General features: G+C 46.0%; 1 protein-coding gene across 1 annotated transcript; it reads left to right on the top strand.

The window, feature by feature from the left end:
- The first annotated feature begins 29683 nt into the window (after positions 1–29683).
- On the top strand, positions 29684–108353 carry LOC138369555 (fap1 adhesin-like). Its single transcript, XM_069332973.1, has 4 exons — positions 29684–30226; positions 39119–39178; positions 107697–107906; positions 107976–108353. The coding sequence occupies exons 1-4, from the start codon at positions 29684–29686 to the stop codon at positions 108351–108353; spliced, it is 1191 nt and encodes a 396-aa protein (XP_069189074.1).
- Positions 108354–125425: the final 17072 nt, after the last annotated feature.

Below are 125425 nucleotides of genomic sequence, written 5' to 3' on the forward strand. Positions count from 1 at the left end.
TCAAGACGGTGGAATATTCAGGAAATGCAGACGAGGAAAGTCACGTGATTAATGGGAGAAGTGAAGCTTGGGGATCATATTTCATTCTGGTGTTTGCTAGCGTGTAGGGGCAGTGAGGGTGGGGTGATTAGGGGGTAATGGGGTCGGGTGAGAGGCCACGGAGAGGGGTAGGAGGACGGGTGAGAGGGCAAGGAGAGGGGTAAGAGGACGGGTGAGAGGCCACGGAGAGGGGTAGGAGGACGGGTGAGAGGGCACGGAGAGGGGTAGGAGGACGGGTGAGAGGCACGGAGAGGGGTGAGGGTGAGAGAGAAGAACAAGGGTAGAAAAAGAGTTCACAGTGGGGAAATAAGAAAGACGTGAAGAGTAAAAAGGAAAAGGAATAAAGAGATGGATGATAAACTCTCCTATGGGAAGCAAGGGTGGGGATAGAGGAGAAAATAGAGAAGAAGGTAGAGGGAAGTAGAGAATGGAAAGATAAAAGAAAGAGAATTAGGACAAATTAGAAGAGTTAAAGGGGATGGAAAACACAACAGTACATCATACCTCAATCAAGAAATACAAGACTTAAAAAAATAAAGGAAAATGAAGGATAGAACATGAGAGATGGAAAATATATGAATGGGGAAAATAAAATTACCCAAACGATCTTCCCGCCAAACACACACCGAAACTACGACGTTGGTACAACGTTCGAACAAGTTTTAACACCTCCTAACCAGTTATAATAACCAATATAGCAAGTTGTAACAACGTTCTAATACGTCATAAATACGTTAAGCCAAGATGTAACAACTTTATTACAAGTTGTAACAAGCGGAAAATGGAGACAGTTTCGGTTTGTGTTTCCAGGGTTAACTTACCACTGATGAGCCCCCCCCCCTTCCCTTGGTACCAGTGGAAGCTGCCCCCTTGTTGTGACTAACAAGAGATGGCTGAACAAATCCACAAGGGCCGTGATAAGGGTTCGAACCTAAGTCCGAAAGGATCCAGACGCTGACTTAATAGACTGCTACATATCCGGCCCCTTGTGGATTTGTTCATTTGATGCATCACACTATTGTGATTTCTGTGTGTTCCCTGGAAACACAAACCGTAACTGTCTCTATTTTCCGCTTGTTACAACTTGTAATAAAGTTGTTACATCTTGGCTTAACGTGTTTATGACGTCTTAGAACGTTGTTACAACTTGCTATATTGGTTGTTATAACTGGTTAGGAGGTGTTAAAACTTGTTCAAACGTTGTACCAACGTCGTAGTTTCGGTGTGTGTTTGGCGGTTAGAGATGGCTCCAAGTCTGAGGGGGGGGGGGGGTTCACATAATTAACTGGGCCTGCACTCCTCAGACTGAACTGTTTACACATTGAAATCACAATATTCACAATCACAATAAACGTAAATCTTCAGTGTAAGCCTCGGGACCCTTGTGGATGCAGTAGCACTCCAGGTTACAATTCTTTTGACAATGTCGTGGTGCAGTTGACTAGAGCGCGTCTGAGGGAACATCCAACGCATAGGTTCGAATCCTCATCAAGGCCCTTGTGGATTAGAACTGTATACTATTCTCCTTGCACTCAAACCATGTGTATCCAAAGTTGACACGTTAATTGCAAGTTAATTGCAAGTCTGTCATACATGACTGCGATCAACCCCCTCCAAAGCACCGTCATGGCGTGCTTGTGTCCGAAGGTAAGCACAGATATTATAATCAACTATAGAGTCAGTAACTTGGAATTTATTTCCTATGGATTCCTCTCATATTGGCCTCCGAATGAACGATAGAACTACCCTTTTTTGTCTGAGGAATTAACCAATGCACGTGTTCTTAAAGAGGCCCTTGAGTACCGTCTTGGATTGTCTTTGAAACAGCCCGAGGGGCCGTAATTTACCTTAGAACTGCAACAATATCTAGCAGACCTGAGATCTGAGATCTAGCAGAGCTGAGATCTGAATCTAGCAGACCTGAGATCTGAATCTAGCAGACCTGAGATCTGAGATCTGAGATCTAGCAGAGCTGAGATCTGAATCTAGCAGAGCTGAGATCTGAATCTAGGAGAGCTGAGATCTGAATCTAGCAGAGCTGATATCATAGATGGACTAGAGGTGGAGGGGGGGGGGGAGGAGGAGGAGGAGGGGCGCATGGGGGTGTGCTAAGGAAAGTGTCAGGCTACAGAAGAGAGGGGGGGGGGATAATTACCAAAAACCATTAATTAAAGCCAAACAAATGAACGTGATGCGTCAGGGAACCTTGATGATGGTGTGGGGGGAGGGGGGAGTGGGAGGGGGAAGGAGGGGTGTGTGGGGGGGGGGGGGTGGATGGAAGGGCGTGGGGGGGAGGAAGAGAAGTGGATTATGAGAAGCACGAACTCTCACTGTCAATGGCCCAAGAGCTTGAATCTACTCGATGGAGACCAAGCCGCACAATACATAATTCCATGAACATCGAAACATGTTCACAAGCATCTTAAAAGTGCATATATATATGTGACTGCTACACATGTATAGGAAAGCCATATATGCAGAAATATACGAGAATAACCTCACAAAACACTTGCAGCTCCTCCACAAACGAGAGCAGATGACGGGTGCTTAGAGCTTAGAGAGCTTAGAGAGCCTAGAGAGCCTAGAGAGCCTAGAGAGCTTAGAGAGCTTAGAGAGCCTAGAGAGCTTAGAGAGCTTAGAGAGCTTAGAGAGCTTAGAGAGCCTAGAGAGCCTAGAGAGCTTAGAGAGCTTAGAGAGCTTAGAGAGCCTAGAGAGCTTAGAGAGCTTAGAGAGCCTAGAGAGCTTAGAGAGCTTAGCTATCAGATACATCGTGTCAGTAACCTTACCTTACCTTAAGGTAAGGTAAGGTTAGGTTAGGATATAATGCGCACTATATTTCCATTTCTAAGCTTAATCCTTCATCTGTACCTCACCATCTTCTTAACTCCCTCCCCAACATAAAAAGGAACGATGGAAGGGAAGGAATTCTTATATGGTTAGATGGAGTCGAAGTGGCGATGAAGGAGTGATGGAGACTCGAAGTCATGTTATGAGGTAAGGTCGAGAATTCAATTTCTTTCTTTATTGTGCACTCCATACCCATCCCGTGGGCGGTGGTGTAAAGGGTTACAGAGGCACATAATCGGTTCAGGAACTGAACCCTCTAGTTCGTTTAGCTAAGCAAAATAACAATTTTTTGACGCTAGTTACAAAATTATTAATGTTATATATACATGTACACATTCTCATACATACATGTACATATATATATACGTATACATATATACATACACATACATATCTAATCACCCACAGAAATACACACATCAATAATCTTTTGTGTCACAAGTGATTCAACAAGAGGCTCACAACAGTCACTATACAAGGCACTTTACATCTATGGTGAGTCACACAGTTACTAGTCTTGCTCCACACCCACCCAACTGGGCGGCAGCTCTACAGTCATGTGCATGCATTACCTATAGTAAGTAAATTTTGGATATTTCGCTAAGATTTCGGGCAACACATCATTATGAATGAAGTACTTACACATTTCTTGGACACTATTGAAGGTGTTATCTCTAAATTCCGCGATTTTTTCACATTCCATTATATAATGACGCAAAGTATGCGAATAGTTCTGCTGACAGAATTTACATTTAGTCAAATCTACATCAGCAGATGTTACAAACTCCCAGAAGTACTTGTAGCCGAGCCTAAGCCTAGCAGTGGTAACATCTAGAAGTCTGCTAACATTATTGGATGACCCATAGACGTGCGGTACTTCCTGCATAATAGAATGATGATAGATGGAGGAACTGGTGTGAATTTCACTTTGCCTCAAGTCTCCGAAATTTAGTTGATGTTCCTGGGATATTGCTGCCCTCAGGCTGCTCATGGGCAGTCCAAGTTGGTAATCAATTCCCTCTTTACGATTAAAAGTCTTGGCCAACTCATCAGTTCTATCATGCATTCGGAGACCAATATGGGAAGGAATCAACAGGAGACAAACTCTGACTCCATCATGGGGGGGGGGAGGGGTGCCGGGGAGATGGAAGAGGTCATCCTGGGTCAATACAATTTGAGGTGTTGACCACCCATCATTTTACGATGCCGCAGGATCAATAGGTTCGTGACTCCGGGTATTGGCCATTAAACTGTATTGGGTTCGCTGCTACGATAAAAAACCCTGGGTCTTTATGAGCCAAATACTCCTCCAGTTAGGTCTTGTCTCGTATCTTTCTATATCATTCTACTCTTGAACTGTTGCCTCAGTGTAGGAAACAGTTAAGGTGGCAGTCAGTCAAGCACTATCAGGTATTTGGAACAATTCCTTTAAACTTACTAAAAATTTTAAGGAATCGTGTCGATAAATATTTAAAAAAATTTAAATTCTGGCATTATTGGGGATAGTTGCATTGATACGGCTACTCTAGACTATACGAAAGGTTACATTGTGTGTGAGTGTGTGTGTGTGTGAGTGTGTACTCACCTATTTGTGCTTGCGGGGGTTGAGCTTTGGCTCTTTGGTCCCGCCTCTCAACTGTCAATCAACTGGTGTACAGATTCCTGAGCCTACTGGGCTCTTATCATATCTACATTTAAAACTGTGTATGGAGTCAGCCTCCACCACATCACTTCCTAGTGCATTCCATCCGTTAACTACTCTGACACTGAAAAAGTTCCTTCTAACGTCTCTGTGGCTCATGTGGGTACTCAGTTTCCACCTGTGTCCCCTTGTTCGCGTCCCACCAGTGTTGAATAGTTTATCCTTGTTTACCCGGTCGATTCCTCTGAGGATTTTGTAGGTTGTGATCATGTCTCCCCTTACTCTTCTGTCTTCCAGTGTCGTAAGATGCATTTCCCGCAGCCTTTCCTCGTAACTCATGCCTCTTAGTTCTGGGACTAGTCTACTGGCATACCTTTGGACTTTTTCCAGCTTCGTCTTGTGCTTGACAAGGTACGGGCTCCATGATGGTGCATGTGTGTGTGTGTGTGTGTGTGTGTGTGTGTGTGTGTGTGTGTGTGTGTGTGTGTGTGTGTGTGTGTGTGTGTTTGTGTGTGTGTACTCACCTAATCACTTAATTGTGCTTGCGGGGGATGAGCTCTGGCTCTTTGGTACCGCCTCTCAACCGTCAATCAACAGATGTACAGGTTCCTAAGGTGTGTGTGTGTGTGTGTGTGTGTGTGTGTGTGTGTGTGTGTGTGTGTGTGTGTGTGTGTGTGTGTGTGTGTGTGTGTGTTTGTGTGTGTGTACTCACCTAATCACCTAATTGTGCTTGCGGGGGTTGAGCTCTGGCTCTTTGGTCCCGCCTCTCAACCGTCAATCAACTGGTGTACAGATTCCTGAGCCTATTGGGCTCTATCATATCTACATTTGAAACTGTGAATGGAGTCAGCCTCCACCACATCACTTCCTAATGCATTCCATTTGCTAACTACTCTGACACTGAAAAAGTTCTTTCTAACGTCTCTGTGGCTCATTTGGGTACTCAGCTTCCACCTGTGTCCCCTTGTTCGCGTCCCACCAGTGTTGAAAAGTTCGTCCTTGTTTACCCGGTCGATTCCCCTGAGGATTTTGTAGGTTGTGATCATGTCCCCCTTACTCTTCTGTCTTCCAGTGTCGTGAGGTGCATTTCCCGCAGCCTTTCCTCATAACTCATGCCTCTTAGTTCTGGGACTAGTCTAGTAGCATACCTTTGGACTTTTTCCAGCTTCGTCTTGTGCTTGACAAGGTACGGGCTCCATGCTGGGGCCGCATACTCCAGGATTGGTCTTACATATGTGGTGTACAAGATTCTGAATGATTCCTTACACAGGTTCCTGAACGCCGTTCTGATGTTAGCCAGCCTCGCATATGCCGCAGACGTTATTCTCTTTATGTGGGCTTCAGGAGACAGGTTTGGTGTGATATCAACTCCTAGATCTTTCTCTCTGTCTGTTTCATTAAGTACTTCATCTCCTATTCTGTATCCTGTGCCTGGCCTCCTGTTTCCACTGCCTAGTTTCATTACTTTGCATTTACTCGGGTTGAACTTCAACAGCCATTTGTTGGACCATTCACTCAGTCTATCCAGGTCATCTTGTAGCCTCCTACTATCATCCTCTGTTTCAATCCTCCTCATAATTTTTGCATCGTCGGCAAACATTGAGAGGAACGAATCTATACCCTCTGGGAGATCATTTACATATACCAGAAACAGTATAGGTCCAAGGACTGACCCCTGCGGGACTCCACTTGTGACGTCTCGCCAATCTGAGACCTCACCCTGTGTGTGTGTGTGTGTGTGTGTGTGTGTGTGTGTGTGTGTGTGTGTGTGTGTGTGTGTGTGTGTGTGTGTGTGTGTGTGTGTGAAGCACTTGTGTGTGGTACTAAAATCCTCACATCTTACTGGACGTTTGTACAGCCCTTTCCTTTCGGTTACCTTTGACGATTCTGAGGATCACTGTCCAGTGTCTGACCAAGCCTACTGGTTGGTCGTCTGGTCAACCAGCCTGTTCGATACTGCTGCTCGCAGGCCGATGTATTACCTGGCAACTGTAAAGCTCACCTCGACCAGAAGACCTCTTGACTATAGTTTGAAAAGAGTTTTATCAACTCTCACTGTACAGCCAAGCAGGCTGTAGTGGATATGTGGGCCTGCGGGCCGCTCCAAGCAACAGCCTGTTGGACCAATTAAGTTATCACTTGGCCCCAGGCCGGGCTCAGGGAGTAGAAGAACTCCCGAAACCCTATCCAGGTGTGTTCCAGGTAACAGTTTTCCGGTCTATATAATTAAGTGCCCTTGTGCAGCAAATTCCTAAAAAAAACAATAATAATAAAAAATAATAATAAAAATAATAATAAAAAATAACCTTTTAGCCTAAACTGAAGTTATCTTGAGTTATCTTGAGATGATTTCGGGGCTTTAGTGTACCCGCGGCCCGGTCCTCGACCAGGCCTCCACCCCCAGGAAGCAACCCGTGACAGCTGACTAACACCCAGGTACCTATTTTACTGCTAGGTAACAGGGGCATAGGGTGAAAGAAACTCTGCCCATTGTTTCTCGCCGGCGCCTGGGATCGAACCCAGGACCACAGGATCACAAGTCCAGCGTGCTGTCCACTCGGCCGACCGGCTCCCGGCCGAATCCAACGAATCCAGTGTACGAATCCAAGCAACTCACCTGTCTTATCAAGTTCATTGCATGTGTAATATACATATTAGTGATCCGTTACTTTTCTTAATAGGTTGCATTTGTAACGTTGATGAAGAAAACGTATATTAAAGTGCCCTGTTAATTGAGAGAATGGGTTGCCCTGTGAAGTCTCAACCCCCGCACCTGTGTCGGCAGACATTCCATAGTCTGCTGACACAGGGGCGGCAGACTCTGGGGGAGGTCTGCCACCCCCCTTCCTCACTGATGTTGTCCAAATACTTGCCAAAGCATCCTGCTTGCTTCCTGTGTTCCATCTGCCTCCACCCATCCCGCGGGGCGGTGTGAATCTTTGTTTAATTATTATTATTCATTAATAGGGGGAAATAGTCGATTCCCGCCAAACACACACCGAAACTACGACGTTCATACAACGTTCGAACAAGTTTTAACACTTCCTAACCAGTTATAATAACCAATATATCAAGTTGTAACGACGTTCTAATACGTTATAAACACGTTAAAGCCAAGATGTAACAACTTTATTACAAGTTGTAACAAGCGGAAAATATAGAAAGTTTCGGTTTGTATGCCCTATGCCCCTGTTACCTAGCAGTAAAATAGGTACCTGGGTGTTAGTCAGCTGTCAGGGGCTGCTTCCTGGGGGTGGAGGCCTGGTCGAGGACCGGGCCGCGGGGACACTAAAAAGCCCCAAAATCATCTCAGATAACCTCAAGATTGTGTTTCCGGGGATGGCCAGTATTTGACTTATCTTTATACACTAGTAGGAACAAGGTCCTTGGGACGGTAAGGACAGTGGAAACCAAGATAGAACTCTTTCACATCCCCCAGGAAGGTGCTATCGTGGGGTTTTTGTTGGATGGTCCTGACATTAAAAGTTGTTTAACCAGCTTATCGGTGCTAGTGTTGAGCACAGGCTTCCTGAGTGCGCGTGTGTTGTTGTTTAAAGTGATTTAATTTGTTAAGTATTATGACCGTATCGTCTTGTATTGATGGATAGTTATGTCCTGACTGTTGGGAGATCAGCTGGTGTGGCAGACAGGTGGTGTGGCAGACAGCTGGTGTGGCAGACAGCTGGTGTGGCAGTCAGGTGGTGTGGCAGACAGCTGGTGTGGCATTCAGCTGGTGTGGCATTCAGCTGGTGTGGCAGACAGCTGGTGTGGCATTCAGCTGGTGTGGCAGACAGCTGGTGTGGCATTCAGCTGGTGTGGCATTCAGCTGGTGTGGCAGACAGCTGGTGTGGCATTCAGCTGGTGTGGCATTCAGCTGGTGTGGCAGACAGCTGGTGTGGCATTCAGCTGGTGTGGCATTCAGCTGGTGTGGCAGACAGCTGGTGTGGCAGTCAGCTGGTGTGGTAGACAGCTGGTGTGGCAGACAGCTGGTGTGGCAGACAGCTGGTGTGACAGTTCATTAAGCCAGACCATCGTAACGCTAACACTATATTCTCTCTCCCACATCTCTTACGTAAACTTCCTGGGACAGAGTATATGGGAAAGTTTACAGTCTCTTATCACCACTCTCCCACTTCCAGGCTCCTTCCCTCCCTCCCCCCCCTTTCTTCTTCCCTCCCCCCCCCCTTTCTTCCCCTTCCCTCAAGTCCCTTTCAACTTCCCCCCCCCCTCCCTTTCATCCCAGCATCCTCCCCCCTCCCTTTCACCCCCACCCCATCACACTTTGATTAAAAAGCATTCCCCCCCTACCCAACATTCACCCCTCCCCCCCCCCCCCCAGCACACGTTGGTCGCAGCAGTCCACGATAAAGGTAAACCCTCTAATGCTTCCTCACAACACCGATAATCCGCTGTAAACCAATTTCTCCTCCCAACCACACCAAGTTTTCTCCCCCAGCTTTTCCTCAAGCACGGTCGAGTGGAGAGGCCCGTGTGGAAATCTCACTTTGGTATTTATTAAAGGTATATTCCTGTGAGAGAGAGAGAGAGAGAGAGAGAGAGAGAGAGAGAGAGAGAGAGAGAGAGAGAGAGAGAGAGAGAGAGAGAGAGAGAGAGAGAGAGAGAGAGAGAGAGAGAGAGAGAGAGAGAGAGAGAGAGAGAGAGAGAGGGAGAGAGAGAGAGAGAGAGAGAGAGAGAGAGAGAGAGAGAGAGAGAGAGAGAGAGAGAGAGAGAGAGAGAGAGAGAGAGAGAGAGAGAGAGAGAGAGAGAGAGAGAGAGAGAGAGAGAGAGAGAGAGAGAGAGAGAGATTTAGGCCAGAACTTCATGCACCATGCGCTTAGGAAAGATGATTGGGAGTGACGCTGATAACAGGAAAGGGCGGTGGGAAAGGGGAAGTATAAAAGTGAGAGGGGGAGGGGAAAGAGGGTGTGTGGGGCCACTGAGGGGGGGGGGGGGAACATGGTGGGAAGCAGTGTGTGTATTATTTATTATTATTATTATTATTATTATTATTATTATTTTTGTACCACGGACGTGGCCATACACTTACACTTAAATGTACCACAGACATACACTTACACGTACCACAGACATACACTTAAAAACTAACTTGAGGAGAGAGTAGAGGTAGTGAGAGGTCACTGAGGCAACCCCCAACACAGTTGACAATCTGGTTAATACCTGGTTGATACCTGGTTGATACCTGGTTGATGGGGTTCTGGGAGTTCTTCTACTCCCCAAGCCCGGCCCGAGGCCAGACTTGACTTGTAAAAGTTTGGTCCACCAGGCTGTTGCTTGGAGCGGCCCGCAGGCCCACATATCCACCACAGACCCGGTTGGTCCGGCACTCCTTGGAGAAAATTATCTAGTTTTCTCTTGAAGATGTCCACGGTTGTTCCGGCAATAATTCTTATGCTTGCTGGGAGGAAGTTGAACAACCGTGGACCTCTGATGTTTATACAGTGTTCTCTGATTGTGCCTATGACACCTCTGCTCTTCACTGGTTCTATTTTGTATTTTCTTCCATATCGTTCACTCCAGTACGTTGTTATTTTACTGTGTAGATTTGGGACCTGTCCCTCCAGTATCTTCCACGTGTATATTATTTGATCTCTCTCTCTCGTCTTCTTAATAGTAAGTACATTTGGAGAGCTTTGAGACGATCCCAATAAATTAGATGCTTTATTGCGTCTATGCGTGCCGTATATGTTCTCTGTATTCCCTCTATTTCAGCAATCTCCCCTGCTCCGAAGGAGGAAGTGAGTACTGAGCAGTACTCAAGACGGGACAGTACAAATGATTTGTATAGTACAACCATTGTGATGGGATCCCTGGATTTAATAGTTCTCGTAATCCATCCGATCATATTTCTGGCAGACACAATATTTGCTTGGTTATGCTCCCTAAACGTTAGGTCGTCAGACATCATTATTCCCAAATCCTTTACATATTACTTTCCTACTATGTGCAAATTTGATTGTTTGAACCCCGTATAATGTTTAAGGTCCTCATTTTTACCGTACCTGAGTACCTGGAATTTATCACTATTAAACATCATGTTATTTTCTGTTGCCCAGTCGAAACTTTATTAATATCTGCTGCTGCTAAGTTTTTCAATGTCTTCAGCACAGGTAATTTTCATGCTGATTTTTGTGTCATCTGCAAAAGATGATACGAAGCTGTGACTTGTAATTTTGTCTATATCAGAAATGAAAATAAGGAAAAGCAGTGGAGCAAGGACTGTACCCTGAGGTACAGAACTTTTAACTGCGCTTGGACTCGATTTTATATGATTGACTGTTACTAGATGTGTTCTGTTCGACAGGAAATTGAGTATCCAGCGTCCTACTTTACCAGTTATACCCATTAACCTCATTTTGTGTGCTATCACTCCATGTCACATTTGTCGAATGCCTTTGCAAAGTCCGTGTATACAACATCAGCATTCTGTTTTTCTACTAATACCTCAGTGATTTTGTCATAATGGTCAAGTAGCTGTGAGAGGCACGATCTTCCCGCTCGAAATCCATGTTGGCCTGGATTGTGGAGGTCATTGGTCTCCATGAAATTGGTGACCTGACTTCTAATCACTCTCTCAAATACTTTTATTATGTGGGACGTTAGTGCAACTGATCTATAATTATTTGCCAATGCTTTGCTCCCTCCCTTGTGTAGAGGAGCTATATCTGCTGCTTTAAGTGCATCTGGTATCTCCCCCGTGTCCAAGCTCTTCCTCCACACTATACTGAGTGCCTGTGCTACCGGCACTTTGCATTTCTTTATAAATATTGAATTCCATGAATCTGGACCCGAGGCTGAGTGCATGGTCATGTTTTCAATTTCTCTTTTCAAAATCTAGTACGCTCGTGTTGATATCAGTTATATATACAGGGGTTTGGATATCACGCATAAAGAAATTGTCTGGATCTTCCACTTTCATGTTGTTTATTGGAGTGCTAAACATGTCCTCATACTGCTTTTTTAGGATTTAACTAATTTCTTTGTCATCCTCTGTGTATGAACCTTCACTCGTACGAATAGGTCCAACATTGGCAGTGGTTTTTGCTTTTGATTTCGCATATGTGAAGAAGTATTTTGGATTTTTCTTTATTTCCTGAATTGCTTTCTGTTCTAACTGCTTTTCTTCAGTCTGATATGAGTGTTTCAATTTCCGCTCGATTTCTTCAATCTCTCTGTTTAAATTATTCCTTCTTTGACGGGAAAGTCGTATCTGATTAATTATTTCCGCTATTTTTTTCCTTCTTTTTTAGTGTCGTCTGCGTTCTCTTTCTACGTTGGATCTCTTTCTGGTTTTCCTCAGAGGAACTTGTTTCAGACAGACTTGATACGCTTCCGAAGTCAGTTTTTATATTCCTTCTGTAGGACTTTTATTACTTAGAACAGTTTCCCATGTAATGTTTGTAAGTTCCCTGTTTATTTTCTCTCAGTCTATCCTTTAATTGTTAAAATTGAAGTAACTGAATATCCCCTCTCGCTTGATTATTGTTTTAGGTCCATTCTGAGTATTGATGGTAGTGTGTACTTCAGTGTGCTTGTGATCTGAGTATCTCTCAGGAACTTATTTACTGCTGGGTGTACAGAGGTATCAGGCGAAAGGAAAGGTGCCTAACGGTTTCAATCCCAGCCGGGAGTCGAACTCGGGATCCGTATTAACAGGTGTCGTAACATTTCATCACAATGAAATGTGTGAAGTAAAACTTGTGTATGGGGCAAGTAACAAAGTCAGTAGACTAACAGATGTTGTCACAGCTCGTATAAGACTTGGCTACAAGTATCTCTGGCAGTTCGGCTTGTATAGGGATCTAGATGAAGTAAAGTGTAAAGTGTGTGGACAAAGACAGGGACACACACTCGAACACTATATCTTGGATTGTAGTAAAATTGAGCCATTTAGAGATAAATCTAAGCTCACTCTGTATGATATGGCAACCTATCTTATTACCATGGATAAATTACCTGAAATCCTTGCACTGTATCCACATTTCGCTTCCAGTAGATGAACGACATATGAGATTCAGAAACAAGTAATGTATTGTGAAGACTAATAATAAACAGCAGCTCCCCTATGACTCTGTAATATCCCCATTGGTCAAACTATTATGTATTAGCGATAAGACCCACCATTAATAATGTATAATGACTTACTGTAAATATATAGCTCTTAAAATAGCACTTTCTCTGTAACTAGCTGACATTGTAACTATAAGATGTGAAGGGCAGATGAAATTGTTTATGTGATAATCTAAGATGAGGTCTGATAAAGACCTTTTGTGCCCTCTGTAATGCTTTTTGCGCTACCGCTCACAAGATGAGTATGGAGTGCACAATAAACTAGCCGCCTTCGGCGGCAACAATCAATCAATCAAAGGTGTCGTAGGAGCGTTTTAGCAGGCGTAACAGGAGCGTTTTAGCAGGCGTAACAGGAGCGGATTAAGAGCCGTAACAGGAGCATATTAAGAGACGTAACAGGAGCGTATTAAGAGCCGTAACAGGAGCGTATGAAGAGCCGTAACAGGAGCGTACTAAGAGCCGTAACAGGAGCGTATTAAGAGCCGTAACAGGAGCGTACTAAGAGCCGTAACAGAAGCTTACTAAGAGCCGTAACAGGAGCGTACTAAGAGCCGTAACAGGAGCGTATTAAGAGCCATAACAGGAGCGTATTAAGAGCCGTAACAGGAGCTTACTAAGAGCCGTAACACTATACAGGACCATAACATGCACATGTCTCTCTCTGCGTTGTATAAGTGTAAGGGGAAAAAGTTTAGTAACTCACACACAAGTTACAGCCCCGCTCCTGTACCAGGTAAGTCCACTACGGGCTCACCATAGCCCGTGCTACTTGGAACTGGTTCTGAGTGGCTGAATCTATAACAACAATAACAATATTTAGTAACTTCTTGCGAGACAATTTTTACCCCAATGTTAATCATGGCGAAGGTATATCGCCTTCCTTCTTCACGAGATGTTGTTTGTTTTAGTTTCTTTTAATACAACAGTAGATCTCTTCCTGATCCTCCTCTTCCCCCTGCTCCTCCTCCTACTACTACTACTACTACTACTACTACTACTACTACTACTACTACTACTACTTGTAGGTTAGCTTAGCATTTTAAAAGCACCGAATCACCTTCTGTGGTTGATTGTTCAATAAACCCTTGAACTATATGTTTAACAAATCTCTCACCCTGTCCATGGAGGACAGAAGAAAATGTATATATGCTGGTTAGCATTGTAAATGTCTGGCTACGTCTGTGGTAGAAAATAATAATAATAATAATAATAATAATAATAATAATAAAACACTGCTTCCCATCATTCTCCTCCTCCGTGTCCTTCGGTACTGGTGCTAGGAGCTTGCGCTATAGAGTAGGCTTAGGCCGCCACATCCCCACATTTTGGTGAGGGTTGATGGTGTCGAGTCCCACAACACGACGAAGATGCCACAGAACGATGAGGTCAGATGAACAGGGAATGGCCTAATAACAGGGAAAACTCCCCTATTCCGACGTGGAGACGGGGTGTAGGGGTAGGGGGGGGGAAGAAGAGAGGTCTTCACACTAGACTAGGGGTAAGGGGGGAGGGGGAACGCTGAGCTCTTAAAATAGGGTAATTTTCAGAGAAGTAGGGAAGTTGTGGAAGAAAAGGGTGCCTTCTTGGAGGATATAATGAAGGTACGCTGGATTATATTGTAGGGGGGAAGAGGGTCTATTAAATATTTTATATGAAACGCAAGGAGCGTTCAACCATATGGAGACCCCCCCCCCCCCAGGATGGTCAGGGGGGGATGGTCTCCCTCCACGAATATTGAAACCCAGGATGGTCAAGGGAAACCTGACCATCCAAGTCTAGTGGACCAAACTCTCACAAGTCAAGCCTGGCCTCGGGCCGGGCTTGGGGAGTAGAAGAACTCCCAGAACCCCATCAACCAGGTATATGTGGGCCTGCGGGCTGCTCCAAGCAACAGCCTGGTGGACCAAACTCTCACAAGTCAAGCCTGGCCTCGGGCCGGGCTTGTGGGAGTAGAAGAACTCCCAGAACCCCATCAACCAGGTATATGTGGGCCTGCGGGCTGCTCCAAGCAACAGCCTGGTGGACCAAACTCTCACAAGTCAAGCCTGGCCTCGGGCCGGGCTTGTGGGAGTAGAAGAACTCCCAGAACCCCATCAACCAGGTATCAACAGAGTTCTGGCGCGAGTCCCGTTGGCTCTTCCCGTTCCAGAGCCCTGTTGGGTCTTCCTGTTCCACGCGGTGCCAGGAGGAAAGAAAAATCCGGCCCCGCGTGAAATAAAGACATTACTTTTTACATATTACATTTCCGCTCTGGTGACGGGGTTTCGAACCCTGACGGTAAGACTCTCGGCCCTTCGCTGTGTGACCCGTGAGCTCCCGGACTCAAATGCTGGTCGCTGTCGCGTGATTTTTGCGTGGACGGTAGCGACTGTCTCCAGGACTATTCGCTGGACATGGGTTCGTTCTGGAAACGCTCCCATTTAACGCCAGGGAACACGGGTGGGAGACGGAGGGGCGGCGTATGGGGGTTATGGCGGTGTGGAGAAAGGTAAGTGTTGGCAAATGAACAAATCCACAAGGGACGTGATGAAGCACGGGATTAATGTTATCAGGCTGCCGATGGACAGGCTGGCGGTGGACAGGCTGGCGGTGGACAGGCTGGCGGTGGACAGGCTGGCGATGGACAGGCTGGCGATGGACAGACTGCCGATGGACAGGGACGAGGGGGGGGGGGGAGTTCGATGCTGCCACAGCCCCGCTGGACTTTGATTAGGTCAAGGGAGACACCTTGATAATTCAGAGAAACCGTTGGGTTTGGTCTTAAGAGTACGATCCCACTGATTGTCGTTATCTTGAGGTTATCTTGAGATGATTTCGGGGCTTTAGTGTCCCCGCGGCCCGGTCCTCGACCAGGCCTCCACCCCCAGGAAGCAGCCCGTGACAGCTGACTAACACCCAGGTACCTATTTTACTGCTAGGTAATAGGTTGAAAGAAACTCTGCCCATTGTTTCTCGCCGGCGCCTGGGATCGAACCCAGGACCACAGGATCACAAGTCCAACATGCTGTCCGCTCGGCCGACCGGCTCCCTCGCAGTCGTCTCGGAGCTCCCTCGTCCCTTGCAGTAATGTTTACCGTCACACAGTAAGGTGTTACTCTGGGACAGAGAGAGAGAGAGAGAGAGAGAGAGAGAGAGAGAGAGAGAGAGAGAGAGAGAGAGAGAGAGAGAGAGAGAGAGAGAGAGAGAGAGAGTAAAAGATATCCACGGGCTAAGAACACAGATAATAACAGCAATGAGATTTACTAACAAAAACTATATGACTAAGAGATAGAAAAAGCACGACTGGTCGTCAAATTGCCGAATAACGATACGACTAAAAGTAAACAAATTGATAACATGATGATACAAGATTGAATAGAACGAGAAATAAAGTTGGATACAATCCTGTGTAAGTTGAGGCATGGCTGGAAATATTGATAATAAAAGAGGTATGGTTTAGGAAAGCTGTGACATTATGAAGGTCCAGTTCAGGAAATTCACATATACGATAAGGAACTGTGAGGAAGGGAGGAAATTGTAGGGAAGGCGTGAGGGAGATTGTTATGGGGGCGAGAGGTGATTGTGAGAAATGAGGGAGAAGGGGGGAAAGAGAGAGAGTGAGCGAGAACGGATGAAAAGGGGTAGAGGGAGGATTTTTTGGGAGAAAAGAGGAGGGAGAGAGAGAGAGGGAGGGAGAGAGAGAGAGAGAGAGAGAGAGAGAGAGAAAGAGAGAGAGAGAGAGAGAGAGAGAGTAAAGAAGAGGAAGGAAGCGTGAGTAAGCACAGAGGGAGATAAAGAGAAGAGAGGAGAAATGATCAATGAAAATAAATGTGTGAGAGTAAACCGAAGTAATTTCAGGACAGTGGAACTGTCAACTAATTAACGCAATGGAAATAAATCTTTATTAAATCACGTAGAACGAGCAGCACCTGCAGGAGCGCCACGTGGGGGCACGTGCCAGCCAGCCAGCCAACGGTCACCTCCAAGACGCAACAACGGAGAAGATAACGATAGATAAACCTACAAGAATAAAACATAAGAAGTCAGAATGAAAATTTGAGAAAACGACTGATAATCTAATTCCAGTGAGAACTTGATAAGTTCCTCCTCCACAGGATACCAGACCAACCAGTCTGCGAGACTGGGAAACAGCTATATCCAACAGCCTGGTTGACCAGACCATCAACCAGGAGTCCTGGCCAGAGACTACTGAGCCGCGAGGACGAGCCACGCGACTGAGCCGCGAGGACGAGCCACGCGACTGAGCCGCGAGGACGAGCCACGCGACTGAGCCGCGAGGACGAGCCACGCGACTGAGCCGCGAGGACGAGCCACGCGACTGAGCCGCGAGGACGAGCCACGCGACTGAGCCGCGAGGACGAGCCACGCGACTGAGCCGCGAGGACGAGCCACGCGACTGAGCCACGAAGACTGATCACTGGAATCAACACCCGGAATAATTACATGGTAAGAGAAGCCAGAAATGAAAAAACAGAAAATTCAGAATTAAGACGCGTTGCCCGCGTGTACAGACGAATGAAGAAATAGAAGAAACTTGAGAAAAGAATAAGAAATCTGAAAGAGAAAAGACACCTACGAATGGAAGAGGAGGGAAGGGAGTAGGGAAGGCAGGGTTGGCAAGGGTCCTGGAGCCGGGTACAGGAGGGTAATGGCGACTTCCGCCGCCTACTTGGGCCGCCTGACTGATCCCCGGATATAGAGAACTGGCGCTGACGTCACTACAACTGCGTTTTTCCTTTGCCGTGGCGGTGTTGCTGCCCATGGCACTCTGGCACCCTGGCACCCGGCCACCTCTCCTGGTCTGGGCTGTGGTCCCCGCAACACAGGTGGCTTGGCTCCCACGTGGTCCCCGCAACACAGGTGGCTTGGCTCCCACGTGGTCCCCGCAACACAGGTGGCTTGGCTCCCACGTGGTCCCCGCAACACAGGTGGCTTGGCTCCCACGTGGTCCCCGCAACACAGGTGGCTTGGCTCCCACGTGGTCCCCGCAACACAGGTGGCTTGGCTCCCACGTGGTCCCCGCAACACAGGTGGCTTGGCTCCCACGTGGTCCCCGCAACACAATCGTCTGGTCCTGCTTGATGGGGTTCTGGGAGATCATCTACTCCCCAAGCCCGGCCCGAGGCCAGGCTCGACTTGTGAGAGTTTAGTCCACCAGGCTGTTGCTTGGAGCGGCCCGCAGGCCCACATACCCACCACAGGCCGGTTGATCCGGCACTTCTCTTAGAAACCTATCTAGTTTCCTCTTGAAGATGTCCAGGGTTGTCCCGACAATATTTCTTCTGTTCTCTGGGAGGATGTTGAACAACCATGGACCTCTGATGTTCATACAGTGTTCTCTGATTGTGCCTATGGCACCTCTGCTCTTCACTGGTTCTATTCTGCATTTTCTTCCATATCGTTCACTCCAGTATGTTGTTATTTTACTGTGTAGATTTGGGACCTGGCCCTCCAGTATTTTCCATGTGTATATTATTTGATATCTCTCTCGTCTCCTTTCTAGTGAGTACATTTGGAGAGCTTTGAGCCGATCCCAATAATTTAGGTGCTTTATCGCGTCTATGCGTGCCGTATATGTTCTCTGTATTCCCTCTATTTCAGCAATCTCTCCTGCTCTGAAGGGGGAAGTGAGTACTGAGCAGTACTCAAGACGGGACAGCACCAGTGATTTGAATAGTACAACCACTGTGATGGTTGTACAATGGATTTGAAGATCCATTTAAAGGATTTGAAGGATCCGGATTTGAAGGTTCTCGTAATCCATCCGATCATTTTTCTGGCTGACGCAATATTTGCTTGGTTATGCTCCCTAAACGTTAGGTCGTCAGACAACATTATTCCCAAATCTTGAACATGTTGCTTTCCTACTATGGGCAGATTTGATTGTGTTTTGTACCCTGTATTATGATGTTTAAGGTTCTCATTTTTACCGCACTTGGGTGCCTAGAATTTATCACTGTTAAACATCATGTTATTTTCTGCTGCCCAGTCGAAAACTTTATCGTAAACTTCTATTATGGAAAAGTCCTCCACAGGGTGGAGGAATGAACTGAAACTGAACGAGTGGAATGAACTGAAAGAAGAAGTCGTGGAAGCCACCTCCTTCCACAACACGTTAAGGTCACATACGAAAATTAAACGCAACCCGCCACGTAACAGCAAGGCTGTATAATCTCACTACCTTGTAATCACTGTGAGCTGAGAAGTATTAGGGGAACCACTGGTAGGTATATACAAACAGAAGAGTAAGGGGAGACATGATAACCACCTACAAAACTCTCAGGGGAATTGACAGGTGGACAAAGACAAACTCTTCAGCACGGGTGGGACACGAACAAGGGGACACAGGTGGAAACTTAGTACCCAGATGAGCCACAGAGACGTTAGAAAGATTTTTTTCAGTATCAGAGTAGTTAATAAATGGAATGCATTAGGCAGTGATGTGGTGGAGGCTGACTCCATACACAGTTTCAAATGTAGATATGATAGAGCCCAATAGGCTCAGGAATCGGTACACCAGTTGATTGACAGTTGAGAGGCGGGACCAAAGAGCCAAAGCTCAACCCCCGCAAGCGCCATTAGGTGAGTACACCTCTGTCCTCTAGCACCACTCACGAGCCATCAAGGCTAGTGTGGGCGGGGTTCAAAGAGCTAGGAACTGATAAGTAAGTACTGAAGGGTAAGTACCCATGTCATATCACCTATGTCATACCTGCAGTAGCCATGCAGCTGCGAATGACGTCACAGTATTTAACACACAGCGGGGGGGGGGGGGCCTCGCTTCTGGGTAAACAGCGCTCGGGGTCGTAGTCCCAAGGGGCCCGGGTTCGATTCCCGGCCGAGGCAGGGAAATGCCTCGGCCGGGAATGGGCAGGGTTTTTTCACCCTAATGAAAACCTAGCAGTAAATAGGTACCTGGGAGGTAGACAGCTGATACAGGCTGCTTCTTGTGTGTGTGTGTGTGTGTGTGTGTGTGTGTGTGTGTGTGTGTGTGTGTGTGTGTGTGTGTGTGTGTGTGTGGTGTGTGTGTATACAAACGTCTGGAAGGGAAGCATCGTGTTCGAATTCCGAGTGTGGGTCTGCTGGCCTGGTCACCATCGACACGGCAAAATAACAGTAGCATCAGGAGCATCACTAGGTGTGTGGGGGAGGAGGGAGGCATCACCAGGGTGTGGGGGAGGAGGGAGCATCACCAGGTGTGTGGGGGAGGAGGGAGCATCGCCAGGTGTGTGGTGGGAGGGAGAAGTAGGTTGTAGCCTGATGTGATCTTCAGGCTACTCTTCCTTCCCCTCTCCATTGTAAGCTCCCTCCCCTCCCCCCTTCCACGTCGCCCCTCTTGAAACCTCTCCATCCCATTACTCCTCCAACCCATTTCCCCTTCCCAACCTTACCCATTCCCCTCCCCATTCTCCCCACCTATGCTGTATCGGTCATCTATTACCCTCATCACCCATTTAAGCTATTGGTACAGAATGGTACAGAGATAAGAATGCCATATAAATGGGCGAATGTTGTGTACTCACCCAGTTGTGCTTGCGGGGGTTGAGCTCTGGCTCTTTGGTCCCGCCTTTGAACTGTCAATCAAGTGGTGTATAGATTCCTGAGCTTCTCAAGTTCTATCATATCTATATATGAAACTGTGTATGGAGTCAGCCTCCACCATATCACACACATGTGTATTCACCTAGTTGTACTTGTGAGGGTTGAGCTCTGCTCTTTCGGCCCGCCTCTCAACTCTCAATCAATCAACTGTTACTAACTACTAACTATTTTTTCCCCACACCCACACACACACCCAGGAAGCAGCGCGTAACAGCTGTTTAACCCCCAAGTACCTATTTACTGCTAGGTAACAGGGGAATCAGGTTGAAAAACTCTGCCGATTTGTTTCTGCCGGCCCCGGGTATCGAATCCCGGTCCACATGAATACGTATCAAGCGTGCTGTCACGGGAGTCGGTGTGTGTACCCACCTATTTGTACTTGCGGGGTGTTGAGCTCTGGCTCTTTGGTCCCGCCTCTCAACCGTCAATCAACTGATGTACAGATTCCTGAGCCTGCGCGTGCGTGTGTGTGTGTGTGTATTTACTATTTGTAATTACTATTTTTGCTTGCAGAATGGAGCTGAGCTCTTGGACACCGCCTTTCTACCCGATCTATTTTTTCCCGCTAGTATGTGTGCTACATATATTTCACTCAAACACACACACAAGTAGAGAGAGAGAGAGAGAGAGAGAGAGAGAGAGAGAGAGAGAGAGAGAGAGAGAGAGAGAGAGAGAGAGAGAGAATTAAGAGTGAGCTTAAAGTTTGCCTTTTTTTTTTTCCTTTGAAGGGGCGAGGGTCAGAAGAGATTTTCAAGGATAGAGAGCAGAAAGTTTTGAAGGAACACTGGAGCAAAATTTCTTTCGAACAAGACGAAATTTTTTCTTAGTTACGAATCAGGAAGCGATTTTTGGAGTAGGATTAGATGAATTTGTAGAGAAGGCAGAGTAGGGTGTAATTGTTAGAAAAGTGTGAGAAAGGAGAGGATAAACATGAATGAAAGGGAAGAAGAGTTGGGGAAGAAAGGGGAAGAAGAGTTGGGGAAGAAAGGGGAAGAAGAGACAAGATAGGGGATAGAGTAGAGAAATTATGGGTGACTGGGCGTTGGAGAGTAGCATATGGGTTTGTCTTCACTATGATGTTGTTGTTGTTCAAGATTCGCTACTCGGAACAAAAAGTTCCAAGCAGCACGGGCTGTGGTGAGCCCGTTCTTCCGTATGAGTATATGGGAGTACATGAGCATATGTGATAGATATGTCATAATACTTGTATTCGTTGCAAATACTTGAAATAATACTTATGTTGATACTTTCAATTAAGTACCTGCTTGATTGAGTTTTTTTTGTTGGGGGGGGGGGGAGTAGGTTCTTAACAAGAGTTAGGATTCGTGGGTCCAGTAGCAGAGTAGTCTACGTACTGTGCTGATAAACAAGGATCCCGGTTATAACCAAGGAAAAAAGGTATCCCGGGTACAATACTCATCCGGGACAGTGACGGTTGGGAATATTTCCATTCACGTGATTCTTCTGTTCATCTAGCAGGGAAAAAAGAAGTACCCGGGATTGAGGTAGCTGTTGTGGGCAGCACCTGGGAAAGGTCATCTGTAGTTGCCCCTGGAGGGACCTCGATCAACCTCTTCCTCCTGACTATTGGGAACCATAAACATCAACTAATCTCAACTAATAACGCATTTTTTTTTACGTTATCGTAACCAACGTCACAAATGCAACTTATTATGAGTTCACAAATATCTGCCTTTTCTGTGCAGTGGCCTCGGTAGGTTAGGTGGGTTGCGTGGGTTCATACCTTTCTGGTTAGGTTAGGAGGTTGACTTTTTGACGCAGTGCCACATTAAGAGAACAGATTGTAGAGCGCTAGGAGCCACGCTGACCCGGGGACGACCTTCAGCGACTGTAACAACGACCACAGTGCCAGTTGTGTCGTGCACGAGGAGAACACCGTGGTCAGGGCGAGCAGTGGCACTCATGGTCAGGGGGAGCAGTGGCACTCGTGGTCAGGGCGAGCAGTGGCACTCATGGTCAGGGGGAGCAGTGGCACTCGTGGTCAGGGCGAGCAGTGGCACTCATGGTCAGGGGGAGCAGTGGCACTCGTGGTCAGGGCGAGCAGTGGCACTCGTGGTCAGGGCGAGCAGTGGCACTCGTTGTCAGGGCGAGTAGTGGCACTCGTGGTCAGGACGAGCAGTGGCACTCGTTGTCAGGGCGAGGCGAGTAGTGGCACTCGTGGTCAGGACGAGCAGTGGCACCTGTGGTCAGGGCGAGCAGTGGCACTCGTGGTGAGGGCGAGCAGTGGCACCTGTGGTGAGGGCGAGCAGTGGCACCTGTGGTGAGGGCGAGCAGTGGCACCTGTGGTGAGGGCGAGCAGTGGCACCTGTGGTGAGGGCGAGCAGTGGCACCTGTGGTGAGGGCGAGCAGTGGCACCTGTGGTGAGGGCGAGCAGTGGCACCTGTGGTCAGGGCGAGCAGTGGCACCTGTGGTGAGGGCGAGCAGTGGCACTCGTGGTAATGAGCGAGCTAACTAGGAAGATGTGCTCATTACAATAACGGCACCAGAGGGACAGGAGCCAGACTCCCATCAACAAGAACAGCAGCAGGTCTTGCCAACAAGTTTTACAGTTTGTCAACAGTCACTGGCAAACAACTGTTTGCCTGAAGACGAGTTGTCAAGTAACATTGTCTGGGTAAGATGTTCCTATTCTTTCTTTCTACGTCTGTGGGCTTACCCTCAGTCCGTAAGAGCTCAGTCCCCCAGGGTACTGTGCTTACTCAGTACTTTTTCTCATCTTCATATCGGACATAGACAAGGACACAATCTATAGTACTGTGTCATCCTTTGCAGATGACACAAGGATTTTTATAAGAGTAGACAACATAGAGGACAAGACAAACCTCCAATCAGGTGTAAATCAGGTCTTTCTATGGGCTACAGAAAATAATATGGTGTTTAACGAAGATAAGTTCCAGCTCATGCGCTACGGAAAACAAATGAAAATATAAAAACGGAAACCACGTACAAAACGCAGTTAAATCATAACATAGAACGAAAAAGCAATGTAAAGGATCTGGGTGTACTCATGTCGGAAGACCTTACCTTCAAAGAACACAATAAAGTAGCCGTCACAACTGCAAGAAAAATGACAGGTTGGATAACAAGAACCTTTCACACTAGAGACGCTATACCGATGATGATACTTTTCAAAACGCTTGTGCTCTCTAGAGTGGAGTACTGCTGCACAATGACAGCCCCTTTCAAACCTGGAGAAATTGCTGACCTGGAGAGCGTGCAGAGATCCTTTACTGCTAGAATCCACTCAGTAAAACATCTAAACTATTGCGACCGACTAAAGTGCCTAAATCTGTATTCTCTTGAGCGCAGGCGGGAGAGATACATAATAATTTACCAGGCTGTGATTCGTACGTCAGACTGCGAGCAGCCGCGTCCAACAGCCTGGTTGACCAGTCCAGCAATGAGGAGGCCTGGTCGAGGACCGGGCCGCGAGGACGCTAAGCCCCAAAATCATCTCAAGTTCACCTCAAGACAAACCCACAGACAAAATACCTAATCGAACGTATTGCACTGCTAAAGGGAACCTTTAAACTCCGACGCTTTACAGAATCTCAGGGAAAACTATTACATAATACATATTACTGTACCTCAGGAAAACTGCACAATCACGTGACGTATCAATTAGAAAATCAGTTGGAGGAATGAGGAGTCGAACCCGGGGTACACTGCACAGATGATTTACAGTTCCTCGGTGAAAGCTACTGTGATACTCGACTTCGAATCATATTGGTTTAACTTTCGTTACAAACCTTTGTCAATTTTTCTGACGTCCAAGATAAGGCGTCGATGGTTCCGTTCGCTCAGAAGACCAATATCTTTGACTTATATCACCAAATAACTGTTCCAATTATTCCGTAAATGACGCGCCATTTAAACGGATGCACGGTGGCTACCTTTTTCAATCCAGGACGAAAGCCTGCACCCTTCCTCCCTCCCTCCCTCCCTCCCTGGCTGGTCTTGCCGTATCGTCGACATCTGCATCCTGAGCGACGTCAAGAAAGTGGGAGAGGTGAGCTGTTGTGGGCAGATGGGGACCTCAGCCTCCGGACTGACCACGCCATCCCGCACAAACTTTCCCGCTTGACTTTTCTATTATCTCCTTGGAGATGTCTCTGGTTGTTTTTCTCATCTGCTCGTCCTCTTTCTCCTTCCCACTCTCCTCTGTTTCTTTATCTCTTCCTTTTCCTTATCTTCCTGCTTTCTTCCCCTCTCCCTTCTCTCCTCCTCCTCGTCCATTCATAGGACGTGGAAGTAGATCAGCACTTCCTCTGTGCTTTAGTACCAGCCAGGGAAATCTAACCTTGCGGTTACCTTGCGATATTTTCGGGGCTCAACGGCCCCCGCGGCCCGGTCCTCGACTAGGCCTCTGTATAAAATTCCTGCTGGGCAGCGGTTAGTTGCTTCTGAAACCTTTCTTTATATAAGGCTGTTCATAGCAAGGTGGTTAGAGCTTCAGCATACCACTCGTGGGGTCGGGGGTTCGAGTCTTCTGGTTCCCAAGTAAATATATATATATATATATATATATATATATATATATATATATATATATATATATATATATATATATTGGAAAATATCCATAAGAAAATAACAATAATTATGTAAATATAAATTTATATTTTACTTCTGTTAAATAAACCTATTGGGTGCAGCTAACTGCATTAGGCCTAAACACAATAATAATGGTCAGGCCGTTGAAGTAAGAATGGCACTAGGACAGGATCTCACCCCCCCCACCCCCCACACCCACTCCCATCACCTCAGGGCCCCTCTATAACTGCAGTGGTGGGGGAATAATCCCCCCCCCCTACTCTAGTACTGGGGGACAGGTGACTGTACCAGGGGGCTGGAGTTACCTCAGGTCACGGGTCATAAACGAGGGGTCGTCCACACCTTTATTTTTTTGCTTTTTGGGAGTACAGAGGAAGGAGAGGCATAGGTGAAGGGAAGTTTAGAAGTGGGAAATACAGGGAGAGTTATGAAAGCAGGCGGCGGGCTGTCCGCCTTGCTGACACGATGTGTGGGTGTTGGTGGACCACATGACCACTGTGACTCATACTGGTGGGTCACCATCCCTACCCCCTCTCTATCTCTCTCCCTTCCTTGACTTAATGTGCCTCCCTTTATGGCACCATCCCTTCCTCCCCCACCATCACACCCCCTCTCTCATCCTTTTCGCTGACTTCTCTCACCCCCTCCATCATCCTTCTCCCTACCCTCACCCCCTCCATCATCCTTCTCCCTACCCTCATCCCTCCCTCATTTATCTCCTTTTCTCACCCCTCCGTCAACCTTCCCCCCCCCCCTCCCGCAATATACTGACTGTCCAGGAACCTTTTGGTAAACTTTTGAAGGAAAAAAATCCTAATTGGGGAAAACTGGAGCTGAATACGGAAATCGAGGAACTTATTTCTGGCTGAATCTGCTGTCATTATGACCCGAGGCTGGTGAAGGAGGCTCCGGAGGCCCGGGTGCGGGTGCTGGAGGGGTCAGTCGTGTGGAGGGGGGGAGGGGGTGCTGGAGGGGTCAGTCGTGTGTGTGTGTGTGTAGGGGGGGGGGTGCTGGAGGGGTCAGTCGTGTGTGTGTGTGTGTGTGTAGGGGGGGGGTGCTGGAGGGGTCAGTCGTGTGTGTGTGTGTGTGTAGGAGGGGGGGGTGCTGGAGGGGTCAGTCGTGTGTGTGTTTGGGGGGGGTGCTGGATGGGTCAGTCGTGTGTGTGTAGGGGGGGGTGCTGGAGGGGTCAGTCGTGTGTGTGTTTGGGGGGGGGGTGCTGGAGGGGTCAGTCGTGTGTGTGTGTGTGTGTAGGGGAGGGGGGGGTGCTGGAGGGGTCAGTCGTGTGTGTGTGTGTGTAGGGGAGGGGGGGGGGTGCTGGATGGGTCAGTCGTGTGTGTGTGTGTGTGTGTAGGGGAGGGGGGGGGTGCTGGAGGGGTCAGTAGTGTGTGTGTGTGGGGGTGCATCGATCAGTCAGTGCATCGACAAAAACAAGAAGCTCGTAGTGCCGCCTTAGGCACAACAAGAGCCAAAAGATCGAGAGATCTTTACCGCCATTTAAACAAAAATCCCCCCACGAAGGGATGTTCCGGGTCTTTAAGGAAAGGTGAAGAATGATCAAATTGGCCTAAGTGCCAGCTGCTTGGACGTTGATCAAAGAGGTTAATTAATATAGCGGCGGCCCAAGGTTGCAGAATATAGGGTATTTGCGCCCCGGAAATATTACTCTCTCATGGAAGAAAAATGGCTTGACCATTTCTACTTTCTGTAGATGCTGGGAGTCTTGGCTGGGAGCCGGGGACCTCGAAGTGGGGGGGGGGAGCTTTCTAGAGATGCTGGGAGTCTTGGCTGGGAGCCGGGGACCTCGAAGTGGGGGGGGGGGAGCTTTCTGTAGATGCTGGGAGTCTTGGCTGGGAGCCGGGGACCTCGAATTGGGGGGGGGGAGCTTTCTGGAGATGCTAGGAGCTGGGATGCGACGAGGAAGGCTGGAGCCACTAGGCTTCTATATACAGAGTACCGTCAGCTTGTCTCAGAGGTAAATACGATGACCTGAAGAGGGGAAACAGTCGTTGTGGTTGCCGGTGCAGGGATGGCAACGCCTGGTTGATACCTGGTTGATACCTGGTTGATGGGGTTCTGGGAGTTCTTCTACTCCCCAAGCCCGGCCCGAGGCCAGGCTCGACTTGTGAGAGTTTGGTCCACCAGGCTGTTGCTTGGAGCGGCCCGCAGGCCCACATACCCACCACAGCCCTCGTCAATCAACCTATAAAGCTTGATTCTCGCATTAGAGGCAACCAAAAAGCTTGATATTCTAGGTGAGGAAGCATCAGAAAGTCTTAAATTCAGCTTAAACTTGACCCAAGAACATAACCCTTCCAAACCCGCATGTTGTAAACCACTTAACTGGATCACAACAAACTACAGTCAAACGAGGGTATAGATACACCTTCAGGTTTGTTTAAGGAGTATAGCGATGACGCAGAAGGGGCACAAACTATTCTCAGGTCTTAGTCCCCTCTCACAGTTCGAGAATATTATTTCCATCCAGACGTAAGAGCGGGGTGTGTGGGGGCCGTGTCTGGCCAGGTGACGTAGTGGTCGTCTCATACCCCATAAGGTAGCCGTTATTGCCCGCCTGTCAGTCGTGGCAGTCAAGCGACATGCTATTCCACTTAGCTAGAAAACCATGTCTTTTTAATGGCTATAAACGAGCCCTGGGGAAGAATGCGTGACCTTGCATGAACTGTGAAGTGTGTGTTTGTTTGTGTGTGTGTGTGTGTGTGTGTGTGTGTTTATACCTATTTGTGCCTGCAGGATCCAGCTGTTAGTTCTTGGACCACGCCTTTTTAACCCTCGGTTATTGAAGGTACTTACCCCTGACTTATTTTTCTCTATCATATCTACTACAGATTTTTCACACACACACACACACACACACACACACACACACACACACACACACACACACACACACACACACACACACACACACACACACACATCTGAATACAGAAATAACATCACATGAGATCAGCAGTAGACAAGGCAGGGCATGCAAAATACCCCCGTTGAAAAGCAGAGGTGCAATAGCTATTCTAAAAGAGAACTTTATCAACATGTTGACCAAACTACACACTAGAAAGTGAAGGGACGATGACGTTTCGGTCCGTCCTGGACCATCCTCAAGTCGATTGTGAGAATGGTCCAGGACGGACCGAAACGTCGTCGTCCCTTCACTTTCTAGCGTGTGGTTCTGTCAACATATTACAGCCACGTTATTGGTTATTGTGACTCCTCGTCTGCACTCTATCAACATCAAGGGCCCAAGACTTTTCAACACTCTCCCGCTACACGTAAGGGGCATAACTGGCCGACCTCTTACAGAGTTCAATAGAAAATTTCATGCGTCAGGCTGCGAACAGCCGCGTCCAACAGCCTGGTTGACCAGACGACCAATCGGGGAGGCCTGGTCGGAGACCGGGCCGCGGGGCCATTGATCTCCAGAAGCGTAGGTACAGTCGAGAGGCGGGACCAAAGAGCCAAAGCTAAACCTCGACAAGCACAACTAGGTGAGTACTTAGTGGGGCCTCCCGGCTGAGTGGACAGTGCTCGAGGATCATAGTCCTAATGACCCGGGCTCGATTTCCGACCGATGCGGAAACAAATGGACAGTTTCTTTCACCCTGATATCCTGTTCACCCAGCAGTAATTAGGTACCTGGGAGTTAGACATCTGTTACGGGCTGCTTCTTGAGTGTGCGTATGTGCGCCCAAATGGGGACGTTAGAAAGAAAGGACAAATGGGGACAAAATAGGGACGTTAGAAAGAACTTTTCAGTGTCAGAGTAGTTAGTAAATGGAATGTACTAGGAAGTGATGTGGTGGAGGCTGACTCCATACACAGTTTCAAATGTAGATATGATAGAGCCCAATAGGCTCAGGAATCTGTACACCAGTTGATTGACAGTTGAGAGGCGGGACCAAAGAGCCAGAGCTCAACCCCTGCAAGCACATCTAGGTGAGTCCACACAACCTGTTAACTACGCACGGCCACAGTTGATGCAGACAATTAGCTCTCCACATGTGATCTTAATCACCTCAATTGCTGCTCAAAATTCTCCATGTAAGCAAACAGGGTCAGAACCTCCGCCGGCCAGAAAGGCGAAATGCACATGAGTCATCCAATTAAAGCATACCCCCTGTGGCTCTCTGGGTGTAGCATTATTTCCCCCCAACCCACAAAATTGGCTCAGATGCCCCAAGTAATGAAACTATTGTGGCAGGCAGGCTGTCAGGATTGCCAATAGTCCTGAGTAAACTGTTAATCCATATCTATAGGGGGGGGGGTGAAGGGGAGGGTGTGATAAGGTAAGTAAGGGGTCGATAAGGGAGGTAAGGGGGCTGTATGGAAGGTAAAGGGGAGGAGGGGGCTATTAGGGAGGTAAAAGGGTCGATATTTCGGGATTAGGGAAGGGATGGGGGGAGGGGTGTAATTAGACCTTTAGGAAAGCCAACTATAGGCCTTCTGGGTTGTAAAACCGACCTACCCGGTCGGGAGTCGGTCGGCCGAGCGGACTGCACACTGGCTTGTGATCCTGTGGTCCTGGGTTCGATCCCGGGCGCCGGCGAGAAACAATGGGCAGAGTTTCTTTCACCCTATGCCCCTGTTACCTAGCAGTAAAATAGGTACCTGGGTGTTAGTCAGCTGTCACGGGCTGCTTCGTGGGGGTGGCGGCCTGGTCGAGGACCGGGCCGCGGGGACACTAAAGCCCCGAAATCATCTCAAGATAACCTCAAGAAGATACCCACGGGTGCACTCACCTAGATGTGCCGGCAAGGTCAAGCGCCAGCTCCAAAGCCTCGCCTTTCCCCCTTTTCGACCGCTTCAGGGCAATAGCTCAGTTTGTAACTAAAACATTGTGTTTATTTCAATACACGTCTAACCCGACGATTCATGTGTCTGCCGCCGCTCATGTTAACCCCAGATAATGCTGCGGCTAATTCCGCAGACATATCTGTGGCTGATTCCGCAGACACATCTGTGGCTGATTCCGCAGACACACATGTGACTAATTCCGCAGACACATCTGTGGCTGATTCCGCAGACACATCTGTGGCTAATTCCGCAGACACATCTGTGACTAATTCCGCAGACACATCTGTGGCTGATTCCGCAGACACATCTGTGGCTGATTCCGCAGACACATCTGTGACTGATTCCGCAGACACACATGTGACTAATTCCGCAGACACACATGTGACTAATTCCGCAGACACACATGTGACTAATTCCGCAGACACATCTGTGACTAATTCCGCAGACACATCTGTGGCTAATTCCGCAGACACATCTGTGGCTAATTCCGCAGACACACATGTGACTAATTCCGCAGACACATCTGTGACTAATTCCGCAGACACATCTGTGACTAATTCCGCTGACACATCTGTGGCTAATTCCGCAGACACACATATGACTAATTCCGCAGACACACATGTGACTAATTCCGCAGACACACATGTGACTAATTCCTTTTCTTATTTCCATTTTCTCTCTTTGATCATCACTTCTTGATCTTCTTTGTTTATGCTTCTTACTATGTACATTATTGTCATTTCTTCGGTTTATTATTACTCCATTCTCCGGCTATTCATCCTTCGGTTAATAGATCAAAATTTTTTTAAATCGGGGGAAAAAAGTAATTCCACGTATTGTATTGCTGAGGAGTTTCGAAGCTCCATTTTAAGTTTTCACAATATATATTTTCTTCATTCCTTTAATTATGTTACAAATAAAATTAGATCCTAATTGGCTGGGCTCTGGGGCATAAAGGCTGAATCATTGGCCCGTTATTACGACTTGAAATAAGCAACAGCAGTTTTCTCCAGCTTGGGGAGAGACGTACACGCTAAAGCTCTTACCTGGCAGTGCACTTAACCTCTTGGAAAAAGCTTAACTTGGTCTTCTTGGTTTCATAAACAACAACACAGGCGGTCTCCGCCATATTTAAAGGGCCTATAATCTTATAATTTTTTGTTAGATGGAAGCTACGTGCTCTTGTGTGTAGCTCTTATTCCTCTCTCTCTCTCTCTCTCTATCTCTCTCTCTCTCTCTCTCTCTCTCTCTCTCTCTCTCTCCTCTCTCTCTCTCTTCTCTCTCTCATCTCTCTCTCTCTCTCTCTCTATCTATCTCTGTATGTCTTTATTTCCGTGTGTGTGTCTTACTGAGTATATCTTGAGTCGTGAGTATATCTTTCTGTCTCCATGTATATTTGTTGTATGTGTATATATATAGTTGTATCTGAGTGTACACACATTCTGCTGTGTCTGTACTCACTTGTATGTATTTTAGTATTTATCTAGATGTGAATAACTATTCCTTGCTCCATTTCCTAAGCCTCGATCTTTCTAGTTGGTAAATCTTTCATATAATGGCAATTGTAGATTTCAGTTAATATCCTGAGACGTTTTGCACTAAGAGACAGTTATAATTGTTGAGATATATTGCAGGAAACACTATCGATTCATATATGCAAAGTGATTGTTTAAACTGAGTACACACACACACACACACACACACACACACACACACACACACACACACACACACACACACACACACATATATATATATATATATATATATATATATATATATATATATATATATATATATATATATATATAATATATATATATATATATATATATATACGAGTAATTTATATACGAGTCACATCGTATATAAATTTACACTATCTCAACACGTCAGTTATCATAAATAGCTCTTCCATCCTCCGTTTTTCATTTTTATTCTTCGTATTCTCAGCCATTCTGCCTGTTAATCCGTCCGTTCTCTCCGCTTGCTCCCCTGTTCACCAGTCCAATGATCGCATTACATGCTTGTTAGCGTCGCGTCCCGCTGCCTGGGGTCACAAGTGGTCAGCTAGTGCTCCTATATATTCTATATGTATTGTGTGTCTTACCTCTGTATTGTATTGTTTTAAAGCGTTCTACATTGGCTCTACAAAACAGAACGCTTTAAAAGAGACTAACGTCGTCTATGCCTTCAAATGCCCACTTAGGGACTGTAAGCTCCAAAAAACCCAGTATATAGGCAAGACAACAACATCTCTTTCTAGGCGTTTAACGATGCATAAGCAACAGGGCTCCATTAAGGAACATATAATCTCTTCCCACAACCAAACCATCGCCAGAGAAATCCTAGTAAACAACACAGAAATCATCGATAGATACAGCGATAGCAGGCGGCTTGACGTTTGCGAGGCACTACACATCAAGAAGTCAACACCAGCAATCAACAGCCAATTATTGCACAACTATATTCTACCCACCTCAAGACTCCGCTCCAATATAGAAGCATCAAGAAATATGGACCAATAGGCTTTCTACAAACACTTCTATTCAATATCCATTGTTTCGTGTTCTGTCTTGTGTTGATGAAATTAATACCCTATTAATACTCTTGTTCTGTCTTGTGTTGATGAAATTAATACCCTATTAATCCCACATTTTGTTCTGTCTTGTGTTAATGCCACATCACCCCTTTCACCTCACTCAAATGTAGATATAAAATCGGAGATACGTAAGTTCTATTCAGTTGTGTATTTGTGAACTAAAGTCTTTGAAAATGTAATAAGTTTTACGAAACGCGCCCGTGTCGCGTCAGACTAGAAATAAAAATGAATTTTGGAGAATTAATTTTTGATTTACCTCCAACAGTGAAGCGTAATGTACGAAAGATTGAGAAAATTCGTGTTAGATTTATTAATCTTACTTTTTCGGTCATATTTAATAATATATATATATATATATATATATATATATATATATATATATATATATATATATATATATAAAATAGTAGTGACGACGTTTTGGTCCATCCTTGACCCACACGATACGATAACTGTCCCAGACGGTCCAGGACGAGCCGAAACGGTATCATTATTTAGTCTAAGGTTAATAGTTTAATTCTTCTAATCTTTCCTGGTGACTCCTGTGACCACCAGGGTGGTGGCGTACCATTTCTGAAGCTCCGGGACGTGCTTCACCAGATAAGGAGTCCTCGTTGGCTCTACATTTACCAGAAGTGAGCTGAGGTACAGTGTATACAAGGCCCTTCATGACTCCTAGTTCACGTCGCCGAAGTCGTGTGACATTACCGTAACCATGTTCACCAGGTATGCTTGTGCGAATGATGATAGCTGAGTGATGTGGGGCTTCAGGGAGGGGGGGGGAGGGGGGGGGGAGGAGGAGTTTGGTGTGATAACAACTATCAGGTACTCACCTAGTTGTGTTTACACCTAGCTTGCAGGTGTATGGTTTGCCGCGCGCGCGCGTGTGTGCATGTGCATGTGCGTGTGTGTGTGTGTGTGTGTGTGCATGTGCGTGTGCATGTGCGTGTGTGTGTGTGTGTGTGTGTGTGTGTGTGTGTGTGTGTGTGTGTGTGTGTGATATTTAGGGCCGCCGTCTTTCGATACCAGTCTGCCAGACGCCAGAGTGCGTGCAGACACACGCCCCCCCCTCCCCTTCTCCCCCTCCTCATCCCCATTCCCTGTCCCTTCCTCCCCATCCTCCTGCCTGTCACACACCGTCCCCACCTACTCGTGTCCTTGGTAATACATGCATCAGTGTGTATATATATATATATATATTATATATATATATATATATATATATATATATATATATATATATATATAATATTTGTGTATGTCACTTTTTTCTGTTTGCCTCTATAAATTAGAGAGAGAGTAACAGACATAGCATGACACAAAAAGAAAAACAGAGATAGACCGGTAGCATACAGAAAGTAACCAGAAACAGATTCTGGGAGTGAGAATCGATTCGGACACGACGCGCCTCATCACCCACCTGGTGTGTGGGTATATATATATATATATATATATATATATATATATATATATATATATATATATATATATATATATATGTCGTACCTTGTAGCCAGAACGCACTTCTCAGCCTACTATGCAATGCCCGATGTGCCTAATAAGCCAAGTTTTCATGAATTAATGTTTTTTCGACTACTTAACCTACCTAACCTAACCTAACCAAACTTTTTCGGCTACCTAACCTAACCTAACTTATAAAGATAGGTTAGGTTAGGTAGGGTTGGTTAGGTTCGGTCATATATCTACGTTAATTTTAACTCCAATAAAAAAAATTGACTTCATACATAATGAAATGGGTAGCTTTATCATTTCATAAGAAAAAAATTAAAGAAAATATAATAATTCAGGAAAACTTGGCTTATTAGGCAAATCGGGCCTTGCATAGTAGGCCGAGAATAGTGCGTTCTGGCTACTAGGTACGATATATATATATATATATATATATATATATATATATATATATATATATATATATATATATACTGGCTTTGCTTACTAGGCCAATTGGAGCGGTTTTTGGTTGTTAAATGTGAAATGTTTACATGTATATAATTGGTGTTGTTTCTGCCTTGGATATTAGTGAATTGTACCCAGAATGTTGCCACCAAACTAACAGACAACCCACGCTAGTGCCACAAAACTAGTTTATTTTGTTTAATTCAGCGCATTCAAGATGCACACACACACACACACACACACACACACACACACACACACACACACACACACACACACACACTCACACACACACACACACACACACACTATTAACACTGTCCATTGCTTAACGGAACTAACCCCCCTCCCCTCTCCCACGCAGGGGGGGGGGGGCTGAGAACCGGCCAGGACCCCCCCTCTCCCCCACCCCCTTCCTTTCAAAATTGTCTCCACAGGAAACCCAATATGCACCAGAGTTCAGTTTTATTGCATATTGGGTCTTTGTATTGATAATGATCCGGCTGTCCCTTGCGACATAGTGAAATGTTTGGTTGGTCGATAAGAGAGGTAAGGGGGGGGGGGGAAGTTTTGGGGATAGCAGAGATGGGGGGGTTTTGAGGGGAAAAGATATCGAAGAGGAGGAGGAGGCAGAGAAACAAGAGGGGGGAATTTGAGGAAAATCGTGTGAGTGGTGTATTAAGGGAAAGACACACACACAGACTGCTATACAAACTTGAGAGGCAGGCAGGAGTAAGCGGAAAGGCCCTAGTATGGGTGAAGAACTACCTAACAGGAAGGAGCCAGAGGGTAATGGTAAGGAGCGAAAAGTCGGACTGGCGAACAGTAACAAATGGAGTACCTCAAGGATCGGTGCTGGGACCAATCCTCTTTCTAATTTACGTAAATGATATGTTTACAGGAGTGGAATCATACATGTCAATGTTTGCAGATGACGCAAAATTAATGAGAAGAGTTGTGACAGACGAGGATTGTAGGATCCTCCAAGAGGACTTAAACAGGCTGCAGAGATGGTCAGAGAAATGGCTACTGGAGTTTAACACCAGTAAATGTAAAGTTATGGAAATGGGATCAGGTGACAGGAGACCAAAGGGACAGTACACAATGAAGGGGAACAGCCTACCTGTAACGATTCGAGAAAGAGACCTGGGAGTGGATGTGACACCTAATCTAACTCCTGAGGCACATATAAATAGGATAACGACAGCAGCGTACTCTACACTGGCGAAAATTAGAACTTCATTCAGAAACCTAAATGAGGAAGCTTTTAGGGCGCTTTACACTGCCTACGTGAGACCCGTCTTAGAGTATGCCGCGCCATCATGGAGCCCCCACCTGAAGAAACACATAAAGAAACTGGAGAAGGTTCAGAGGTTTGCGACGAGGCTTGTCCCAGAGCTACGAGGGATGGGATATGAAGAGCGGCTGAAGGAACTGAACCTTACGACACTAGAGAAAAGAAGGGAGAGAGGAGATATGATAGGGACATATAAAATACTCAGGGGAATTGACAAAGTGGAAATAGATCAAATGTTCACACGTAATAATAACAGAACGAGGGGACATGGGTGGAAACTGGAAACTCAGATGAGTCACAGAGATGTTAGGAAGTTTTCTTTTAGCGTGAGAGTAGTAGAAAAATGGAATGCACTTGGGGAACAGGTTGTGGAAGCAAATACTATTCATACTTTTAAAACTAGGTATGATAGGGAAATGGGACAGGAGTCATTGCTGTAAACAACCGATAGCTAGAAAGGCGGGATCCAAGAGTCAATGCTCGATCCTGCAAGCACATATAGGTGAGTACACACACACACACACACACACACACACACACACACACACACGTCTTGTACCTTGTCAAGCACAAGACGAAGCTGGAAAAAGTCCAAAGGTATGCTACTAGACTAGTCCCAGAACTAAGAGGCATGAGTTATGAGGAAAGGCTGCGGGAAATGCACCTCACGACACTGGAAGACAGAAGAGTAAGGGGGGACATGATCACAACCTACAAAATCCTCAGGGGAATCGACCGGGTAAACAAGGACGAACTTTTCAACACTGGTGGGACGCGAACAAGGGGACACAGGTGGAAGCTGAGTACCCAAATGAGCCACAGAGACGTTAGAAAGAACTTTTTCAGTGTCAGAGTAGTTAGCAAATGGAATGCATTAGGAAGTGATGTGGTGGAGGCTGACTCCATTCACAGTTTCAAATGTAGATATGATAGAGCCCAATAGGCTCAGGAATCTGTACACCAGTTGATTGACGGTTGAGAGGCGGGACCAAAGAGCCAGAGCTCAACCCCCGCAAGCACAATTAGGTGAGTACAATTAGGTGAGTACACACACACACACACACTGTATAAACATCAGAGGTTTAGGTTTCATAAACCAAAACAGATACGAAACAGATATCAGAGGTTTCATAAACATCAATTAGGTGAGTACAATTAGGTGATTTGGTGAGTACACACACACATATCAAATATAAATACAAGATCGATCAATTTATATTCAACAAAATTAAAAAAAAGAAACCTTAAAAGATTATATATATATATATATATATATATATATATATATATATATATATATATAATATAAATACTGAACTAGATTGTAAAATACACAGTAATATACATATCGTCAAGTGGACGAAGAGTTCTTATGTATAATGAGTCTGTCATAAAACGAAATAATATACGCAGCTTATGCAGGAGGAAGATATAATATACTCAACTAATGTGTATTAATGTGCATTAAAAATATATAATGTGTTTTCTGAGAGAGAACGTTGTAGGCATTAAACTGTTGGGTATTGCTGTTATACATCAAATGTACGTCTGGAGAGGCGGTGTGTGGGGTATAGCAGGCCAGGGAGCCCTGGAGGGTAGCATGGGGGGCATTCCAGGAGGCCAGGAGCCTGGAGGGTAGCATGGAGGGCATTCCAGCAGGCCAGGAACCTGGAGGGAAGCATGGAGGCATTCCAGCAGGCCAGGAGCCTGGAGGATAGCATGGAGGCATTCCAGCAGGCCAGAAGCCTGGAGGGTAGCATGGGGGCATTCCAGGAGGCCAGGAGCCTGGAGGGTAGCATGGAGGGCATTCCAGCAGGCCAGGAACCTGGAGGGAAGCATGGAGGCATTCCAGCAGGCCAGGAGCCTGGAGGATAGCATGGAGGCATTCCAGCAGGCCAGAAGCCTGGAGGGTAGCATGGGGGCATTCCAGGAGGCCAGGAGCCTGGAGGTTAGCATGGAGGGCATTCTAGGAGGCCAGGAACCTGGAGGGAAGCATGGTGGGCATTCCAGGAGGCCAGGAGCCTGGAGGGTAGCATGGAGGGCATTCCAGGAGGCCAGGAACCTGGAGGGAAGCATGGAGGGCATTCCAGGAGGCCAGGAGCCTGGAGGGTAGCATGGAGGGCATTCCAGCAGGCCAGGAACCTGGAGGGAAGCATGGAGGGCATTCCAGGAGGCCAGGAGCCTGGAGGGTAGCATGGAGGGCATTCCAGGAGGAAAGGAGCCTGGAGGTAGCATGGAGGGCATTCCAGCAGGCCAGGAACCTGGAGGGTAGCATGGGGGCATTCCAGCAGGCCAGGAGCCTGGAGGATAGCATGGAGGCATTCCAGCAGGCCAGAAGCCTGGAGGGTAGCATGGGGGCATTCCAGGAGGCCAGGAGCCTTGAGGGAAGCATTGAGGCATTCCAACAGGCCAGGGGGCCCTGGAGGATAGCATGGAGGCATTCCAGCAGGCCAGAAGCCTGGAGGGTAGCATGGGGGCATTCCAACAGGCCAGGAGCCTAGAAGGAAGCATAGAGGCATTCCAGCAGGCCAGGAGCCTGGAGGGTAGCATGGAGGCATTCCAGAATTCCAAATATATATCACAGGATGGGAAGACACAGGTGGAACTTAGAAAGTCTTAATTAATTATGAAAAGCTGAAGGTGGGAAATCAATGTTCCAGACAAGCAATGAAAGGCGAGACTCAGGAGCTGAAGTTCAATTCCCGTGAATGCACACATCCCCCCCCCCCTAAAAAAAAATCGTGGCTTTCGTCCTTAAATCATGAATATTATCATTTTGTATTGGAATACAATAGAATACACTATTCCGTATCTTACAGCTGCTGTTGTCTCTAGAGTATCATAGTAATTTTCACCAATGATTTGGGCGTCAGTGTTTGCGTGCAAACATCAGGCATTAACTAATGTGCAATTGAAACATTTAACTTTGCACAACTAATATATTGCAGTAAACATTCATGTGAGATATTTATGAACCCTCGGATGAAAATATGATTATTATTCCATGGGTTATCAAAGCATCGTGGTATATGTGTGTTATCCCGTGGTAATTATTGCTATCTGTTATGGATGTTATATAAAAAAGAAAAACTAGGTAAGTTCCTATAGGAATCATCTGACAAATTCGGTTTAATGGATATGTAGACCTGCACGACGCTTCAAGCAACAACAGCCTTCTAGATCAGGAGCCGGATTCACGAAATAGTTACGCAAGCACTTACGAACGTGTAGATCTTTTCTCAATCTTTGGCGGCAGTTAATGAGCTCCGAAGCACCAGGAGGCTGTTTATAACAATAACAACAGTTGATTGGCAAGTTTTCATGCTTGTAAACTGTTTAATAAATGTAACCAAAGCCGTCAAAGATTAAGGAAAGATATACACGTTCGTAAGTACTTGCGTAACTGCTTCGTGAATCTAGACCCAGGTTATCACAAGACAAGCCTGGCCTCAGGCTAGGTATGGGGGAGAAGAAGAACTTCCAGAACCCACTACAGGTAAACTCCAGGCATCCCATGGTATTGCCATCAATTACGGGAGTTCATTCAATAGTTACAATGTGTATTCTAACATTTTCACACATGTACTAAATAAATCAGCATGTATATCAGCTGTATACTTTTCATTTGTGTATTATGTAGGGTGTAATGATGTATAATCCTTGTGAGTATTTATAACTGTGTATGTTCACTTTTCAGGTATGTGTTGACGGCGGGTATGGTGGAGGGCAAGGTGAGATGAGGTGCACAAACCCACAGGTGAGCCCACATACACACACAGGTTGCTGGATCAACACTGCAAGGCAGAAAGAATAGTGTCAGTTCAGAGAGAGAACATATGGTCAATGCATCCCAGTAATAGCTAACCTGTAATGAAACCATTTACCCCCCACCTGAGCTTATATAATATATATATATATATATATATATATATATATATATTATATATATATATATGTCGTACATAGTAGCCAGAACTCACTCCTCAGCCTACTATGCAAGGCCCGATTTGCCTAATAAGCCAAGTTTTACTGAATTAATATATTTTCTCTAATTTTTTTCTTATGAAATGATAAAGCTACCCATTTCATTATGTATGAGGTCAATTTTTTGTCATTGGAGTTAAAATTAACGTATATATATGACCGAACCTAACCAACCCTACCTAACCAAACCTAACCTATCTTTATAGGTTAGGTTCTGTTAGGTAGCCGAAATCGTTAGGTTAAGGTTAGGTTAGGTAGGTTAGGTAGTCGAAAAAACATTAATTCATGAAAAATTGGCTTATTAGGCAAATCTGGCCTTGCATAGTAGGCTGAGAAGTGAGTTCTGGCTACTAGGTACGACATATATATATATATATATATATATATATATATATATATATATATATATATATATTATATATATATATATATCTATATATATGACATATATATATATATATTATATATATATATATATATATATATATATATATATATATATATATATATATATATATATATATATATTTGTATTATTTTGATAAGTGTGAGGGCAGGCTGTTAAAGAACAGAATGGAATAATGGACTCAAACACAGTGGAGTGTGAGAGAAAGTTTTCGAAAATTAAGAATTCCATTGATTGATTGTTGATCAGCCCAGCTGTGTCAGGTGGTGCTTAGTATATGGTTGTTGGCTCTGTGTTGTATACTTTAAAAGTCTCTTAGGTAGCTAGAGAGACCTATTCAGTGCAGTCGGAGAGTCACCTAACTTTAAACTGATTTTTAATTTGGCTGAAGTAAAGTGACTCGGTGCTTTATATGATTTTATTTGTCTAGTGTATCGTAAGTGTTATCGTAAGTGTCTCTTAAGTGGCTCTTAAGTGTCTCTTAAGTGGCTCTTAAGTGGCTCTTAAAGTCTAATTGACACACGTGTTGGTATAATTATATACCTGAAGGTATGATATGGGTTCGCGTAGGTGTAATTTACGTATGCAAAGGTATAATTGACGTGTATGTAGGTATACGTTACATATGTGTAAGTATAATTTACCTATGTGTAGGTATAACTTCAGGTATGTACACATTATTGGCATTAATATCTGTACTAGATGTACAGGGACGACCCAAGAAGGTTGCCCCATGAAGCAACCTTCCCACACTTCCCTACACTTACATGAATGTAAGCGTGGGGAAACACCCTCCCCCCCCTCAGTATGCAAATCTATCATCAAAACATATGTTCTGGCAATACCTGTACCCTTTAAAGGAGACGTGGGGGGCCGACCTTGACCCTCCTATGACAATCCCCTTAAACCCACCAGTCACTCTACAAAGCTTGGTGAGGCTAGGCCCAAACGTCTAACCTCCAACCTGGGACAGAGACATACAGCCTCTCGTATAGATATAGGCTATATATCTATTATACATAATATGTATTTAATATACATATTACTCGACAACGTAAGCTACATAACGAAACGAAACGCGTGTTAGTGGAACGCGAAACGCTTAGTGGAAACGTTAGTGGAACGTGAAACGCGTCAAAAAGAATGAAAAAAAACATGAATGCCTATGTTCCTTATCTGAGGTGCTTTCGGGGCTTCGTGTCCCCGCGGCCCGGTCGTCGACCAGGCCTCCTGGTTGCTGAACTGGTCAACCAGGATGTTGGACGCGGCTGTTCGCAGCCTGACGTACGAATCACAGCCCGGTTGATCAGGTATCCTTTGGAGGTGCTTATCCAGTTCTCTCTCTCTTGAACACTGTGAGGGGTCGGCCAGTTATGCTCCTTATGTGTAGTGGAAGCGTGTTGAACAGTCTCGGGCCTCTGATGTTGATAGAGTTCTCTCAGAGTACCTGTACTCTCAGGTACTCTGTACTCTGTACAAAGTACTCTCATAAATCCAATGTACCTTCTTGTATATAAATAAATAAATAATAAATAAATAAATAATAAATTAATAAATAAATAAATAAATAACGACGGTGTCCGGAAGCATGCCTCAGCCAACGTCAACGGGGAAGTCACTGTGGTCGCTTTAAAACGCCACGACTCCTAAAGACGAAGTTAATCATAAATGGGGACGACTTGGAACACATTCAGACTCTAAATCATGTTTAAGATAGTAAATCAAGACAAGAAAGGGGGAGGTCGATGATGGATGCTGTCTTGGGCTCCAACAGGTGAAGGCGTGGGCGTGGGCGGACGTGGAGGGGTGAGTTTGGGTTTTATGGGCGGGCGTGGGCGGGTGTGGGTGTATGGCATTTCAGGTTGGCGGTCTGGTCAACCAGACTGTTAGATGCCACTGCTCGCATGAATCACAGCTCGGTTGATCAGGTATCCTTTGGAAGTGTAATACAGTTCTCCTTTGAACACTGTGAGAGGTCTGGTAGCTATACCCCCCCCCCCCCTTCCCCTTGTGTTTAGAGTGGGTGTGTGCTGAAACGTTTTGGGTTTTTGATGTTCGAATTTTCTCTCTCAGCGTACAGTAGGTACGCTGAGAGAGAAAATTACTGTACAGTACCACCTGCTTTTCAATGCAGGTGAACAGAGACTTGGATTCTCAGATTAGCCATATTTTCAGAGTCACGCCGTTATTTACACGCAAAATTTAGGGTAAATTAATTCATATATAATTTAAAACAAACATTCAATTAAGTTGTGTGCGTATCTTCCTTTTTTGTGTGTGATATGGGAGTTAATTTATCTTAATTTCTGTGTAGAAGTAATAGTGTTATTCAATGTGTCTGACATTTTCCCGTCGATACATTTTTCATTCAAATACCCCCTTGTTACTCTCCATATTATGTTCATATTTTACTAAGATGTTGCTCCGATATTGCTTATGTTCTGATTCCTTGATCATTCGAGCTGCGATTCCTACATCAGGCTGCGTGCAGCAGGCGCATCCAACAGTCTGGCTGACCAGACCCTCAACCAGGAGGCCTGATCAGAAAGCGAGCAGCGAGGACATTTCTATTTCTGTGTTTCTATATGAGAATATTCACGTAAAATCCTTCGATAGAGAGGTACTAAGAATATTTCAGATAGATTATTTAAAACCTCTGACACTCGTTAATCTCCTTCGTCATGTTCTTAAGAATCAAATTAGAAAACTCGATAAGGAAGCAGGAAATTAGGGCCAGATGTACAAACCTTTGCAGTATTCCAATAAAGGCATCTTAAAATCTAATTACGAGAACAAGAAACAAAGAGGAGTTTCAATTAGAAGTTTAAGAGAGAGAGAGAGAGAGAGAGAGAGAGAGAGAGAGAGAGAGAGAGAGAGAGAGAGAGAGAGAGAGAGAGAGAGAGAGAGATCGCAGCAGTGTGTCCAAGAGAACAGCTCCGGCACTCTCTGGCAGTACAGAACTCAGGCTAAGTGTAAAAGCATGTAGGGTATTATATATTTATGGCCCACGACAATGGCAGTGCCAATCGGCTGTGATGAATGGCTGGTTGACGTGAGCCGCTCCGATAAGTAACTGGTAGGAGCGAGACAGTTTACTTCACGAAGGCCCCGTTAAACTGCTTGTCTGAGGGGGTGAATGATCTTGAGACAGACAAACGCCACTTGGGACCCTCACCTCCCCCTTTGTGTGATTACCGGCATTCTCCAGACGTTTTGTCGAACTGCTTGTCTGAGAGCAAATGATCGGGAGACAAACAAGGTATGTGTACTTAGTATTTTTCAGTGCTTGTATGTTTACTAGTGCTTTCCAGGCTGGCTGAGTCGAAGGACCTCGAAACCAACACCAGTGTGATCAAGATTACTTTAGTAAAATTACTTCAAGTATAATATTGCCTTAATGGGAATGGATCGTCGTGAAGGAGAACTAGAGGGGGAGGAAGTCTGGAAATATTGATCGCTGGGGAACTGGAAGGGCCGAAGCCTGTCCTTCGGAATGCATTTACGAATAATCGTAATGGTCCCGGCGCTTCCACTTTTCTTAACCGGGACGTGTTTAAGTGCTCTTGGAGAGTTATTAAGGGGAACCGGCATTTGGGGGTGCGCGAGTTGAACCCTGGGTCGTAAGAGTGACAGTAGAACCAGTGGTGTTTCCGATGTGAAAATGTGGAGTATAGAAAGCGTCGCAGAGAAACGGAGGAAGAAGTGAAGTGAGAAAGGTATGGAAGAGGCTTCTCCTTTCCCCTCATCTCATGGCCTTCCTCTTCCTCCTCCTCCTCTCCCCATCCCATGCCCTCCCTTCTCTCTCACCCCCCACGACACAGGCCATTAATACTGATCAGAGGAGGGAGTAGGGCGGACGAGACGTTCCCTGAGGATGGTGGCAGGCGTTCCTCACCCTCATCATCAGCCTCCCCAACTGATGAGGACCTGGCTACACCCGGTACAGACCTGGCCACACCCGGTACAGACCTGGTCACACCCGGTACATGCCTGGCCACAGCCAGTACAGACCTGGCCACACCCTGTACAGACCTGGCCACACCCAGTACACGCCTAGCTACACCCGGTACAGACCAGGCCACACCCAGTACACGCCTGGCCACACCCGTACAAGACCTGGCCACACCGGAAGAAGACCTTGACACATCTGAAAAAGGCCTTGGCAAATCTGGAGATGACCTAAGTAAACGTGAGCAAGACTTGGACACGCCTGAAAAAAAGCCTAAACAGACCTGAAGAAGACCTGCTCTGACCCGAACAAGATCTGCGGGATATCTGAAAATGATACAGGTCAATCTATAGTGGACCTAATCTGAAAAATACAACGGAAGACCTAAATAAGACTTTTAAGAAATCTTAGGAGCCAACATATTATTGAACGAACTTGTCTGAATTTTAAGACAAAAATATATGTGAACATAAAAAACAAAAAACGGAAACCCAATTGGCACTTGTGAAGAAAGAATTTCAGGTGGACCCAAGAGAATCGTTGTGGATGAGAGAAACCTCGCTTCATCTAATATGATTCTGAAGTGCTCCAGAGGACGCGAAATGGACCTGAAAATAGTTGAGGGAGATCTGAATGGATCTAAAATATTATAAAATTATCTGAATGAACCAGAAAAAGACTTAGATATTCGGGAGATAGAGAGTGACCTTAAAGATTGAGAGAGAGAGAGAGGCTGGGAATATTCGATGGCTTGAAAGAACCACCTTGAAAATAAAACCACGTGAAATAAGACGGACCAGAAACCAGAAGACCCTTAAAAAAATGACTAGATATTACCTGAAAATGATAGTTAGAGACATATAGAAGTCACCTTAAGTGTCTGAAAGAGACCGGATGATGCTATTGAAGTCCCTGAGAGCATCAGAAGCCCTGAATACAACTGTACAAGCGAGAAGCAGCAGTCAGGTGTGTGAGAGGAGGGTGTACCACATATATAAACATGACCCCAGAAGAAGCACGAGAGACGCAACACCAGACACAAGATGTAGTAAAGATATACACGTGCTGGGAAGGATCAGGATGAACCAGGCTCCAGCTCTGGGTCCCAGAGTCAGGTGTCGTAGGTTCCAACGACGATGGCAACGGTAATCATTTATGTGCACTTGTGACCTCCGTTCTCGCTTCTACCCCTCCATCTACCACTCCCCCCTCCATCTACCACTCGCCCCTCCATCTACCACTCACCCCCTCCATCTACCACTCACCCCCTCCATCTACCACTCGCCCCCTCCATCTACCACTCGCCCCCTCCATCTTCCACGCGCCCCTCCATCTACCGCTCACCCCCTCCATCTACCACTCGCCCCCTCCATCTTCCACGCGCCCCTCCATCTACCGCTCACCCCCTCCATCTACCGCTCACCCCCCATCTACCACTCGCCCCCTCCATCTTCCACTCGCCCCTCCATCTACCACTCACCCCTCCATCTACCACTCACCCCTCCATCTACCACTCACCCCTCCATCTACCACTCACCCCTCCATCTACCACTCGCCCCTCCATCTACCACTCGCCCCTCCATCTACCACTCGCCCCTCCATCTACCACTCTCCCCTCCATCTACCACTCGCCCCTCCATCTACCACTCGCCCCTCCATCTTCCACTCGCCCTTCCATCTACCGCTCACCCCCTCTATCTACCGCTCACCCCCCATCTACCACTCGCCCCTCCATCTACCACTCGCCCCTCCATCTACCGCTCACCCCCCTCCATCTACCATGAGGGGGGAGTAACAAAAGCGTTTGTTGACGCTTTATCCTGGAAGACAGGAGCAGGAAAGTGGAAAGAGGAGCAGGGAGGTGGGGGGAGAGGAGGGTTGAGGAGATAAAGGGATGGGGCAGAGTGAGGCAAGGAGAGAATACAAATGGATAAGAGGGGAAGGAGGGATGGAGGGGGAGGAAGGATGGTGATAAATAAGACATAAATAATGGTGGGATTGAGGAAGAGGAGGAGGAGGAGGAATGACAGGATTGAGATATAAGGGCAAAACGATATTTTGAGGGAAGGAGAATTGAGGGGTGAGAGGAAAAAGGAAGGATGATTGAAGGGAGGAAGAACTTCACTAAAATAAAGTTCACTACGGGCTCACCATAGACCGTGCTACTTGGAACGTTTTGTTCTAGGTAGCGAATCTTAAACAACAACAACAAGAAGGAAGGAAGGAAGGAGGAAGGAAGAAGGAAGATTGATGGGAGGAAGGAAGATTGAGGAGATGGAGGATGAAGGAACGAGGGGGAGAAAGGAAGAAGGGAGATTGAGGGGGGTAAGAAAGAGGGAAAGAGGAAGATAGGGAGAAGGGAGGTAAGTGGTCAGGTGCGTCTAATCAAGGAAGATCCCACGTCACAGCTGACCGCAGTGATGGATGCTGACAAGCCGATATCGACCCTAAGCCTATCCATAATAGGGATCATCGATTTCCTTAGGCTCGTATATGATAGAGAGAGAGAGAGAGAGAGAGAGAGAGAGAGAGAGAGAGAGAGAGAGAGAGAGAGAGTGCGTGTGTGTGTGTGTGTGTGTGTGTGTGTGTGTGTGTGTGTGTGTGTGTGTGTGTGTGTGTGTGTGTGTGTGCATTCACCTAGTTGTGCTTGCAGGGGTTGAGCTCCGCTCTTTCGCCCCGCCTCTCAACTGTCAGTCAATCAACTGTTACTAACAACTAATTTTTTCCACACACACCCAGGAAGCAACTCCGTAACAGCTGTCTAACTCCCAGGTACCTATTTGCTACTAGGTAACAGTGGCATCAGGGTGAAAGAAACTCTGCCATTTTGTTTTCTCGCCAGTGCCGGGAATCGAACCCCAGTCCACAGGATTACGTGTCCAGCCTGCTGGCCACTTAGCCACCAGCGCCCCAATGTGTGTGTGTGTACTTACCTAGTTGTGCTTGCGGGGGTTGACCTCTGGCTCTTTGGTCCCACCTCTCAATTGTCAGTCAACTAATGGACAGGTTCCTGAGCCTATTGGGCTCTATCATATCTACACTTGAAGCTGTGTATGGAGTCTGCCTCCACCACATCACTTCCTAATGCATTCCATTTGTCTACTATTCTGACACTGAAAACAATCTTTCTAACGTCTCTGGCTCATTTGGGCACTCAATTTCCACCTATGTCCCCTAGTACGTGTGCCCCTTGTGTTAAATAGTCTTTCTTTATCTACCCCTATCAATTCCTCTGAGAATCTTGTATGTGGTGATCATGTCCCCTCTAACTCTTCTCCCAGTGACGTGAGGTTTAATTCCCGTAGTCTCTCCTCGTAGCTCATACCCCTCAGTTCGGGAACTATTCTAGTGAAAAACCTTTGAACCTTTTCCAGTTTAGTCTTATGCTTGAGTAGATATGGACTCCATGCTGGAGCTGCATACTCCAGGATTGGTCTGACATATGAGTGCTTCAGGGGACAGGTCTGGCGTGATATCAACCCCCAGGTCTTTCTCTCTCTCTGACTCTTGAAGTATTTCATCTCCCAAATGATACCTTGTATCTGGTCTCCTGCTTCCTACCCCTATCTTCATTACATTACATTTGTTTGGATTAAACTCTTAACAACCATTTGTTCGACCATTCCTGCAGCTTGTCCAGGTCTTCTTGAAGCCTCAAGCTGTCCTCCTCTGTCTTAATCCTTCTCATAATTTTGGCATCGTCAGCAAACATTGAGAGGAATGAGTCTATACCCTCTGGGAGATCCTAGCTGGCTGGCTGGCTGGCTGGCTGGCTGGCTGGCTGACTGGCTGGCTGGCTGACTGACTGGCTGGCTGGCTGGCTGGCTGGCTGGTTGGTTGGTTGGCTTGCTGGCTGGCTAGCAGGTGTGTGTGTGTGTGTGTGTGTGTGTGTGTGTGTGTGTGTGTGTGTGTGTGTGTGTGTGTGTGTGTGTGTGTGTGTGCGAGTGTGAGCCTGCCAGCCTACCTGCCAGCCATCCAGCCAGCCAGCCAGCCAGCCAGCCGGTCAGCCAGCCAGCTAGCTAGCCAGCCAGCCAGCCAGCCAGCCAGGAAGCCAGCCAGCCATCTGGCAACAGACATACACAGTCAAGTACAGAGATCAATACATATCAAGTAAACTCAAGTAGATAAACTCGCCCGCTATTTAACGCACCTTGCAGAGGAAAAATATGATGCTCAGGTACAATGAAGTTTGTAAAGCAACATATCATCGCCTGCATCTTCGCCAAAGTTGCGAAGTAAAACTGACCTTAAGCACCCTAACATAGGGGCCATTCTGCAGTGGAACGGCGTTCATCTTGAAGCGACAGGGAAAAACGACCTTAATAAGTAAGGAGAATACGGTTGATATTTCTTTACCAGATGGGCGGATGATCAACTGAGTGGCCCCGGGGGGGGGGGGGGGGGGGTAGGGGTAGGAGGAGGAGGAGATACCATGGGAAAAAAGTGTTAAAGTTGAAGTTGAATGATAGAAAGGGGAAGATGAGATGGAAGAACGAGCAGACGTCGAATTGGGATGGGAAAGGAAAGGAACGGGACCACAGGAAGTTGAAGAGAGATGTGACGGAAATGAAAATAATATTTAATGTATATCAGACTGACAGATGGCTTCTATTTGTTAAAGAGAGAGAGAGAGAGAGAGAGAGAGAGAGAGAGAGAGAGAGAGAGAGAGAGAGAGAGAGAGAGAGAAATATATGTAATAGATATGATGGAGGCAATTATGTCGGGAGTCAGTACATTAGTCGACGGTTAGGAAGGCGGGGCCCAAGAGCTACCTTGAATATACCCTACTTTGAAGTGTTTCCGGGGCTTAGCGTCCCCGCGGCCCGGTCGTCGACCAGGCCTCCTCGTTGCTGGACTGGTCAACCAGGCTGTTTCACGCGGCTGCTCATGCGCTAAACCCCGAAAACAACTCAAGGTAACCTCAAGGTAAGGTGGATGCTCTCAAAAAATGAACTATAGAAGATTCCTGCAGGCAGTGTTTGATCACTCAGGTTGTGATGGGTATGATCGACTGGACACAATGAGTCCTAATTGTGCCCAGTGAGTCTCTCTCTCTCATTTGCTCCCAGGTAAACCAGTACTCACCTAGTTGTACTCACCTAGTTGTGTTTGCGGGGGTTGAGCTCTGGCTCTTTGGTCCCGCCTCTCAACTGGTACGGCTTTTATGTAAAAGTTTACAATTGCTCAATTTTTGCGACAGAAACCCGCACTCATGCGTAGACATACACTCATATTATGCTTTTGTGAACATAAACAAATAATCATATATTTGTTGAGAATTTCGAATATGCAAACACTACACCCCCCCCCCTACCTGCACCCATCCGCTACCGGACACTACCCATCAATTGAACCTCCCCCCACCACTCTACCACCACACCACCATCACACCTCCTCCACAAAATATAATTGATGACCCACACTTTCGATATTTCTTAACACATTCACAAGGGAGACATCTCTCGTCATGCAGGGGGCATTCGCACCTCCACAGATCTCCAGTATCAGCTCTTGATACTGGTAATGGCTTAAAAGGGCCACCACTTACGGGCTATTCATGCCCGTGCCACATTTTGGGTGGCTTAATCTTCATCAATCAATCAATCAATCTTTCGATATACATAGACCAGTTACAGCCCCGCTCCTGTGCCAGGTAAGTCCACTACTGGCTCACCATAGCCCGTGCTACTTGCCCCGCTCCTGTGCCAGGTAAGTCCACCACGGGCTCACCATAGCCCGTGCTACTTGGAACTTTTTGTTCTCAGTAGCTGAATCTTATACAACAACAACATTTCGATATAATAGAATAATGCATTGCGGAGGAGAGGGTGACATTTTGTGTTTAAGGAAAGTTCATACAGCCAAGTATTATTTGTTTTGCGGTCGACCGAATGCGTATAATTGTATTTTTGGGTATATCTATAATTGTATTGTAGCGTATGTGTATAATTACACGTTAAGCCTGTCTGTAGCCGGTTCGATATTTCTATGTTAACGTTAAGTATTTTACGTATTAATATTTTTTTTTTATTACTCGTCGAAATTCTACAGAGTTTATATTGCAAAATTATCTACCTAATTTTTTTTATTAATTTACATTTTTTTCTTTATCATTGGTCAATTTTTGTTCGTGATAATTACCCTCATTAATTTCGTCTTGCACTGTGCTCTAGTTCCCTAAGCCACGCCGGCCTAAGGGACACTGAAGGGAGGCCCTGGGATACCGGCCCTTATGTCCAGAGAGTCGTGTCCGCCACCCATGAAATTAGATTTGGTGGCCTGACGTCTCTTGGCTATATTGAGAAAATGAGCATCTTATTCCGTCGGCGTCTTTCCGCCTACTACATCCTCGGCCACCAGCCCTTGCAGGCGCATTATTGTTGTTCCCTGATGTTAGTGCTTGTGTGTGTGTGTGTGTGTGTGTGTGTGTGTGTGTGTGTGTGTGTGTGTGTGTGTGTGTGTGTGTGTGTGTTGTGTGTGTGTGTGTGTGTGTGTACTCACCTATATGTACTCACCTATATGTGCTTGCAGGATCGAGCATTGACTCTTGGATCCCGCCTTTCTAGCTATCGGTTGTTTACAGCAATGACTCCTGTCCCATTTCCCTATCATACCTAGTTTTAAAAGTATGAATAGTATTTGCTTCCACAACCTGTTCCCCAAGTGCATTCCATTTTTCTACTACTCTCACGCTAAAAGAAAACTTCCTAACATCTCTGTGACTCATCTGAGTTTCCAGTTTCCACCCATGTCCCCTCGTTCTGTTATTATTACGTGTGAACATTTGATCTATTTCCACTTTGTCAATTCCCCTGAGTATTTTATATGTCCCTATCATATCTCCTCTCTCCCTTCTTTTCTCTAGTGTCGTAAGGTTCAGTTCCTTCAGCCGCTCTTCATATCCCATCCCTCGTAGCTCTGGGACAAGCCTCGTCGCAAACCTCTGAACCTTCTCCAGTTTCTTTATGTGTTTCTTCAGGTGGGGGCTCCATGATGGCGCGGCATACTCTAAGACGGGTCTCACGTAGGCAGTGTAAAGCGCCCTAAAAGCTTCCTCATTTAGGTTTCTGAATGAAGTTCTAATTTTCGCCAGTGTAGAGTACGCTGCTGTCGTTATCCTATTTATATGTGCCTCAGGAGTTAGATTAGGTGTCACATCCACTCCCAGGTCTCTTTCTCGAATCGTTACAGGTAGGCTGTTCACACGCCTGTGTGTGTGTGTGTGTGTGTGTGTGTGTGTGTGTGTGTGTGTGTGTGTGTGTGTGTGTGTTGTGTGTGTGTGTGTTTGTGTGTGTGTGTGTGTGTGTGTGTGTGTGTGTGTGTGTGTGTGTGTGTGTGTGTGTGTGTGTGTGTGTGTGTGTGTTTGTGTTGTGTGTGTGTGTGTGTGTGTGTGTGTGTGTGTGTGTGTGTGTGTGTGTGTGTGTGTGTTTGTGTTGTGTGTGTGTGTGTGTGTATGTGTGTGTGTGTGTGTGTTTGTGTTGTGTTGTGTGTGTGTGTGTATGTGTGTGTGTGTGTGTGTTTGTGTTGTGTGTGTGTGTGTGTGTGTGTGTGTGTGTGTGTGTATGTGTGTGTGTGTGTAAATTACGAAGAAATTAACTCATGAATAACATGAAAACGTATAACCACGAAGAGAAAATTAAACCAGAAATTACTTGAGCGCTTTCGTGCCAATCAACACATCATCAAAAGTATAAAGAATGCTTTACAATACTTAAAATATATATATATAGGCAAGGGAAAAGGAAGATGACTCTTTAGGTTATTTTCTACCACAGACGTGGCCACACATTTACAATGCTAACCAGCATGTCTCCGTGGTGTAGTGGTAAGACACTCGCCTGGGGTTCCGCGAGCGCTATGTCATGGGTTCGTATCCTGGCCGGGGAGGATTTAATGGGCGCAATTCCTTAACTGTAGCCTCTGTTTAACGCAACAGTAAAATGTGTACTTGGATGAAAAAACGATTCTTCGCGGCGGGGGATCGTATTCCAGGGTCCATAGGATTAAGGACTTGCCCGAAACGCTACGCGTACTAGTGGCTGTACAAGAATGTAACAACTCTTGTATATATCTCAAAAAAAAAAAATATATATGCATTTTTACTTCTGTCCTACACGGACAGGGTCAGAGATCCGTTAGACATGTAATGAGTCATTAAGCACTCAACCACAGAAGGTGATTGTAGGGTGTTAACAATGCTAACCAACACGCTAACGATACATACATTTACATCTGTCCTACATACAACACGGACCGAGATATGTTATCTGACAATAGGTCTGACAGTTGGTTATTGAGTACTGAGGTGAAACAAACACAATGTCTTCGTAATATTGGTTCACGAACATAGGAAAACAAAAAGAGGACGTTACAGATGGCCCAATGACCAATGCGTGAGAGTTGGTGGAGGCGCGGGGGCTCCGGCCCCCCACTCAGGGAGTGGGGCCCTAAGGTCGGCCCCTTACTGGCCAGGTTGTCCCCCTCCTCCCTTGGAGACCGTCAGAGATGAGAACATAATACCTTATCAGCTCTTCTATACTAAGAATTAGCCAGCATTACAGTCTGGCGGTTGTGAGGTTGTTGGAGGGAGAGGAGACGGCCACCAGGAGGAGGAGAAGGGGCTCTTCAACCAACGTAAATTGCCCCAAATCCGCCAAGATTTTCTGGCCCAAATCCCCCGTATATAGCGCTGGTGTAATGCCGTGGCGTGCGTGTGGGGCTGCTGCTCCCCCCTCCACTGTGCTGATGGGTCACGCCTCTTGTAAATTAGGTGATCGCATGGCGTGAACCACACCATCACCGCGTGATAAATGCCATCCTTGGTGATTCGGGTCTGTGAGAGGTGGTTTTTGTACGCATGTAAATAATTAGGTTGGTGTGTTTGGTGACGGCTGCGGAGGCAAGGAGTGCATGTCTTCTTCTTCTTCTGGTTCCGGGGGCATCGCTGCTGTTTGAATTTTTTTTTTAGCTTTGCTCTAATTTGGGTTCTAGTATTGACTGATGCAGACTGCGGCCCATTGGTATTTTTTTGTGTGCTGGCTTTATGATTCGTCTGTGGCCCTTGTATTCACTTATAAGTTTATCCTGCCACCCCTCTTTATGTATTTGTTTCTTATTTTAACCTTTGTTAAACAAGACTGGTTGCATAAAAGGTTCAAAGTACATCCTCACAGTTTATTTACCTTCTTGAAGACAAGGCAAGAAGGTACCGAGAATGCTCTATGTGTTGCCCCTCTGTATTACGGTGGAAAAGGAAGCTGGCAGCTTTTGACTCTCTTTATTAAGTCGGTGAGCCTTGAACCCGGGCCAGGATTCATCAGGCACTTATGTGCCCACTTAGGCGACCTGTATGGGCTGTCCTCGACCATGGCGGTTTAGTCTGAATTCATTAAACTGGCTACAAACGTTAACAATTAACAACCCAAGGATATTATTGCTATAGGCAACCTCGCGGCGCTTCGGAAGTCTTTTTTTAAACTTTTTAATAAATGCAAAGTAAGCCACCATGATTGAACAAAGATGTATAGGTTTCGTAAGTGGACACAAAAATGTTTGAAAAAAAAATGTGATGAATCCTGATTCAGATTATTGAGAAAGATCTTAACACTTTTGTACCCCAGGCGCCAAACGTCTCTGGAACAATGGACACTAAATTGTGCTGATGATCCAGTTCTCTGTACTCATGAACCTCTGTTGGTTTGTCCAACACTGACGTCACGGTAGACGTCCAACACTGACGTCACGGTAGACGTCTAACACTGACGTCTAACACTGATGTAAGCCAAGGCTGATAACCCCATCTTGTCCTTCATCAGCTGACTCCTGATCCACTGAACATCAACTGTATTCTATGAATAAGCGAGTTCTATATTCACATTTCAGAGTTAAGATTCGTATTATTCAAACATAATATCAGTCGCATCTTCCAGTATTTCCGTATTTTTAAATTGAATTCAGTATTGTATAATCTAGTAATTCCTGATATTCAAGTATAATTCAGTAATGTCTGGTAGTTCCAGTATAATCCAGTAATTATAGGATATTCTGGTATATCTCAGTATTTTCAGGATATCAGATATAGATTCACCATTATATTTTATGATCATATTTATAGTATATAAACCCTAGTGAAAGGTATACGCAGTAAAGACAGGTTAATAGAGGTCTGTGATATAGCTACGAGTATTCCCAGTGGTGTGAATATGCTTTGGCAAAACAGGTGTATGATAAACATACACATTATTCACACACAATAACATACACCCGGCATACACAATGTGGTGTTCCTGCCTCAGGTAACGTCTCCATCTGGGAATGTTATTGTAATGTATGCCAGGCATACAGCTCAGCCTGTGTGTGTGTGTGTGTGTGTGTGTGTGTGTGTGTGTGTGTGTGTGTGTGTGTATGTGCGTGTGCGTGTTTGGTTTTAGTACTTCCATTTGCTTTCCAATTACCCTTTTTATGTACTTTGTTTAATAACCTATTTGTCTGCCTGTTTGCCTGCTTGCCTGTGTGTTTACTTGCTTGTCTGCCAGTTTGTCTTCTCTCCTGCCTGTCCTCTCTTTCCATTTGCTTGAGTGACTAGTTGCATTGCCTCTCCCCATCAATCAGTACACCCATATAGTCCCCCTTAATTCGCAAATCTATTACTGTCAGTTCCGCAGCCAATGCACATTCGCAAAGTCTGCACCAGTAGCGGCTTTTCACAAATGTCGCCTCTAAAGTGAGGAAATAAGCAGAAATCTGCTACCCAAGAGGCCGGGGATATCGACCTCTCCCAAGTGATCACGCCGAAGGCTAATTAACTAGAGTAATTGAGCTGATCATTCTGAAATTCAGGGTGTGGGTTTCTGGAGCCCGTGGGAGCTGGGAGCCGCCTTTGAGGCAGGCTGTAGCATACTAACATTGGGGGCAGGTGACTTGGAGAGCATGATGGTGTGTGGCAGCTGCTAACTGTAGCGAAAGTTATGTCTGGATGGTGTGTGTGTGTGTGTGTGTGTGTGTGTGTGTGTGTGTGTGTGTGTGTGTGTGTGTGTGTGTGTGTGTGTGTGTGTATGTGTGTGTGTACTCACCTAGTTGTACTCACCTAGTTGTGTCTGCAGGATCGAGCATTGACTCTTGGATCCCGCCTTTCGAGCATCGGTTGTTTACAGCAATGACGCCTGTCCCATTTCCCTATCATACCTGTGTGTGTGTGTGTGTGTGTGTGTGTGAGTGTGTATAAGTCAGGGGAGGACAGGGAGGAGTTTAAGGGGTGTAGATAAGTAAGCGAATGACCCTCGTACGTCTTAAAATAAATCACAGGAACTGTTAATAGTATGAGTGAAAGAATAATGTCTCCCCAATCACGCACAGCCTTGAGACATGCATTAGAAGACCTCACCACGCAAACACCCCGCTGAGGATTGGACATGCACAACAGACCTGAATTACTCGCTTTGGTTACACCACCTAATCACATATTACCCATGAATATAATGATGAAATGACTCAAAATATATTCTAAAAAAAAGTTGGAATTATTAAATATTATTTTAAATTTGTACAATTTCAGTTGAATAAAAACAAGTTTTGTATTTACAAAAATGTAAATGAAATATCGTACCTTGAGGTGCTTCCGGGGCTTAGCGTCCCCGCGGCCCGGTCGTCGACCAGGCCTCGTATATGATATAAAATATATAAATGATATAAGTATCGTATAAGATATACCTGCTGTTTTGTTGTGTATTTATATGTGTTCTTTATGCCTCGTTAATATGTGAAGCTTCTCCTGGTGGCTATTTTTGTGAACCTGGATCATACCTGGAGTGGGTTCTGAGAGTTCTTCTTCCCAAGCCAGAGGCCTGACTTGGGATAACGAGGTTCAGTAAACTTTACTTGGAGGGGCCCGCAGGCCCACTTATCCACTACAGCCTGGTTGGTCCAGCACTTCTTGCAAGACGTGTCTATTTTTTCTTCGTATAACTTTTTTTTTGCTTGAAAGTTGATTTTGAACTTTATTTTACTTTTAGGAATTTCGTATATATATATATATATATATATATATATATATATATATATATATATATATATATATATATATATATATATATATATATATGTATAATATAATATAATATAATCTTGATGTTTTATCAAGTTCTCTTTTGAACACTGTAAACACAAAGGAAAATAACATTTTGGATTACTTCTTTAGCAGCGGTGAAGTCTCCACTCTGAGACTACTCTCTCCATTCCCCCTCCGTCAACAAAGCAGTGGTTTAGCTTAGCCAGATGCGCCAGAGCCTGGACGAGCCACCAAACCAACCGATGCCAATAAATTACGACGCTCGTGAAGCGTCAATATTGCGGTGGTTTGAATTTCCCTAAACCACCGCAATTTTTACGCTGGGGTCGACTGCGTGAACAATTTTGCTTGTTCCTCGTCTCTGATAATTAATAAAAATTATAATTTTTAGTTATTTTTTTTTGTATTTTTTCTAGTAATTTTTTTACTTAGTTTGTCTCTGCCTCTCCTCTATTATATATATATATATATATATATATATATATATATATATATATATATATATATATATATATATATATATATATATATATATGTCTAGAAGAAGGAACTACTTCCAAAATATGATAATAAATAGCGGGCACTCACACACAGACACAGACACCCCACACACACGCACGCACGAACACACACGCACGCACGGACACACACACACACACACACACACACACACACACACGCGCGCGCACACACACACACACACACACACACACACACACACACACACACACACACACACACACACACACACACACACACACACACCACATACACACACCATTGTCTTACCAACCACACCATGTAGACAATAAGGAATGATCCCATAAGTACCCATACCTGGTACAGATCTGGGATTTTATGCCTTCACTGGAGCACCACTGAGGCGGCTGACGGTAATTCACCCGTTCATCTATGTCATATCAAATGCAATCCATAATGGCGTGGGTAATAACACCATCCACAGCCTCATTGTCATCCATATCCCCCCCCCCCCCATTTAATCTCCACACCTCTCTGGATTTCCCATTCTCTTTGTCTTCCAATCCTTTTCTCTCCCACCATTCTCTTCTCCATCTACATATTCCCCTAGTCAGTTTCTCCCTCACACTTCTCACTTTACCTCTTCGTTTATTTTCCCCTCACTGGTCTCCTTATTCCTTCCTTTATCTCCCCTCCTCTCCTCACGTCTCCTCTCCCCACATACAAAACATTGCGTCAATTGTGCGGAAAAGTGACCAGCTCGACCTAATGTGATGGTCTGGGAGGGAAGGTGGATGAGGCTCACTGCGCTTATACCAGAAACGATTCTGATCCTCTTCCTTAGCCTTGATCCTCCATCCTGGTGGGATGGAGGATCAAGTCCTATTGTTTCGCGCGGGGTACAGGATCGGAATTTATGGTTCATCGCGGATTAGAGGATCCGGGGCCATTGTTAGCGAGGGATAAGGGGGGATCAAAGCAATGTTTATATTTTCTGAGGAATGGAAGGTCAGTGAGTAGCGTTGTTTCACTGGAATAGAAGATCAGGGACTATTGTGTCGCTTTGAGAAGCGAATTAGATTTTTTTGTTTAATTAGATGATCAATGCCTTATTTTAAATATTGGGACTCGAGGTGATAATATATATATTATATATATATATTATATATATATATTTATATACATATATATATATATATATATATATATATATATATATATATATATATATTATTAAATATGACCGAAAAAGTAAGATTAATAATTCTAACACGAATTTTCTCAATCTTTCGTACATTATGCTTCACTGTTGGAGGTAAATCAAAAATCACTTCTCCAAAATTCATTTTTATTTTTATTTGGAGAAGTGATTTTTGATTTACCTCCAACAGTGAAGCATAATGTACGAAAGATTGAGAAAATTCGTGTTAGAATTATTAATCTTACTTTTTCGGTCATATTTAATAAAATATGTCTACAGGAAAGACTGCTACCAAAATATACTAATATATATATATATATATATATATATATTTTCGGGGGGGGGGGTGACAAAAGCCAGAGCACGAATCAATGGGTATATATTGCATATAAGAACATAAGAATGAAAGTAACTACAGAAGGCCTATTGGCCCATATTTTCACTTGCTGCTTCTATGCTGGTTCGAGGTCTTGAAGTGGGTAGAATATGGTTATGTGATAATTGACTGTTGATTGCTGGTGTTGACTTTTTGATGTGTAGGGCCTCGCTGATGTCGAGTCTCCTGCTATCGCTGTATCTATCGATGATTTCTGTGTTGCTTGTTAAGATTTCTCTGGTGATGGTCTGGTTGTGAGAAGAGATTATATGTCCCTTGATGGAGCCCTGTTGTTTGTGCATTGTTAATCGCCTAGAAAGAGACGTTGTTGTCTTGCCTATATACTGTAATCTTTGGGGCTGACAGTCCTCAAGTGGGCATATGAAGGCATAGACGATGATGGTTTCTTTCAAGGCGTTCTGTTTGGATTCTGGAGAGTTTTTCATGAGTAGGTTGGCCGTTTTATTGTTTTTGTAGTAAATTGTCAATTGTATCTTCTGATTTTTGTCTGTAGGGATAACGTTCTTATTAATAATGTCTTTCAGGGCACTTTCCTCCATTTTATGAGCCGTTGAAAAGAAGTTCCTGTAAAACAGTCTAATTGAGGGTACAAGTGTTGTGTTAGTTGACTCTTCAGAGGTTGCATGGCGTTTCACCTTTCTTTTTTTGATGTCTTCAACATAACCGCATGTGTATTCATCTAGTTGTGCTTGCGGGGGTTGAGCTCTGCTGTTTCGGCCCAACAGGAACTGTCAATCATCTGTTTTATCAATCTATTATCAATTACTATTCAATCAAATCATCTCAAGATAACTACTATTCCCCCCCTCCCACACACACACCCAGAAAGCAGCTCGTAACAGCTGTCTAATTCCCAGGTACCCATTTATGCCACGTAACAGGGGCATGAGGGTGAAAGAAACTCTGCCTGTTTTTCTCTGCCGGCGCTGGGTATCGAACCGGGGCCACAGGATTACGAGTCCCGCGCTGTCCACTCAGCTACCAGACCCCTGTGTATGTGTGTGTGTGTGTGTGTGTGTGTGTGTGTGTGTGTATGTGTATGTGTGTGTGTGTGTGTGTGTGTATGTGTATGTGTATGTGTATGTGTATGTGTGTGTGTGTGTGTGTGTGTGTGTGTGTGTGTGTGTGTGTGTGTGTGTGTGTGTGTGTGTGTATGTGTGTGTGTGTGTGTGTACTCACCTATATGTACTCACCTATATGTGCTTGCAGGATCGAGCATTGACTCTTGGATCCCGCCTTTCTAGCTATCGGTTGTTTACAGCAATGACTCAAAGACACACACACACAATGTGTGTGTGTGTGTGTGTGTGTGTCAGAGAAAGATAAAACGCCGTATTTACTGTCCTGTGTAGCTCGTTGGGGGGAGGAAATTACGTCCTTCTGGTGAGGTACAGAATTACATCCGTTTCCCCTCCACAAAATATGTATTCGAAAACATTTCTCGTCTCAAACGAAAATTCAAATTATATTTCTGTAAAATGAATCATTTTTTTCATCCTTTGCCCCCCCCCCCCATCCCCCTCCAACCTTCCCACACCTCCACTTGAGGTTATTATATTAAAGAAAAACATTATTTTTCCCGGGAGAAGTAAGAGGAAAAACAGCGAGAGTAATATATATATTTTTCCCCGGGATTGATTAAAGGTTTGTACAAGTGTTTCATCCCCTTTACTACCTGTCTAGGTAATGGGGAGGGGTGGTGAGGTAAGGGGGGGTCGTGGAGGATGGTGGTTGTGTGTGTGGGGGGGTCATGGGGAATGAGGGGATCATGGTGAGTGAAGGGGGTTGGGGGAGGGGGTTGGGGAAGGGGGTTGGGGGGAGGGAGAGAACCATCTATTGATCCTCCTTTAAAGCTGGTAAATAAAATCTGATCTCAACATCCAAGGCTACTGGAAAGGTCTTGGAAGAGGAACAGTAGCAGCTCCCTCAACAGATGGTCCTGGTGGCACCAATAGGGGGTAGCTGCGCCCTGGAGGGGTACTGGAAAAGTAGCAACAGCAGCAGCAGCAGCAGCTTCCCCTACTGGTGCTGCCAGCAGGGCCCTGGAATATTTCCGGAAGAGGAACAGCAGCAGCTGCCCCTATTGGGGGGCTCCTGGGAGGGTCCTGGAAGAGGAACAGCAGCAGCTGCCCCTATTGGGGGGCTCCTGGGAGGGTTCTGGAAGAGGCACAGTAGCAGCTGCTCCTACTAGTGCTCCTGGCGTTTTGAAAGGTGCACACCATTAGGTTGCTTATTGGTTGGTAATTGGTTATAAAAGGAGCAGTAGCTGTCTGGTAGGAACGTTAACTTTTCCGCCATGATTAAAGGAATGGGAGGAGGTGCCAATTAGTTATTCAGGAGCGCTCTCTCGTCCGGAGTGTTCTGTACCCCCTTAAAGGCGGCCGACATATTCGAGAGAAAGAATTCGCGGTGTCTAACAACCTGGTTGATCAAATCACCAGCCATGAAGCCTTTGCCAGAGACCCGGCCGTGGGGATATTGAGTCTGGAAACCATCTCAAGGTAATACATCGTAAAGCATGCGTATAAGTAGGACAGCCTGTTAACTGTCAGAAATGAGGCCAAGAGAATAATCGAATGGTTTTAGGCAGCCTTTTTTTCGATAAAAACCATGAGACAGACTATCAGTGAGCCAGACTCTTGAGTTAAACCCAGTGAGCAAATTGGAGCGTAGAGCCCTATCCCCTCCGGTTGAATCCTCCTGTTGGAGACCTGAGCCAAGATTTGTGTACTACAGAAATCAGAGGTTAGATGCCGTGTGTCACAAATGAATTGCGACTCCTATTCTTAAAGGCCAGGAGGGCTGGTCGACGACCGGGCCGCGGGGACGCTAAGCCCCGGAAGCAACTCAAGGTAACCAGATAAATCAATAAACTCAAAATCTATACATTGAATATTCTTAAAGGCCAGGTTCACGATTCATCAAGTAGCACCACTTACGAAACATGTACATCTTTCCTCAATCATGGCGGTTCGGTTTACATTTATTAAACCGTTTATGAGCTGGAAAATATCAGAATCCAAGGTTATTATTGTTATAAATAACCTCGATGTCTTCAAAGCTCCTGAACTGCACAATATTAGTAAACAAAGCAGCCATGATTGAGGACAAAAATTTAGCCAAATCAAATTGGCCAAGTTTCTAATATACACAATAAAATAACCTACAGTACTGGGTAATATAGTAGGAGATATAAAATAAAAGCACTCCTTCCTCCAAGGAGTGCCGGACCAACCGGGCTGTGGTGGGTATGTGGGCCTGTGGGCCGCTCCAAGCAACAGCCTGGTGGACCAAACTCTCACAAGTCGAGCCTGGCCTCGGGCCGGGCTTGGGGAGTAGAAGAACTCCCAGAACCCCATCAACCAGGTATATGTGGGCCTGCGGGCCGCTCCAAGCAACAGCCTGGTGGACCAAACTCTCACAAGTCGAGCCTGGCCTCGGGCCGGGCTTGGGGAGTAGAAGAACTCCCAGAACCCCATCAACCAGGTATATGTGGGCCTGCGGGCCGCTCCAAGCAACAGCCTGGTGGACCAAACTCTCACAAGTCGAGCCTGGCCTCGGGCCGGGCTTGGGGAGTAGAAGAACTCCCAGAACCCCATCAACCAGGTATATGTGGGCCTGCGGGCCGCTCCAAGCAACAGCCTGGTGGACCAAACTCTCACAAGTCGAGCCTGGCCTCGGGCCGGGCTTGGGGAGTAGAAGAACTCCCAGAACCCCATCAACCAGGTATATGTGGGCCTGCGGGCCGCTCCAAGCAACAGCCTGGTGGACCAAACTCTCACAAGTCAAGCCTGGCCTCGGGCCGGGCTTGGGGAGTAGAAGAACTCCCAGAACCCCATCAACCAGGTAACCAGGTAAAAGAGCACTGCCATAGGGCTATATATGATTAGAAAACTTTGTTTTGTTATCCGCCGAAGTTCACGACTCTCAGACTGCTAGCAGCTAGAGTCTGATCGACCGGGCGGTCAGCAGGCAAGCCTGACTTCAAGCCTCGCTGTGAGGGAAGGGGGGGGGGGGGAAATTAACTCTCGAACCCTGTCGCATGTAAATCACAGTCACTTGATAGCTGTATGTGACTGGTAAAAGTATTAGATTGGGATGGCCGTACTCAAAGCTAGAAATTGAGACTTTGATGATGTGTAGGATGTTGAGCAGTTAGTGAGCTGCGTAAGTGTATAAGAGCTGCGTAAGTGTATAAGTGCTGCGTAAGAGCTACGGTAGCAACAGCTGCCCACTTACTAGCCTACCCACAGTGGGCACAGTACCAAGTACCCACTGACTAACCTGTCATCAGTGGGACCAATAGCACGTGCCTGACCTCTCATTATCAACGAACACCTTGTTTGCAAATATATAATTTTCCTTTGATTTTGTATATGTGAATATTTGCTCGTTCGGTCTCAGGTTAATTTCTGTCCATATTCGGTTCCTATTGCAGCTATGCTGTTAACTGTTGATTGTTGAGAGCAAATATATTAATGCCGTTAATACGAAGTCAACATGGGTAGGCGTCGACTGTGTGTGTGTTCAGTCTGTGATGGAGAGTAAATATCACTACACCTGAAGACCATAACTAAACACGTGTTCTCATTAAGTGATGCCTTTACCTGCCAGCCAGCCGTGTTTCTCCTCTCTCGCTCTCTCTGTCTCTCCACCTCTCCATCTCCTCTCCCTCTTCCTCTCTCTATATCAGCGTTTACCTCTCCTTACTTTATTTCCCTCTTCCTTTTAACCTTCAAACTATCCTTCCCTCTCTACACCCCTCCATCCATCCTTCCCTCCCTACAGCCTCTCCTTCAATGCAGTCCATCCTCACTATATCCTTCCCTACAACCCTCCGTCCCTCCCTCCCCTAATGTTTATCCCTCCCCTTCCCCCCCCCATTCTATCGGCTCTATCGGCACACAATTTCGCTTCCTGACCATAGTCCGTTTTGTCCCACACTCAGGGTCATAACGCGCTGCTAACAGCCTTCAAAAATGGCCCAGTTCAGCTGGTCGGGGAAGAGGGGGAGGTGGGGGGCGCAGGGGAGGGAGGGGGGGGGGGAAATTAAGGGGGCGGGCGGGGGGCGGAATGGTTGGGGGTAAAGTTCATATCAGTAACAAGATATTATATTAAACAGGTTCGGTGGGAAGCGCAATCAAACGGGCGTCAGGGCGGCGATTCTGTGCCGTTTCTGGTAATGTGATTGTCATGTCCACTTGGGAACGACCTCATTATTAATAACGACGTTGGTGCGGTTTTCAGCTCTCTCTCTCTCTCTCTCTCTGTCTCTCTGTCTCTCTCTGTCTCTCTCTCTGTCTCTCTGTCTCTCTCTGTCTCTCTCTCTGTCTCTCTCTCTCTCTCTCGCTCTCTCTCTCTCTCTCTGTCTCTCTCTGTCTCTCTCTCTGTCTCTCTCTCTCTCTCTCTCTCTCTCTCTCTCTCTCTCTCTCTCTCTCTCTCTCTCTCTCTCTCTCTCTCTCTCTCTCTCTCTCTCTCTCTCTCTCTCTGTCTCTCTCTCTCTCTCTCACTATAACTAGGGTTCTTGAGGGCTGTCAGTTGACGTACCTAGTGAAACTGCAAGCAAGAGCTGTTATCGTTACTCAGCTCATTCGAAGCCTGGCTCCTGGAGACTCATTAATTTCATGAGAATGTTCTGTGAAGCTATCACATAGGGAACAATCATATAAGGAACCTGGTGTCATCTCTCTCTCTCTCTCTCTCTCTCTCTCTCTCTCTCTCTCTCTCTCTCTCTCTCTCTCTCTCTCTCTCTCTCTCTCTCTCTCTCTCTCTCTCTCACTCTCTCTCTCTCTCTCTCTCTCTCTCCTTCCATGGTAATTACATTTTTTATCTCTTCCTCACATTAGCCCTCTCGTCATTATCCTGGACCTCATTTGGTTATCTCTCACCTACATTTTCTCCTGCACCTCTCATACCTCTTAGTTTTTGCTCTGCTCTCCCCCATTGTCTCGCTCCTCTCTCTCTCCCCATTACCTAGCTACTCTATTCTCCATTTCCCAGCTTCCAGTGCCACATTATCGAGCTCCTGTTCATTAATGAGCTCCTTTGAGCCTTCTACCATTACCCACTTCTTAACCTTACCCACTTCTTCCCCATTTCTTACCCATTTCCTCGTCGTTATCTTGCCCATCTCACACGTCTACCCCATTCCAATTCCCCACTCAATGATTCTTCCTCTCGTTCTCGCTAGTACTTCTATTTTCCCATCTCTTTTTCACTGTTCCTATTACACCACTCCAGTTACTCCCACTCACCTGTTGTCACTCCTCTGTTACTCCCCACACCACCATTGCTCCCCCCTCTTCCCACTCCCACGCCCCCCATTGCTCCCCCTCTTCTCTCTTCCCTGCCAATTAATATTTTTCCCCCATTCTCACTTTGCCTGATGCTCTGTAATTATCAAGAAAATATATTTTTGCACATTTTAACGCTTTATTCACCTCTGCTAGCACTTGCAGTCTCTCTCTCTCTCTGAAGGTAGAGAAGCATGGAGGTGATTGTGTGAGGATAATTGTATGAGTGTATGATTGTGTGAGCGTATGATTATACATTGTGTTTAGTGCCAGTCTTGTATACGCAACAAGCATCAAGTTCCCTAACAAACATTCTCTCTCTCTCTCTCTCTCTCTCTCTCTCTCTCTCTCTCTCTCTCTCTCTCTCTCTCTCTCTCTCTCTCTCTCTCTCTCTCTCTCTCTCTCTCTTTCTCTCTCTCTCTGTCTCTCTCCTCTCTGTCTCTCTGTCTCTCTCTCTCTCTCTCTCTCTCTCTCTCTCTCTCTCTCTCTCTCTCTCTCTCTCTCTCTCTCTCTCTCTCTCTCTCTCTCTCTCTCTCTCTCTCCCTCTCTCGAAGGTTCTGATAATATGCTAAGATTTAATTGTAGATATGATTAAAATCTATTGGGTTGGGCATCATTGCATAGACGACCAACAGCTGAGAAGGCAGGACCCAGGAGCTGACTCTAGGTCCTGCAGATATCGGTTCGAGTGGGAAAAAAAACAATCTAGATTCGAGGGCAATAGGTCAGCCGAAGCCACTATACAACCTTATCAAAAGGACAAGGATAGAGGAAGATACTTTCAGAAAACGACAGCGAAGTGAGTGATGGAGAAAAATCTCGTGGATTATCCAAACTCAAGTTTGGATAGTTGCAAAATGAAGGATCACACAGACATATATATAGTAAATACATAGACAGACAGGAGCAGCAACATGGATGTGAGAACAGGTGTCAGGAGGCGCCTACAGACAGGAGCAGCAACGTAGACGTGAGAACAGGTGTCAGGAGGCGCCTACAGACAGGAGCAGCAACGTAGACGTGAGAACAGGTGTCAGGAGGCGCCTACAGACAGGAGCAGCAACGTAGACGTGAGAACAGGTGTCAGGAGGCGCCTACAGACAGGAGCAGCAACGTAGACGTGAGAACAGGTGTCAGGAGGCGCCTACAGACAGGAGCAGCAACGTAGACGTGAGAACAGGTGTCAGGAGGCGCCTACAGAACAACAAGCAGGTTTCAAAGAAAATTTCCCGTGGGTACTAGGGTAAGCTCCTGCTGCTCCGAGCAATCCATTGACTGTGCAACATCACGTGACAACAAGAGGAACCACCAAGGCCTCCCCCACTAGAGCACCCATGTTTAAGACAGGATATTTACCTATTTACCTAGCAGTAAAATAGGTACCTGGGTGTTAGTCAGCTGCCACGGGCTGCTTCCTGGGGATGGAGGCCTGGTCGAGGACCGGGCCGCGGGGACACTAAAAATCCCCGAAATCATCTCAAGATAACCTCAAGATAACCTCAAGATATACAGATTGAAGTTTATTTTCAAGTCACAAGAAGGTTGGTTAGAACTATTATTAACATAGGGAAGAAGTTGAACGAGCTAAGGGGAAGGAGGTAGAGGATCATGTCAGTGGTAGGTGTAAGAGAACCTATGGAGCTGGAACCACCTGCACCAGACAGTCGAGTGTTGTACTTTTTGAAGAGTACGAGTGTTGTACATAGCAGCATGTACAACACTCCCCAAATCAAGAACAAGAAGACAGAAATCATCCTGTCCCCTTGTACGCAGACACAGCTGGGATTATTGTACACATGCATGATCGCCCCTGTGGTAGGACATCAGCTTAAAGCACTTAACTGCTCTCCTCAATTCCTCCCATCACTAAAACCAACAAAACATCTTGCAAATAATTGCCTGTTAACCCTCGAAGCTTCACACAATGACAAAACTCCTTCAGAGACAGGCAACGACAGGCACTCCAACGCCACTCGAAGGAAAATGAAAACGAGACCGTACGGGGATTGGGGGGTGGTGGTGGGGAAGGTGGTGGGGGTGGGGGGGGGGGGGGGTATCAAGAGACGTCCCTCCAGCGAGCGAGGACAAAAAAACGAGAACAATTGGTGCACCATTAATATATTGGCCGCCTCACCCCAGTGTGCATCCTGGGTTAATAAAAATTTACCCTCGTCTGATGCCCAAGTTATGAAAGTGGGGGAGAGAGGGATGGTGAGGGGGAACGGGAGAGAGAGAGAGAGAGAGAGAGAGAGAGAGAGTGAGAGAAAGAGTGAGAGAGAGAGAGAGAGAGAGTGAGAGAGAGAGTGAGAGAGAGAGAGTATAGCTTGTACAAAAAAAACTGTGTGTGTAATTACCTAATTGTGCATGTAGGGGTTGAGCTCTGGCTCTTTGGTCCCGCCTCTCAACTGTGAATCAACTAATGTGTGTGTGTGTGCGTGTGTGTACTCACATATTTGTACTCACCTACTTCTGCTTGTGGGGGTTGATCTCTGGCTCTTTGGTCCCGCCTCTCATCAATCAACTGATGTACAGTGTGTGTGATGTGTGTGTGTGTGTGTGTGTGTGTGTGTGTGTGTGTGTGTGTGTGTGTGTGTGTGTGTGTGTATGTATGTGTGTGTGTGTTAATTAAGGAACATGCCCGAAAGGGCTAAATCAGTGATTCTTGCACAAATCTTTGATATATATATATATATCTTAGGTTCATTTGAGAAGGAAGTTGACAAATTAGCTCTCGGAACTTCATTTGTAACCTATAATGGGCATGCCGCATTTAACTAACTTCCACATAACCTCCTCAGAGGCAGAGGAGAGGATTAACAATAGACCAACTCACCACCATTCTGGCACGATCTACATATTTCTGTGATTTTATTTAACATTTTCTTTCCCTCTACTTCGAAGGATGTTAAGTTGAACTTAGCTCAACACATTAGGCGCACTATAAGTGTATAACTTGGGAGAATAAATGGTTAAATTTCTTTTTTTAATATAAGGGGCATAACTAGACTTACGCTCTCGGTGTTCAAAAGGGAACTTGATAAGCACTTTATGATCAAGCAGCCTGTGGCTCATAGGTCATACTGCTTAGATATTTATCCTCAGAACCACGTCAAGGGTAAAGCAGAAACACACATACCAATCATTGTTCGAAGACCTCTTTCTGCTCTGAAGAGCAGAAAGGTGGGGTGCGTGCGGAAATATAGAAAGCATTTCCTCTCTGAATCGCGACAGTGAGGCGCTCGAACAGGAGGACTGGACGCACTTGAGGTTCTAGTTTTCCTAATGAGTTCATCACCCACCTCCTTTAAGAACTTAAGTGCTCATTTACCCCAGGTGCCCAGGGTCTTGGAGCCTATTGGCACGAACCTGTAACAACGTTATAGATCCCTGCACTTATTAGTTTTCTGGGTCTCCCTGAAGGTGGCCGCCCCGCCTTCCTCAGCTGAACAGTGAGGTAGATATCAGCGAATGTAAACGCACACGTGTAGTCCCACACGACCTGTCTACCTTCCCTTCATGGCTGCAGGGTGACTCCATCTGGGCGTTTGTGACTGTTGTCAGGTCTGCACAACTGAGGTTCCCTTTGTGCTGGACACCCAGCTGTAGCCAAACTTCTCTTGATGATATCATTGACTGCTTCGTGTCTTTCCCCGTGACTTACGCCAGTATTTAGGGCCTGATGGTCCCATTCAGCACACACACACACACACACACACACACACACACACACACACACACACACACACACACACACACACACACACACACGCACACGCACACGGTTTAGGTATGATAGGGAAATGGGACAGGAGTCATTGCTGTAAACAACCTATGGCTGGAGAGGCGGGATCCAAGAGCCAATGCTCGATCCTGCAAGCACAAATAGATGAGTACACACACACACACACACACACACACACACACACACACACACACACACACACACACACACACACACACACACATTCTCTTCATATATTCGTGTACATGTCAGAGCCAGTTAATGCCAGTAAGATTAATTCAGAAAGATGTTTACAGATGCAACAATAGGTCTCCTCGTCGCTAACAAATCATCAATGGATCTCCGTCTTGGCAAGAGGAGAGTAATCAAGACGAGGGATATCAAAGACTGTGTAAACATTACAGCCAGTCTTAATGGGGTAATATTTCCACGTTTCTGGCCATTCTGCACCCATCATGATACAGCTGAGAGGTGAACAATGTATTACAGTATTTAGAAAGGAACTAAAATCGCCAGACATTCATTGTGCAAATATTAAAATAACGTAATAGTGGATTGTCTATTTGAAAAAGATATAAAACCACAATATGATTATAAATTTTAAAGTGTTATCAACAGGGTACCCTGTTTATTTATATATATATATATATATATATATATATATATATATATATATATATATATATATATATATATATATATATACACACTGAGAGTTAATTTTAGTAAAGGACTATGTGTTTTTTTCAGTAAGCTCTTGCTGAGCTCTCTCTTTAACCCTCCGGAGGTTGAAAGAGCTGAAGCCCAAAGCAATGATATACCAAGATGATTCAGCAACCTGTTGTGTCCACACACTGCTAATGAATGACCTAGAAGAGTTCAAATTGTCGAATCACTTTTCAGAGATATTTTATCATGTTTTTCTGCATCAGTTATAATACATATATATATATATATATATATGTATGTATATATTATAATACATATATATATGTATATATACTTGCTTCATACTAAGTCGTGGAAATTTATTTAATGATTTTCTTAATTCCCCCTGAATATCTGATAAGATAAGATCTCCCTTCCTCTCAATACCCTCAGTTTTTACCTCACCTCTCACTGCCCGTCTCGCTTCATTCCTCACTTCTCAATGCCCAAATTACCTCACCCCCTCATTCTCGACTTCACCTCACGTTTCATTCATAAAGGTGAGGTATCATTCCTCCACGTTACTCTTCACCTCATCTTTCCCCTCACTCCTCACCTCATCTCACCCCTCACTCTTCACCTCACAGCCAATAACTGCCCGTCATTTTTCCTCATTGGCAAAATTGCCAAGAATGTCCCTGTCTGAAATACCATCTATCTGTCTGCTACCTCCACGGATATCTGTCTGCTGCCTCCCTGATAGATGTCTGCTGCCTCAACTGTCTGCTGTCCCCCGCCGCCTCCCCCAGTTAGCTAGGCCGGGGGGGGGGGGGAATTAGATCATTATTAGACGGTTTTGTTGTGTGAACATTCATTAGTAGCCACAGTAATTAAACAGGTGTCTGGTAGCTGAGTGGTCAGCGCGCGGGACTCGTAATCCTGTGGCCCGTGTTCGATTTCCGGCGCCGGCAAAGACAAATGGGCAGAGTTTCTTTCACCCTGATGCGCCTGTTACCTAGCTGTAAATATGTACCTGGGAGTTAGGCAGCTGTTACGGAGCTGCTTCCTAGGTGTGTGTGTGTGTGTGTGTGTGTGTGTGTGTGTGTGTGTGTGTGTGTGTGTGTACTCACCTAGTTGTACTCACCTAGTTGTGCTTGCGGGGGTTGAGCTCTGGCTCTTTGGTCCCGCCTCTCAACCGCCAATCAACAGGTGTGTGTGTGTGTGTGTGTGTGTGTGTGTGTGTGTGTGTGTGTGTGTGTGTGAATACAACTAGGTGAATATAACGCAAGGGTGGTGTGAGTCTTTGGTCATTTTCCGCCCCTCATTCATGCACTCGTGTTTTAATGAAGGACGCACTCATCTCTTGCACTCTCCCCTTAGTCAATCGCTCACCTGCGTCAGGTACTCACTCAACTCCAGCATTCACTCGTTCTTCTGCGTCAGGCACTCATTCTCCTTCGTCGTACGACGCTTATTCACCATGCACTCATTCACCATGCACTCATGAACGCCATGCACTCATCGCGTCACTCACGCGTAATCAAGCAATCGTCTCGAGTTTGTTTACATTATAGACGCACACTACAAAGATTCGCAATCAGGTTCCCATAATCTGATCCAATCAGGTTCCCATAACCTGACCCAATCAGGTTCCCATAATCTGATCCAATCAGGTTCCCATAATCTGACCCAATCAGGTTCCCATAATCTGACCCAATCAGGTTCCCGTAGCTTCATGCAATCAAGAGTTCTGTGCCGTCATCCAATCAGGATCATATCCTGGTGATCACTCGGAGGCCCATTCACCATGAGGCTACCATTCTAATCCGATCCTACACTATACCAAACCAATCGTTCAGCATACTAATCCAATCCTTATAGCCGGGGTACACTATATAGACCTGCACGTAGGCTCTCTCTGTCCACCTCTTATATGCCCTTGATACTCTACGCCTAATGAACTTGCTAATCATTTATTTTAATTAATTATTAATACCAATTATCTCCGCGTGAGAGAATAACCAATTCCTTTACTCCCCCCCCCCCCTTGTTCTGTCTCGGGGGCGCTTTGGCTGTTATGCTTGTCGGGTCCGTAATTAGCACATGGTATTCGGCTCCATGCTACCGTTTACATCGCCATTATTAATTTAATTAGGTTGCTCAAACTTTAGAATTCGCAATAATTATAATGTCGGAGGCTATAAAGTCGATATTAAGCCTGGGGGGGTGTTGTGTAGGCGGCTGTGGGGCTTCAGTCTCGTGGGTGGTTTGGTACAAGGCTGTTTAGTCTTGTAATTTGGGTGTAAGCTGGTAATGCTGTGTGTGTGTGTGTCTCTGTGTGTTGTGTTGTGTGTCGTCTGTGGTGTGTTGTGTGTCCTCTGTGTAGTGTGTCCTCTCTCTCTCTGTGTTGTGAGGCGGGGTGGTGTGCCGGGGTTGGGGGTGGATAGGGGGATGTTCCCACTATGGAAGGGAAGGAGTGTACCTCGTTGAACATAATGATACGAGACACTGCAGAAGGTCTATTGATCCACGCGAAGCAGCTCCCGTTTACAGACAAGTTTGTTGGCTTTTATGGAAGAAATTAGCGGGTTACATAATGGATTGTTTCAAACGTAGGCTAGACATATGTATGCATGGGGGAAGGGCTAAGCAAGGAGGACTCTTGAGGTTCCTAAGGTTCCGTAGGTTGACCTATTTGGAAATCCCGCAGGACGAGGTACTTGGATATCTGTAGCTATGATACCCACTCCCGTGTTCTTTAGGATATCCTTATAATGTATTCAAAGGGAAATCTGGATTACGGTGCCTTCCCCTACAGTGAAACTTGGTTATAGTGACATCCCCTACAGTGAAAGCGGGATTTGCGGAACAGTTTATGTAACTGGCTGGCATTATAATTTAAAGTGTGTGCAGGATAAATGTAATTGTTAATGTAATAATCTCCGTTGAGGTGTGATAAAGACCTTTTGTGCCCCTCTGTAATCATTTTTGCGCTACCGCTCACAGGATGAGTATGGGGTACACAATAAACTAGCCGTCTCTCGCCTCAACAGTCAACACCCTAAATTTCTCTCCTACTACTTTTCAACTTCAAAAAACTTGATTTTAGTGAGGTATAGTTGAAGCCTTCTTAGAATACCTGTGTGTGTGTGTGTGTGTGTGTGTGTGTGTGTGTGTGTGTGTGTGTGTGTGTGTGTGTGTGTGTGTGTGTGTGTGTGTCTGTGTTTGTGTGTGTGTGATTGTATTCACCTCGCTGTATTTGTGTGTGTGTACTAACCTAGTTGAGCTTCGGCTCTTCGGTTCCGCCTCTCAACTGGTACAGGTTACTGAGCCTACTGGGCTCTATCATATCTACATTTGAAACTGTGTATGGAGTCAGCCTCCACCACATCACTGCCTAATGCATTCCATCAATTAACTCCTCTGACACTGAAAAATTCTTTCTAACGTCCCTGTGGCTCATTTGGATACTCAGCTTCCACCTGTGTCCCCTTGTGCGTGTTCTGCCCATGTTAAAGAGTACATACATGCATGTGCGTGTCTCTGTACGCCCATATGCGCGTGCCTGCACGCCCGCATGCGCCTGTCTGCAGACCCGCATGCGCGTGTCTGCGCCTATGTCTGCAGGGGGAGCCAGGAGGCGGAGGGCCCCGGGGAACCCATTGGCCGCGTGTACCATTCTCATTATCCCGCTGGAGGTTCGTAAACGGTGCTCTCAGGACGCTTGATGCTCTGCACCACCACCACCACTAGCAGCAGCTGGCAGCAGGCAGCAGTAGCAGCAGCAGGCAGCAGTAGCAGCAGCTGGCAGCAGCTGGCAGCAGCAGGCAGTAGCAGGCAGCAGTAGCAGCAGCAGGCAGCAGCTGGCAGCAGCAACAGGCAGCAGCAGGCAGCAGTAGCAGCAGCAGCAGCAGGCAGCAGCAGCAGGCAGCAGTAGCAGCAGCAGGCAGCAGCAGGCAGCAGCTGGCAGCAGCAGGCAGCAGTAGCAGCAGCAGGCAGCAGCAGGCAGCAGTAGCAGCAGCAGGCAGCAGCAGGCAGCAGCTGGCAGCAGCAGGCAGCAGTAGCAGCAGCAGGCAGCAGCAGGCAGCAGCAGGCAGCAGCAGGCAGCAGTAGCAGCAGTAGCAGCAGCAGGCAGCAGTAGCAGCAGCAGGCAGCAGCAGCAACAACAACATCAAGCAGCAGCAGGCAGCAGCAGGCAGCAGTAGCAGCAGCAGGCAGCAGCAGGCAGCAGCAGGCAGCAGTAGCAGCAGCAGGCAGCAGCAGGCAGCAGCAGCAACAACAACATCAAGCAGCAGCAGGCAGCACCAACATATTCACACTTACCTATTAGTATTAACAGTGAAGCGAGGTGTATCTCTCCCCGCTCCGCCTTGACGTACTTACCGCGTTACAATATAAATAATAAACATATCGACAACTATTTTAACTATTAAACATAATAAATCTAACATATCGTCGGCCGGGCAAATGATAGTGTGGAGTATGAGGAGTTGACCAGACCACACACTAGAAGGTGAAGGGACGACGACGTTTCGGTCCGTCCTGGACCATTCTCAGGTCGATTGTGACTTGAGTATGAGGAACTTCACATCCAGAGATTACACCATTTGTTCTTACCATACACCTGTATCCTCTCGCCTTTGAGTCTTGCTCAGTACTAACTTTCCCTATCAGAGCGGGAGAGATTGCTGAAACAGAGGCAATACAGAGAGCATATACGGCTATATGATATGTAGGATATCTATGATATCAGCATATACGGCTATATGATATGTAGGATATCTATGATATGAGCATATACGGCTATATGATATGTAGGATATCTATGATATGAGCATATACGGCTATATTTATAGACACGATAAAGCACCTAAACATTTGGAATCGTTTCACAACTCTCAAAATGTACTCCCTGGAAGAGTACTGGAAGAGTACCCTGGAGAGAGAGAGAGAGAGAGAGAGAGAGAGAGAGAGAGAATTATCAGGAGTAAGCGCCAAGTCATTGCGATTATATAGCACTTGAAAGGGATCAAAATAAGGATTCGGGATTGGACTGGGGAAAGGAATGGTGGCCAACGAATTGGACGGTTGGGGATTAAACGCTGACCTTCATGAAGCGAGACCGTCGCTCTACCGTCCAGCCCAAGTGGTTGTCCCTGGAAAGGAGACGAGAGAGTTATGACATAATATATACACTTGGAAAGTACTGGAATTTCAGGTTCCTAATATGTACACCGGAGTGAAAGATATGGAAGGCTTTGCAGGATAACCCCAGTGAAGAGTAGAGGTGCCATAGTCACACTGGGAGGTTATCTTGAGATGATTTCGGGGCTTTAGTGTCCCCGCGGCCCGGTCCTCGACCAGGCCTCCACCCCCAGGTAGCAACCCGTGACAGCTGACTAACACCCAGGTACCTATTTTACTGCTAGGTAACAGGGGCATAGGGTGAAAGAAACTCTGCCCATTGTTTCTCGCCGGCGCCCGGGATCGAACCCGGAACCACAGGATCACAAGTCCACTGTGCTGTCCGCTCGGCCGACCGGCTCCCCTAGGGAGAACACACAAGCATTAGAGGACCGCGGCGCTCCTCTATCAAAAGATACGCCGGGCTTGGGGAGTAGAAGAACTCCCAGAACCCACTCCAGGTATAATCCAGGTATACTGCTTGTATACCCAGATATACTGCTTGTATACCCAGATATACTGCTTGTATACCCAGATATACTGCTTGTATACCCAGATATACTGCTTGTATACCCAGGTATACTGCTTGTATACCCAGATATACTGCTTGTATACCCAGATATACTGCTTGTATACCCAGATATACTGCTTGTATACCCAGATATACTGCTTGTATACCCAGGTATACTGCTTGTATACCCAGATATACTGCTTGTATACCCAGATATACTGCTTGTATACCCAGGTATACTGCTTGTATACCCAGATATACTGCTTGTATACCCAGATATACTGCTTGTATACCCAGATATACTGCTTGTATACCCAGATATACTGCTTGTATACCCAGATATACTGCTTGTATACCCAGATATACTGCTTGTATACCCAGGTATACTGCTTGTTTACCTGGGTCGTTGTATGGGTCATGGGTTTATGGTTCGGTCAATGGCCAGGTGCGACACGTTAGCCACCGGTTCAGTGTGTTTTTAATGGCGGGTTTAGTCCCCTCTGGTTTGCTTCGGTTAATGCCACAGAGCGTTAATTGCCCCTCACTAATACAACCCGGATAATTGACTCCTGCCGCGACGCGCACTTCTCTTACCTCTTAATTATCTCGTCGTTTTAAATATAAAGCTTTTCTCCCTGGCCGTCACCTGCTGGAATGTTTACAACCCCATTGTCAGACCCTCTGGTAATGTGCTGTTGTTTGTATAATAACCAGTTAATATATATATATATATATATATATATATATATATATATATATATATATATATATATATATATATATATATATATATATATATATATATATATATATATATATATATATTAAATACAGCTTTAAAGACGGAAATAAAGAGTATTAATGTTCAATATCAAGAAAATATTGTCGTTGGTCTCTGAATACACGTGGATGTGTGTACTCACCTAGTTGTTGCTTGCGGGGGTTGAGCTCTGGCTCTTTGGTGCCGCCTCTCAACCGGCAGTTAACTAATGTACAGGTTCCTGAGCCTATTGGGCTCTATCATATCTACATTTGAAACTGTGTATGAAGTCAGCCTCCAACACATCACTGCCTAATGCATTCCACCTGTTAACAGCTCTGACACTGAAAAAGTTTTTTCTGACGTCTCTGTGGCTCATTTGGGTACTCATTTTCCACCTGTGTCCTCTTCTTCGCGTACCACCCGTGTTAAACAGTTTATCTTTATCTACACTGTCAATTTCTCTGAAAATTTTGTAGGTAGTAGTCATGTCTCCCCTTACTCTTCTATCTTCCAGTGTCGCGAGGTGCATTTCACGCAACCTCTCCTCGTATCTTATGCCTCTTAGTTCTCGACCTAGCCTAGTGGCATATCTCTGAATATGCCTGTGTGTATTCACCTAGTTGTGTTTGCGGGGGTTGAGCTTTGCTCTTTCGGCCCGCCTCTCAGCTGTCAATCAACTGTCTACTAACTACTTGCTCTTCTCTCTCTCTCTCTCTCTCTCTCTCTCTCTCTCTCTCTCTCTCTCTCTCTCTCTCTCTCTCTCTCTCTCTCTCTCTCTCTCTCTCTCTTCTCTGTCTCTCTCTCTACCACACACACACCAGGAAGCAGCCCGTGACAGCTGACTAACTCCCAGGTACCTATTTACTGCTAGGTAACAGGGGCTTTCAGGGTGAAAGAAACTTTGCCCATTTGTTTCTGCCTGGTGCGGGAATCGAACCCGCGCCACAGAATTACGAGTCCTGCACGCTATCCACCAAGCTACCAAGCCTGTTACCTGTGTGTGTGTGTGTGTGTGTGTGTGTGTGTGTGTGTGTGTGTGTGTGTGTGTGTGTGTGTGTGTGTGTGTGTGTTTCTGACTGAAGAAAAATGAGCCATTAGCCCATGCTAACGAATTGTGTAGATAAATGCTCCTGAACTGATGCATATATTAGCAGTAATAAAGCTGTAACAGATAAAACAACTAATTATAATGAAATTAGCGCAAATGACCGATAGATAACAACGAGTAGGTAATTGGCATTACTGATAACGATTATCATAACTGTATTGATCATGGCTAGTTAATCTTATATCTATTACCATTTTACACAACCGAACGTCATTAGTTCATTGTTGTGCGATTAATTCACATTAACGGGATGAGGGGAAAGGAGGAGGAGGAGGAGTCACTTGTAATGATGAGAGAGAAGGTAAAAAGAGGGGAGAGGTGAGGGGAGAGAGAGAGAGAGAGGACAGGCGATAGCAGTGGAGAGAAGAGAGATGACAGAGGGGCAGAGGGTATATAGCAGGTTAGAGGGGAGAAGGAATAAGAGAGGAAGCCACAATCTACAACAGAGGTGTACTAGAGGGGAAAGTTTTATTTACGAGAACTAAAAGAGGTGCGGGTCACTCACTATAGTAGTGAGGGGAAGGTCCTCTATTTCTCGTAACGTCATGAGAGAGCGTGAGGGGAAATAAGTTCACGATATCAACAGAGAACCAGTTTTACTGATAAGGAACCGATACATAATTATAAAGAAGATATTCACAATGATACAGAACAGGTTATAATGATAAGGAACCGGTTTGTAATGATAAGGAAACCGGTTTGTAATGATAAGGGACCTGGGGTCATGATAAAGAGGGGAAGCAACAGTAATCACAATCTGAAAAGGGGGAAACTCGTCCAAATATGTCTTAATGAGAATAGTAAAAGAAGAGTGTGTGGGGAAGAGTGTAATGATCCACAATAGCCGGGTGAGGGGGGGAATTATTCTTAATGAATAGATCACAGTACCGAGGTCAAGAAGGTATTGCCGTGACAAGAGTGAAGGTGGGAAACGTACGTTCACACCTACTACGGGCTCACCATAGCCCGTGCTACTTGGACCCTCGTTCCAGGTAGCGAATCTTTAACAACAACAACAAGAAGTTCAGACCATCTGCCACTCCGTACAAAATGCAACGGTCTCAACCGATCAGAAACGTACTAACCCAAACAACCCATCAGATCAAATCAACACAAGGCGTTTGATTTGATTTCACCAACCGGAGGGAGCCGGTCGGCCGAGCGGACAGCACGCTGGACTTGTGATCCTGTGGTCCCCGGTTCGATCCCGGACGCCGGCGAGAAACAATGGGCAGAGTTTCTTTCACCCTATGCCCCTGTTACCTAGCAGTAAAATAGGTACCTGGGTGTTAGTCAGCTGTCACGGGCTGCTTCCTGGGGGTGGAGGCCTGGTCGAAGGACCGGGCCGCGGGGACACTAAAAAGCCCCGAAATCATCTCAAGATAACCTCAAGATAACCAAGCCTATCAAGGCATTGAAAACGTCGATACTACGGTGGTTTATCATGACGTACCGGATATTTATCATTATGAACCTGTATCATTCTTAATTTCTTCAAAGTATTAAGGGGAGAGAACGGGGTGATTGTGGGGAGGAAGAGGGGATCGCAGTTGTCGTACTTCCTAGGGTAAGGGGAGCCAGAGAATGAGGCGGGGAGAAGGCCGCTGTAACGGGGCTTGCCTTCGGCTTGCCCTCGGCTTGCCCTCCTGGTTTTATGGAGGAACCGAACCAAAATATCTTTATAGATGTTTTATGGGTCGTTGAGGCTTACCTGTGATCACTCCCCCCTCCCTCCTACTCCCTTTCCCATCACTCTCTCTCCCCCTCCCCCCTTTCTCACTCCCCCCCCCCCCCCCACACACACACCCTCCCCATGTACCTTTAGGATTTACCCTTACATTAGTGGCTGCCTAATTTTAACCTCCCCTTCTTTAATTTTACCTTTCTTACCTATTCGACTCATTCTTCTTAATTAGTGGTTACCTGCCGTCTCTCACGTCTCCTTATTGAACCTTTCTCCTCTCCCGTGTCCCCTCACTGAACCCCTCTCTCCTCTCCCTCTCCCTCTCTCTCTCCCCTCTCCCTCTCCGGTTCCAGTCTGAGTCTGAGAGAGAGTAAAACTCTCGATGGAGACTACAAGTAAATTTGTTTACCTTTTCTTTCTCCCCTCCTTCCACCTCTTCCTTTTCCCCTTCCTTCCCTCCCTCTCCTTTTTTAACACAGGTGGTACAGGAGTAGGTGACTTCTGACTCAAGTTACCAGGCTTCAAGCTCTCCCCTTCACACAGCTCTTCTTAAGCTTACCGTAGTTATCCCTAGAACACCACCCACCAGTTGGGTTACAACCAGGTTCCAGAGAAAATATCAGTATTATGACGTCTTAATTTCTGCTAAAATCCTTCCTCCCCATTTCGGTTGTTTTGAGCATTATTTAATTTTTATTCACTCTACTCACATCCATCCCTCACTCATGCACTCTCCTTACATCCATCCCTCTCCCATTCACTCTACTTTCATATCCCACTACTCACTAACCTCCCTTATACTCACTCCCCTTTTACCCCTTTGCATTTGTCCTTTCCCCCCTTTCTTCCGCCAGTTATCGTTCTCCCTTTATCATGGGTAGAGCTCCTGTAGGTCGTCATAACACAACCCACCTCGCCCCATCCCCCCACCTCACCCCCCAACCACCTGTGCGCCTTGCTTCGACCCCTTTTCATTGCGGTTTCTTCTTTGTATTCCTGGTTCGGTTGATTTACTCTTCCTTTGATTCTGAAGTCTCGATTACTCCCTTTTTCGTGTTATTTCCTCTTGGTTTTGGAGTAGTTACTTTGTTTCATTTGACTCATAAAATATATATTTTTTGTATAGGTGGCTAGTTCCCTGTGTTGATGACTTGACTAGATAATACGACCTTTAGTACTAACCCTCATACCTCCCCTCATCTGTCCCCTCACACGTTCCCCTCATCTGTCCCCTCACACGTCCCCTCATCTGTCCCCTCACACGTCCCCTCACACGTTACGAGGTTCCCATACCGGGGTCTTTCAAGGGTTTCTCAGATAAACGTTTTTCTTCTTTTGTGCCTCAGCTTGACTTTGTTTCTTCAGCTGTGCCTCAGCTTATGGTCTCTCTTCCCCATCTCGACCGGGACACCTGTTGTCCAGCGCATTCTTACCTGCCTCTTTATATAATCTTTGAAGGAGTCCTGCACTCAATGAGGTCCTCAGTACCTCATTCCTCACTTCTCACTACCTCACTCTCTTTGCTGAAGTCTTTCACTCCATAATTTTGACCTATCCCCAGTTTGCTAACTGTAGGTAGTAACTGAGTGATTGTAACCTATCCACCGCTGCCCACTGGATGGAGGGGGCGGTGTGCAGGACAAACATATAAATTGCTCACTAGCTCTCCACATATGTCAGTTGCTTAATTTAGAACCTGTACTTGAGGTCGATCTCGAACCCATTGTTGATGTGACGACTTATATTGAATTTTGTAACTAGCTCATCAAGATTGTAACTTGCTTAGCTAAATGAATTGTGGGGTTCAGTCCCTGAGCCCATTATGTGCCTCTGTAACCCTTTCCACTACCGCCCACAAGATGGGTATGGGGTGCATAATAAATGAACTAAACTAAACCTCCCCCACATTCCGTTTTCTTTCACTTGTCCCCGGGTACTTGGGGAACCTTTTTTTTAGTAGTTTTGATATTTGTCTTCATAAATATTCATTAGTGTGTTAGTAGGGAGGGTGCAACTCCGGGGGGGGGGGGGGGAGGGGGTGATAAGGGGGGGGGGGGAATAGGTCCCCAGGCCATATGCCTTTTGTTCCCAGGGCGGCTTGTCACCGGAATATATAATACAACTTTTCATTGTGCTTGCTAGAAGTGCTTTTTTTTTCTCATATAGCTAGTTTTGAGGGAATAAAATATTGGAACGCCTTTAAGGAGAGCCGTGGAAAAGTAGCTGTTGTAATAGGGTTTCGTGGATGGGATAGGTGCTTGTGTGAAAATTTAGTGATGGGATTAGATGTTGATTTCATGAGGGGGGGGGGGGGTGTTTCGCCTTCCTCATGGTGGTCTCTTGTACATAAATCTGTCTCTTTGAAGTGTTGAAATTATATGAGTTTTAGAGATTGTCTTGCAAGTTGGGTGTGTGTGTGTGCTTGCTGCCCGGAGCGGGATCTCTCAAGACTACCACTGGGCATCTTGAGGTTATCTTGAGATGATTTCGGGGCTTTAGTGGCAAGTAGGGTGTGTGTGTGTGTGCTGCCCGGAGCGGGATCTCTCAAGACTACCACTGGGCATCTTGAGGTTATCTTGAGATGATTTCGGGGCTTTAGTGTCCCCGCGGCCCGGTCCTCGACCAGGCCTCCACCCCCAGGAAGCAGCCCGTGACAGCTGACTAACACCCAGGTACCTATTTTACTGCTAGGTAACAGGGGCATAGGGTGAAAGAAACTCTGCCCAAAGTTTCTCGCCGGCGCCCGGAATCGAACCCAGGACCACAAGATCACAAGTCCAGCGTGCTGTCCGCTCGGCCGACCGGCTCTCTCTCATCCACAACTGGTAATGCTGTTTTACACATTAAAAGTTCGTTAAATTACATTTTGTAGAGGGGACGAGAAACAAGGAAATCGAATCTAAGTGTGCTTAGGCCTAGTATAGCACATATGTGTGTTTTCTAAATGAGCTCTATGATGGCACGTATTAGACCTAGAATTACGTTAAGCTGTATAGTATAATTAAAATTACACTTTTTTTTTTTTGGGGGGGGGGGGGGGGGCGTGGAATTTCGAGTTCTTCTTTGGTTACACAAAAGCACTGAGAACATTTTTGGGTCCAACAGTCCACTTATGTTCGCGCGATCAATAGTTGTTTATCCACACTACCATCTTTGTTAGCTGTGTACGCCCGTTGGAGAACCTTTGGAGTAGAGGAAGGTAGTGTGGTGGCCGGTGTTGTGGTGGGGAGGGCAGCATGGCAGGGGCGGCAGCGCTGTGGGCGGGGGAGGGTCAGGAAGGGCAGGCAGGGTGCCATCTGCCGGCACCCAGACATACTCCACCCTGGAGGTACCAACAGCTCACCCTTACCTTAACAGCCTAGTGGACCAAGCTCTAACAAGTTAGCCTTGTGGACCAAACTCTCACAAGTCAAGCCTGGCCTCGGGCCGAGCATGGGGAGTAGAAGAACTCCCAGAACCCCATCAAGCAGGTATCAAGCAGGTTACCTGTCCAAAGATACATCGTAGTGGAAAAATGCATAGACTTGAATCACAGAGAGAGAGAGAGAGAGAGAGAGAGAGAGAGAGAGAGAGAGAGAGAGAGAGAGAGAGAGAGAGGGTGGGAGAGGGGGAGGGGTGGGAGGGACACTACCGTGAATGGAAGGAATCTTAGGAAATGTGTGAAAAACTGTAAAAAACAAAAAAATAATAAACGGTCGAAAGTTTGTTGTTTGATAGAAATAATATAAATGTTGATGGGAGAGAACGTTATGCATGTGGGATTTGCTGTCAACTGCCTGACTTCTCTACCCTTTGTACCTCCTCTCCCTTTCTCTCTTCACATAGATTTTATCTTTCTTCCCTCCCCCCACCCCCGTTTCCTATCCACTCTCTTCTTTCCCTCAATTTCCAATTACTTTAGCTATCAGCAAGCTTCCATTACTCCAATTACTTCCCAACCTCATTCGTACTTGCCCCTCTTCTTGTTACACATCCGTTAACCCCCTAATCTCTCTTCCTCTGCTCCTCTCTCCTCTCAGTACCAACCATTAGGCTCCTTTTCCTTTCCCTTCCCTCACAGTGCCCATCAATCAGATACCCTCCCATACCCCTCACAACGGCCTACCATCACCAGGAAACCCTCTCTTACCTTTTAACAGTATCTTACTCCTTGATTTCTATCCCCCCTCCCCTAATCCACTTTCCCTTCTCATCCCTCTTTTTGCATATCTTCCCCTTCAACCCCCCCCCCATAACCTCTATTTCCCATATCTCCTTTAGTTCCTGACTTCTATTCCATTCCATCCGCCTCTCTCCCAACCCCCCATTTCGACGCTTGGCTCTTTTCCACGTGCCTCAAACCCTCCCTGATACGTGCCTTTAAGCAGACCTCCTCCCTCTATTATCATGGTTTCCTTTCCCCTTCCCCTTCCACCATTTCCCCTACCATCCCTACCCCCTCCCATCCCTCCCCGTACCATCCCTCCCCCTTCCATCCCTCCCCCTCCCATCCCTTCCCCCTCCCATCCTTTCCCCTTACCATCCCTCCCCCCCTTCCATCCCTCCCCTCCCATCCTTTCCCCTTACCATCCCTCCCCCCCTTCCATCCCTCCCCCTTCCATACCCGCGCGATGTAGGATATGCAAGTAGCTTAAATCGAGTCCCGCGTGATCAAAGAACCGGGATTGCTGGCAGATTATAGAAGCGTGCGTAAGTATCTCTGCTCCGGGATATCCCACATGTGGCGTGGTAGAGGGAGAGGGAGGTGGAGGGAGGGAGTGAGAGGAAAGGAGGGACAGGGATGAAGGGAGAAAGAGACGGAGGAGAAAAAAATGGAGGAGGAGCGAGGGATTAAGATAAAGGAAAGGAGATGGATATAACAATGGAAGTATGGGAGTGGATACCAAGATGGAGAGAGAAAACTTTGGGGAATGAAAGATAATGAGAGGAAAGAGAGAGAGAGAGAGAGAGAGAGAGAGAGAGAGAGAGAGAGAGAGAGAGAGAGAGAGAGAGAGAGAGAGAGAGAGAGAGAGAGAGAATAAAATAACGACGAGAAAGAAGGAAGGAAGAGCGAGATATTAAAGGGTGAACTTGAAAATGCAAATGCAATAAGCAAAAATAAAGAAAGAGGAAAACATAAGGAGAAGGGAAGATATAGAATGAGATGCAAAGGTAAAGAGGGAAAGAGAGGAGGAGAAGATGGAAGACGGGTGTAAGAGAGAAAGGAAGATATAGTAATAAAAAGAAGAAATTAAAAAAAAAGTGAGAGAAAAAAAGAGAAGAGCAATGATGTAATAAGTGAAAATAAAACAATAATAAAGAGAAGCATTGTGGAACAAGAGGATAACTGAAGGAATAGGAAACATAAACACAAACCACAGAAGTGTATGAGGACCCACGGCATCAAGAGATGAGTTAGGAAAATGAGGGAGAGTCTTAGTATGAGGAGACGAGGCTCAGTAGGCCAGAGAGCTCAGCTCCTCATACTCTTGCTACAGAAACTAGATGAGAAGACAATTTTGGCCTTTTTTTTATTAACATAGGTCCATTTGCCTCTATAGAGCAACCCTAGTCTATATGAAGGGTTACATAGTGTGTGTCAAGACTACTCAGGTGATGCTAAGAAGTTCCCATCTCGCAGGATGGTTAGTCATACAGGGCCCATGAGAGAGCAAACTTAAGGTGTATTAGGACGACATATTCTAGAATTTATGAGTTAATAATGTGTAAAGAAGTAAAGAAGCTCTAGGCACCTTACGCTGTCAGGTCTAAAGGGTCTAATAACTGGGCATTCAGTGATGTAGTGTGGGAGATCATGCCGCAGTTCCTGCTCACAGAGTTTACACCTGGAGTGCTCAGGATTGGGAGATCCGTCACCTGTAGCCACCTGCCACAGGTAACGGTAACCCAACCTGATCCTGGCAACCACTGTGTCGCACAGTCTGGTCTGTGTACTCTTGTGGGAAGACTTGTCTCTTACGTATGTCCTAGAGAAGAGCAAGATGACCATGAGCTATTTATATGTTGAACAAACTATTGGTTATTCAGTACTTTGCCTCTGTTTTAATCATCAATGATACGCCTCTGTTTTATTCAGTGATATGCTTCTGTTTTAATCGGTGTTGTGCCTCTGTTCACCAATACTATGTCACTGATATAATAAAACAAACACCAACTGACACCTCACTTTGTTGTGGCTAACAGCATAAGGAAAGACAGGTCAGGTCAGGTCACGGACGCACGTGGTCCATTTCTGGCCTTTGTTTACATTTTGCAGAGGGGAAGGAAAAGGAAACAGCTGACTGAGAGAGGCAGATAATAGCGAGTGCTGGTAAATACCGACAAGAGGGAGAGACGAAGAATGAGAGAAGGGAGGGCACGGGGAACTGAGATAGAGAGAAGGCCAGGTGAGGTGCAAGTGAGGAGGAGAGATGGAGTAAATTTGTGAGGAAGAGAGTGAGGGAACAAGTAATGGAGTGGAAGGTGAATGAGACGGCATGCAAGGAGAGGCCCCAGGGTGTTAAGAAGCAAGCGAAGGACAAGCATGAGTTGAATATAGTGATGTAGAGCGCTCCCACATCGTAAACAAGACGACCATAACGATGGTCAGGAACATAATGATTACAAATACCTGTTACTCAGATCACAACCTAATGGAAGCTCTGAAATGCATGGGGAGTAGACCGGCACAACCAGTCCCGAATTCCAGAGGAAGAGAATTCAGCAAATTAAATTTTAATAATAAACAGATTAACTGGGAGCAAATAAACCAAGACCTCACAGAAGTTAGCTGGGAAGAACAGCTAGAAAATGCAAACCTGAACCAGTGCCTGGAAAAAATAAGCTCATTAGCTGTAGAAATATGCTCAAGCCGCATACCCCTAAGAAAAACAAAAGAGGAGAGATGCAAACTTTTAGGGGAACGTCGCTCCCTCTATAGGCGAAGAAAACGAATCGCGGAACAACTTGAGAGATGCGACCTCAGAACACAGAAAAGAATTACTGAACAAAAAATTATACCACTTACGGGCTATTCATGCCCGTGCCACCTCTTGGGTGGCTTAATCTTAATCAATCAATCAATCAACTTGGAGAGTCACACCCTATCTCAAGAACGACGAAGAAGGCTAGGTAGGGAAATAGAAATGAATGAACTCAAGCTACAAGAATCATAAAAATCCCAGGAGAGGCAAAGAGAGCAAAAGGCAATTAATGAAATAGAGAGAAATCCTAAATATTTTTTCTCCTATGCAAAAATCAAGATAAAAAACTACATCTAGTATCGGGCGCCTGCGAAAGGGAGATGGAACGTTCACTGATGACAATAAAGAAATGAGCGAAATACGGAGGAATCAATATGACTCTGTTTTCAGCGAGTCACTAAACACACTAAAGATTGATAACCCAAATTAATTTGTCATGGATATGATACCAACATCAAATTATATATCAGATGTCACCCTATCCCCACTCTATTTTGAAGAAGCCATAGACAGTATGCCTATGCACCAGGCCCTGATTCTTGGAACTCCATATTCATCAAGAACTATAAAAAAAAAAACACTATCGCAGGCTCTCAGGCTAACCATAGCCCGTGCTACTTGCCCCGCTCCTGTGCCAGGAAAGTCCACTACGGGCTAACCATAGCCCGTTCTACTTGCCCCGCTCCTGTGCCAGGAAAGTTACGGGCTCACCATAGCCCGTGCTACTTGGAACTTGTTCCGAGTAGCTGAATCTATAACAACAAACAACGCAGGCTCTTCTTCGGCACCGCTCCTGTGCCAGGAAAGTCCACTACGGGCTCACCATAGCCCGTGCTACTTGCCCCGCTCCTGTGCCAGGTAAGTTACGGGCTCACCATAGCCCGTGCTACTTGGAACTTGTTCCGAGTAGCTGAATCTATAACAACAACAAGCAGGCCCTTCACATTCTTTGGAGACAAAGCCTAGATACTGGCGTCATCCCTGACATACTAAAAAACAGCAGAGATAGCACCACTCGATAAAGGATGAAATAAGACATAGGCAACAAATTACAGATCGAGAGAGCACTAACATCACACATCAAAAACTTGTAAACTTGTAAACCTGACTGGAAACTTGTAAACCCAACCCACATATATGAAAGAAAACTGACGACGTTGGCCCTTATCAGGCGGCAACTGAGGCATACAGATGCCATACAGGTGCCATACAGGAACCAATCATAAATGAGACGTAAGTAATTTAAATAATAATGGCAGCTAGTGCATCAAATAATTATGATAACTGGTTGATGTAAATCAAATGTTCATATCTGGTAGATCCAGTGAGAGTTGTTTCTCAATTTTTAACGCCCAGTTTCTTGATAAGGAAAGAAATACAGATATAAAAATGAACGTGTTCGCATCGACATCTCAAACAGATAAAATAAACAATCATCATATTTAATGTGTGTGTGTGTGTGTGTGTGTGTGTGTGTGTGCGTGTGTGTGTGCGTGTGTGTGTGTGTGTGTGTGTATGTGTGTGCGTGTGTGTGTGTGTGTATGTGTGTGTATGTGTGTGGGTGTGTGTGTGTGTGTGTGTGTGTGTGTGTGTGTGTGTGTGTGTGTGTGTGTGTGTGTGTGTGTATGTGTGTGTGTGTGTGTGTGTGTGTACTCACCTAGTTGTGCTTATAGGGGGTTGCGCGTCGGCTCTTGGGTCCTGCTTTTGGTCTCTTATGTGTGTGTATTACACAAAAAATAATTAGGGATGAACTTAAGAACTAATAGCTGAATGGTTGTCGACTCTAGTCCGTCGGGGTTTAGTATAGTTTTGGCAAATGATCCTAATACTGACTGCGCGAGGGGGGGGGGGCGGGGGCACTAACACGCCCCTCTTGTTCGATTAGTTTCACTACCTCTCAACATATCTTTATCTTTACCATGCACTCTTTACTCCTCTTATGCCCTTATTCCCTTGTTAATGAAGGCGATGACTCACTTCCCGCGTTTTTCTCTTGTTTGCGTTTAAAATTGTCTATTGCGTTAACCTGTTGTTATTATTGTTAATAACTTGTAATAATGTTTAATTATTGATTTACGTGGAACACGTAAATACGTTCCACGTGGTGTGTGTTTACCGACTGGGTTAACCTCTTTGTGTTTGCACGATAAAATTGTTAGCTCTTGGACCCTGCCTTTCTAACTTTCGGTTAGCTAGTGTACTGACTACTCTCTCTCTCTCTCTCTCTCTCTCTCTCTCTCTCTCTCTCTCTCTCTCTCTCTCTCTCTCTCTCTCTCTCTCTCTCTCTCTCTCTCTCTCTCTCTCTCTCTCTTTCTCACATGCATGCACAGCGTCACACATCTGACCACAAAGATGGCAGGGCCCAGGAACAGGAGCTCAAAAAGGTACCTAGAGTACCTTTTTACGGAAACAGAGCGAACGGTACTGTAGAAATGAACCAAGAGTACCTACCTACCTACCATTCGTCAGTAGTAACCTTACCTTGAAGAGTTTCCGGGGCTTAGTGTCCCCGCGGCCCTGTCGTCGACCGGGTATTGTATTGCGGTGTTTTTAATTAACCTGAACCACCACAAGATTTACGCCCAGGTCGATTGCTTAAAAAAACGTAATACAGGAACGAAGATAATTCAACATTCTGAATCAGTATGCAACCTACGGGAGTATGCAGGCCCTGCATAGGAATCCCACGTCAAAAGACACAAGGCTCGAAAGGGTTTAGATAATAAGGCTCGCTCCTGAGCTGAGGAGACCAAGATACCAGGAAAGACTGGGGGAACTGGTTCCAGAGCTGAGGAGGCTGAGCTATTAAGAAAGACTGATTGTTGACCAATCCACACACTAGAAAATGAAGGGGCGACGACGTTTCGGTCCGTCCTGGACCATTCTCAAGTCGATTGTGAGTCGATTGACCATTCAAAATCGACTTGAGAATGGTCCAGGACGGACCGAAACGTCGTCGTCCCTTCATTTTCTACTTCAGCCACGTTATTGTGATTAATCGCCTGCAAGAAAGACTGAATGAAGGAACTGGCTCCTGGACTGCTTGGATAGATATATGTCGAGAAACTGGGGAGCTAGTCCTCATCTAGTGAAATAAAGGAGAATCAGGGACATGATAACGACATAAAAGATTGTACTAGAAATGACAAAGTAGACACATATGAGTGACTTATAATGCAATGTCATCAGTGTAAGAGTTGTAAGCAATTAAAATGGCTTAGATGAAGACGTGATTGAAGCTCAGTACTTACCTTTAAATGTATATGTTGAAGAAAAGCAAGAGATCATTGTATCAAACTATAAAATGTATAAAGGCAGGGCTTAGGAGTTGACGTTCAACAAAAGCAACATACTCAACACTGACAGTTGCTTTATGTAGCCATAAGGAACCTAAACAGAGAAGCAAGCCTTCAGAACATTACACGCAATCAGCGTAAGACCAACCTCTCAGTATGCAGTCACGGTCTGGGGGTCCCAACCTGAGGCAGAGCAAACAGAATGTAGAATAGGTAGAGATATGCGACAAAGACTTCTCCCAGAGCTGAGGGGAATCAATTACAGTGAGCGACTGAGTGAACACAGCCTCCCGACGGAGCAGGAAAGAGCCCAGAGAAGATGACATCGACGGGAATAGAAAGGTCATTTGAACGGCTGGACATAGAGGCGAACGAAACAAAACTTGAACGTAAGTCATGGCATTAACTCTCCAGGTGCTAAGCAGGTGAGGCTAGCGAGCTGAAGCTTGACCTCCCAAGCATATCTAGGTGAGTACACTGGCTGAGGGAGGAACAGTGACATCCCCCCTTTAAAAAAAAAGCTATAGGTCACATTGCTAAGTCAACAAAAGGGTGTATGAGCCGAGGCTTTTATATAGACTCTGGTTTGCTGCTGACCTGTCACCCCCTCCCACCTCTGTTGTATATTCCTGCAGTGCTCGAACCGCGGTCACCTCCTGGGGCAGTCTGAAACGACGATGAAGAAAGGGAAGGTTCCGGTGAGTAGTTCAGATGGGTGTGAGAGAAGAGAGAGAGAGAGAGAGAGAGAGAGAGAGAGAGAGAGAGAGAGAGAGAGAGAGAGAGAGAGAGAGCAGAACAGGAAGGGCAGTAAACTAAAGTGAAGGGTTTAAAAATACACAAAAAGCGATAGATGGTATAAACGGAGATAGATGGAGAGACGAATATTGGTGAGGGGAGTAGAAAGGGACAAAGTTATCAGAGGGGAAAGAGGAGGGTTGCTGATAGATGATGGAATAACAAGGTAGAGAATGGATATAAGGAAAGGGTGAAGAAGAGGGAGGGAAGGGAAGGAGTGAGTGTGTGTGTGTGTGTACTCACCTAGTTGTACTCACCTAGTTATGCGCGTGTGTGTGTGTGCGTGTGAATGAGTCTCTGAGTGTCAGTCAATCGAAACGACTTAGCCAGCAATAAATGACCATTACAACTATGACAAAGGTCATCACTGAGAAAACAAACACACAACATAACCAAACAGATGCGAGGCAAAGCCAAACACAATATGGAATTCCTAACCAAATACCTCTCGGCTAAAATAAAAATAACTAAAAAAGAAAACTAACTAGGAGGACTTGGGGCCACGGCGATGAAAAGCAGAGTTGACACGTCTGACAATATCAAGGGATATGTCACGGGGAGGGGTGGCACGTTGGGGTGACAGGGGGGGGGGACGAACACGTCACGGAAAGGGGATGGGGGACAGAGAGAGAGAGAGAGAGAGAGGGACCCATCTGGGAGGGAGGGAGGGAGGGGTTGGTGATGGGAGTCTAAGATCCATACACATGAATTTCTTTAGAGACGTCACTCAGACCCCCCTAAAAATCTGAATATTGTTGCTCTTTAGTTGTGTTATTGATTTAGAGGAGACGAAGGTTCTGATGTAATATATGTCCAGTGAACGCCCCCCGAAGGTCGCCGCCTCTGAACGCTCGCAGGGCCATTTTTTAAAAGTGATATATATAACATCTTTTAAAGAGGACAGAAGTAACCAGATGCTGGTCTGGAGTCTGGATGTGGTTTTTTTTTCTCTCTCTCTCTCTCTCTCTCTCTCTCTCTCTCTCTCTCTCTCTCTCTCTCTCTCTCTCTCTCTCTCTCTCTCTCTCTCTCTCTCTCTCTCTCTCTCTCTCTGTCTCTCTCTCTTCTCTCTCTCTCTCTCTCTCTCTCTCTCTCTCTCTCTCTCTCTCTCTCTCTCTCTCTCTCTCTCTCTCTCTCTCTCTCTCTCTCTCTCTCTCACTAGAAGTTCGTTATGAATGGTGGTGATCTTACCAATGAAACTCCAAGCTGAGCTGTTGTCCAACATCAAGTTGTCTGAACCCTCCTCAACTAGAAATTCATATATTTTGTTTTTCATTAGAAATAAACTTGATTTCATTCTAGGTTGCAATCATTCTAGTTAAGGAAAGAAGCTGGAGCCACTTGTGTACCCTTAATGTGGTCGGCTGAATTGATTTCAACAAGCACACTGAATTGATGTGCTTGTTAAGCGAACATGTTCTAAATGCTGATGTGGAATGAAGTGATTGAGAATGGTGCAGCCAGAATGAGGCTGTTGATTGTCGAGCACCTCGTGTTGTAGTTACCACCCCCGGTCCTCACCGAAGTTGAACTAATAGTGAACATTGAGAACATTGACCATATGCATAGTTGTAAAGGCTGCCAACACCTCTCCAGTGTTGAAGGCTCTGATGATCTGACTAGTCCAACATAGTTGGACTGACTAGTCCAACTTCTTCTAGTCAAGACTTGAGACGAGTCTTGCACGGTTCTGAGCCTTATCATGAATTCCGATAAATGATGAGGAGGGAGGTGGGGGGCAGGTCATCCAGGAGAGTGTTGCATACTCAAGATGGGAGACACTTGTTCTTTGTACAAAGTTTTGCAACCCCTGCTGTCGCGAATATGCGCCATAGGGGCAATACCTTTCTTGACTGCCATGCTTGCTGTGTTTATCAGGTGGCTCTTCATGGTCATCGAAGAGTCAACCTTCCCTCCCAAGGTGTCAGTTTTATCACCGAGCACTAGATGATAAAACCAGTCCAGTTTTGTCCAGCTCCCCCGCACTCCTGTCCAGTCTCACAGTCTGTCCAGGCTGATCAAGTCTCGTGTAGCAATCGACCACCCCAGGAAGACATTGCTGTTCTACCCCCTGAAAGAGTACTGGGGGACCCCCCCTCCCCCCTAAGCCTGCCTTAAGGGGTCTCCTGTCCCCTGAACCTACGCTGGGGAACCTTTTCTCCTTTACACCATCCCTGGGACTACACAGGGGGGTCTAGGTCCGCTCCCTGGGGCCCCTCACAGCATGACCCGAGGTGGGGATGATGGTTAGTCCCGTCCATGTTGATGGTGACACAAAACCTCCCCCTTTACACCCCCCTTCCTTACACACACACACACACACACACACACACACACACACACACACACACACACACACACACACATACACACACACACACACACACACACACACACACACACACACACACACACACACACACACACATACACATACACACATACACACACACACACACACACACATACACACACACACACACACATACACACACACACACACACACACACACACACACACACACACACACACACACACACACACACACCTGTCGTCTCCAAGAGTGTGATTCCGCAGGCACAAATAGTAAATACACTCTCTCTCTCTCTCTCTCTCTCTCTCTCTCTCTCTCTCTCTCTCTCTCTCTCTCTCTCTCTCTCTCTCTCTCTCTCTCTCCCTCTCCCTCTCCCTCTCCCTCCCCATCCTCCCCAGGCCCCAGCAAGAGAAAGGGAGCGCGGTGGATGGCTGTCGGTGGCATGGGGAGTCGTTACGTGTGGTAAGATGGATCTCTGGGGGCCGGGACATGATGGACATAACCCCAAGAGCACGTCATTCTGGGGCTGCAACTCCTCTTTACTTCTGCCTTGTCTAGACCATGCCATCAGTGGATGAACACCACCGTCAAGTCTTCCCCCCTCCTCCTCTTCCACGTCCTCCACTACGACCTCCTCCACGTCTTCTCATTGTGTTCCTACGTCTTCCCAGCCTAGCCAAGCAACAGCCTGGTGGACCAAACTCTCACAAGTCAAGCCTGGCCTCGGACCGGGCTTGGGGAGTAGAAGAACTCCCAGAACCCCATCAACCAGGTATCAACCAGGTAAGGTGTGGGATACAGTATATGTCCCACACAGTCCACACACACATATGACCCTTCCTTGGCCAGGTACCAGGTACCTTGACCTTCCTCATGTTGCAGCATTTTGTCAAAACTAGTGATGCACCTGCACTGATGATACACTTGCACTGATGATACACTTGCACTGATGATACACTTGCACTGATGATACACTTGGACTAGCCATACACTTGAACTAGCCATACACTTGGACTGTAATTGTCATCCACTCATACATATGTCATACGCAAGTGTTGCAAGTCATACACTTGCAACAATTGAGGACCAGCAGTTCGCTCATTTTTTTCGGTCTGTTCCAGACGCTGAAATTACTTTTAAAAGTTTGTTATCTTAATACATCCAAGTGGCGTATGTTAGTGGTATATGTTGTTTGGCTTGGCAGTATATTGTGTATGATTGGGGGGGGGAGAGAGATTGGACTAATAAATTCCTAATGTTGTATTGCTGAAAATACACACACACACACACACACACACACACACACACACACACACTCACACACACACACTCACTCGTCCTGTGTCAAACCTGGAGAGGATAGACTGGGAACCAATCCATAGCTGTTCTCACCTATTCACCCAACACCAACCGGGGACCTGGGTGTAAACTGATTGGCGGATCGTGTTCTAGAAAAAGTTCCAAGTCTGCAGGCAGGACGGGGGGGGGGGGAAGGTTGACGAAGGAACGAAATAGGGAGTGCATGAGAATTTTACTTAGGTGAATGGAGAGAGGAAGGGATTGAAATGAATGGCTGGATAGACGAAAAGTAATAACTGTACCGATCTCCCTTTACATATAGGTGAATATACACACTCACGCATACCTTGAGGTGCTTCCGGGGCTTAGCGTCCCCGCGGCCCGGTCGTCGACCAGGCCTCCTCAACTCCTCAGGCATAGATCAACTCTATTCACCACGAAGAAGTCGAAAGTGAACAGTGAGCCATCAGTTGATAGCCAGAACTGTGTTGGAGAGGAATAATGATCTAATTAAATTAGCAGCTTTGGCTTTGATGATCTCTCGTCGTTATGGGCGAAGGTTCATGCGTTGTGTGTTGGGCTTACCACCCTAGTGAGGGGCTACTCGTGTCGCCACACTTACTTACTCACCGAGTAACAGTACTCTTTAGTCCCAAATATTGTGCAGGCCAAAAGTGAACACAGTGTATATACACCGAGAAGCAGAGTTCACCACACGGTGTATATCAGTATACATGTATACAGTACACTACACTGTATACATGTAGTGTACTGTATGTACACTACTACTGTATGTACACTACTACTGTATGTACACTACTACTGTATGTACACTACTACTGTATGTACACTACTACTGTATGTACACTACTACTGTATGTACACTACTACTGTATGTACACTACTACTGTATGTACACTACTACTGTATGTACACTACTACTGTATGTACACTACTACTGTATGTACACTACTACTGTATGTACACTACTACTGTATGTACACTATTACTGTTTGTTTACATGTATACAGGCTTTGGCGCCGATGACTTCAGGGCAGGTATTTATACACATTCAACAGCTCATTAAACTCTCTCATGGCCATCACAGGCGTGTAAGGGTTCTCTGATGACTCCACACGGCTTGAAATGCGATATTATGACCAATCAACATTTTTTCTCGATCCTATGAACTCTTTAGTGTTCGTGTTGTTATTTTGCCAGGGTATCCCCCCCCCCTCCCCTCCCCTCCAATAGTGTGTTCAGAGCCCGACTGTAGAAAACGGGACGTAATGACCAAGCACAGAATGCAATCCGTTCTCGCACTTGCTTATAGTCAATATCTTGCGTATGAATAAGTGTATATGTGACATACTAATTTATTGTGAATATTTGAGTTTACCTTGAAAAGCTGACTAGAAAACCACAACCTAACCTAACCTTCTTAGTATGTTAAGATTTACAATTAGTACTGAACCTATACCTATAATGATATTACAGTTTTATAAAAATAATAAAACAAAACTAAAATATTTAAATAAATTGTAAAGTAACTCAGGATATTATCAAATTTTGTATAAAATCTCAATTGTTTAATAAAACTGAGAGGAAAAGTTAGTGCCTTGAAAACAAATATGGCTCGGAATATGTCACATATATACTTATGTATAAACCAAATAGTGAGTATATGCAATAAGTCATATATGTGCTGTCTTGTGCGAGAGCAGGTTGCTGAATGATGTTTAACAGTGAAGGAGAGAGAGAGAAGGGGGGGGGGGTTGAATGACAAAAGCAGTTGAATAATTACTTGTATATTGAAATTTGTAACTAGCTCATCAAGATCATCGAACCCATTGTTGATGTGATGACTTATATTGAATTTTGTAACTTGCTTAGCTAAATAAATTGTGGCGTTCAGTCCCTGAGCCCTTTATGTGCCTCTGTAACCCTTTCCACTACCGCCCACAAGATGGGTATGGGATGCATAATAAATGAACTAAACTAAACTAACTAATTACTTGATTTCCTGTCACATAAATGGTCATTCGGTACCAAGGCGGTATAGTATTAATTTGGGTGTGCCCCCTTTGAGAGGCTTAGATGACTGGGGAGAGTCTTATGCAGTGTGTTGAGCACTCAAGCCTACTTGGGGTAGTATTACACAAGTAAACATTCGTGTCATAAGTTACAAACTACGGGCGTGGTTAGATAATTATCTGTGTTTATTAATTACAATTTGGTATGGTAAAGTGGGGGGTGAGGGCGAGTGAAGAAGTATGGGTTTGTGAATATGAATAAAGGGGTGGACAAGTGTATTTGAGTAAATAACATTCGAGAGGTATAGATGAAGACAAAGTTTAGAAATGTAGAATATAGTGTGAATGAGAGCTGGCGGGCTGTCCGCCTTGCTGATACCATATGTGTGTTGGGTAGCTAAGCAAAGCATTTAAGACACTGTTTATGAAGTTCTTCACATGTATTTACTCATCTAGTTGCATTTGCAAGGGATGAGCCACAGCTCTTGGGTCCCGCCTCTTAACTCTTAGTCGACTCGTTTATTGGTGGTCTGCCATATCTACATTTAAAACTGCGCATGGAGTCAGCCTCAAATACCACACTTCCGGTGGGAAGGGAGGAAGGGGCCAGCTGTAAGGGAGGAATGGGCCAGCTGTAAGGGAGGAATGGGCCAGCTGTAAGGGAGGAATGGGCCAGCTGTAAGGGAGGAAGGGGCCAGCTGTAAGGGAGGAAGGGACCAGCGGTAAGGGAGGAATGGGCCAGCTGTAAGGGAGGAATGGGCCAGCTGTAAGGGAGGAAGGGGCCAGCTGTAAGGGAGGAATGGGCCAGCTGTAAGGGAGGAATGGGCCAGCTGTAAGGGAGGAAGGGGCCAGCTGTAAGGGAGGAAGGGACCAGCGGTAAGGGAGGAATGGGCCAGCTGTAAGGGAGGAATGGGCCAGCTGTAAGGGAGGAATGGGCCAGCTGTAAGGGAGGAATGGGCCAGCTGTAAGGGAGGAATGGGCCAGCTGTAAGGGAGGAATGGGCCAGCTGTAAGGGAAAAAGGGACCAGCGGTAAGGGAGGGACTATAATTCATTTACAGAGTAAAACAATGATTTTATTATACAGTAAATCAGGTGCTAGCATTCATTTACAATTTACCGAGTTATTTCCACATGCCAGCTGTGCAGGTGATGGCCTGAACCCATTTGGGACCTGGCCAATTTAATGACCAAGATTATTCATGTTGACCCCCCTTCCCCTTCCCCTTCCCCCTTCCCCCTTTCCCCTTCACCCATTCACGACGTCACCCCTTATCGACGTCACCCTAGCGGCCTAGGCCAACTACTGACCTTTGGGATGCATTCCACAACAGTTACCTACCACCCGGGGACCTGTTTTACTGCTGGGTGTATAGAGGCATGAGGTGAAAAGGAAACGTGGCCAACGTTTTTGTCCCGCCCGGGGATTGAACTCGGTTGTGAGCCGAGGGTTCAACCTAATGGGCAACAAGGACTGTATTGAACTTGTGTTTACACTTACGTGATATTTTGTGTCATTTGTATGCTGACATTATTTGCCCTTTGTAAACAGGCTCATACCTGTAAATATTTGTGTTAAATTACAGGTAATAATGAGGAACTTTTGTTACTTGCAGGTGAGGTGCTGGAGCTGTGTTCCCGAGCGTGGCGCGTGCCTGCACACACACACACACACACACACACACACACACACACACACACACACACACACACACACACACACACACACACACACACACACACACATACACACACACGCACACAAAGAGCCAGAGCTCGACCCCCGCAAGCACAACCAGGTGAATACACAGAAAACCAAAGCTGGAGGTTGATATCACGCCAGACCTGTCTCCTGAAGCCAACATCAACCACATATCACCAGCGGCATCTGCAAGGTTGGTCAACATTGAGCACTTCCTTTAGAAACCTAACTAGGGTGACGTGCAGGTCTTGCATTCATGACAACTTGGATTGTGGTCCTAGATGGTGCCATCCAAATTCTACGTAAGTCAGTAGTCGTATGATTGAGGTGTTCTTAGCTCATCATGGTTTAGTCGGTGAAGTGTGTGCCTGCTGACCCCAGGGAAGTGGATGCGATTCCTTCAGGCGTCCTCAGTATCTACACGTAGATTACCTACCTATTGCACCAGTTGTTGGTTCCGGGGATCAATGTATCCGCGGCCCAGTCGCTGGCCAGAATCAAACCTCACGTCACTGGAAGAGAGAAGTTAGGAAAGGTATGACCACTACATACAAAATTCTGATGAACTTGACAGGGCAGATAAGAATGTAATTAAGAGAGAGAGAGAGAGAGAGAGAGAGAGAGAGAGAGAGAGAGAGAGAGAGAGAGAGAGAGAGAGAGAGAGCTGGCATACGTACAAAAAGACATGAGTGGTAAGTTTTCATTTAAAAAAAATAATAAATGAACTACACTTAGAAGTGAAGTGGTAAAAGCAGACTTCATACACAGTTCCTCTACACAGGAACGTACGTGAGACTCTCCTAGAGTATGCAACATGCCCTCCCATCCCAGAAAGTAACCTGAAAAGATTAATGAAAGTAACGAGTCTCGTCCCAGAACTGTCAGGAATATATACGATGAAAGGCAGAAGGAAACAGACCTAACACCGCCAGAAAACAAAGGGGGGGGGGGAAAGAGACAGAGATCTATCAAATTCTTGTAGGAACTGACAAGAAAAAAACAAGAAAATGTTACCAATACATACCTGTCGAACGAGAAGGGAAGGAAGGGAGACAGGTAAGGCAAACCAAGGTGTAGTGTGGGCCCAAGAACTGAAGCTCAGTCCCAGGAAACACTGAGAGGGAGTGTAGATGACTCCCTCTCCCCCCCCCCCCAGTGGTGGGGGGGGGGGAGTCATCTACATACTTATACTTACTCTTTCTGAATATGTATTAATATACGGAAGTACTTAAGGAAATTCCTGTTTCAATTTTCCTCCGTGGTCTGACACTGTCATACTTATACCTATATATACATACTTATCCATACTTATCCATACTACATACTTATGCATCTGTAAACCAATGTATACTATACTCAACGTCGTTATTTCTTTTGGTTCCATACCTCATAGTTTTGACTGAAGTATTTTTTCTCTTTTTTATTATTTTTTATGCAAAAAAATCAAAACAAAACATAACTATACCCGGGATCGCCTTCTCAAATTGGCATGAAACCTTCTAGACGTGGATGGAGGCACAAGGAAGATCCCTGCTGGTGTTAGGTGCGTTACCATCGTTTATTATAGCCACTATTATAGATAATAGCCACTATTACATCGTCGCGTAATAGTGGCTTTAGGCATTGTATGTACTAGCTCTATCTATAAATTCATTAATATCTGTATCACCCCTTGTATGTTTGTACTTTACCTAAATAAACATTTGAATTTTTTGTTAATTTTGAATCGACGAATACGTTTTTGGGGGGTTCTGCCACCGCTTGGATGAGCATGATCTGAGGATTGGTATTATTATTATTATTATTATTAACATCTTTATTGACAAAATCAATTAAAATTTTGCCTAATCTGAGGATTTCGATTAAGTCTTATTAAAGTGAGGATAATGCTGGTATTCACTGTCACGCAGGACAGAGGGTCATACATAAGACAATAGGTCTAAACTGTAGGCTGAAGCACATATATATCATGGTTACAATCAATGTGTTAATGTATGGATATGTGAAAACAACTTTCTATTGTGCACTGCCACACAAGGGCAGGGATGGGTTCATAAGTTATGCAGCTTAGAAGTAATATAAATAAAAATTGTTCTTCATTCTTTAAAATGGACAAGCAAATTTTGGATAAATTGTTAGGATGTCGTCCAGAACACCTGAGTCAATAAAATAGTTACACAGTTGGTGGTACAAGAGGCCAGGTCTAAAGTCTTTCACGGTTTCACATAAAACAATATAGTGTTCTAGTGAATGCATTAAAGGTTTATCACAGAGTTTACAATCTGAGTATTCTGGTAGTGGCTCAGCCTCACTAACCTGCCAGATGTGTCTATAGCCAAGGCGAATTCGCGCAATGACTACATCACATTGCCTGGTCCGGTTACTGTGCTGACCATACAAATACCTATTATTACAAAACTTGTCATAACTTTTAATACTGCAGCTTTCAGGTCTCTGGGCATTTCTTAGTTCTTCTAAATCTGAATTAATTTCTTTAATTTGTATGTTTTAATAATTGAATTAGTCCAAAATCATAATAAATTTTTTCTCTCCTGCAAGCCTCATTGGCCAATCGATCTACAAAGTCATGTTTTCCAACTCCAACATGGGATGGGATCCACACAAATTTTATTCAATAGTTATTATCATTGGCAAAAATTACATTCCATTTAATATTATAAGCTACTTCAGACATACATTGTGATGGGTTATTTAAGGACTGCAGAGCACTTTTAGAGTCACAGAAAATAACTCCACCACCATTGAGCTTAAGGTATTCAGTGGCTAGATAAATGCCCAATATCTCGGTCTGTGTCGTGCTTGCCCAGTTGTTCAATCTCTGTGAACTAGTCATGATCATTTAATTCCCTTTAGATACTGCACATGCACAACCTGTTCTACCAGTGCCTAACTGCACAGAGCCATCAGTAAAGGCATAGGATTCAGTCGGTTTGAGAATTTGAAGATAACTGTCAATAGCTTCTCATGTTATACATCTCAAATTTTCAGTGTTATTCATTTGTTTTACACTGATGGGAGTATAATGCAGAGAGACCTCCACATCTTTCCAAGGGGGAATATAGTGAACAGTTTTATCAGGATTAAGAGACATTCAGTTTCTGAAGATTATAGACACAACAACTGAGCCACGCACTGTAAGGAGCTTTTTGCGGCGGATTGAGGGAACAGTCAGAATTGTTTAGAATGGATTTCAATTTAATTTGGATAGAGCTGGGGGGACCATTATTTTTCAAAGTTTTGGCACAAAACATGGTACTAAGTAGAATATTCTTTCGTAAATGGAAGGTAACTTTAGTTCCTTTCTCATGTTAACAATTCTGACAGTTCATGGACAACCCAGGATGATGCGCATGGCATCATTCTGTACTACATCTAGGCCTTGTAATTGTTTAGGAGAAAAATTAAGAAGATGCAAGGCATAATAATCAACAACAGATCGTATAAAGGCAATATAAAAACTACGAGCATATTTTATGTTAATGCCAAATCCTTTACCCACAAGAGTTCTGAGAGGTTTAAGACGCTCAACTAGTTTTTTGCGCAGGTTGCTGACGAGATTTGTATCATTAACCTCGACTCCAAAATATTAATAAGACTCACAAGTCTCCACGGGCACTCCATTAATAGTATAGTTAACATGAAGAGAATGAAGAATAAGAACCCTTGTTTTATCAACAGAGATTATGAGGCCACATTCTACTACTTGAAGAATGCATCAAGTAACACTTGTAGCCTTGGTTTACTGTGTGCCATAATACAAATATCATCAGCATAACATATAACAGTTTCCGTAGGTTGTTCAGGTATGTCATGGATAAGTTTGAGCATAAGTATATTGAAGAGCATAGGGATTAGGACACCACCTTGAGGTGTGCCTAGTTCGAATGCATCTGTTCTTGTACTTTAACTCCTTTAAATAGGACACTTGCACGCCTGTTGGAGGATTGGTACGAATCAGTCGCAGCTTGGACGGGCATAATCTGAGGAGTATGAGACCCCGTGGCCGCACACTGCACTTAAGTATTCTCTAGTGTAAAACAAATCCTAACCAAACAATGCCTTTCCGAAACATTCCTTTAACCAAAATCTCCCTTAACCGAACTCTTCGCTAACCGAGCGCGCTTTCTCAGCCAAAATCTCTTTTCCTCCCCGCCCTTTTATCACACGCATCCCTCATCCGATCTCTTCCCTCCTTTAACCGAACCCTCTCCACCAAGCCTCGGAGAGATGCATTCCTGGGGCTTAATAACTCCTCACAATATATCAAAGATGGCACAGCATCTTTATTTATCTCAAGTCCTGTATTTCCTCCATAAAGCGGGTGTGACGGGAGATGCTCAGTATTTTTGCTGTGAGTTTTTGTGTTGAGTGGTGGTGAAGGAGGTCCGCTTCCTGCCGCTTCCTGCAAGCTGGCTCCTGATACGGGAGACGGGGCGAGGAGGAGGAGGTGGAGGACGATGATGAACGCAGAGAGGTGGATGTGGATGCGCTAATGAAGGAGAGATGATGAAAGAAGAGAGGAGGAGGTGGAGGGTGTTGGGTCAGGGAGATGAAATATAGCGTCAGATATGGGTACACTCTGACCACACCGTGACAGGGGTACACATGTATGTATATATGTATGTATTTATGGATAGAGGTTCGTCAGCGAACGGATTGAAGGCATATCTGTGTTTTGACAATTTCTCTCTCTCTCTCTCTCTCTCTCTCTCTCTCTCTCTCTCTCTCTCTCTCTCTCTCTCTCTCTCTCTCTCTCTCTCTCTCTCTCTCTCTCTCTCTCTCTATTTCAAGCTGATATTCTTAATTCAGTTCCCTCACACTCATCTCACTATCTCTCACATCTCCCTCTCACACCTCCGTCTTCCTCACACCTCCCTCTCATCTCCCTCTCCCTCATACCTCTCACTTTTCTGAGAGTACAAAATACTCTTTTCAACTTTTAAGTCTAATTATATTCATCCCCTTGTAATTCTCATTTAAAAAGCGGACTGACAAGCGAATACATTTTACGCTTTAGGTGGAAAATCGTCATGTTTATCGACGATGTCTCTGAGGTAGGGAGAACACTGTGCCAGAGAGAGAGAGAGAGAGAGAGAGAGAGAGAGCAGGCAAGCGGCCAACTTGTCAGTCCTTGAAGGGATATGGGACACTAATGACATTCTTTTTTGCATGTAATATTTTTTTTTTGAAGTCTAAAATTCTTACGTTACCTGTCGTGGGTTGTCGTCGCTCGGAAAGTGATGGGCACGCCAGACACAACAAGGGACGACTATACATTGTAACACGCGGAGAAAAGATAACTAAAGGAAACGACCTCTTAAGAAACACGACATCAGTGTTCATCAGAGTGAAGTGTCAGTGAAAAAGAAGCTATATCTGAACGTGTCGTCCAGGGAGAGTACTAGACCCTAACGTGTCGTCTACGAAGAGTACTTCACCCTAACGTGTCGTCTAGGGAGAGTGCTTCATCCTAAAGGGTCCAGGTAAACTCTTAAGAACCCCTAGTGGAGGGCAGACCACCGGGGATATGATCATAACATACAAAATACCGAGGGAATGGACAAGATGAACAAGGACTCCCGTAAATTAACAAGAGGGCACAGGTGGAAGGTGGTTGTGAAGGTGTCGGCAGCCACCTTCATCCACCACTTCAAGATTATATATGGGGGCACATGAACGTCAAAACGTTCCTAAATGCACCAGTTCCCATACGGTTCGTTCTCTCCATTTTTTCACAACGTCAAAAATGCATCGTTACCCCTCCCTCCCCATAGCCGAATGAACCCATGCAACCCACCAAACCTGTTGCAGACGTTGCGTAAGAAGTTAGACTTAAGGCCCACCTCTTCCCCAGCCCGTCGACGCTGACAGGTAAGTCACCTTGGCTGCCTTGTGATGGTTGCCTGGGTGGCTGTTTGAGCCGACTGTTGGTGCTTGCCTCTTGTCGTCCAGGGCCAGCAGATGGAACACCGGGATTGCTGGGCGATGTGCCGGTGAAAGACTCAGCCTACGTGCACTAGGCAGGTGGTTCAGTCTACGTGCACCAGGCAGGTGGTTCAATCTGCGTGCACCAGGCAGGTGGTTCAATCTACGTGCACCAGGCAGATGGTTCAATCTACGTGCACTAGGCAGGTGGTTCAGTCTACGTGCACCAGGCAGGTGGTTCAATCTGCGTGCACCAGGCAGGTGGTTCAATCTGCGTGCACCAGGCAGGTGGTTCAATCTACGTGCACCAGGCAGGTGGTTCAATCTGCGTGCACTAGGCAGGTGGTTCAATCTACGTGCACCAGGCAGGTGGTTCAATCTACGTGCACCAGGCAGGTGGTTCAATCTGCGTGCACCAGGCAGGTGGTTCAATCTACGTGCACCAGGCAGGTGGTTCAATCTACGTGCACCAGGCAGATGGAACAGAGTTTACAGAGACACAGAGTAAACAGCTGTGAACTGTTCTATACTATGGTGCTCCAGCACAGGATATAGAGCTGTTCGGACATAGCACAGAGGTGCTCCAGCGTTGTACAGAGCTTCTTCGGCATAAATAGAGTTGAGGAGTAAGGGAAGAAAGACAGAGCGGGCGTGGGAGGTGTGGAATAGGCTCCCAGGGAGTCGTAGTGTACAAAGACGTCTTTCTTAGGCTGTTAAAAAGAAATAATGTGATGGTGGAGGAGGGGAGAGGCCGGTGCTCTTAGCTAAAACATTTCTGTGGAAAGAGGAACATACGAGCATGGTAACAGGGAGATGTGGGACAGTAACGAGTGTGGAAGGAAGGAAGGAAGGAAGGAAGGAAGGAAGGAAGGAAGGAAGGAAGGAAGGAAGGAAGGAAGGAAGGAAGGAAGGAAAGAAGGAAGGGGGATTGTGAAAAGGGTAGTGCGGTAAGGATTGTACTAATTGTGACTACTGTGGAGTGTAGCTGGCTGGCTGGTGGCTCATTTGAGGGACGGGTTAGGGGGACAGGGAGACAGGGGAGACGGGACAGGGGACAAGAGGGGGGGGGGATAATGACCCATTTTCTTAATTCATTTCCTGTGTCTTACTTTCCACGGAGGATTTTCTTGGTCGAGAAAGCTGTCAGCGGTGGGGGCTGTGCTTGTGTGCGTGTACCCTCCTTAATGTGCTTGCTGGGTCGAGCTGTGGCTCCTGAGTCCCAGTTATCTCATGAGGTGTCATTTCGCTTATTGTATCTATTCTTCACTAATCTCTATCTCATTACATTTGTCCACTTCTCTTACAATATGAACGTTCTTTCAAAAATAGCTGTATTACATATGTGCAGCTCTACATATGTATCTAAAAGCTCTCCAAATGTACTCACTTGAAATTAGACAAGAGAGATATCAAATAATATACACGTGGAAAATACTGGAGGGTCAGGCCCCAAAGCTACACAGTAAAATAACTACATACTGGAGTGAACGATATGGAAGAAAATGCAGAATAGAACCAGTGAAGAGCAGAGGTGCCATCGGGACAATCAGAGAACCCTGTATAAACATCAGAGGTCCGTGGTTGTTCAACATCCTCCCAGCAAGCATAAGAAATATTGCCGGAACAACCGTGGACATCTTGAAGAGAAAACTGGATAGTTTTCTCCAAGGAGTGTCGGACCAACCGGGCTGTGGTGGGTATGGGGGCCTGCGGGCCGCTCCATGCAACAGCCTGGTGGACCAAGCTCTCGTAAATCAACAAGGTGAGTGCAACTAGGTGAGTACACACACACACACACACACACACACAGTGTGTGTGTGTGTGTGTGTGTGTTTTCACGCATGTCATCATGCCCTGTTGTTATGGATGTCCCATTGGAGCTCTCCGCGAAACTATTTGACTTTCGTTCGTGGACTGAACCGTCTTTTCATTTTTCTCCATTGTGTCTTCCCTTCCCTGGTGACAGTTACATTTCCTCGCCCCGTCCGTGACGTCACTCCCACGCCTCGCCCCGTCCGTGACGTCACTCCCACGCCTCGCCCTCTGCGTGACGTCACTCCTCCCTCTTGGTTCACGCCACTCCTTGTAAAAGAAAGTGAAAACAATAAGTATTGAACAACGAGGAAGTAGACGCAACACCTGATAAAAAAAAGGAGAACAAGAATATTAAAACAAGAAATTCCCTCTCTTTGCATTTCTGCTTGTTCCTTATCATCCTCCGTTGCCATTTCCCTTTGTCATTTACCTTTTTTGTGATTTTTTTGGCCAATTGACCCATTTTTTTGTATCATAGAACACCTGGAGGCAATGGGTAGAGTTAAGGGAGGGTAGGGGTTAAGGGAGGGTATATGGGGAGGGGGTGGTGAATGAGGTTCTAAGGGGGGAGGGTTTGTTGACATGAATAGAAGGGGGGATGGGCTGGAGGTTTGTTATGGGGTGGTGGTGGGGGGGGGGGAAGGTTGTCATGTAACTCCATGTTCTAAGAGAGTGATTGACGTCTATGGTAGAAAGTTAAGAGTTTAGGTTAATGAGCAAAGGGGAGGAAACGTCATTGGGAGGGGAGAGGTGAGGAGAGAGGGGGAGGGGAGAGGTGAGGAGAGAGGGGGAGGGGAGAGGTGAGGAGAGAGGGGGAGGGGAGAGGTGAGGGGAGAGGGGGAGGGGAGAGGTGAGGAGAAAGGGGGAGGGGAGTCCCCCCCACACGTGTGAGGAGGGGGGGGGAGACAATTAACATCACATTTGTAAACAGTTTACATAGAGCTTTAGCAGTGGTGTCTTGCCTATCTCTCTGCTCATGGTAAACTTACCATTAATATTAACTAGTTTAATGTTATTTCATGCAAAAAAAAATGAATACCTCTCATATACTTTTATATTTTTTATGTACAAAAAAACATACTTTTCAGTCAATTTCCTTATAAATCTTAAAATACTGCTGAATTTCAAACTCCAGCTCGACCAAATCATCAGGACAAATAGGGTGGGGGACCTAATTTGACCAACCGCCGACTTCCTGTCCTCGTCGAGGCCACTATACCCGTGGCTCTCGAGTAAATTCATGTATATTATATTTTGTGGCTGGTTACTGAAAAAAATGTGGTGGAAAAGATATATTTGTTTGAGTATCAGACATGACCCAGAGAGGGAAATTGGTCCCTAACATAACAGTGGAACAGTGTGTCTAATTAGTTGACAATTATAGGGCCATAGCTAGAGGGAGATATGGGGGGGGGGGAGGAAGGGAGACGAGGGGGAGGGGGGGAAGGGGTATGTGGTAATGTAGGGAGAGGGATGAGGATTGGTGGGAAGGAAGGAAGGGGGATGGAAGGGAAGGAAGGGTAAGGCAATGGTGTGGAAATGGAAACCAGAATGAACTATTTCGATAAGTTTGGTCACAACTGCACCGCTGCTACCATAAGCACCACTACCACCATAACCACCATAACCACCACTACCATAACCACCACCATAACCACCATTACCACCACCATAACCACCACCATAACCACCATTACCACCACCATAACCACCACCATAACCACCATTACCACCACCATAACCACCATATCCACTACTACCACCACCTTGACCACCACAACTACCACATTAAAAGCCAACAAAATACCAACATAGTACACACCACCTTCACAACAGTCACACCGGCGACCGTGACGTTATAGCACAAACATTATTATCTAGACATGAACAGCAAAAATATAAGAAGCTGGATCTTCAAGTTCTTGAGAATCCGACTCGAAGGAATAATAAGAATGCCAAATCTAGAGTCTTCGCCTTGAAATATTTTGTTCCTGCAGGCTATATTGTGCTTGCTCCAGTACTCCTCATTTTCATATCCAAAATAAACACACACTTTAGCGTCGTATCACAATTGGTAAATATCAGTATATATATATATATATATATATATATATATATATATATATATATATATATATATATATATATATATATATATATATATATATATATATATATATATATATATATATAAGTTTAGCGTTCATGGAGGACACGGCAAGCTTCCCAACTTACTCAAAACAAAGTGTTCAATTTCCAGTATGATATTCACCGAAGAAAAACTCCATGTTTTGCACAGCGGGGTAAAAAATAATACATTAAACCAAACGAACTTAGAAAACGGAGTCACACCATTCCATATGGGAAAGAGATGTATAAGATCAATCATCAGAGGATCTTAGTTTTAATGATATTTACGAACTCATGCCTGCAATAAATACAGGGACCCTGCAGACTGGTTTACTGTTGCATATTAAATGTGAATTGCTTAGAGAATGTGCACGAAACACCTGCTGGTCGAATCCATTTAATAAAACACCAACATTATTGTGACAGCTCAATATCTCCCAAATTTTATTCCTTTTAATGCAGGCGAGATACGATATCTATATAGACACGCTAAAGCACCTAAATTATTGGGAAATTATTGAGTCTCAAAGCTCTCAGAATGTACTCTCTGGAGAGGAGACAAGAGAGATATCACATAATATATACATGGAAGATACTGGAGGGCCAGGTCCCAAATTTGCACTGCCGAATAATAACACAATGGGACGAGCGATATGGTAGGAAATATAGAATAGAGTCAGTGAAGAGTAGAGCTGCCATAGGCACAGTCAGAAACCATTGTATGATCGTCAGATGTCCCCGGCTGTTCAATATTCTCCAAGCAAGTAAAGAAATATTTCTGGAACAAAATTGGACTTCTTCAATAACAAATTGGACTGTTTCTTGCTAGAAGTGCCGGACCAACCGGGTTGTGGTGGATATTTGGGCCTGCGAGCCGCTCCAAGCAACAGCCTGTTGGACCAAGTTATCACAAGTCAAGGCCGGGTTTGGGGGACTAGAAGAACCCACAGAACCCACCTTCAGGTATAATCCAGGTACATCTAGAAAAATTACTGTTCCATATTTCTGCACACTGAAATAACGCCTTTTGAGACCCGGTGACATTATTCAAAGTATCCCAATTAAAAATAGTTAACTAAGCCAGTACATCTATTTAGCACTTAGAAGGGATATTAGGACAAGGCTCTGCAATGAGACGGATGGAAGGAATGGTGCCCATCCAATCGGAACGTCGGGGATCGAACGCCGACCTGCAAGAAGTGAAGCCGTTGCTGCACTGACCAGTCCAACTGTGTAAAAGACACATCTAACACTTTATGTAGGGCATACGTAAATCTGTGTATCTATGTATTTACGTATGTAGGTTAGCTTAGCATTTTAAAAGCACCGAATCACCTTCTGTGGTTGAGTGTTCAATAAACCCTTGAACTATATGTTTAACACTTCTCTAACCCTGTCTATGGAGGACAGAAGAAAATATATATATGCTGGTTAGCATTGTAAATGTGTGGCCACGTCTGTGGTAGAAAAAAAAAAAGTGGTTGAGTATTGCAGTGAATAGACTAAGGAAAATGAGAAGGAGGAGCAGGACCTTGAGCTCTAGGATGAGGCGCTACACCTTGAGCCCCAGGAGGAGGAGCAGGACCTTGAGCCCCAGGAGGAGGTGGTCCTTAAGTTCCAGGAGGAGGAGGAGAAGCTGGACCTTGAGCCCCAGGAGGAGGAGGAGAAGCTGGACCTTGAGCCCCAGGAGGAGGAGCAGGACCTTGAGCCCCAGGAGGAGGAGGAGAAGCTGGACCTTGAGGCCCAGGAGGAGGAGCAGGACCTTGAGCCCCAGGAGGAGGTGGAGGAGGAGGAGGAGGAGAAGCTGGACCTTGAGCCCCAGGAGGAGGAGTAGGACCTTGAGCCCCAGGAGGAGGAGGAGGAGGAGGAGAAGCTGGACCTTGAGCCCCAGGAGGAGGAGGAGGAGAAGCTGGACCTTGAGCCCCAGGAGGAGGAGGAGGAGGAGGAGGAGGAGGAGGAGAAGCTGGACCTTGAGCCCCAGGAGGAGGAGGAGGAGAAGCTGGACCTTGAGCCCCAGGAGGAGGAGGAGGAGGAGGAGAAGCTGGACCTTGAGCCCCAGGAGGAGGAGGAGGAGAAGCTGGACCTTGAGCCCCAGGAGGAGGAGGAGGAGAAGCTGGACCTTGAGCCCCAGTGGAAGAGGGCAGGAAGCAGCACTAGCCGCCGCAGAAATAGCAACAACAGGAGAGCAAGAATAGAACCATCAATATTAGTTTCCCTTTGTCGGTAAGAGGAAACCTGTTAAGTTTATTGAGGTCCTTCTCGACTGACCCCCCCCCTCCCCCACCGGATGCAACCCACAACAGGTGACTAACTCTCACATACTGACTGCACATAGACGTCGGGTGGATGGAAGGATAGGTCCCCCAGAACGTCTCGCCCTTCACGGGAATCGAACCCGGAACCCATGTTTTGTTGATCCGCCACCCACTACGATGGCAGCAACAATAGTCGTAGCATTACCAGCAGAAACAGCAGCTTCAGCGGTGACAAACAGCTTGAACAGCAGCAAAAGCTGGGCTTTTGCTGCTGTTTATGCTAACAGGAAAAGCAGGAGTAGAGAGAGAGAGAAGTAAAGCAGTAACGAGAGCAGTGAAGCAGCAAAAGCAGCAGTAGGAGAGAGAGAGAGAGAGAGAAAGAGAGAGAGAGAGAGAGAGAGAGAGAGAGAGAGAGAGAGAGAGAGAGAGAGAGAGAGAGAGAGAGAGAGAGAGAGAGAGAGCAGTAAAGCAGGGAGCGGAGCACCCAGACTCCCCATTGGTGGTCGCGTCAGGGAGAAGGTGAGGGAAGATGATGCATCACAAGCCAGGAGGCCCCACGCGGTCTAGCCAGGCATCTCTCCCTTCATGTACACCCTCTCCACACCCACCCACCCCCTTCCACACCCCTCTACACCCCCCTCCCCTTCCACACCCCTCAACCTCCCTCCCCTTCCACACCCCCTTCCCCTTCCACACCCCTCAACACCCCCTTCCCCTTCCACCCCTCAACCCCCCCCCATCCCCTGAACTGATCACCCCTTCCAGGTTCCAGCGACCAGGTCCCAATGACCAAGGCCCAGTGACCTGTTAGGTGCCTTGCCTCTATTTACGTAGAGTTCTCCTGAGGTCCGGAACGATGCTCGGCCCTCAGTGTATTGAATTAAGAGCACCTGTCAAAAGACTGGGCCGCGGGACGATGATCCTCGGAACCAACGGAAGGTGAGATGTCTAAAGACATAAGCCACCGTGGAACGACTCCGTCTTAAGACATAATTAACTGCTCTTCCGTGTTGCAACTCTTTCCGTCTGCAATTGCTATCATGGGCTTGCAATAACATGCTAATGTACCACTTTATAATTGTCTTGCCTATCTCTGTTTCCCTCCTCTGCTCTTTCTTTTGCATTCCTTTTCTTCGTCTTTCCTCTTTTGACCTATCTTCTTCTTCTTCTTCTTCTTTTTCTTCACGTGTGTGTTTTTTATCTTATCATCTTCTAAGTTTTGTATGTTTTTGTCGTTTTTTTATCCTGTCATTCTTTAGTCATTCTTTCTCCGTTTTTCGATGTCATCTTTCCTATCTTTTACACTTTTTTTTCCCTCTATCTCCTCCGCCTATCCATTCACCTTCCTCTTTATCTACCTCATCCCTAGCTCCTGTTTATATAGTCGTAATGCTTAGCGCTTTCTCCTGATAGTTATCTTCCCTCTTCTTTTTTCCCTTTCCTTATCTCACTGTCCTTCCTTCCTTTCTCTCTCTCTCTCTCTCTCTCTCTCTCTCTCTCTCTCTCTCTCTCTCTCTCTCTCTCTCTCTCTCTCTCTCTCTCTCTCTCTCTCTCTCTCTCTCTCGCTCGCTTTTCCTCTATTTTATCACCCCCTCCCCACAATTCTCTCGTTCTAATCCTCCTTCTCCCTTTCATCTTCTCAATTTCTTCTCCAAAGTCTCCAGTTCCTCCATTCCGTACCCCCACTCTCCACCATCCCCTTCCCTTCCCTTCCCGTAATCGGTGATGGGAAGTGGTCGAGGCAGGGAAGGAGGCGGGGGGGGGGGGGGGGGGGGGGGCAAGGTAGACAGGCCAGGAAGAAGTATTCCTCCAGTAATATGAGAGAGCATCTTACCTGAGGAATATTGCTTGGTCGTTAATTGGCTGTCTCTCTCTCTCTCTCTCTCTCTCTCTCTCTCTCTCTCTCTCTCTCTCTCTCTCTCTCTCTCTCTCTCTCTCTCTCTCTCTCTCTCTGTATTAACGGCAGCAGTTAATACCCATTGGTGGTTATCTTGAGGTTATCTTGAGATGATTTCGGGGCTTTAGTGTCCCCGCGGCCCGGTCCTCGACCAGACCTCCACCCCCAGGAAGCAGCCCGTGACAGCTGACTAACACCCAAGGTACCTATTTTACTGCTAGGTAACAGGGGCATAGGGTGAAAGAAACTCTGCTCATTGTTTCTCGCCGGCGCCTGGGATCGAACCCAGGACCACAGGATCACAAGTCCAGCGTGCTGTCCGCTCGGCCGACCGGCTCCCTGGTGGCGCCAGGGAGGAGGCGAGTATAACATCTCCTCATACTTATGTGTTCACTTATGTGTTCATAAGTGAACACATAAGTACAGCATTTGCTGACACTTTAAACAGCACTTCAGTCGTTCTCGTAGCAGCAAAAGCAGGGAAGATGTTGCCGGTGGCTGTGTAGATAGCACGCGGGACACGTAAACCTGTGGCCCGGGTTCGATTCCCGGCGCCGGCGAGAAACAATGGGCAGAGTTTCTGTCACCCTGAATGCCCCTGTTACCTAGCAGTAAATATATACCTGGGAGTTAGACAGCTGTTACCGGCGGCTTCCTGTGTGTGTGTGTGGAAAAAATTAGTTAGTAGGTAGTAACAGTTGATTGATTGACAGTTGAGAGAGGCGGGCCGAAAGAGCAGAGCTCAACCCCCGCAAGCACAATTAGGTGAATACAATGCCGGCGGAACAGCACAGCGGTTCCATTTCTGCACCCCAGCTGACATGAGAGCTGCAGCAGTAACAGCAACACAGCAGCAAAAGCAGCAGTAACCGGAGAGAACATCTGGCGACCGCCCCTGTGTGAAACTAAACCCTCCGGATTACGGCGCCCTCGTCCTGCACCACGTCCTCTTCCCCCAGTCCTGCCTGCCTGCCTGCCTGCCTGCCTGCCTGGCTGGCTGCCTGCCTGCCTGCCTGCCTGCCTGCCTGCATTCCTGCCTGCCTGCCTGCCTGCCTGCCTGCCTCCCTGCCTGCCTCCCTGCCTGCCTGCCTGCCTGCCTGCATGCCTGCCTGCCTGCCTGCATGCCTGCCTGCCTGCCTGCCTGCATGCCTGCCTGCGTGTCTGTCTACCTGCCTGCCTGCCTGCCTGCCTGTCTGTCTGTCTGTCTACTTGCCTGTCTGCCAGCCTGCCTGCCTGCCTGTCTGTCTGCCTGCTTGCTTGCCTGCCTGCCTGTCTGTCTACTTGCTTGCCTGCCTGCCTGCTTGCTTGCCTGTCTGCCTGCCTATCTGCCTGCCTACCTATCTGTCTACTTGTCTGCCTGCCTGCCTGCCTTCTTGCCTGCATACCTGTCTACCTGTCTGCCTACCTGCTTGCCAATATTCCTACTCTCCTGCTTTCTTACCTACAAATAGGTTGGCTTCCTGTCTTTCCTCCCTGCCTGCCTATCAGTATACTAACTGCTTGCCTGCCTGAGTACAGGCCAGTTTACCTGCCAGCCTGCATGTCTGAATGTCTGTACAGTATGCGTGCATTGTTACGTGTGTCTGCTTGTCTGCATGCCTGCCTTCAGGTCTTGCCAGCCTGCACCTTCCTCCGCCACCCCCCCCTGGCCTGCTCTAGCAGAGGAAGGAGCACACAACTGCCTGGTCAGAGCAGAGCAGCAGAACATGGACTGCAGACAAGCGCTGCTGACACTCAGATCGTGTATGCTGCGTTGCCTCGTGACACATCATTTGTTGAAGCTGCCATCAGGAGCGTTGTTTACTCTGGCTCGTTAAGGGGGTCGTTGTTTACGCTGGCTCGTTAGGGACGTTGTTTACGCTGGCTCGTTAAGGGGTCGTTGTTTACGCTGGCTCGTTAAGGGGTTGTTGTTTACGCTGGCTCGTTAAGGGTCGTTGTTTACTCTGGCTCGTTAAGGGGTCGTTATTTACTCTAGCTCGTTAAGGGTCGTTGTTTACTATGGTTCGTTAAGGGTCATTGTTTACTCTGGCTCGTTAAGGGTCGTTGTTTACGCTGGCTTGTTAAGGGGTCGTTGTTTACTCTGGCTCGTTAAGGGTAGTTGTTTACTCTCGTTAAGGGTCGTTGTTTACTCTCGTTAAGGGTCGTTGTTTACACAGGCTCGTTAGGGACGTTTACGCTGGCCCATCAGGCACGTTGTTTACGGTGGCCCATCAGGCTGCGGCCGGACCAGCAGATGCGCTAGTGATAGTGTGATAGTGTAGGCGGCCATAGTCCACGTGGACCATGATTGGGGGGGGGGAGCGGGGAGGCAGGCCATTGGGCCCTCCTGGCCGCGTCAATTAGCTCTGGGGAAATTATAGTGAAACTCCCTCTTGCTCTGTGACAGATGTGCGTTGGGTCGACTGTGGCGGATGGTCTGATGGGAGAGGGGTGGGGGTGGAGGGGTCTTCCGTCACCTGCCCTGTTAGGGTAGGGGATGCATGGGGGGGGGGGGGGGAAGGGAGAGGATAGAAATGAGGGAAGGGAGGGGGATGTGAGGACCCCCAAGAGAATATACACAGCTTTCGTGTATATATATATATATATATATATATATATATATATATATATATATATATATATATATATATATATATATATATATATAAAATATATATATATATATATATATATATATATATATATATATATATATATATATATATATATATATATATATATATGTGTGTGTGTGTACTCACCTAATTGTGCTTGCGGGGGTTGAGCTTTGGCTCTTTGGTCCCTTTGTGTGTATGTGTGTGTGTGTGTGTGTGTGTGTGTGTGTGTGTGTGTGTGTGTGTGTGTGTGTGTGTTATAGATTTTTTTCTCAAACTAAGACTAGGGTTCCTTAGGAATGATGTTGATATTCCTTATGAGACTGCATGCCAAGAGCCGGTATGCTGCATCACCTCATCTGAAGCCTCATCTTAGGAAGTCATGTATTTGATGAACTTTTTATTAGCTTTTCGTTTTGAATAAACCTCAATGTTGAGTTACTGTCATGTTAAGTACAGGATGATGTTGGCATCGACGGTGTGTCAGTTTCCTTGTGGCCCTTCCTCCTCTTTCTCTTCTTCCTTTTCCTTCTCCTCTTTCTCTTCTTCCTTTTCCTTCTCCTCTTTCTTCTAAACCTTGTTCCTCGTCCTCTTCCTCCTCTTCTTTCGCCTACTCCTCTTACTTCTCTTTGTGCATGGCTCCAGTGAGGAGCTAGTGAAAGCAAGAGGCGAGTAAGGGGAAGAAGAAATGGGGGAAATTTGGTGAAGAGTGAGGGAGTTGGGTGAGGGGAGACAAGAGGGGGGAATGGAACGTGTTTGCAAGCCCGCCATGAAGGGGACTCGTCGTAGACTGACATTTGCATGTGCAGTCATGAATGGAATATGAGGGGAATTAATGGACTACAAATGAGATATTGAGTTAACCCAGGGCGCTAATTTGGACTGGCTTTCCCCTCCTCCCGTGAGTTGCTGACTCCAGCCAGCTTTACAGCCGCTTTCCCCTCAGTCGCGGTTTTCCCTCGCTTGTATAGTCGTTTCACCCTTAGTTATGGAGTCTTTTTTTTGCCTCGTACGTGGAGTCGTGTTATCTTTATGCATAGATCCATGGAACCTATTTACCCTCAGTCTTACTTAAGTGTCAACAAACATCAACCCTCAGTCGTCGAGTCATTTCCAAATACAACACATATGCAGTGTATTGTCCCCATTCACTTATCCCAGAGATCTGAAGTCGTTCCCCTCAAATCATGAATTGGTTCGAGCCCCCCTTCCACCAACGGGGTCGTATTACCCACCGCGGACTCCGTCTTTCCCCCGCAAGCACCTTCTGCCGTCTTTATGTCCTCTTTGTTGTCTTCTTGGAAGATGCCTGTGAGCAGCCCATGAATTAGCAGCCAGTGCGAACGTTGTTTGTTGTTGTTTAAGATTCAGCTTCTCGGAACAAAAAGTTGCAAGTAGCACGGGCTATGGAGAGCCCGTGGTGTACTTACCTGGCACAGGAGCGGGGCTGTAACTGAGACCTAGTATGTTCTTGTTTTAGATTAAGCTACTCGGAACGAAATGTTCATGTAACACGGGCTATATTGAGCCCCTGAACAAAAAAAAAATTGACTATATAAAACCTAGGTACAAGATACTAGGTCTAAGGGAAGCCGGTCGGCTGAGCGGACAGCACGCTGGACTTGTGATCCTGTGGTTCCGGGTTCAATCCCGGGCGCCGGCGAGAAACAATGGGTAGAGTTTCTTTCACCCTATGCCCCTGTTACCTAGCAGTAAAATAGGTACCTGAGTGTTAGTCAGCTGTCACGGGCTGCTTCCTGGGGGTGGAGGCCTGGTCGAGGACCGGGCCGCAGGGACACTAAAGCCCCGAAATCATCTCAAGATAACCAAGATAACTCAAGATATTATAATAGACCTAGTGTAAGCCCTAGTTGCCGGGATCACCTAATATACAGTTGGATGAGGGGAAGTGAGTTGTTACTGAATGTTAGGTTAGGTGTGAGATGATAGTCGTATGGATGTGTTTTACATGTAGGACCTCGGCTATGTCCAAATCTTCTATTGTAGTGTCGTGTCTGTCGCTCATTTTGTGATGTGAGGGATTGGGTGTTGGTGCAGGGTAACATGACAAGGACCGGTACCGGTGGCCAGGTGGGAGCAACGGGTGAGTGGTAGGGGAGGTGAGATACGGAGGGGGAGAAGGAGGGAGGGGGAAAGGGACAGAAAAGGGGGGGTTGGCAAAGGCGAAAGTAGGCGAAGGTGATGAAGCGAATAGGGAGGACGGGCAGGCAGGTGGTATGTTTAACTAGGTATATCGCATGTCAGCGGAAATACCCAGCATATGCAAGCACACTATTCCTATATGCTGCCTCTCTCTCTCTCTCTCTCTCTCTCTCTCTCTCTCTCTCTCTCTCTCTCTCTCTCTCTCTCTCTCTCTCTCTCTCTCCGCTCAATACAAAACTCACTCCCTCTAGTTTCCCATCTCCTTCACTAGTCCCTGTTCTGACTGTTCTCACAGCTGTTCTGCGTGTTCTCTCAGCTGTTCTGACTGTTCTCACAGCTGTTCTGCGTGTTCTCTCAGCTGTTCTGACTGTTCTCACAGCTGTTCTGCATATTCTCTCCGCTGTTCTGCGTGTTCTCTCAGCTGTTCTGCATGTTCTCTCAGCTGTTCTGCATGCTCTCCTCAGCTATTCTCTCTATCGCTGCTGATGTGGTTGCAAAAATTGTTGTTCCCCATGACCTGGACTCTGAGCAGCCCTCGTTGTTGACGGTTTGATCAACCAAGCTATTAGGGCCCCGGTACACCCTCCAGGGAGTACAGTTTCAGGCCTTTTAAGCGGTCCGAGAAGTCAGCAACTTCTCCAGCATGTTGTATTGTACCTTTGCCTTACTGTATTGTGCCTTGTAGCGTACCTCACCTTACTGTAGTGTAGCTTATTTTGTTGTATTGTAGCTAGCCTTGCAGTAGTGTATCCTATCTTGTAGAATACATTGTTGTACATTGTTGCTTTACGGGGCCTCGTAGCCTGGTGGATAGCGCGCAGGACTCGTAATTCTGTGGCGCGGGTTCGATTCCCGCACGAGGCAGAAACAAATGGGCAAAGTTTCTTTCACCCTGAATGCCCCTGTTACCTAGCAGTAAATAGGTACCTGGGTGTTAGTCAGCTGTCACGGGCTGCTTCCTGGGGGTGGAGGCCTGGTCGAGGACCGGGCCGCGGGGACACTAAAGCCCCGAAATCATCTCAAGATAACCTCAAGATTGTCCCCTTTTATCACACGACTTGATAAGGGTCCGAAGACGTCATTGTTTCTTCATTGTCTAATGAAGTGGTTGAGTGTCAGTTTGGTGCTCATGCTGACTCATCTTGACGATGAGTCACTCATCGAGTCAGACTCATCGTCTGCTGTAGTGTGTATTATCCCTTACTACAACTTGTTGTCCAAAAATAGTAGCACTTAAAACCTATTGGACCTTTGCATTCATAAATGTTCTAATTAGTTTTGTACAGGATAGGAGAACGAAGGGAACAACCAAGCCTGATCTTTCCCCTAGATCCTAGCACTTCCCTACTTTCCCTAGATCCTAGCACTTCCCTACTTTCCCTAGATCCTAGCACTTCCCTACTTTCCCTAGATCCTAGCACTTCCCTACTTTCCCTAGATCCTAGCACTTCCCTACTTTCCCTAGATCCTAGCACTTCCCTACTTTCCCTAGATCCTAGCACTTCCCTACTTTCCCTAGATCCTAGCACTTCCCTACTTTCCCTAGATCCTAGCACTTCCCTACTTTCCCTAGATCCTAGCACTTCCCTACTTTCCCTAGATCCTAGCACTTCCCTACTTTCCCTAGATCCTAGCACTTCCCTACTTTCCCTAGATCCTAGCACTTCCCTACTTTCCCTAGATCCTAGCACTTCCCTACTTTCCCTAGATCCTAGCACTTCCCTACTTTCCCTAGATCCTAGCACTTCCCTACTTTCCCTAGATCCTAGCACTTCCCTACTTTCCCTAGATCCTAGCACTTCCCTACACCCCCCTAGTATAGCACCTAGCACACTAAGTTAGTGCTAGGATGGCGTGTGTTAGGTCTTGGTCAGTTTGGTTAGGTTGTATGATTACCGTTGAAATTTTTTATTGTGTTATTTAGAATTTATCGAATAGTACCAATCGTAAACTTGTTTTGGGTAGTACAGTCCATTTTTGTGCTTTTTTTGGGTAGTACAGTCCATTTTTGTGCTTTTTTTGGATAGCATCGTCCATTTTTGTGCTTTTTTTGGGTAGTACAGTCCATTTTTGTGCTTTTTTTGGGTAGTACAGTCCATTTTTGTGCTTTTTTTTGGGTAGTACAGTCCATTTTTGTGCTTTTTTTGGGTAGTACAGTCCATTTTTGTGCTTTTTTTGGGTAGTACAGTCCATTTTTCTGCTTTTTTTTGGGTAGTACAGTCCATTTTTGTGTTTTTTTTTGGGTAGTACAGTCCATTTTTGTGCTTTTTTTGGGTAGTACAGTCCATTTTTGTGACCTTTTTGGGTAGCACAGTTCATTTTTGTACTTTTTTGGGTAACATCGTCCATTTTTGTGTTTTTTTGGGGGGAGCACAGTTCATTTTGGTACTTTTTTGGGTAGCTCGGTCCCCATTTTTGTACTTTTTTGGGTAGCACAGTCCATTTTTGTACTTTTTTTGGGTAGCATGGTTTATATTGTTTTACTTTCTTAAGGTAGCATAATACTTTTTTGTACTTTTTTGAGTAGCTCAACACACTTTTCTACTTTTTAATTAATTTTGAACTTTTATAATACATTTTTGTACTTTTGAATGCATTTTTGCACTGTTTTGAGTAGCACGATACATTTGTATACTTTTTGAGCAATAGTTGGTGTAAGTACTATGGGTTATGGGAGGGCTGGGGGTGCTGCCGTTGTTCCCCTCACACACCTCATTGTCCGTTTACTGAACGGCCGTTTGTTTGTACATTGTCCGTTTACTGAACGGCCGTTTGTTTGTACATTGTCCGTCTACTGAACGGCCGTTTGTTCGTACGTTGTCCGTTTACTGAACGGTCGTTTGTTCGTACGTTGTCCGTCTACTGAACGGTCGTTTGTTCGTACGTTGTCCGTCTACTGAACGGCCGTTTGTTCGTACGTTGTCCGTCTACTGAACGGCCGTTTGTTTGGACATTACTGATGATTGTTAATTAAAAGGTGACTCGAAAGGTTTATTTTGTGCTCTCTTTTACCTGTTGTTTGTTACCGTTTGTTCCTCCCAGGTCCTCTTTTTCTCCTCCCAGGTCCTCCTTTTTCTCCTCCCAGGTCCTCCTTTTTCTCCTCCCAGGTCCTCCTTTTTCTCCTCCCAGGTCCTCCTTTTTCTCCTCCCAGGTCCTCCTTTTTCTCCTCCCAGGTCCTCTTTTTCTCCTCCCAGGTCCTCTTTTTCTCCTCCCAGGTCCTCCTTTTTCTCCTCCCAGGCCTTCTTTTCCTCCTCTCAGGTCCTCTTTTTCTCCTCCCAGGTCCTCTTTTTCTCCTCCCAGGTCCTCCTTTTTCTCCTCCCAGGCCTTCTTTTCCTCCTCTCAGGTCCTCTTTTCTCCTCCATCTTGGTTTCCAATTTTTTTTCTGGCGGCAAAACACAGATATTTGGACAATATTTCCTTTCACCTAATACGGCTTTTCACCTAGTTAGATATAGGTAGCCCGGGAGCTAGGCAGCTGTTGTGGGCAGCATCCTGCGGAGGCCCTAAGATATTCATCTGCTATTTCCCTCGAATTTATTCTTGTTTTTTTTGTCTTCATTTCTTTCCTCTGCCTTTTTTTTTTGCTTCCACTACTTTGTTCCTTCCTTTGTTCCTTCCTTCCTTCCTTCCTTCCTTCCTTCCTTCCTTCCTTCCTTCCTTCCTTCCTTCCTTCCTTCCTTCCTTCCTTCCTTCCTTCCTTCTTTCCTTCCTTCCTTCCTTCCTTCCTTCCTTCCTTCCTTCCTTCCTTCCTTCCTTCCTTCCTTCCTTCCTTCCTTCCTTCCTTCCTTCAATTGCTCCTCTTCGCTGAAGAGACGGAGCCCCTCGAGCTCTTCTCAGGGGCTCCCAGGGGACTCCCAGGGGCTCCCAGGGGCTCCCAGGGACTCCCAGGGGCTCTCAGGGACTCCCATGGGACTCCCAGGGGCTCCCAGGGACTCTCAGGGGCTCCCAGGGGACTCCCAGGGGCTCCCAGTGGCTCCCATGGGACTCCCAGGGGCTCCCAGGGACTCCCAGGGGCTCTCAGAGACTCCTAGGGGCTCCCAGGGACTCCCAGGGACTCCTAGGGACTCCCAGGGACTCCTAGGGACTCCCAGAGACTCCTAGGGACTCCCAGGGACTCCCAGGGGCTCTCAGGGACTCCCAGGGGCTCCCAGGGACTCCTAGGGACTCCCAGGGACTCCTAGGGACTCCCAGGGACTCCTAGGGACTCCCAGGGACTCTTAGGGGGCTTCTAGGGACTCCCAAAGACTCCCAGTAGGCTTCTAGGGACTCCCAAAGACTCCCAGGGGCTCCCAGGGGCTCCCAGACACTCCTCGCCGCAGGAGGCGGGTCGAGCGAGGGTCAATAATACGACTTTATTGCTTTTCGATTTTGGTCAGTATTATGGATATTCTACCACAGCAGGAGTAGCTGCGGGCGTGTTTGTTTTTCCCCTCACTCCCGGCTGGGTTACTTTGTAACTTTAAAGCGCTACTTTAGGTTGGGTTGGGTTGGGTTACTTTGTAGCTTAAAGTGCTACTTTAGCTTCATTTAAGTTGCAAATTTTAGTATAATAGGCAACTTTGATTCCATTTTGGTTACTTTTTACCTAAAAGGAACTATTATATAGTTCAATTTGATTTATTTTTAGCCCCTAACTTGACTCCATCTTGGTTACATTTTAGTTCTAAGAGAGCTGCTCTAAGTCTCATTATTGTTACTTTCTAGATTTAAATGGCTACTCTTCTAGTATCATTTGGGCTACCTTTTTTTTTAGTAGTAAAAAGAAACTCCTTTTTTTAACCTCTTTTGAGGCTTCTTGCAACCAGTTATTGTGTCTAGGACCAAGGGATAGGCTAAGGGCGGGGCTGACTGTTGGTGCTGACCCCAGCTGACTCCAGCTGACCCCAGCTGACCCCAGGTGTTTACTGCGACACGCGGCTGACAGTACACGTGGCACTTGTAAACAATGGCCCTGGGGGGGGGGGGGGAGGAGGCATTATTATTGCCAGATTAAACCTAAAAATCTCCTGCGAGAATTATTTAATTAGTTAGTAATTAGGTTTAGGAGCGGGTCTAGTAGCGTGGTTTAGAAGTGCTGGAAAACACTTGTTACTTATTTACTACTTTTGTAGATTTTTTTTTCATTTTTATTCTTCTTATACTCACCTAGCTGTGCTTGCGGAGATTTGGTCCCACCTCTCAACTGTCAATCAATTGGTGTACAGGTTCCTGAGCCTACTGGGCTCTTATCATATCTACATTTGAAACTGTGTATGGAGTCAGCCTCCACCACATCACTGCCTAATGCATTCCATCTGTTAACTACTCTGACACTGAAAAAGTTCTTTGTAATGCCTCTATTGTGGCTCATTTGAGTACTCAGTTTCCACCTGTGTCCCCTTGTTCGTGTTCCACCCGTGTGAAATAGTCTGGACCTTATCTACGCGGAGTTTTAATATTAGAAATAGTGGTATTAGTAGTTGCATTAGCAGTATTAGTAGTAGTAGTAGTAGTAGTAGTATAGAAGGAGTGTAGTAGTAGTGTAGATGTAGTGGTGGTAGCAGTAGTATGGTAGTAGTAGTAGCAGTAGCGGTATAGAAGTAGTGGTAGTAGTAGCGATATAGAAGTAGTGGTAGCAGTAGCGGTATGGAAGTAGTGGGGTAGTAGTAGCAAGGGATGGACCAGCCCGGCCCATAAGTAATGTGCCCTTGCTGGTGGTATTCTGGTGCGTGGCGCAGTATTCTTAGCAACCGGGGCGTCGATGTGCGTAAACACTCACCGTGTGTGTGTGTGTGTGTGTGTGTGTGTGTGTGTGTGTGTGTGTGTGTGTGTGTGTGTGTGTGTGTGTGTGTGTGTGTGTGTGTTGTAGTGACGGGGTCCTCAGGTGCGACAGTCATCTTGCCTGTCTCCTGGAGCTGTCTGCTTCTCCTCTCTAATAATATATTGCTTTGATTTAACTCTCCTGCCTTTCTTTCTCAGCCTCCTCTCCCCTTTTCTCTATGCTCCTCGTTCCTTCTCTCCTCCCTCCCCCCCCCCCAACTTTCTCTCATCCTTCCTTAATCTTCCTCTTTCTCACTCTTTCCGTTCCCTATCCTCCCTCAATCTCATCCCCCTTTAACCCTCCTCCGTCTCCTCCCTCTTTCCTCTCCTCCCTTCCCTATCATTTTTCTCCTGTCTCTTACCTACTCTCCCTTCTCCTCCCCCTCATCTCTCCTTTCACCTCCCCTTGTCGATGGAGGAAACATATATGTTGTGTTACAAGTCATCTGGCCTCCATTACCCTTTCCTCTGAGTCTTGCGGAAAGGAAGGAAGATGGGAGGGGAAGGGAGAGGAGAGTTCCTGAGGGGGAGGGGGGGGGGGTGAGTGAGGAGGGGGGGGGGGGGAGGGGGAGAACGGGGTTTGAATCCACCTCTCATGTTACAAATATCGGCACGAATTTGACTGCCATTTTCCCAGTCCGATTCCTACCATAGCCTCGTGATTGTCTTGTGGGGGGGGGGGGGGGTGATACTCTGAAGGTTTGTGTGAAGTCTAAATCATTTATGACAAGTCTGATATTTTCCTCCCCCCCCCCCTCCCTTCCTGTGCGAGTGAAGAGAACACACGATCTATTTTTATTTTGCGGAAATTGTTAAAAAAAAAAAAAAGATGTTTGTGTGGTAGGGGTCTGGTGACGTACGAGAGGAGGCATAGGCTCCCCCCGTGCTCCATAAGCCAAACTCCACAAACATGGCTGAACAAACAAACACACTTGTCAAGTTTAGGTCTGGCGGGTAATTTTTGGATTTATAGACATTCAAATACCACACAGCATTCACGCCGCTGAGCTCTTTATTATTCGCGGTTTTCTCTTGTATACGCGAAATATGTAAGACTCTTTTGGGTATTTATCTCGGTTCATGTATTTTAGACACGTGTGTGAGGATTGGTTAAGTAGATCTTGCTGTTGTTAAATTTGTAGACATTAAAGTTTGCTTGATTCTGAGTTAGGAAAAGGCATGATTTGCGAATTTCAGTTCCACTAATACTTGGCAAAGTCTCACCCCCCCACCTGCACGTTGACATTCGGTATGGGTATTAATATTGGACGAACAGTGACGTAAGCAGTACCCTGCTTCCGGTATGGAGAGAGAGAGAGAGAGAGAGAGTGAGTGAGAGAGAGAGAGAGAGAGAGAGAGAGAGAGAGAGAGAGAGAGAGAGAGAGAGAGAGTGAGAGAGAGAGAGAGAGAGAGAGAGAGAGAGAGAGAGAGAGAGAGAGAGAGAGAGAGAGAAATGAAAGTTATTACATCATTCATTGATCATAGGCAAAATTGGTGAGACACACACACACACACACACACACACACACACACACACACACACACACACACGCACGCACACACACACACACACACACACACACACACACACACACACACACACACACACGCACGCACGCACACACGCACGCACACACACCCAGCGAACAGCAACAGCCCCACACACCAATATGAGGATGTAAACACAGCTGGCACATATCGTGTGCGTGTGTAAGACCCAGTAATGAATGTATGGCCAAGGGCCAGAATTTATCAATCATGTACGCACCCTCTCACGAAACCTCTACATCTCTCAACAATCATGGCGGTTTTGTTGACATTTATTTAAGCAGTTTTCGAGTTTCGAAACTTTACAACCCAAGGTTATTATTGTTATAACCATGTATGTTGCGGAATTCATAATTTTTTAATAAATGTAAACAAAGCCTCCAAGATTGTTAAAAGATGTAAAGGTTTCGTAAATGATGAATCCTCGAGCTGGCTTGGAATCCTTATCTAAAAAAACACAAAGGCAGGCTAGAAAATACCCGGAAACCCTCAAGGAATCCAGTACGAGAAATGAGGGTCTTGACCTATGAGAAAAGTTGAAGGATTTGGAATTAATCACGCAAGGCGAGGTAGAATAACGGTGATTTGTTAACGACATATAAAATACTCAAGGAAACAAAGCGAACGAAGACATGTTCAGTACGAGGTTTGAATGAAGAAGGACGTATGACGGAAAACGAAGAGACGCTGATTGGTCGCAAGAATGTGACCAATTTAACGAATCTTTCGTTAGAATTCTTTGTCGAATCTGGGGCCAGATTCACGAAGCAGTTACGCAGGTACTTACGACCGTGAACATCTTTCCTCTATCTTTGACGGCTTTGGTTACATTTATTAAACAGTTTACAAGCATGAAAACTTCCCATTCAACTGTTGTTATTGTAATAAACAGCCTCCTGGTGCTTCGGAGCTCATTAACTGTTTAAAAATTGTAAACAAAGCCGCCAAAGATTGAGAAAAGATGTATAGATTCGTAAGTGTTTGCGTACCTGCTTCGTGAATCTGGCCCCAGGCTTTCAAGTTGCAGATGGAGATGGCTTCCACTACTTCTTTCAGCGCATTCTACGGCTAACATGTGTAGGAATTGGTCGTAGAAGCCACCTTCATCCACACCTTTAAGGCCAGATTCAACAAAGAATTTTTATGTGAGGAAAATTAATTTAACAGGACAGAACAGATCTTTTAGACGAGACGTAAAGCACGAGGCCTCGCTTCCCAGAAGTCACTGTTAACCCGCGCTTATTAAGCTCACTGTTGTGTGTGATGGTGAAGACTCAGCCCATCTTGCCACTCAACTGATCTTGTGACCCACCAACGACCACTAGTCATTACCAACGACCTCTAGTCATTACCAACGACCACTAGTCATTACCAACGACCTCTAATCCTCACCACCGACCCTAACACTAGTCAATGACACTAACCCAACGACCCCTAGCAAACGCTAGCTCTCATCTACGACCCTGAAAATTCGCCATTACCGGGAACTTCACCATGACCGGGAACTTCACCATTACCGGGAACTTGTATCATCGCGAACATTGCAGTAACAGAAGAAACATGTACAAACGGGCTTGAACAACCTGTTCAACAGACGTACGAGCAGCAAATGACAGTATTAATGACAGCAAGTTACAGCAATAACAGCAACAGCTACAAGGAGATATACATCACCACCAGCAGCCACAGGTGCTACAGCAGCAGAAAGCAGCTAAATAATAGGTTGGGTAGAAGAGAGGAGGATGAGGTGGCCAGAAGGGACAAGGGAAAATTACAATAAAGGGAATAAATGAGTAGAAGAGAGGAGGATGAGATAAGAAAGAAAACCAATAATGGGCAACATAGCGATGGTAACAATAGCTTTCCACCACATGAAATCAACATCACCAAACGTTCGAGTGAGAGAGAGAGAGAGAGAGAGAGAGAGAGAGAGAGAGAGAGAGAGACTCTTGGGGGAAGGTAGAGCCAAATATTAAATAGCATCAGGAGAAGCTAGTGAGTGAAATCGCATCTTGAATAAGGGAGAATTACTTGACGAGGGCGTCTTACGAGAGGCGCGTAAGACATGTGTGGAACAGAGGGCAAGACTGCTGGGAGAGGAATGTTGGAGAAGGGGGATGGAATGGGGAAAATTTATGGACGGGGCAATCGTAGAATATTTTTGTGTGAATAGTATACTGAGAAAATTGACTTAAGGCGCTTCTGAGAACGTCCCGGGCCTAGGTTCGAATCCTCATTACGACCCTTGTGGATTTGTTCATACTGAGAGAATTTATTAATGATTTTTTTTATATATAAATCGACGTGGTGGGAATGTTTGGTGACGCCACAGTGACATCATGGCGTTGTGATTCACATTCAGTACCCTTATTTACAAATGTTTGTACATTTATGATGTAAACAAATCAGTAAGTTATTTACAATAAGAGAAATTCATAATAATAATGTAACCTTTAATCATTATAATTATATGCATTGTATGATTTAGATTTAGAAACTATTTTGGTTTGGGATTTATATAATTTTTAAAGTTGCTACTGGAGGGAACTGGTGAACAGTTCACAAAGCGTAAATACAAATAGTAAATTCACACACTCACCAACACCCACACCCACACCCACACCCACACACACTCACCCCACACACCCACACCCACACACACTCACCCCACACACCCACACTCACCAACACCAGAACCCACACCCACATACTCACCCCACACACCCACACCCACACACCCCACACCCACACCCACACACCCACACCCGCACCCACACCCTACACACACACCCACACCCACACCCTACACACCCACACACACCAGTAGTATATTCCCTCGCATGTTTATATTAATTAATTACATCCAATGATTGCATAAATAATTTAACATTCTGCCAATTGCGGTAATAATTGCCCATTTCCTCGTCGGGTGAAGGGGTCTGTAAACCAATTAGCTGAAACTTTTGACGTTGGCTGTAATGAGCTAGCACCAAGCCCGCCTCTTCTCCTCTCAGCGGCTCTCATCAGTAATTCTACACAGTGA

The sequence above is a fragment of the Procambarus clarkii genome, chromosome 29 (assembly GCF_040958095.1).
Source record: "Procambarus clarkii isolate CNS0578487 chromosome 29, FALCON_Pclarkii_2.0, whole genome shotgun sequence".
Classification (NCBI taxonomy): domain Eukaryota; kingdom Metazoa; phylum Arthropoda; class Malacostraca; order Decapoda; family Cambaridae; genus Procambarus; species Procambarus clarkii.

Bases quoted from the DNA above. Each gene is read 5' to 3' on its own strand.
- LOC138369555 (XM_069332973.1), top strand. From the start codon at position 29,684: ATGTGTCTGCCGCCGCTCATGTTAACCCCAGATAATGCTGCGGCTAAT. The intron at 30,227-39,118 runs GTGACTAATTCC...TTCACTTTTCAG, and splicing joins CTAATTCCGCAGACACACAT to GTATGTGTTGACGGCGGGTA. The intron at 39,179-107,696 runs GTGAGCCCACAT...CTTGAGCCCCAG, and splicing joins TGAGGTGCACAAACCCACAG to GAGGAGGAGCAGGACCTTGA.